At 44.2% G+C, this 142169-nt stretch overlaps 6 protein-coding genes across 11 annotated transcripts; 2 read left to right on the top strand and 4 right to left on the bottom strand.

The window, feature by feature from the left end:
* Positions 1-10576: 10576 nt before the first annotated feature.
* RGR (retinal G protein coupled receptor) lies at positions 10577-21143 on the bottom strand. 2 transcript variants are annotated; one of them, XM_024561052.4, is made up of 7 exons: positions 21020-21143; positions 19100-19256; positions 17917-18038; positions 14853-15006; positions 13490-13607; positions 11626-11739; positions 10577-11195 (listed from the first exon to the last, which is right to left on the bottom strand). In XM_024561052.4, exons 1-7 carry the CDS (start codon positions 21096-21098, stop codon positions 11064-11066), a joined length of 876 nt encoding a protein of 291 aa, XP_024416820.2. In that variant the 5' UTR covers positions 21099-21143; the 3' UTR covers positions 10577-11063. The 2 variants fall into 2 exon arrangements, with proteins under 2 accessions (XP_024416820.2, XP_045052160.2); XM_045196225.3 differs by lacking the exon at positions 11626-11739.
* Positions 21144-25844: 4701 nt separating this feature from the next.
* On the top strand, positions 25845-37374 carry LRIT1 (leucine rich repeat, Ig-like and transmembrane domains 1). Of its 2 annotated transcripts, XM_024561029.4 has the most exons (4): positions 25845-26071; positions 29668-30134; positions 33233-33538; positions 34739-37374. In XM_024561029.4, exons 1-4 carry the CDS (start codon positions 25950-25952, stop codon positions 35713-35715), a joined length of 1872 nt encoding a protein of 623 aa, XP_024416797.2. In that variant the 5' UTR covers positions 25845-25949; the 3' UTR covers positions 35716-37374. The 2 variants fall into 2 exon arrangements, with proteins under 2 accessions (XP_024416797.2, XP_045052161.2); XM_045196226.3 differs by lacking the exon at positions 33233-33538.
* A 3180-nt stretch (positions 37375-40554) lies between these two features.
* On the top strand, positions 40555-46687 carry LRIT2 (leucine rich repeat, Ig-like and transmembrane domains 2). 2 transcript variants are annotated; one of them, XM_024561051.4, is made up of 3 exons: positions 40555-40670; positions 40953-41734; positions 43601-46687. In XM_024561051.4, exons 1-3 carry the CDS (start codon positions 40561-40563, stop codon positions 44344-44346), a joined length of 1638 nt encoding a protein of 545 aa, XP_024416819.2. In that variant the 5' UTR covers positions 40555-40560; the 3' UTR covers positions 44347-46687. The 2 variants fall into 2 exon arrangements, with proteins under 2 accessions (XP_024416819.2, XP_045051857.2); XM_045195922.3 differs by lacking the exon at positions 40555-40670 and adding an exon at positions 40683-40847.
* A 2115-nt stretch (positions 46688-48802) lies between these two features.
* CDHR1 (cadherin related family member 1) lies at positions 48803-68965 on the bottom strand. Its single transcript, XM_024561368.4, has 17 exons — positions 68701-68965; positions 67948-68043; positions 66870-67015; positions 65988-66038; positions 64652-64741; positions 63342-63428; positions 61939-62055; positions 60727-60870; positions 58827-58905; positions 57408-57508; positions 55505-55708; positions 54846-54998; positions 53127-53291; positions 52583-52650; positions 51816-52044; positions 50905-51162; positions 48803-49632 (listed from the first exon to the last, which is right to left on the bottom strand). The coding sequence occupies exons 1-17, from the start codon at positions 68753-68755 to the stop codon at positions 49093-49095; spliced, it is 2583 nt and encodes an 860-aa protein (XP_024417136.2). The 5' UTR covers positions 68756-68965; the 3' UTR covers positions 48803-49092.
* Positions 68966-76071: 7106 nt separating this feature from the next.
* Positions 76072-84541, bottom strand: GPR15LG (G protein-coupled receptor 15 ligand). The gene is made up of 3 exons (XM_024561088.4): positions 83272-84541; positions 81525-81614; positions 76072-76455 (listed from the first exon to the last, which is right to left on the bottom strand). The coding sequence occupies exons 1-3, from the start codon at positions 83339-83341 to the stop codon at positions 76370-76372; spliced, it is 246 nt and encodes an 81-aa protein (XP_024416856.1). The 5' UTR covers positions 83342-84541; the 3' UTR covers positions 76072-76369.
* An 8869-nt stretch (positions 84542-93410) lies between these two features.
* GHITM (growth hormone inducible transmembrane protein) lies at positions 93411-109703 on the bottom strand. Of its 3 annotated transcripts, none has more exons than XM_024561180.3 (9): positions 109635-109703; positions 107828-107993; positions 106518-106617; positions 105159-105270; positions 104003-104144; positions 100878-100986; positions 96049-96237; positions 95423-95594; positions 93411-93698 (listed from the first exon to the last, which is right to left on the bottom strand). In XM_024561180.3, exons 2-9 carry the CDS (start codon positions 107954-107956, stop codon positions 93614-93616), a joined length of 1038 nt encoding a protein of 345 aa, XP_024416948.1. In that variant the 5' UTR covers positions 107957-107993; positions 109635-109703; the 3' UTR covers positions 93411-93613. The 3 variants fall into 3 exon arrangements, with proteins under 3 accessions (XP_024416948.1, XP_024416947.1, XP_045051968.1); XM_024561179.2 differs by having other exon boundaries at positions 109545-109668; XM_045196033.2 differs by lacking the exon at positions 109635-109703 and adding an exon at positions 109356-109510.
* Between the last annotated feature and the right edge of the window lie 32466 nt (positions 109704-142169).

Here is a 142169-nt window from a genome sequence, read left to right as displayed (position 1 = left end):
CCCACAATCAAACTGGGCCACTCTGGTGCTGGTTCCCGAGTAAGTGGGCCTGTGCACACTCTAGGCCCCTGTGGGTCTCTCCAATGACCTCTCCTGTGAGGCTGGGAGTCTCTCCTGCTGCCGCCCCAACCCCCACAGGCGTTTTCAATCAGAGGTTTGAGGCTTTATTTCCCTGAGCTTGAGCCCTGGGTTACGCGGTTTGCTTCGCTCCCTGTCGTTTGTCGGGTTTATCTGTGGGCGAATGTGGTGCTGCGGGGTGCTACCCGCCACTCTGCCTGCCCCGTTCTCCGCCACTCTGAGTCCAGCCCTCTGGGTTTATCTGTGCAAATGTGGGGCCGCAGGGTCCGCTAGTGCTCGGACTGCCTGCGCCATTTGTCCCACACTCCGCCAGTCTCAGTCCCGCCACAGACACGAGAGTCCTCTCCACCCTGGTGCCCGTCTCCGCCCCTCCTACCAGTCTGGATGAATGGTTATTTTCTATTTTCTTGGTGTTGGTCCCCCTTGCTGTTCGATTCTCTGTCAGTTCTGGTTGTGCGAGGAGGCGCAGTGTGTCTACCTACGCCGCCATCTTGGTTCCCCACTGGTTCAGAGGATTACATAAGATGATACATGTAAAGCCCAGAGCCACATCTGGCAATGCTGCTCATAATTATGAGTGTTTACTCTTATTTACTTTTCTAACTCCAGGGAGCCCTTTAATTATTTTCTGTTTAACTTGAGCAAGGGTTTGGCAAATGTACCAGCCAACAGCAACAGATGAACAATGGTGTCTTAGCTCTCTCATGTCTCAACCTCTACAAAGGCCTTCTTTGAAACCCAGGCAGGCTAACAATAAAGGTGCTCCATCCATGGGGCACTTTTGCTGACAGAGTTGTGAACAGAAAACATGTGCTGCCAATTTTGTCCTCTAAGAAGTTCTGAGCTTTCAAAAAAAATTAAAAAAAAAAGAAAGGAAAACACGTGTTGCCTTGTGGTGCTGGACAGGTATGGAGACAAGGACTGTAAGTCAGCTTTCCTGGAGAGCTGGAAGCTTTAACACTGGGGAAAGGCAGGCAACCTCAGGATTTACCCACAGATGCCTAGAGTACAAAGTGGAGGGGGACTCATACCTTCCATGATGATGGACCTAGGGAAGGAGAATGGGCAGCAAGTTATACTGGGATCTCTCTAATTTATTTACACTCCCTGGTATGGTTTTTCTCAAAAAAACAAAACAAAACAAAACAGAAACCCCAATAATGAAAAAAGAAAGAAATCTTTAGTTTTTCTTTTTTCATGTGAGAACAACTGATCCAATTTAAACCCCTTATTCGAAAGATGAAAATGTAGACAAGAAAAAATTCAGTGACTACTCCTGGTCAGACAGGAAAGGAGATGCAAAGCTGGAAATCCAAAGTGGGTGTTGTTCTGACTGAGAGTATAAGGTTTCTTCCATCTTATCTGCTGCCACCCTAAGTCACTTTCCACAGCACCTGGAAACATACCTGAGCCTGTGTTGTCTTCATTCATGTACAAATCTCATCTCTAAGAATAGTTTATCTCATCATAGAAGCTTGGATCTGTGGAGTTTGAAGGCTAGATTTAGAATCAGGAGGATGGGGTTCAAACAGGCTCTGGTCTCATCAAGATTAATTTGTGTCAAACTCAGTTTTTTCATTGAAACAAAAGGGGATCAAAATCACCTTTCTAATTTTCTGCTTTGATTGTTCTAAGGATCGCCAGAATAAGACATTTGAAAAAGATTTTTAACTCCAATTTTCTTTAATTCACATATCCGCTAAGATCCTCCATTTATTCCCTTAGTAGCAAAATACTGATGCTCATGGCTGTATTTGATTTGGGCAATCCTAACCCTGAACCTCCCATCAGAATCCTAGATCACCCCTCTCCTTCTGCTGATTCCTGGACTATCAAGGAGAGACTGTGCTAGTGGATAGGAGATATCACTCTGTCCCACACCTAGAGGATGCCATGTGATGTGAGTGATTCCACCCAGGGTAATTTCCTGCTCTTATTTTCAAATGCTCACTGGACTCAGATACTTGAGTATCTGAGAAGCATCTGTATTTATCCCCCATCTAAGCATATGAGAATTCCAAAAACCTACCTGCCATCCTTTTCCCATGCCTTCAAACCTTATATAGTTCACATGATTTGCTCAACATCCATGCCATTCTTCCCCACTAGGTAGCACTTAGGCCATTTGGTTGGGACTCACTACACCTCTACCCTCACTGGTCCAAGCCATTAAAGTAATCTCATCCTATTACTCAAGGTGGTTGTTTCTAGTAACTCCCCTTTAAGCTAATCAGTTCATTGACAACAGATGTACAGTGGAGGTATTAAGCCAACTATCTGATCCTTCTCCTGGCAGTAGGATTTGTTCATAGATGGCTCAATTAATCCCAAGATCAAGGTGTTTCTTTTATATTGTTAGAAATGATGCTTTTTTCCTCCTCCACATGAATGGAGCTATCTTGCACCATGTATGTATCTTGCTCTTGAAGCCCTCTTACAACCATGTATGAAGTCATTGTAAGGATAAATGGATACAGAGATGGTAGGGAATAAATGGGACAGGACTGAGAATCATAGAAAAATAAAGCTAGAGCCCTAATCAAACCTTGCCTGAGATCTACATATATCACACCATTCATGTGTGTCTATAAGTTGCCCTTATTTTCTGAAGACATTTAACATTGCGTGTAGTATTTTGTTTCCTGAAATCAAAAGCATCCAAACTGAAAAACTTATTGAAACCACTAACAAGTTCTGTCATATCTGCTTCCAGAACCACATACCATATCTGTTAGCTTCTCATAATTACCCCCACCACAGCCGCCACCACCACTGTCTTAGTACAAAGCAGCAGAACTCTAGCCTGGACTCTTGTAACAATCCTATTTCACCTTCCTACCTGCAATGTCTACCTCTCCAGTGTAATCCCCACAAAGCAGCTAAGATGGTCAGTTAAAAATGGATATCAGATCTGGTTATTTTCCTGATTAAAACCTTTCAAATGCTTTTGCTTTCTCTTAAAATAAAATGTAACCCCTTTTCCATATCACCCTGTCTCCTTCTCCCCCACCCCCCACATCCCTGCTGAAAGTGGCCCCTGCATTTCCTATGGCTTTTTCTTGATTCCATCTGCTCTACCCTTATCTTTATGTTTCTTGAACAGCCAAGCCCTCTTCCACTTGCTGTTCCCTCTCCCTGGAATGCTTCAACGCTTGCTCTCCACCTGACTGCCTTATTTTCATCCTTTAAGTCTCAGCTCAAATACCACCTTCTCAGAGATGTCTTTACTGACCACCTCTTCCAGTTACTTCCTATCTTATCTCTTGTTTATCTCCTCCAGAGCATTTAATTACAATTTGTAATGATATATTTTATGTACTTGTTTATTTTCACTAGAATGTAACTTGCTCTTGAGGACCTTTACTAGCTTGTTTAAACTGTGCCCTGACTCAAAATTTAGCTCAATAAATATTTTTTAAACATTTTTTTATGTTGTTCAAGTACAGTTTTCTGCCTTCCCTCCCCACCCCAGCCCTCCCCACCTCCCTCCCCTGTTTCCACCCTCTTATTATTGTCCATGTGTCCTTTATGATTGTTCCTACAAACCTTTCTCCCTATAATCCCCTCCCCTCTCCCCTCTGGTCACTGTCAACCTGTTCTCAATTTCAGTGTCTTTGGTTATATTTTACTTGCTTGTTCGTTTTGTTGATTAGGTTCCCATTAAAGGTGAGATCATATGATATTTGTCTTTCACCACCTGGCTTATTTCACTTAGCATAATAAGTATTTTTGAATGAACACGAAAGAACATCTCAGCAACTTGAAATCTCCTAGGGAGGTGTCCCAGGGTGCCACCCAGTGGTAGGCTGAGGCCCGCCATGGAGGTCGGGGATCTCCGCAGCCTGACAATGCATTCAAACATTGGTCTGAATCACTGGGCAGGTGAAGAGACTGAAAGAACACCCCAGTCAGCTGCTGGGAAGTGAAGGCCAGGCAACTGGGACCATGAGTCACAGTGCACTGCTGTGGCCAAACACGTCACAGCTTCGGCAACCTTAGCTTCACCTGGCAGTTGGTTAGAAATGCAAAATCGGAGCCCCACCCCAGCCAGACTCTGAACTGGACCCTGTACTTAACAAGCGATTTGTGTGCACCTTATGTTTTGATACCTCGGCTGCCTGGGATCACCTGGATATGCACTGCCCACACTGACACCCAAAAATCTCTGGGCCGGAAGTCAGGAGCCAGGCTTCCTCATGTACTGTATGACCTTAAGTGAGTATGTTTGACCTCTTTATGCCTTAGTCTGTCCATGACTTACAAGACCTGACCCTATTATCTTATAAATGGTGTCATGGTGATGAAACAAAAAGCCTTGGTCTGGTGATGTCCTGCTCATCTGTGATCTTTGGGATTTGGGGAATTACTAAGAGAAGATTCAAGCAGACCATATAATGAGATGGGGATGCATTAAAAAGGGAATGGACTTCTAGAGAGAAATGTATATGCATATGTGTATGTGTATATATGTATATGTGTAAAAACAGCAAAGAATGACCTCAGAGATGACTCAGAGTAAATTTTAGCTAAATTGTTCTTCATAAAGTGGAAGTTTTCCTAACACCTCCCTTCCCCCCAAATCAGTGGTTCCTGACCTTGGTCTCACATTAGAGTTACCTGGGAGCTTTTAAAAGTCCCCAGCCCAGCCAGCCTTTCAGATCAATTACACCAGAGTCTTTGTGGGAGGGACCCAGACATCAGTAAAGCTCTGCTGTGCTTCTCGAGCTTTAGGGTGCACAAAAATCCCCTGGGTGGTGGTGGTGGCGGGTAATGGTGGTGGTAGTTAAAAAAAACACATTTGAATTCAAGAGGTCTGGGTGGAGCTGAGAATGCAGTTCTGACCAGCACTCCTGTGAGGCTGGTGCTTCTGGTCCAGGGACCACTCTGAATCACCAGGCCCCAGACAAGTTTGAGAATTATGCCTTTGAGGATGTTATGGAGAATTAAATGAGTTAGTCATTGATGGGGGGAATCTAATATTTTTGAACACCCACTACATGCCATGTGCTTTAAAATGCCATCCCAATGAGTCCATTTTGGTGAGACCGGAACAAATTCGGAAATAAGAAACTTGTTCAAACTTGGCCTCATACTTGATAAAAGGCAGATCCTGGATTCATGCCCAGGTCTTTCCAGTACTCAGTCCTAAGTGCTTTTCCAAGCTGCTATGTTGCCTGTCTTTCACCAACAAGAGCAAAGGATGGATGTGTGTTCCAACAGCTGCAGAGGGAAGGGCAGCTGGGCTGAGGGTGCCCTGCAGGGAGACAATGGAGGCCATTATAAGAGCAGCTGGGTAGATGGAGGGAAGGACAGGTGGGTGATGTCAGGGCCAGGAACAGCTTCAGACAGGAGCAGCAAATTACCTCAACCAGGAAGAGAGGAAAAATTGAGGGATTATAACTTTGGCCTTCACCCAGGGCTTTTTCAGACTCTTAGAATTGTTGCCATCACCAAATGCCATTTATGGCATATCCACTGAGGTTCGGCTGCTTCTTCTGGCATGGTACTTGGAAAGCCCTCCTGTTCTGCACCCCATAGTTCAGTGTGCTCCCACATGTAATACCAGCAAAAGGTGCTACACCCCCACTTACAGAGTAACAATCCAAGTCAGAAAAATTTAGGGACTGCCCCAACTTCTCACAATTAGAGAAGCAAACCCCAGATCCACACCTTCTAAACAAATCCTATGTGTAGGAAGGCTTTAGAAGTTTACATCTAGTCTACAGCCATGCTGCCCTGAATGTGCTAGATCTTGTCTGATCTTGGAAGCTAAGCAGGGTGGGGCCTGGTTAGTACTTGGATGGGAGGAGTTTACATCTACTAGACTTTCCAGTGACCATCCTACAGGCAAAGGAAAGGGGAACTCTATGGGCTATCTGGGAGCCTTCTGGCCAAAGGGCATGCAGTTCTGCTCCCTTCAAGAAGAGGTGTAGAATCACATAATTCATTTGAGGTAGAAAACAGCTAGGCATCAGGCTGCTGCATCAAAAGCAGGAAAGAAAGCTTGTCTGAGATTCTGTCGCCAGGGAACTTCCAGGCTGAAGGACCAGGCAGAATTCATCATTGAGATAGCACTGCCACCTTGTGGTAGAAGCTAAGCCTGTGCCGTCCTTACCTGCCAGGTAGACATTTATGCATAATAGATATTTGCTTCCCCCACCCCCTCCTTTTTTCCTCACTTCCTTTATATGACAGGATACATAGTGATGACATTTACTGATGGAGGAAACAAAAGATGGGAGGCAGTTTGGTAGGAGGTAGTGTGAGCTTGTGCTTGAGCAAATCGAACTAGGAGTGTCTCTGACAGAAAAAACAGTGGAAATGCTATCAATTTTGTGGAAAAGACAAAGAGATGAATAAATTAGTCATTCTATCTTGATGTTGAATTTATTTATCTATGTGGAAAATTTGCAAAATACCCTTACTTTTAAGAGAGAATATAATTTAGGCTATAATTAATTTGTATTTCCTTTTGTGCTAATCAGACAGGCACACAGCCAATCCCCTCCCCCCGGAAAACTGTCTCCATGGGGATCTCGGGGGGTGGGGGGAGGGCAGGGAATTTATATTTATTTGCCTCAGAAACAGCTTGCTACTTTATTTGTGACTTTAATTCAAGTCCATTTGTCAGTAGGCAGAGTCATCTTCCCAGCAAGACGATGGAGTGAGTTGGGAGTATTATTCTATTGTACTTATATTTCTTTGCTAGAGATCTAAATAAACTGTGAAATCAGTGGGTCCAAGAATGGGAGGCAATCTTAGAAAACAAATTTTGTGCCTTTTAAATTGGGTTTCATACAAACTCAGGGTTCTACAGAAATGGCACTTAGTACTCTCAGGTCAGGGGCAGTGGCACCAGCTGGGCTCTCCATCCCCTCCTCTGTCATGTGTTCTAAGCAATGAGTTTTGTTGTAACATTGTGCTAGTCTGCTGGGGCTGTTATAACAACAGCACCATAGGCTGGGTCCATAAACTACAGAAATGGATTGCCTCACTGTTCTGAGGTCAAAGGCCAAGATCAAGGTGCCAGAAGGGTTGGTGTCTTGTGAGAGTTCTCCCCTTGGCTTGCAGATGGCTGCTTTCTCACTGTGTCCTTATATGGCCTTTCCTTAGTGTGTGTGAGTGGAGAGAGAACTCTGTAGTATCTCTTCTCAGACGGACACTAATCCTATCAGATCAGGGTTCCACACTTAGATCTTATCTAATCTTAATCATTTCTGTAAAGGCCCCACCACTAAATGTAGTCACACTAGGATTTAGGGCTTCAACACTTCAACATACAAATTTTGGGAGGACTCAAACATCAAATTCATAATAAACCTCTTGTTTTAAAAAGAGTTAGACTTCTGATGACATTTGAAAACCTTCTGCCCTGTCAGAGCCCACTCAGACTGAGGAGAGGGAAAGGAAGGACCACAGAGAGCTCCTGACTCATTGTGGCTGCCAGGGAGGCATTGGCAGGGCTGGAGCCTGGTCACGACCTACACACAAGTGGGCACTGGGGGCCCACCTGTTACCGTGAAAAATAATGATGGCATTTAAGTTATCAAGTCAAACCACAGAAATTTTTTAAAAAATCCAGAATGGGGCTGAAGGAACTGTGCATTGAAGATCAGTGGGGGACAATTCTGTTGAAACACATGATTAAACCAAATGCACAGTGAAGCTCAGAGGGCATGTTTCATTTGTCTACAAAGAGGGAAAAGAGTTTAGTTTTCAGGTAAAGACTTGTAGAGATTCTGATGGAAACTTTCAAGCAATCTCGATCACCCTTACTATCAGTACTGTGGCTAATGGCACTCACTTGGACATGACTCAACCTTAATTTCTCCTTTTGACTTTGGAGCCATGGTAGCACCAACTTTTACTCACAAATGCCATGAAGAGGTAAAGGGGCCATGAATTCCTCCTGAGGAAACTGGAAAGGGTCTCAGCCCTGCATCATCCCATCAACACAGCAGCTTGACACAGCAGCTGCTCATTAAAGGCACATTGAATGAGTAGATGAGCAAGACCAAAGGACACAGATGGGGTTAGAGGTCAAATGGATGCTCACCTACAAATGAGGAAGTGATTGCTTAATTGTTTCCTGGCACCTGGTTCTGGTTGTTTACCTGCTTTATGGTGGCCTCTTCCAAATCCATTCCGGATTCTTTGGTGGCACAGTGTGGGCTGAGGCCAATGCACCTGGAGTGATGGTGAGGCCTGGAGCAAAGGCAGGGCTGGTTCCCAGGCCCCGGTGAAGATGCTCTGAGCTCTCAGGTCTGTTGACCAGGCTCCGGAGTCTCTGTTGCTGTCACCCTTCTTCCCTGGTTCCTCAGGGTTCTGGTTCCCCCACCCACCATTGGCCTCAGTTCCCCTGACTTTTGGAGAACTTGGGGACAGCATGGTGGCCCCAGTGACTGATGGTGTGGGAAAGAGGACCATGCTGGTGTGTACCCCCCATGCCCATTGTCTGTTGGGGGGCAGGCACTATCCCTACTATGTGGCATTAGGGGCCACAGGAATGAATGGAGGGAAAAGACGTGGGATGCCCAAGAAACAGGAGCCTGAGTGTGGGCAGGAAAGTGAGGGTGATGGTGGGTCACTAAAATCAGACCAACCTCCAGGAAACAAAAGCTTCAAGGAGGCAGAAGTAACCCCTCTCTTCACATATGAGTATGTTTTTCTGGCTGTAGAAGTGATATGTGTTCGCTGTAGACAGTTTGAGGGCTGCGATGTGGCACCAGGGCCACACAGAGCAAAGGGAGCTTCAGGAGGTGCCAGGCTTTGGGGGCTGTGCTCTACCTTATGACAGGGGCTGGCTGAGATCCAGGGGCTGGTGGTTCTGATTCTTCTCCCAGTGCAGTGACTCTGCCAAGGGCTCACAGAAAGGTGGGCCTCCGACGAGACTCAGCCACCTCTCTTGTCCTTGCTGCTGAGCTACTCCATGAAAGGTTGAGGCAGGGGTGCTGGAGGGCTGGTGGGCAGGAAGGCAGAGGAGAGGCCCTGCACACAGTGTCCACAGGCGACTTTAGATCCTGAAAGTACTTTGAAAAATACCCAGTAGCAATGAGGCTCCCTGAACCCACTTTGTAAATGAGAAGCGAGGGTCTGGGTAGACTTAGAACTTCTTAAATAAATGGCTTTGGGCTTTGGGGATCTCCCCCGACCCACAGGGCACCACATCAGCCCTTCTCATCTCCTGCTGACCCAGTCCAGCATGGCGATGCCCTGAGCCCACCACTCCCAGCTCCACACAGACTTGGGCTCGGGCTAAAGGTGTCCTTGACTACACCCAGCCCACCTCCCTCCCTCCCCATCTCTCTTTTGAGCACAGGTTGGGGTGTGATCTGTGTGGGGACATTGGCCATTCTTGCTGGATGTCATCAGCCTCTTTCATCTTCCATCCTTTCTGTGAGTCTGGGTTCATCTCCATTCTCTCCTCACTGTGTTTCCTTGTCCCACCTTAGTGGGTTATGCCAAATGGTGGAGTGGAGGTCAGCTCCCCAGTTAAGACAATTTAAGGATCCATGGGCTGTGGGAGCAGGGTCAGCAACTCTGAATGCCAAAACCCCACCACCTGCCTGGCTACCCAAAGAGTCTGTGTGTGAGCAAGCTCAGGCCGGGGAATTTCCCTGCTGGCCCCACTCCAGGGCCTACGACAAGAACCGCGTGTGAGTGCTGGAGTGAGGCTGAGTGGCATCTTGTCTCCATAGCAACTGGCATAAGGTACGGTCTAGAAAAGACTGCTGTGGGAAGGCTGCCTCCTCTCATCCACCCTGGTTTTTCAAAATGACTGGACTGGCCTCGGCTTTGTGTGGACTCCCCATGAGTTATGTTAATGTGACCTGATTTTCTACATCTGCAAAACCGAATGTCAGGTCCTGGTGCCCAGAGACCCCAGATGCTGTTCTCATGACCATCCCATGCCCCAGCTCTGAGGGATTGTCTCTTCCCTCTTCAGCTCTATCCTTTCTGCCTCCACAGTGCCTGGGGAAGCTGCCCCTCCATCATCAGAACTTCTGTTACAGCCCTTAATCACCCTGCCAACCATCTCCCTCTTCCTCTAGGGCAATGGGTCCTACCCTGGTCTGTGAACTTTGTCCTTGAACTGCTGACTCTGGGAGGTATAGTTGTACATCCAGGGATGGGGATTCCAATGTTAGTGTCACAAACCCAGATGGCCATGGGCTCTGCAGAGAATGCATGAGCTCCAGCTATTGGAGAGGACATGCCCTGGGCAAAAGGCAGAGATGCCCTGACCCCTGCAAACTGTCACTACAGAGGAGACTGCTGGAACCTCCTTTTCAGACATCTGGAGTTTTAAATAAATTGCTTTTTAATGTTGGCAAGTAAGCAACATGCGGCTTAGCTGTCTTTGACTGGTGGGTACTAGTGGACAACTCTCAGTGAGCACTTAACATGCCAGGTGACATTCTGGTCCTTTCTGCATGGTCAAGATGCAATTACTGTCATCACATCTCACAGGCTGGGAAAGACGTACAGGCAGAATAAGTCACTTACACCAGATGACAGTTTAATAAACAGCATAGGAATGCTGGCAGCCTGAGTTGAGCACCCACAAGTAACCTAGGGCTTTTACCCCTTTTGATGTAAAACCCCAAGTCCTAACATTTCTGTTCCAATGAGCAGCTTCTGTGTGCATGGTGCATATACATTCTCTTATTTAAGTCTCGCAATAGCCCTGGGGAATCCATATAAATATCTTTATGTTAGGGTCAAGAACAATGACTTTTCCAATGTCTCTAGCCTCTGTGTGGAGGACTACGACTAACATTCAAGTCTCTCTGGCCCCTAAGCCCAGCTCCTTTCTTGTGTCCAGCCGAGGGCCAGGTTCAACAGGGCCATTAGGGATAGAGGATGTATGTCTGGAGCTTGGCTTCTGTAGCTGCAGGGTAGGACTCCTTGTGCAGCCTCCCAACATGGGCCTCAGTCCAGAGTGGCAGGGGTGGGCCTGCATCTGAGCAGCCCCATGGAGAGGCTCAGTATGCTCGGTCCCGCTCACTTCTCTTTGGCAAGAGGCACTGCCAGATTCCTCTGTGGACCATGTCACTGCCCAGGGCATAGTTCACAGCATTGATTATGGGTACCATTTTGGCGATGAGAGCGGGTACCTGTTGTAAAAACATGCAGAAAACAAGTTTCAAAGTCTCTGCTCTTCTCCCCGGTCCCACCTGGTGACCCCAGCTTCCCTGCATAGCCCCCAAACCACCAACCATCTGTCTTGCTGCCTCTATATCTTCCCTGACAAGCTGTCATATGATATGTGGGAACACATGCCTCCCCAGGTGCAGTCTCAGCCCCTGGTCCCAGAATGCATGTTTACCATCTGGCTGTCTATCCCTGTCATCTCACATGAAGCTGAGGCAATGTCAAGCAGCAGCCCCGTGTGGCCTGGGTGACAAGCAAATTCCCAGTGAATTATGAGTATTCAAAGGAAGAGAGAAAGACAGACTGTCATGGAGGCAGTAAAGCAAGAAAGAGAGATGGGGTGAAACAGAGACACAAACGTGGAGAACTCCACTAGCTCTGGGTTGTCTGTACCATCTGCAGCTTGGGGGAGATGAGGGTCACATCCATGACAGCTGCGTATAGATACAGGAGGGCATAGGGGCCCCAGCCGAGCAGCAGCATCCTGGCTGGCAGGGTGGTGTTCACCTGGGGAGAAATTGTCACAGGAAGGAAGCACTGACCTGCTCCAATGGTTGGCAGCCCACACAACCCAGGAACTGTGTAAGCACTCAGCAGGGCTGGGCAGGGTCACCAGGCTGCAGGAAGGTGCTGAGCCTGAGGAGGAACTTGGGACCAGAGGGACTGCTCTGCTGTTTAAGATGTATGACCCTTAGCCTGTCACTTAAGCTTACTTGACCTCAGTTACCCCATCTGTAAAATGGCCAGATACTACCTGACAGGCCCAGAGGCAGGGTCTGGGCAAAGATAATGACCTTCTGTACTGGGTTCTGTGAGTGTGGCTGTGGGCATGAGGGTCCCCAGGTCGTGCTGCTCTCACACCTCAGTCCCAGAACCAGCTCTCCATCAGCAACTGCAGCCACCTGGCTGGTCAACCTGTCCTGGGTTCAAAGGGGCTGCTTTTCACTGAGTGAGATATAGTCAAGTAGCTGGTGATGTGGTACTACCTGGGACCACAGGGAAGCACTCAACTTGCAATCTGATTTTAGGATGGAGGTTGCCATGTTCTTCTTTTCACATACACTCAGATGATAAACTCTGACGCTAAAAATTTATGTCTATTTTCTCTTGACTATGTCTTCCTTTAACAAAGAAGGTGATTTAAGCTCATAGTCAAGGTCCCTGGGCCAGTGCATGGCAACTTCTGCTGATGCTATCAGAACTGATGGTTTAAAGTCAACCCAGAAAAATGAGAACACTTGTGTGGCAGACTTGTCTCCAATGAATGTGGTGACTTTGAGAACCCAGACAGGACTTGGAGGTGGTGCTGAGGAGGTGAGCATCCAACTGGGAGCCTGGGATGTGATTCAGACCTCATCCTCCTTCGGAGAACCCAGCGAAGCCTGGTCTCCAGGGAAAATAGATTTGGACAGTAATTTTCCAATTCAAGGAAAAAAATAATGTGGCAGATTAAATGTCTCAACGAGAATTATTTCTTTTGTGCACCATGATTGACCACTGGGTGGTATTGTCCCAGACCTAGGTTTGATCCAATACTGCTGTTCCTAATTGTGGCTTTTGATGAATTGCTTAGCTAACCCCTCTCCTCCTCAATTTTCTAGTCTGTGGCATAGGGATAATAAAACCTTCCTTCCTCTGAGAGTGGTTGCAAAAATGAAAGGACATAATTCTCATAAAGTACTATTAGTATGTGGGTTTTAAAAAATCTTTGGTGTTTATATGACTCATCTGCTAGAGATTAACCAGGTAACAAAGTTACAAAAAACTGTGGTAAAGGAATATTAATTTAGAAATTTAGAAATGGCCAGAGGGGCTTACTTTGAAGTATTGCTTTTTTTGGCCAAGTATGCTTGCAGGTGTCATTTTATGTTGTGGGTAACAGCCTGTGCCTGCGATTAAATTAAACATATCAAAGTGATTCAAAACAGAATTTAAAAAGCATGTAATTTTGTGTCAATATTCGTATCCTTGGGGAGAAAGAAATTGCACAGCATGGAGGGTATCTGGTGGGGTCTCTGTTCCTCAGGGTCACAGTATCTGTTCAGTGAGTCTGAGCCTTCCTGACTCTCCCTCTACGTCTTGGCAATTCACAGGGAGGGTGCATTCTTGCCTAACTCCCCATCTCTATGAAAGCTGGATCTACTTCAATTGTTGAAAACACAGAAAACTCCGATTGCTGTCTGTCACATCACTCATGTTCCCTGGTGCCCCTGAGTAGGACAGAGAGATTTCTTCTGCTCTAGGAGTTAGATCTTACCGGGGGATGTCCTGTCTTCCCAAGTTTCTGCTCCATGAGCCGATAGGATATGAGTGTGATGAAGAGGGGCAGGAGGAAGTTGAAAAAGGCCATGGTGAACAGGAAGCTGGTGAAGTTTCTGCAGGTAGAGGGGGTAGGGTAATAAGGGTCATCTCTCCAGGAAGATCACTACCCTGGAAGGCCCCCAGCCACTCCCATCAGACGGGTACTCAGAGTGTGGGCACTCTTCAGTCCCAGCTGAACTGCTCTCAGAGCCAGGGAGCCACTAGGTCCTCCTACAACGTGCCTTAAGGAGTCAGGCAGCTGAGGTGAGGGAGGGTCCTCCTTCAACTTGCTGTTGGCCAGTTCAAATGCTTGGCTCTGTATGTGCCCCAAGCATGGAGAATGGGACACTTTCCTTTGATGTTTATCAGACAGAGATGTCAGTGGACCAAGAGGAAGGAGCATTCAAGGAATGTTCCTGGCACAGAGGTTGAAAGGGGCCTGAAGATGGTGAACAGACTGGGCACTGTGTCAATGAAGAAATGGTTGTAGTTATGGGAGGTGGAATGGCTGACCTTTCATTAAGGGGATATCATGTCACCTTGGTCTGTCCACTAAGGATAGGTGGGAAGAAGGGATGTCAGAAGAACTGGATGCAGGCTGGAAAAATACCTGCAAGGAGTGCCTTGCACCAGACCCAGGGTATGCTTTCATCAGGGGCAGATGCTCCATCAGTAAATGTGAGTAAACATGTAAAGCAGATAAAAGCAGCATGGTTCTAGTAGAAGTAAGAGGGGAGCTGGAGCCCATGTGACCCCTCCCCTAACAGGTCTCCTTCAGTCCTGGTCTCCCCAAAGACCCCTGGGTGGGGCAGTATTAGACATGTGCCCCATGAGGGTGTGGTCATTGTGCATTCACTGCTGTCTCTCCAGAGCTTGGCCTAGGGACTGGCTCACAGCAGATGCCCAGGGAATTCAGAAACCTGAATGCTTTGTCAAGGAGGTCCCTCCTAATGCAATGACCTTAACAATCTTTGAATCTTCCTAATCAAAGGACAGATATGATCCCTCTAGAAATTAATAAAGTCAACTGCTTGGGCGGTTGACTGTGATGAAGATGGCAAAGTGGTCATGGGACCACTTTGATTCCCGTTCTCATGACCAACTCTGTGCCTTAATTTGCATAACAATTCCATCACTTGGCCAGTGTTCATAATGAGCTTTCCACAGTTCCATTGTTAACCTGCAAGTGGGTATCATAACTAAGGAGCTGAAATTGCCTGGCAAAGGTTGACATTCCTCCCTTTGGATCTTCAGCTGTGACATTGTTGTCAGAAGGGCTCAAAGCCAAGATTTCCACGGAAGGGAGCCTTCCACCTCACCTGTCCCCCTTGGAGTAGTCCAGGGTGCAGCATGTCCCCAGAGGCTCATAGTCATAGTGGCCCCAGCCCAGGAGGGGCAGTGCTGCCCAGAAGGCGGAAGATAACCACACGAAGAGCACCAAGGATACGGCCGTGTCCCATGCCAATCGGCTGTCTGCATGGACAGAGGAGGAGGATGATTGAGAAGGGATGACAGCTATTAGGGTGACAAAGAATGAACTTCATGGTCATGTAAAATGGCCCTAAATCCTGGCTCTGATGCTTAATAGCTTAGGTAAGTTAAGAGTTTCTCTGAGCCTCACTTTTCTTCTCCACAAAAGGGAATAATAGTTCTTGCGTTAGAGGATTGTTATGAAGAATAAGATAATAGATGGTAGACACTCTATACCATCTTCTTTAGAGGACAGAGAAAGGAGACAGGTGTGCTTCCCAAGCTAAGTTAGGACAGAAACATGGACAGTGGTTCAGGTGAGGGTCATTGGGAGAGGCAAGTAGAGTCTGGACTTACCACCATCTCAGCTCTTACTCAGAATCAGATCACTGTCTCTGCTTTCAGGATACTCTTTGAGAACTCTTGACTCGGGATTTGGGGCTCCATCTCGGTGATAATGGCAGAGGCTAGGTCCTGACAGCATTTTTTGGTGTGACCAGTCTCACTGACTTGACCTCCTCCACAATCCCTCCACCTATATCCCTTACAGCCTCACCCAGCCCTTCCCATACAGTGATTCCTCCTGGATCTCACTTCAGAATGCCTTTCCCAGATGCCTTCTCTGTCCATGGTTTATGTAGTGTTCCTTTTTAGGCAAGACTCCAGGAGGTTATCAGCTGGGAGAGGGAAGGGGGAGAATGGGGGGGAAAGGTGTGGGGATTAAGAAGCCTAAGTTGGTAGGTACAAAATAGACAGGGGGATGTTAAGAAAAGTATAGGAAATGGAGAAGCCAAAGAACTTATATGCATGACCCATGAACATGAACTAAGGGGGAGATTGCTGGAGGGAATGGGCATACCAGGCAGAGAGAGTAAAGGCGGGGGGGAATTGGTACAACTGTAATAGCATAATCAATAAAATATATTTTTTAAAAAAGCAAGAAATAAAAGGACTCCAGGATAATGGGCAAGACTCCAGGTGGGGTTTGATCAGTAGAGAAGAGGTCCACAAACCCCCTCACCCTGACACTTCGGCTCCACTAACACAGCCCCAGAAGGAGTTTGCCTGGATGTGTCCCTCTTCTGTGGACTGTACGTTTATGTCCTCCCGCCCCAGATTCATATATCAAAGCCCTAATCACCATGAGATGGTATTTGGGGTTGGGGGACTTCGGGAAGTACTTAGGTCATGAGAGTGGAGCCTCCATGATGGGATTAAGTGCCTTTATAAGAAGAGACATGAGAGAGATGATCTCTTTTCCCTTCAAGTGAGGGCACAGCCAGAAGGCAGCTGTCCACAAACCAGGAAGAGAGCTCTCACCAGAACCCAAATGTGCTGGCTCCCTGATCTGGGACTTCCAGCTTCTAGAACTATGAGAGATGAATTTCTGTTGTTTAAGGTACCCAGTCTATGGTTTTTTCCTAGGTGACTAAGCTCCCCCCGCCCCATATTAATTACTGTGGGTGCAATAATTTATATACATCTTGACTCATGTGTTGCATTAGTTTTTTTGGCTTTGGAAACAAAGTGACACACCTAGGGTCATCCAGTAATAGAGCAGATGAACTCAGGTCCCTTCTCCCCCCTTCCCTGTTTTGGTAGCAGCCCATGCCATCCAGAACAGGAAGGGCTTTGGTCTAGGGACCCCTGGAACAGGGATTAACTGTTGTATATTGAGGCAGAGAAGCCTATTACTGTTTGAGAAGGTTGCATGTGTGTGTGCATGTGTGAGAGTCTGTGTGTGTGTGAGATGGTCTGAGGGAGTTTGAGGGGCAGGGCTGGGATAGTGGTAGGAAAGGAGCTCCAAGGTCAGGTGGGACAGGAGGGGCTAACATGCCAGAACAAAGGCAAATTTTTTTGGCCTGGAGAGAGGCACGTAACTTTGTCAAAGGCCAGGGGTTTTGTGTGTGTGTCTGTGGCAAGGACAGACCTGTGATTTCAAAGGAGCTATGCCTAGGGCTTAGGCCATGCTTCCCTTGGACCCCACAGTAGCATCCATGCCAGGCACATCCATGGTTCCACACTTGGAGCCCAGGAGACAAAGGGAGAGACTACCTCTGGAGGCACCCAGGCCATGCCCAAACCCAGCTTTGCCCCTAGCAGCTGTGTGACCCTCCCTAGACAAGCTATTTAACCTGTCTGAGCCTCTGCTTGCCAGTCCATAAGCTGGGGGTTATGCTGTGAATGTTAGCTGAGCCACGGCTCCCCAAAGTATGTTGGCATACCCAGGTGGTGAGTGGGATTCTAGAGAGTCTACTGGTGAACATGTGTTTTATATTAATGTGTATAAATTATAAGAATACTAAAGCTGTGATGTCATAGACATTGTTTAGAACAAGAATGAAGCAGGTGTTAAAATCTTTAAAGTGAGTCACTTCTAAGAAAGAAATATCAAGTAGATAACAGCAGGTGATACTCTGATAGGGCCAATTATGAAGATGATATTTGACAATACAGCTTCGGAAATCCAGAGTTAGACTGGTTTTCATGAAGCTCTGGCATGGCAGAGGTTCCGCAGAAGTGTGAAGTGTGGGGGTACGTGTTAGCCCCTCCATATCACCTCTCTGCCCACTAACAGTGCCTGTCTTCAAGGACATTTTCTGCATCCAAGATCACATTTGATTTTCAGAATAAAACTGTGAGGCCGGTCACAAAAACCTTCTCACAGAGGAAAATACTAAGGTTTGGTGAGGACCTGTGACTTGCCTAAGGCTGCAGCTTTTCCAGCCCATGTCTCAACACTCCTCTTGCACTCTCCCAGCCTTCCTCTTTTCCCGACTGCCCATACCCCACCCTTATGCACACTCACCCCCACCCACACTCCTCTGAACTGGGAGACACTGAGCAGATCTTCATCCCAACCATATTCACTGCATGGTGGATGTCCCTCCACCCTGGGCGCCCCAAACATACGGGTGCAGTAGTGATGATAGCTCCCCCAAGCAATGGCTGCGCTGTTGCAGATGCTGGCCAATGCTGCTGCAAAGCCCTGGAAGCCGTGAGCCTGGCAGCCATCTGAACCATAGGGCCAGCGCCTGTGGGAGATACTGGACACAGTGATCCTGCCCTCTGTCCCTGCCCTCCTCTCAGAGGGCGCCTTCCTGAACATTGGCCCAGCTCCTCAGAAAAGGGCTTTATTATCTGTTTTTTTTTTCTATGAGGAAACTGGGGCAAGAGTTCAAGTCACTGGCCTGAAGGTATGGAGCTGGATGCAAACTCTCCAAGCTCAGCACCAGGGTTGAAACAAAGGTCTCTCTCTGTGGTCAGGTGCCTCTCTTACAGTACATGGAATACCCTTGTTGGAAAGAAAGCTCAAAACTTTATTCAATAGATGAGGAAACTGAGGCTCAGAGAAGACAAGGTACTGAGCCAAGGTCACAGAGCAGATGAAAGCAAAGTCAGAGGGTAGAACTCAGGCTTCCCAAATCTTGGCCTCATAGGCCAAGCAAGGGTAAAAGCTTCAGTTGCCCCTCCCACATCCTGGGCAGAGGTAGGGGATCACAGCAAGGAATCCTCACTGATTTAGACCCACAGATCATTCATGCCCAGGTGGGCCCGAGTCCCATCTGCAGTGCTCAGTGTTCAGTCTGCTTAAGAAAACAGTCTTGTAAACACCTTCTGAGGCCATGTTGGAAGACTCTGATTTGCACATAAGGAAGTCTGAGACTCATGTCAAAATCCTGTTCACTTTCACAAACATTTATTTAGGGCTTCCCAGGTACCAATTATTATTCTAAGTTATTTACAAATAATAAAAAGTCAATACTTTCAACTACCATATTAGTTAGGTGATAATATCCAATTTAGAGAAGATGCCAAGAGGTAGAAATAATGACACCAAGACTCAGATTTAGGCAGCCTGGTTGCAGGGCCCATGTTCTTCATCCCTACAGTCAATCAGCTCTGTTGGTCAGGTTTGAGCAACTTTGGGGAGTCTGGAATTCGGATGTAGCCTAGTTCAGCCTGCCCTCCCTGCTAGGGTCAGTTTTCGGTTGTTAGGAAGAATGCTTCTGGCCTTGCTGCTCAGTGCCCAGAGATCAGGTCCTAGACAGGACCCCAGAGCCCAGGGACTGGTGGGGGGTAGGGGGAATGTTACCGAAGGAGGCTGGATGTGGCTGCAACAAGGGCATTCAGGCTGATTCCACTGTCCGCAAGAGCCAAGCTCAGCACCAGCAGGTGGCTAGGGGTCCGAAGCTCCGGGTTCTTGCAGAAAGAGAGGATGGTCAGGCTATTGAGGCTGAGACCCCCGAGAGCTGAAAAGAAGGTAGAAACTGCCATAGCGGGTTTGTGAGGCCCAACCAGGGTCAGAACCAGGAGACTGGGGTGGACAGAGCCTGAACAATCTCCTATCCCTAATCCTTCACATTTAGCAAGTTTCTGAGTGCAGCTCATCAGACACCTACAAGCAGAGCTGGCCCTCAGAGACTGAAAGCTGTAAGACACACATCCTGCTCTCTACTACGGCAGTCTAGTGAGAAAACAGACAAGGCAGAAAGCCCATAAAGCACAGCACAGTTTATGCTAGAACATTTGTAATCGTGAGTGGCCCCCAAGCACTTACCACATGCAGCATGGTGCTCAGCACTTTACAAAAATCCTGTCATTCAATCTTCAGATGGATGCTGTTCTCCCAATTTACAGTTGGGAGACTAAGGCTCAGAGACACTAGCTAACTTGCCCTAAGTACACAACTCGTAAGTGATGGGGCTGGGAATCGAATTCAAGTCTTTCAAATTCCAGAATGTCTTCTCTGAGTGCTGTGGAGCAACATAAGGGAGACCCTCGAGGAGGAGGCGGTGTTGTAAGAGTGAGGAGATATCCAGGACAACAGGCAGAGAAGTGAGCTTTGAAGGGGGTGGTTTCTGGTGGCAGAAAGATCTGACTTTGAATTTCAGCTTGGTCGCTACTTACACTCTCTGAGCCTTGGCTTCTCCCATCTAAAGTGAGTAATGTGGGGGGGCGGGGAATAGGGACAACTGTAATTAAACAACAATAAAAACCATTAAAAAAATAAAGTGAGGAATGGGGAAGCATCCTGTCTTCAAAATGGTGAGCATTTAGTAGAAAGACAAGATGCAGAAATAGCATTCTAGAAATAGGAACAGCATGTGCAAAGAAATACAGTGGTAAAATTCTATGTTTGAGGACATAGACGGATGCTAGATTGTAGAGAGGAAAAGAGGCCAGGGCCACCAGGACCAGCCTTGTGCTGTTGCTCTCTCTCCAATGTCAGTTCTTATGGGGTGAGAAATTGTGCAGATTATTTCTCTGGATGTGCTCTGAACAAGGGCTGCATCCCCAACAACTTAGTCTTGAGGTGACCCAGCTCCCGGATGTACAGTCCCAGCTCTGGCCTCAGTGAACATCTTAGGGATTTGGGGTTGAGGCTGGCACCTCATGGACCCAGGTCACCCTTAGAATGGAAATGCTTAGGGCTGAGAAAATGGAGATTGTGGCATTAATGGGGGTGCTGGAGAGGCTGGGAGTGAATGAATTTAAAATGAACTTAAATTAACTTAAATCATTGGGTATCTATCTCAGCTGGCACTTTATACCCATGATCCCATCTGACCTTCATCATCACCCACATGGATGTCAGGACACTGAGGGCCAGAAAGCTTGAGTGACTTGGTTATAGTCACACAGGTGGCTGAACTGTCTCTAGAGCCTGTCAGGGACCTGATTTTATACGAAATTCTCAGCTGAATTTCCAGGGAATGGATGAAACTTTCTCCTTGTGGAAAGGACAATGCAAATGCCTGAACCCTGAATTTTGGTAATGCCCTGGGTAGATGTCCCCCTCTCAAAGTCCCTCCCTCCCTTACCCTTGCCTGGCTTCTCTCTCTTGGCTCCCAGCCTGCAGGTTGCATCTTGCAGGTACAGCCATCAAAGCCCCTATAGATCCAGTCACAGAGGAGTTTAGTTTGGAGACCTCTTCTTATCAGTTTCATAGCTGTGGCTCAAGTTCTGAGAGCCCACTGGTTCCCCACTACACCCCAGGTCCTGCCTGGCTCACCTTCCACCAGCAGCACCATCCCCACAGTCAGCACCTCCAGTTCCCCAAACCCTGTGGGCAGGGACCTGGACTCTGCCATCCTTGCCTTCTTTCCAGCTGGCCCAGCTCTTCTCTGGTTCCCCAAAGCCAGGCCCTTCCCTTTTAAAGGGCCATCTCACATGCTGGCACATGCAGGTGATTATACTAGATCTTGGGCTCCTTCTTGCTGCCCCTCCTCCCAAATCACCCTCTTGGCCCAGGCAGAAGGAAACCATTCACCAGCTGGACAGTACAACCTTTGTGAAGCCAGAATGGAACCTTGTCTCATTCATTTCAGCCCCACTAGGCAGGATTAGGGACCCAGAATCCAAATGGTGTGTGGCTGAGAGCTGATTTAGAAGATTTGCATAACTAAGGGAGGGATGGGGAGCAAAATGAGGGATTTGATGTTGCAGCTGTACCTGAGAACTGATTAGGAGCCAGTTCCCAACATGTTTGTAGGTGCTGACAAGCTGAGTGCCTGTGTGCATATGTGTGCACATATATATGTGTCCACATGATTGCATGCATGTCCTTACAAGCAAGGGGCAAAGGATGATGACTGGGAAGTCAGCTGCTGTTGTAGAAAGAACTCCAACTGGAATTAGACACTTGAGTTCCGTTTCTGAATCTGCCATTAACTAGCTATGTGCCCTGGGGTGGGACCACTGGAGTCTCTGCTTCCTCCTTTGCAACGTAAGCATCTTTTTGCATGAGCTGTGTCTGTCTTGGTTAGAAGAATATATTGTGGGTATAGCCTTTTGGGCTGCACTTCCGGACTCCCATAGAGCACTTCAGCTACACAAGCATCAAAGTCTCCCAAGTCACTGGCTTGGAGCAGAGGGTCTGCTGTTCTCTTGTAAGTGGTCTACAACCCACTAAGAGCTTTAGCTTCTACAGATGAGGTCCTGGTACAAGCTACACACTGGCTCATGGTGAAATTTGCATCAGGAAACACTAACTAGAACAACTTAACTCATTTTCAAATAAAGACACCAAAGCCCAGAACACTATCAGCAATATAGCCAATGTTTATTGAGTGCTCACTAAGGGCCATGCACTGCGCTAAATGACCTTATGTGATTCCTGCAACTCCTTTCCATTTCACAAGAGCAAACCGAGGCCACACAGTAATTCACAAAAGCCCTGTCTGCTAATCCCTGGGGGGCTCTTGGTCAAACAGCTAATTTTACTTTGTGAACGTTCATTTCCCATGCCTTTCTTCTTGTGATTACTGCTTATGTCTAAGCCTAAGCACCCCTCAGGGCTGAGCTGACACTCACATATTCCTGGAAGCCTTCCTTGATAACCCAGTCACCACAGGGTCTTTTCTGCCATTTTCCAGTTTCTGTCTTGCATTACAGTTAGTGCATATGTCAGATTTTCTTGCTTTTTTTCTTTGTTTCTTTCTTTGTTCCTTCCTTCCTTCCTTTCCTCCCCCCTTCCTTCCTTCCTTCCTTTCTCTTTCTCTCTTTTTCTCTTTCTTCTTTTTTTTTTTAATCCCTACAAGATTGCAAAAGACTTTAAGGCAGAATTGAAAGCAGGACAGGGCTGGGAATCAACGTGGAGGACAGCTAGGTAAGACAGACAGGATGGCAACCCCAGAATGAGGAGGGAAGGGCAGAGATGTGGGAATGGGCCAGGCTGGCCTTTGTTTAGGGAAGATGAGGTAGAGATGGGAAGCACAGGAACATCATATTGTCTAGAATGGGAGAGAAGACGGGAAGGGAACTAAATTTCCTGGAAGCAAATGTTGTTAAAACAGGCCTGGCACAGAGCCAGACTTTTCATGTGTGCGCTGGGCTCCAGGTACCTGCTCTGGTCACATTTCACTGGTCTAGACCTGCCTAGGCTCATGGGCATGAGGTATAGGGAATTGTTCCATGTGTGGGAAATGTAGCGCAGCTCCCACTTGGAAAAGCCAGTGGGTGTGAGGTTCGGCAGGCAGGACCCACGCCCACAGACAGGTTCTCCTGTGGGGAATCAGGCCTGCATTGTACCTAGGCTGCTATGAGACTTGCTTTTGCTAAAACTCCCTCATCCTGGATTGAGGCAGTAAATGTTTACTGCATATCTTTAACTTCCTAAAGTCTGTGCTAAACCACTCAAGTATGGAGTATAACCAGTTCAACCACTTCCCCCTTGAGCTCTAACATCCTTCTCTTTGAAGTAATTACCAGCATTATGTCCTCTGTTGTAAAAGGTAATCACCTGTAGTGAACCTGTGCATAGTAAATGAGGACCATCCTTGATGTAATGTGCCCAGAAAAACAATAAAAGCTTGTCCAAGGAGGGGTCAGGGTCAGCTCTCTCTTGGGCTCTCTCTAGCCCTCTCGCCCTCTCTCACTTAGAGAGTGGCCGTGCAGTCTCTTTTTCTCCACAGGATTTCTGTAGGCCGTGTATATTTGTCTGTTGCTGCCACAACACAGGATCTTGCTGGCCAGGATCCACATCAATGAGGGAATGAAGAACCTTCTGGAAAAGCCAAAGGAACCTTCTGGAAAAACCTTGGGCTAAAATGTGAGGAATGAATGAGTGAAAGTGAAGCAGGGTGCAGCCAAGAGGAGGGCCCCAAGAAGGGATTTGTAATGGGGTCCAGGACTCGGGGTGTCCAGGAAATATTAGAAAAATGTATGTAGGATGTCCTCACGCCCACAAGCCTGAGCCAGGGGAGATGGGACACAGGGAACAGGGCCATTCAGAGCTGTTTTGAGTAGCAAGAGCTTTGCAGCTAACCCCTGGCACAGTCATTTAACATCTCTATAACCTTTAACTGGCTTCATAGATATGTTAAATAGCTGTGGCCCTGCTTTGAGCCAGGGGAATGGGAGTGACTTCCACCCAAGGTGGGACTGAGAAGCAACTCCCCCTGGTTACAGGGCCTGTGTGAGAGCTTGGAGATGATTGGCTCCATGCCATGGGGCCACACCTGCCCAGACTTACTATGGCAGCTCAGAAAAGCTGGAAGAATACGGGGATGCTGGCAGGTGTAACTGACTGTAGGAGGAGTCGGAAATGGGGCTGCAAAGGAAGATGGGCACTGGGATTTAAACCTAGGTGCGGCAGCCATAGAAGGGGGAGGACCACAAGGTTTTGGGGGAGAAAGGAGTAGACCACGTGACTCTGAAGTAAATGGGAGAACCATGAGGTTCTGAAGCAAGTAGATAGATAGAGGTCCATGTGGTTCTGAAGTAAAAGAGGAGAGTACCACGAGGTTCTGAGGGGAAAGAAAGAGGGCCAGGATCAGGCAGCTTAGGTGAAGTAAAGAGAGGACCATGCGGCTCTGAAGGAGAGTAGAGAGGACCACGAGGTTTTGGGGTGCTTCTTTTTGTCATGCAGCTTAGGCAGCAGGAGAGACTTTGCCAGGAAGAAAGGGAAGAGAGGACTCTTGCTGGTGAGCCATGAGAAGGTGCCTCATGGTTTTGGATTAACTGGAGATCGCAGCAGCCACACAGCTGATGGTGCCGGGAGCCTGAATCACAAACTTCTACTTCTTTTCCTGAGACACGGTACCCTGGACTGGGCACAGGGAGAGGGAAGGATCGTGCATCTGTGGGTATTCTAGAGGACTTTAGTATCTTATTGAAGACATTAAGCCATTACTCCAAGTCTGTGTAACTTTTAAATAAACAATTCCTTTCCTTTTCACCAGTCTCTGGCATTGAGAGACGTCTTTCCTCTGGCGGCGGGCATTTCGAACCTAGCAGGTGGGCGTGGGGGGGGAAGGAACCTCCAGAGACAGAAAGGGGGAATCCTTTCTGTAATAATTTATCGTGAACCCCCCCCCTTGATCTGTAACAAAAGGTGATGTGTATGATAGGATGAGGTTGGGGGTAGGGGACAATCTGTAAAATGGAAAGTACTTTCAAAAACTCTGAGATATCTGCTGTGGGACCCTCCTCAGAGTATCATGACTTGAGGAGAGGGGCACCCTCTGCCTTCACATGGAGACATCTCATGCCTTTGACATTGGTGGCAATGGCCAGAAGGGCTTAGCTCAGACGGCAGTGTGTGGAGACTGGTTGTCCATAGAGTGTTTGGGAAGCAGCCACTCACCCAGCAGCCTGGGAAGGTTCATGAGCCCATGGGAGATACTTCTGAAGTCTATCCAAAATATCTGTATTTTCCCAATTCCTGCATGAGCAGGTACTTATAAGTGCCAACAAAATTGGGTTCTTACTGCTCATGAGAAAACTTCTGTTTCCACAGGCTGTCGAGGTCTGGGAAACTTGGGTTGCTTAATTTTCATAAATACCCTGAGTAAAGTAACATTACTTCCTTTTGACAGATGAGGACACAGAGGCCAAGAGGAATCATGTGACTTATCAAAGGTCACACACTCCATAAATAGAGGAGCTGGAATTTAAACACAGGCAGTGTGGCCCTGGAGTTTGGGCTCTTTCTAGTACCTTCACTGCTTTTCATTGCTTTTTCACTATGAAATAGTATCACAGAAAATAATTTCCAATAACCGTTATCAGAGGTCAGGGTCTGTCTTCATCTTCTTTAAACCCAGGTATCCTGGTGGGTCTCTGCTGCCCACAGCCTGGTTGGCCTGGGATGGCTTTGTAGGTGGGCAGCCCAGACAGCTGGTCCAGCAGCTGCTTGCCCTGGGATGGCCGCCCACCTGCCTGCCCAACCTTGCCAGGCCCTGGCCTCTCGGGGGCCTGTGACTATTTTACAGGAGGGTATCTCCCCACCCCCACTCTTAGGACTAGGTGATTCCAGGGAGCAATAAGCCGCTGAGTGCTCTGGCTGGAGCTTCTTCCCTAATCCCCAGCTTGTCCGTGTTTATCTGAGGCAGGAGTGTGGGGGCTGAGGAGCCAGTGGGCTGTTGCTGGGCTTGCTGGGCAGGAAGAACAGAGCAGTCCAGGGGCAAGCCCCTGCCTGGGCTACAGAGGAGCCAGGAGCCATGAGGGTGGCACTGGGCATGCTGTGGCTCCTGGCCCTTGGGGGAACCCCCCAGGCCTGGAGCTCTTGCCCCTCTCACTGCAGCTGCAGCCTCCACATCCTGGGTGATGGCAACAAGGCCAGGTATGGTACCATGTGTGTGGGATGGGTCGCCCAGCCCCCACAGCTCTACCAGTGTCGCTGGGTTGGGAGGATTGGATGCAGGGCCCTCAGAGTGTGGCCAGGTAAGACCTCCATTTCCCTGGCACTTGAGGCCCAGGGATCCTATGGGGCTGGTCTGCACTGAATTATTGTCTAACCAGCAGGACATAGCTCTGCCTGGGTGGTACGAGATACCTTAACATTTGGGGGTGGCAGTGGGGCACAGGTGTGCCAGCTCCAAGAGATCCTTTCTGAATCTTCCTCCAGGATCCTGGTGGACGGAACCTTCTTAAGAGTGCAGTAAATCTCCCCCTTATCCCTCCCTTCCTTCCTTCCTTCCTTCCTCCCTTCCTTCCTTCCTTCCTTCCTTCCTCCCTTCCATCCATCATCCTCTCTGTATCTACTCAGCCTCTTCTTTCCCAGGCCTCTCCCAGTCTCTTGCCTCACCTCCCAGGGGTACCCACTCACATCCCAGGTATTTTTTACCACACCACCCAGAAAGGACCACCTGCCTCCTCATGCTCTCCCGCTTTGGGTCTCCTCTGGCAAAGCCCTCAGGAGCTTCTGACTTGACCCCTTTCTAGAGGCTCTCTGAAAGGCCAGGACTGCCCATTCCTTTGCAGACAAGTATCCCTCCCTCCTCAGCCTCTCTTTAACTTTCCTTATTCCATCTGAGCTCTGAGAGCACCTCCATCCTCTTCTCTTCCCCCTGCACGGACATTCCCAGCATGCTGGAGTTTGTGGACCCTTGCTCCTCTACCATGGCGGCTCATTCTCTTTCTCTTCAACTGTCTTTAAAACATCTTTCCTCTGATGCATTCAGCTTATCCATTAATGACCACTGCCTCATCCATCTGGCTCAAGAATTTCAGCCCCTTGCTCAGGGCCTTTCCCACCATCTTTCCTAACTTCTGGAATTCCATCCTCCTTTTCTCCCTTGTCTTGGGGAGACACTGATGGTTTCTGATCAGGGCAATAATATCAGTACGACTCTTTCAGTGATCCTGGCAATGGGTGCTGAGTTGACTGGGTATGAGGGCAGACAGAGAAGAGAGAGGAACCCCAAGAAAGGATACCCCATATGGTCTGAAGAACAGAAAGATCTCCATTTTTGGCCCAAATCTCTGATTCTGCAACTCATGTCGATCATCAGAGGTAAGGATCCTCTTCCAAAGGGAAGCCAGCGCTGAGCCCTGAGCAAGCCAGGGAAATGCCCATGGCCAACGACAGTGTGACCAGCGTGATGAAGAGCCTCTCCTGACATCCACAGAGAGCTGAGTCACACAGCATGAGTGGCAGACTTGGTGCTGGAACCCAAGGCTTCAGGTCCATTTCCAGAACTCTTCTCATCAATGACAATGTCAAGGACAGGGACTGGGGGAGGACTGCTGGTAGCAGGTTTAGCTCTAGGATGGAAAATGACATTCCAAAAGCAGTTTTCAGGGCCCCTATGTCAGCCAGTGGCCATCCCTCCTCTGAAGCTGGACCTCTCACCATTAGTCTACCTGCCTGACAGTCCCAAAGCTGATATTCACCAGCACATGAGCATGGAGTGTCCTATGAGGGGAATGAGTCCATGAAAAGCTGTAGGGGGCCTGAGGTCCCTAATGACCACAGGCACAGATTGTGCAGTCAGACTAAGGCTCCTTCTGCCTCAGATGCCTTCCTCAGCCCATCTCTAACTAGGGCCTTTCAGAGGGTCTAGCTCTTGTGACCTGTGCATGCTGTACACTCCTGTAATCATGAACAGAGCTTGCGTTCCTATGGGTAATGGCATCATCTGGTCGGGGGGCAGTCTGGGTACCTGGGCAGATGTGTCACCATGTTCTTTGTGCCCAGTATGCACCACAGTACTGTTGGCCTGTGTTGGGTTCTTTTATTGGTTTCTTTAATCCCTCCCTTGACTGTTTTCTCTCCCTTTCAAGACTTGTTTTCCCATCAAATCCTTTCTTACTATATATATCCAGACCTCCCTCCTTGCAACACCCAAACCTCTACCATCATTGAAAATATCATTGTGTCCAATGCTCCTTCTCCCTTAGGTATATTATCAGCTGTATGGGGACAGGGTCTATGAGGCTGATATTCTTCTGGATCTTCATAGCACCCATCACTCAGTAGGGGTTCCATGTATATTTGAAGAATATGAATGGGTGGAAAGTAACTGTGCCTTTTGTGGGCACTGTTGACAAAAAATAAAAACAAAAAAACAAGTCAATCCCAGCTGACCTGGAGTAGAGTATGTGAGTTAAGCTGATGAATGTGGGTGGAGTATGGGTGTTACCCAGGAAGGCACGAATGAGCAACATGTTATGACTCCATAAGAGAACAACCTCCCTCAACAAAGCAAATCATGACACCTCCTCCTCCATGTGAACAGAGAAACTCTCCACATGAAACTGGCCCTGCACAAAGGCTGGGTCTCTCCTGCCCAGCCTCTCAAGTTTCCTCTTCTTGGTAATCTTTTCCTTTTTACCTTATGTGAGTGTGCTGCTCTCTGTGATAGCATAGAACACAGCCCTGAACTGCAGGCTCCTTGTGGGCAGGATTGTTTCCAGTTATCTCTCTATCCTCTGCTCTGGTGCCAAACTTAATAGAGCAAGAGAGATGTCACTCTTTGGGCGGAAGGTGCATTGGAGGGAGCTGGTGGACTGAGCACAGTGCTGGGATGCGGAAATTTATGACAGTGGTCAATAGCACTGGGCTTCTACGCATGACAGTTATGAAGAGCTGGTGCACACATGACCTCATTTAAACACCCACACCTCCCTGTGATGTGGAGTCTATTATGGGGCAACTGAGGAAAATAAAGGTTATATCATATATGCAAGGGTGTACAGCCAACAAGCAAAGAGCATGGATGTGAATCCAAATGTGGGGGTGCAAAGTCCCAGCTCTTAAAACCCTTAAGCATCTTATGTTCCCTTCAGAGTTGGGAGAGGGTTGAGGCACCCTGTGTATGGTTTCCCTTTCCGATACCCTTGGTATATATATATATATATATATATATATATATATATATATATATATATATATACACACACACAGTTATACATATATATACACACACACACATTTATATACATACATACATATATGTATATATATTTTTTTAATGAAGAAAGCCAAAATGGCTACAAACACTGAGGTATAATTTAATGATCAAAGACTTTTTAATGCATTTGCAATGGACCAATGCACACGATGATCTGAGGATTCATGAATACTAGTTATTCTTAGTGAAGTGCAGGTGGTGTTGGCTGTAATGGGACATAGCAATTTAAGCTTGAGTTCCTTTAGGCCAGTGACAGAGACCATGCGGTCCTCCTGGGGCCTTGTGAAAGGCTCTGGAAGCAAGAACTCCGACCCAGTCCCCCCCACTCTCCCGCCCCCTCCCCCAAAGAAAATGGGACACTGCTTTTTCCTGGCGCATCTCCAGAGCTCAAGGAAGCTTGAACTCCGGAGTTTGTGTCTGTGACCCATGCAGACCAGCAGGTTTCTTGAAAGGAGATAGGAGAAGGTAGGAATCTCTGACCTGACTGGACCGTTGCTCAAATATCCCCCATTTCTGTGACCAGGACGGTGGTGTGCAATGACCCTGACATGACCCTGCCCCCAGCATCTGTCCCACTGGACACCTCCAGACTGCGCCTGGAGCGGACAGCCATCCGCAGGGTGCCTGGGGAGGCCTTCATGCCGCTGGGACGCCTGGAGCAGCTGTGGCTGCCCTACAACGCGCTAAGCGAGCTCAGCGCCCTGATGCTGCGAGGCCTGCGCCGCCTGCGCGAGCTGCGACTGCCGGGGAACCACCTGGCTGCCTTCCCGTGGGGGGCGCTCAGGGACGCCCCCGAGCTGCGGTTGTTGGACCTGCAAGCCAACCGTCTCTCGGCAGTGCCACCAGAGGCTGCGCGGTTTCTGGGCAACCTCACCTTCCTCGACCTCTCCAGCAACCAGCTGATGAGGCTCCCACAGGAGCTGCTGGCCACTTGGTCTCACATGCAGACGAGGTCCTTCCTTCCTGGCCACCGCACCAGTCTGGTCCTAGGTAAGAGATGGCATCCTTCACTCGGAACCACGTTAGGGTTTTGTGCAGAATACCAAATCTCTCTGAGTTTAGATTCTTTACCTAGAAAACAGCAATCACACCTGTTCCCGGTTTGAGTGAACATTGAGTGAAAGGCTCCTATTGGCACAGTTAGGAGCTCAAGCGCCCAGTCAGACTGCTGCAGTTCAAATTCCAGCCCTGCCTCTTGCTAGATGTGTGTCCTCAGCTTGGCTTCTCTGTGCCTTGGTTTCCTTTTGAAAAGAGAATGATAAAACTATCTATCTCAAAAAAGGTTAGCCTTGTGGGCACAAAGACGGTGCTTAATACACAGTAGGTCACGCGGCAGACACAGAGATGTGCCCCCAGATCCTCATCAAGGTTGTGTGGTCAGCAGAAGCATTCAGCTCTTGCCCCCCTCAGGACAACTTCAGTTGCAGAACAGCCTTGCCCAAGGCCACACACCCTTTCTGAGGGCAGTCCCATCCGAATATGTATCAGGTGGGAATCTAAAGGTCCAGCCACTGGGGCAACTCTGATGGGCTATTTCAGCTCCAGACTGCCCCTCCACCCAGTGATTCACCAGGCCTCCTGCATCCCAGCTTCCTGTCTCTCTCCTGTTTTCTTCCTTTCCCCCTGCATGCTAATCATGTGTGTGTGTATATATATATTTATATATATCTATATCTATCTATCTATCTATCTATCTATCTAGTAACTCTGTTCCGACAACCATGTCAGGCAACCACAGCCAGGAGTGTTGGCTCACTGCCAGAAACAAGGAAAAGGAGGGACAAGAGACCTTCTAGGTCATGCAGCGAGGAGACAGAACCCTGAGACTCAGTTTCCCAAAGCAGTGTTGAATGGGTGACACCAGCTGGCGCTCTCTGATTCTGTCCTGTTCCTAATGGCTTACCAGGTGAACCAGATCTTCTTTCCTGTCCAAGGCTCCTGCATGGCCTGGAGGGTGACAGGTGGGGACATAACTCACTCTGGAAAATTAATTTTAATGACACAAGTCATATATGAATATACGTAAACATTTAAAATATTTCAGAAATAGCTAAAAACCCTTTTGTCTCCTCTAACAATTCCAGTTCCTTCTCCCCTCCTAAAAGGTAGCCACTATTATGTTGATTTGCATGTTCCCTATCTTCTACAGTATATCTACTTACACATACATATACATATGTGCATGCAGAAATTTCATCTGTGTGTTTTACATACAGTTTTATCATATTGTATTTATCAACCAGCACTGATTTTCACCCAGTAGTATGTCTTGGAGACTTTTGTTAGTTACTACAAGTGAATCAACTTCATATTTTTCAACTAGTCCATAATATTTCATAGTATAGTTATACTACACTTTATTTAACCATTCCCCCTTTAATGGACCATGAGGTTGTTTTCATTATTTTAACACCTGTGATGCCACAGAGAGCATTCTAGACATTGCAGCCTGGTGCAGGCAGACAAATGCTTCTCTAGGATAGGAACTGAGAGATGGAATGACTAGCTCATGGAGTGTGCACACTGGATATTTTAATATCAATCTGAGAGTCTCTAAAGGGGCTGGGCCAATACTTGTCCCCCACTGTTCGTGTGTGAGACCACCCATGTAAGTTCACTCTGTAAGTTTATTTGGGTGCCTATGAATGTGTGGGCACAATTCTTCATGCTGGGGATGCTGAAGTGAGCAAAATTGATGAAAATCTATTTTCTCATGAAGCTAACAACAGAAATGGCTAAAATTTTTAACTTTTGCCAGTCTGACAGGTGAACATTTCACTGTCCTTTCACTTTGTCTTTCCCATTCATTTATTGGGGACTCTGTTGTAACAGGCAAAAGCCAGATAGCTCACCACCAGAGCCAGGCAGTAATGAATCTTGGGGTTCAGAAGTATTATTACATGCATTTAACCAGTGACACAGAGTAGTAGCCATCAGTGGGATGGGGTGCTGGGGTGGGAGAAGGAACTGACACCTTCTCAGCTAGTGCTCACCTGAGAGTCATGGATATGCAGCAGATCTGAATGCAGGCTTTCCCCCCTTTTCTTTCCTTATTTTTTATTGTATTTTTTCCATTACCATTTAACCCCTTATACCTGCCTCCCCCTTGAAACCACCATGCTGTTGTCCATTTCTATGAGTACTTTTTTCCTTTTGCTACACCCTCTACCTCCTAACCCCACCCCCCACCAAGAAGTCTCGGCCTGCTCTCTATCTATGAGTTTTTCTCTATTTTGCTTGTTAGTTAAGTTTGTTCATTAGATTTGCAACCCTCACATTCCCCCTTCCAAATAAATCAAATATGTAAATGTATAAGAAGCCATTGATTATTAGATACAGTACCAAATTTAATAACAGTCTCTGGGGAATAAAAAGGATATCACATTAAATGCATGTATTTTGCATTTCAGAAATGCAAACACATAAAAAGGGTTTGTGCCTTAGAACTGAGGACACAAAATACCCCTCTATCTGTTGAAGTTTTTTTAATGGGGGGGGGGCATAGTGAGCTACTTTAAGCTCTATAAAGATGTTCAATTTTAAAGTAAAGAGTGCAGGGATATGACATAGGATTTGATTTCTTAGTCTCCTCACTTCTCTCCTTTTGAGCCTGTGTCAAAGGAACCATGGGTCAGAACAACCGCCCTCATTGCTGGGCTGATGCTGAAAGTTCCCCTTATGCTGGGAGGATAGGGATCAAGTGGCAGAGGTCATTAGCATTTCTAGAAATGGGTTTTGGCATGTTGTAATTATTGCAGAAGCACTCACTAGCCAGTAGCTGGAAAGGATGAGTCTAAGAATGGCAGTAGTAATTGCTAATTTTGTTGGTATGCTGTGTGGCCTACCCATTGCTTAATATGAGTTCTCTTTATTAATGCTTATGGCAACCCTGAAAGGGAACTAGTGCAGTCATTCAAGATGAAGAACCAGGCTTAAGGTCATATAGCTAGTGAAGCAAGGAGCTGGGCTTGGAGGCCAGTTCTGAGGACTCTGAGCTCAGGAGCTTTCTTGTCCTCCCTGAGGGGGAATAGAAGTGGGCCTGGGGATCTGAACAGCTAGGGCTCACCTCTTGCCTTTCATTTCTGCAGGGCTGCAGGACAATCCCTGGGTGTGTGACTGCCAACTCTATGACCTGGTCCATTTCCTAGAAGGCTGGGCCCCAAACCTGGCTTTCATAGAAGCCAGGCTGAGGTGTGCCAGTCCACGCAGCCTGGCTGGAGTGGCCTTCAGCCAGTTGGAACTGAGGAGGTGCCAGAGTCCAGAGCTCCGTCCAGGAGTGACCAGCATCAGGTCTCCTTTGGGCAGCACAGTATTGCTACGTTGTGGAGCCTCTGGGGTCCCTGGGCCCAAGATGAGTTGGAGGAGAGCCAATGGGTACCCACTCAATGGCACAGGTGTGTGAGCCACAGGTACCGCTGTGCTAAGATCCCAGACAAGGGCAGGCAGGTCAGTGTCCCAAATGGGCAGAGTCAGGTGTGCCAAGGAGCAGGAGGTAGGCTAAGCAAGGCTGTTCGCTCTCATTCTGTCTGAGTGGATTTGGACATGTTCCACCCAGAGGTAGGTTATGGGGACAATGGCCTGTCCTATCACATTCCATTAGCTACTCTATCAGAGACTCAGGGCCCACCTTGGGAGGAACAAAATGCTGACTTTTGGTAGAAGATACTCTTTTAGTATATTTAATATTTACAGTAAGTTTCCCAGTTATGAATATTAAGCCAATATCACTAGGAGTAACTAACAATATGGTTATCATTTATGGAGCTCTATATTTGTTAAATGTATCAGTGCACAATGTCATTGAACTTTAGAGAACCTGAATATCCTTCTTATTTTGCATGTAAGTAAATTGAGGTTTTGAGAGGTTCAATGCTTGACCTACATCACCCACTTGCTACAAGGAGGAGCAGCTCCACAATGTGTGATTTTGTGCTGTGTAGACTGAGATGGTTCATCTCTGTCACTGGGTGGGGGCTAGGAGTGGGGTTGCAGGAGTCAGAACTCACCTACATGCAGAAAGAGGGTTAAAGGGGAACAATTTCTTAGCATCCTACCAGAACAGCTTATGTTATTTCCAGCTGTTTTCTGTCTCCTTCAACTAGGTTAGAAAGCATTGCTGTAGAACTATGGATTTAAAATCAACTTACAAACAAAGTTGTATAAGGAGCCCCATATCTCAAACAGAAAGTTGAAGATGCTCTGATTGAATTGACAATGGAGCTGGACAGGGGTAGTCAGAGCACTGCCTCATGTCCACCCCGACCTGCCTTACCCCCAAAAAGCACCTGCCTGCCGCCCCTGAGGGGTCAGCTCTGAAGAACTCCAGGGCTCTAAGGAACACAGTGTGAACATCTCATATTTAGAAGGCAGATCATTCTTAGGCTCTGACTCAGCTTGGGTCTCCCCACATTTGAACCTAGGTGATCTCAGTCTCCTCAGTTAGTCTAAGAAAAGTTGAATGAATCCCAGTGTTTTCTTGGGATGACAAGGTCTTTAGTAGAGAGTGCATAGTCCAGGGGCTGTGAACTTGGGCCTGGAGGGAAGGTTGAGGCAGATGGGCCCATTCATTCTCACATATGCCTCTTTTTCCTCAGTGCACCAGGAAGTCTCCAGTGATGGCACAAGCTGGATTCTGCTGGGTCTGCCAACTGTGTCCCACCTTGACTCTGGAGACTACATCTGCCAGGCCAAGAACTTCCTGGGAGCCTCTGAGACTCTTATCTCCCTTATTGTCACTGGGCCCCAGACTTCCACAGAGCACAGTGGAAGCCCAGAGGCACTGTGGGCAAGGACAGGTGAGGGGGCAAAAGCTGCTGCCTACAACAACAAGCTGGTGGCCAGGCATGTCCCTTATATCCCTGAGCCTGCTATCCTGGCCACTGGCCCCTCTGTGCCCACCGTGAAGGAGGAGCTGATGCTCCAGCACTTCCAGATAAGTGCCCCAGCAGAACACTTGAATGAGCAGGCGGGACCCCAGGAGGACCAAATGGTGAGGTCTCTCAAAGTGTTAGGGGACACTTACCAGAGTGTGACCTTGGCATGGAAGGCCCCTCAGGCTGGGAACACAACTGTCTTCAGTGTCCTCTATGCAGTCTTTGGGCAGCATGACATGCGGCAGGTGGTTGTGCAGCCTGGGAAGACCAGGGTCACCATCCATGGGCTGGTGCCCAAGACCAAGTATGTGGCATGTATCTGTGTGCGGGGCCTGGTGCCCCGGAAAGAGCAGTGTGTCATCTTCTCCACCAACGAGGTGGTGGATGCTGAGGCCACTCAGCAGCTCATCAACGTGGTTGTAATCAGTGTGGCCACTGTCATCGCCCTGCCCCTCACACTGCTTGTCTGCTGCGGTGCTCTCCAGAGGCACTGCCACAAGTGCTGCACTGCGGGCTCCTCTGAGTCTATGGGTGCCTATGTCAACCTGGACAGGCTGGGCCACAGTGAGGTTGGCTCAGAGGAGCTGTCCCAGCACAGCCTCAGCGAGGCTGAGAGGCTCCTCTCAGGCCGCTCTAGCCTGGACTCTCAGCTCTTGGGAACCAGGGGGTGCCGACGAATCAATGAGTACTTCTGCTAAGGGGCCTGCTCCTCCCATACACATAGATGCCCACATATTTGCTCTGACAACGTTCTACTCCCACATGCTCACTCTGACTCCTGAGTCGTGCTCACCCACTCTTACCCACTTGGGTGCTTGCTTATTCATCCATATATATACAACAGCTAACAGTTATTAAAGCACTTATTATATGCCAGGAAGTGTTCTAAGTGCTTTATATGCATTAACTAATTTAATTTTTATAACAATCTTTTGCAGTAGGTACCACATTTCTCCTCATTTTCCTGTAGAAGAAATAGGGGAATTAAATATCTTGCCTGTATCAGTCCTTTTTTGCTACAAAACAAAGGAAAGCAAAACCTCAGTGGTATACAGTAATGAGTACTTATTCTCACACAATCCACAGGTTGGTGAGTTGACTGAGGTGGCTTTGTTCCATGTGTCTTATTTGGGGCCCAGGATGGAGAGTCAGTGGCTACTTGGGAAGGTTCCTTCCATGGAGAGGTCAGATGATATCAGGGGAATGAGCAAAAATATATGATGCCTCTCAAAGTCTTGGCTTAGAACTGGCACACTGACATTTCTGTCTCCATTCTATCTGCCAAAGCCAGAACCATGGCCAAACCCAACTCTAAAAGGGCAGAGAAGGACAGTTCTCTGCTGGAGGTCATGTTGGGGCAAGAAGTATTTTGCTGTGTCTCAAAGTCTTCCCACTCAGTGAGCCACTTAAAAGGAGGATTCTGCTTCTGTTTGCTTAAAGATGGGAAACACCTGAGATGTCTTTGAGTGCAGGAGCAGGCAAACATTCCTGCACAAGGGCAGATGTTGTGTGTCGTCTGCAGGACTGAGCATCCAGGGTAGTTGGTGCCAAAACCTTTGGGTAATAACAACTGAGAAGATTTTGGACAACCAGTGATCCAAGGGAACTATTTGGCTGGTATAATGATTTCCAAAGTTACTATATTTCCTCTCACATTTACGAAAGACCTTATAACATATGACCTTACAGTATATTTTTCTGTTTTCTCTCATTTGACCCTCAAAGAATCCATTATAAAGACTGGGCTACTTGGTTTTACAGACTAGAAAACCGAAGTCCAGAGAGCAGAATAATTTATAGAGGGTTGTGATGGATTTTCATGGAGGATCCAAGTGTTTAATAACTTTCTGGGTAGGCTGAGGGTTATGTTCACCTGATCTCTGCAATACAATTCTCAGCAGGGTCACTACAGAAATGGATTTTTTGTGTGTGTGCCACCTGAAACATGGGATCAGAACCATTGGAGCACTGATGCACACGAGTGCAGAATTTCCATACATGGATGTTTTTTGCCCATCACCTGCAATCTGAAAGCAAGAACATATTTGTATGTTAGTATTTACCCAATATTTGTGTGTGTATGTGTGTATGTGTGTGAGAGAGAGAGAAAGAGAGAGAGAGAATTCAAACTTTCCCATGATTCCTTAAGATCTACTCTGGTGATCTGTATAAAATACCCCCAAGACAGTCAGCCTCCTAACACCCATCTGTCACCATTCTTCCTTTGTGTGTTCTGTCTTTTTTTAGATTGCTGTTATGGAGAATAGTCAGACTGGATTGTGCTCGTGAATATTAAATTACTGAAAAAAACCAAATTCCTGTTGTAAAAAATAAAATGATGCCTTGTTTGTGTATTAGTCTTTTGGTATATGAGTCAGTCCTTGAAAATCTAATGTCTTCTTAGAATCCTGGGAAAAACATTTCTGGTTGCCCAGTGCTGAAGACATGCCTGCTCTATGGTGATCCCATAACATTCCACCTTTGGAAGTTGTATTTGGAGGGCGGTTGGAACTGCAGCATCTCCATTTTCTGACTGCTACATGATTATACTTCTCTTTACCTAGGCAGAAGCTATTTCTGATGTTATTCACCTGTAATTGCAGATCTAAGTTGCAGAGTACCAAAAGACAAATAATAGAAATTATATCCCAGCAAGTAGATGTGGGCTATTCAAATTAGACTATCGATCAAAGTACTTAATGATCAGTATTTAGAGAATTAGAGCTGGAAATTTTTGCCAGAAGAGGCAAAAGTCAACTTACAAGTACTTGAGCATATTCTATTTGATTGCAAGGGCATTTCTATCTAGTCAGAACAGGTTATGCTTATGCTGTGCTAACAATTCCCAAATTTCAGTGGCTTGACATAGAAAAATTTATCTTTGCTCTCACAGAGTCTACTTGAGTCAGTGAGCAATGTGGATGAAGGAAAGGTTCTGGTCCTCTTATTCACTCAGGGTCACAGGCTGTTGAAAACACCGCCATCCAGAATGTCACCAATTGCTGCAACAAGTGAAAAGAGAAACTGGAGAGTCATGTAGGGGCTTTTAAAACATAATTTCTGCTAACATTTTATTAGCTAGAATATTAGTCACATAGCCCACCTATTTCAAGGGAGTTGGGAATATAGTCTTCTGTGTGTCCACCACAGGCATGCCACAGAACACAGATAACCAAGGGGACATCTCAGACATGACTGGTGGAGAAGTGAGGGAAGAGCAGCAGCTTGAGGAAGAGGAAGGGCAGTTCATCTTACTTTCTGATGAGTCTCCTAAGTCTCTGTCTGAGTTGTACCAAAGTTCCACCAAATGAATAGATAAGAAACTCTCTGATTAATATTCTGTTAAGAAAAGCCATAGAGCTGCAGCCTAAAAGCCATTTATATATAATTATTTCATAAACACCGAGTAAGTTCTCTCCTGTGACTCTGTGTCTTCCACTCTAAAGCCAATTCCTAAAAGCATCCTGCAGGAAGGGACATAGGGGTGTAATATACTGAGACTCCTTCCCTTTGGGTGTTAAATCTCTTGAGTTTAGGGACATCACTTAACTACAGTTATGTAAGAAAAATAATATAAACCAAGTAACTTTAATTGTACCAGTCTCCAGCCTTAACTGACACCATACCTACTCCCTATGTCCATATGCCTCATTATGAAACCAGGGATGAAGGGTTGGGAGAGGAGGTGGAGCAGTGCTGATGTGGCCTGAGGGATTCCAGAGGTGACAAGCTTTCAGCAAACCGCTAGAAGGTTGGATTGAACTGGACTCATTTGAAGAGGTTAATACAGAATGAACAGAGAAGAAATTGTGTGTGTGGAGGTGGGGTGAGAATTCTTTACGCGTTTATAATTTGGAGTGAGAACATATCACTAGCGGTTTGTGATACCCGTAGATTAAAACAGTTTTATCCAATGAAGCAAATTTAACAAAATCTTGGCCAACCTGGTAGGGGTCTCTGTCGTGAGAATCACCCATCAGTGCTATTCCCATCAGGCCAAACTGGCCAAGCCCTTGTGCCCTCACCACCCTTAGTCACTGCATGTGGGCTGCATGAGGAAGGGAATGGCCCCATGCAAAGACTCCTTGCAGGTGAACATCAACTCCTCCCTTGAAGGGGGTCTAGGCAGCATATCTCCATGTACACCACAAGCTGTGTGCCCATAGAACTCTCCTTGTTTTGATTTTTTCTGTTAGGGGAACTCTAGAGATCTAGCCAGATTGTGAATGTCTGAAATCTCCAGCAAGTATATCTGGGTTGAATGGGAAGCCTGAAATGTAATCAGCTTAGTTGTGACCCATTTCTCCCCTCACTGGTTAGCTACTAAGAGGATTTTCTTCTCTGAGGCCTTTTGTAGGGAATAATGTGTATTATGAGTCTTAGGGAACCCATGGAATTTCAGTATTCACCAGGTAGTACCCCAAGTAATAGGGAAGTAGACTTTGCTGTTCTTCAAGAGTATGTTGACATGGGAGATGAATGAAAATTCACTGGACACCTACTGTATGTTAGGTACTTTATTTTACATAATCTCAAAATTACCTAGAAGCACTATTAAGTGTTTGTTAATTTCCTCACTTCGCAGAGGAGAGATTAATGTCAGAGAGGTTAAATGACTTTCCAAAGTTGTCAAGACTAGGGAGCATAGGCTAGAGAGAAGACCTCACCACTGCAGAAGACCTCACCATAAGAGTTTTCCTCACCACTGCATTTCTTGCACCTAGTGTGTGGCTTAGAGCAGAGGACCAATAGATATTTTTTGATTGAATAATGGGTGGCAGAACAAGTATCCAAAAATCACATAAATGTAACTTTAAAATATAGGTCTTTTTTTTTTTTTTTAAATCATGAAAGAGGTGCAGCATTCAGGAAAAGTCGTGAGATCCAAGATAAAATAAAAAACACGTTTTAGTTTAATCAGAAAACACAGTCTTGTGGTTTACCTTTTGCACCATAATGCTTCTCTGACTCTGGTCATCTCAGTGGCAGATGCACCTGCCTCAAAGCAATAGAGATATGATTCCACCATACAAACTCCACCACACAAGATTTTGAGAAGAGAACCATACAGAGCTGTGGTCACAGAATTACTTGTCACCCATCATCTGCATTCACTTTTAGAGTATGGTTGGAAATTCTAGGTTTCAGGATCCAATTGTGATGAAATATTAAATGAATTTTGCCAAATTACCTGAACCATGGTGCGCAGAATAGCACCACCTGCTGGTGTCTCAGATCTTTTAGTGAGAAACTGAGGGAAAGCAGTATCAGGACAGAATTTGACATCTGCCTTAGAGTTTGCTTTCTGAACTCAAGAACCACACAAAGGGTGAATTTCCTGACCTTAGTCAAGAGACATAGCTCCTTCACTATGGGTTCTCACTAAGCTTGTGATCTGGGTCACAACAGACCTCAGAGTGTCCAGGGACTTTTCCACTGCTGTGCTGACCTACATCACCATGGATTACCAATAATGGGATTTGCCACTTAGAAGCCAAGGCTATCTTATTCAAAATTCTCAAGTTATTTTCATACAGAGGGACATGGCTTCAGTTTCCCACTATTTCCTGCTAGTTCTGGCCTTTCTGGATTTACATGCAACTCAACCACCCTGTCTGCCAGGATGTACCTGTTCAGAGGAGATTTTTGGCAGGTGTGCTGTGCTAGCAGAGCTGTAGGGGATGGGCTTTCTTCGGGGAGTTTTTAGAGTGGGAGTATGCCTAGAATTTGCAGGAAATTAGAAAAAACTCTATGAGGCTCATTTTAGTTGGTACTGAACTTTGGTGAACTGTGAACTTTTACCAAGATAAGTTTAACTCTTTCATTTCAAGTGAGTGATTTTTTTTTTCTAATTCATAGTCTAATGCCAGGATAAGCTCGTACCACCTACAAGTTTCCTGATGTTCATCTTAAAGCTTTTCTGTTTCTTGTACAGGACTCTGCAGTGCATGTCCATCTCTTTGAGAAAGATCCCAGGGAAACTTCCTGAAGAGTTCAAGCAAGTGAGAATTGAACGTTCATCCTTATTTGAACTGCCCCGAGGGTCTTTTGTCAACATGAGCACAGTGGAATACCTTTGGCTCAATTTTAACGATGTCACTGTGATCCACCTAGGAGCCCTGGAGCACTTGTCAGAACTGAAAGAGCTGAGACTGGAAGGAAACAAACTTCATTTAGTACCATGGACAGTGTTCTGTGCCACCCCTCTCCTGAGAGTCTTGGATCTCAAACACAACAGGATTGATGTACTCCCTGAGCTGGCTCTTCAGTTCTTGGTCAATCTGACCTACCTTGATCTATCTTTCAATAGGCTTACAGTTGTATCCAAGAGTGTCTTCTTGAACTGGCTGGCCTACCAGAAACACCAGCAGCCTGACTGTGGGGCCAAGATTCTCTCTAGTATGGTGCTGGCGTTGCACAACAACCCTTGGCTATGTGACTGTCGCCTAAGGGGACTCTTCCAGTTTGTAAAATCCATCAGCCTCCCAGTCATCCTGGTGAATCCCCATCTGATGTGCCAAGGCCCTCTTTCCAAGGCAGGGCAGTTTTTTCATGAAACTGAGCTCAGTGCTTGCGTGAAGCCCCAGATCTCAACCCCCAGTGCCAATGTCACCATCCAGGTGGGACAGAATGTAACCCTGAAATGCTTGGCACAGGCCAGCCCTTCACCAACCATTATATGGATGTATCCCCTGAGCATGTGGAGGGAATTTGATGGTAAGCCACATGCACCCTCTTAATGTATCTGGGATAATGGGGAGGTCTATAGCAACCTTATCCTCAATAGAGAGGTACTAAAATGGGCCTAAGTAAGATTGGGACAGGCCTGAATTATCCACACCACAACAAGGTCGTATTACACTATTGGCATTCTTTTAAATGATTGCATACAGATCTATATAAGATATATATATGATATATAATATATATATTCATAAACACATATAAATGTGTGTGTATATATATATATATACTTTATATATAAGTATATATGTATATTTATGGATTTCATGCAACTCAGCCTTTCTGGATTTACAAGCAACTCAGCCATCCTGTCTGCCAGGATGTACCAGTATATATATTTATATATAAAGCATATATATCTTATATAGACATATGTAAATATATATCTTGGAGTTGACTTAACATTATATAAATATTAGAGAATTCTTTGAACAAATATAATTTTGAGGACTTTTTAGGTGCAAAACACTATCCCGTGTATTTTTAAATCATAGTAATTTCTGAGTAGGATCAATTATCTATTACATATTTCCTAAACTTGTCTGAACAGACTCACCTGGGGTGTTTGTTTGAAATAATATTTCCAAATTTCCCCTGCCCTGGAAATCTGGATTAAATGATTCCAGGGGAGGACCTGAGAATATATATTTTAACAAGTCTTTTCTCCTCCCCCACCCTTCACCCCCATACCCTAGCTGATTCTTAACATCAGGTGGGAAGTCCTAGATATTGACTGAATTTTACACTTTTCACCACTTTGTTGACCAGACCTTATTGATTTGAAGTTGTAATACTAGGTTTCAGGGAGAGGTGGGCCTGTGGACCCCACAACTGGGATTCAAACCTGCCTCTCATTTCCTGAAACTCTGTGCTTGCTCTGTTTTTATGCCTCAGCTGGAATCACCTTTAATGATACCCTGAGGGTTGGGGCACATCACAAAGCCAAGATGGCCTCCCAAGTGGTATCTAAAAGTTGTCTAGAAGACAACTAGAAATATCTGAGTAAAACTTGAGAAATACAGTCAGTCATCCAGACATTTGTATATGTGGTAACAAACCTCTGAATGATTAAGAATACTGAATTAACTGAAATTTTGACTTTTTCCTATCATTTTGATCACATTTTATAGGCTTGAAGTTAAACACCAATGAAAGTAATATAAGATTTATTATTGTAGCTTCTTTGAGAACAGCGAAATGTATCCAGATATTATCTTTTGTGATGCTCTGTAATTAGTCTCCTTGTACCATTTATTCTGTGAGTAATAATAACAGCTAACACAGAACACTTACTATCAATCTTATTGAGTAAGTACTATTATCATCCCATTTTACTGATGAGGAAATTTAGGCCAAGAGAATCCAAAGAACTTATCAAAAACCATATACCTAGTAAGGGATAGAACCCAGGCATTTGGCTCCAGGTTCTAAGTCACTCCACATCCTGGGGGTGAGAGGGCACTTCTTGAAGGTCACAATATGCACAGCCACACAGTTGTGAGAGATATCCTGGGAACCATGGTGTTAGCTCAGCAAAGCTAAGGTAGTTTGGTGGAAGCAGCTAATGTGGTTGAAGAACTTCATAGACAGAAACAAGTTTTCAGATCAGTTGCTGCCTCTGAACAACACTCATTATGGGAAAGTCACTTAATCACGCCAACCCTCAACTTCCTATGTGTAAAAATTGGGTACTTATCTTAAAGGGTTGTTGAGAGGCAACACCTGACACCAAGTACATGCTTAATAAATGGTAACCACCACCTTTAAAAAATGGCACTGCTGGATACTTCAGTTGTCTATCAGGGAAATGCACAGCTGTTTTGCTCTCTCTCCACCCAGTGTTGACTTCATCCATCGCAGAAGATGCTGTTCTGTCAGAGCTGGTCATACCTGCGGCCCACCTAGTAGACAGGGGCAATTACACCTGTGTGGCTTCCAATTCCATCGGCAGGAGCACCGTTGTCATCTCCCTCCATGTCCAGCCTCTCCTAGTTCTGCCTGCATCCCATTCTCTTTCCATCCCCTCACAGGGTAATGTCTACATCAACCTCCGGGTCATCAAGCAGACCATGCACGGGGTCCTGCTGGAGTGGTTTACAGTGGGCAATACCTCTGAAGAGGAGTGGGTCACCCTCTATGTTGTCTCAGATGTATCCCTCAGGAAGGAGATGGTTTACATTGGGCCTGGAATCAACACATACATTATGGATGACCTCCTCCCGGGCACAAAATACAAGGCATGTGTCAGCTTGGGGGACCAGCCACTGCACCAGGGCCAGTGTGTGGTCTTTTTGACAGGTCGGGACAGCAGTGGGTTGGACGAACGGGAGCGCCTCCTGCACATCACTGTGGTCCTGTGTGCTGTACTGCTGGCTGTGCCTGTGGGCGCCTATGTCTGGGCAGCCCAGGCCCCCTGCAGCTGCAGGAAGTGGGGCTTGCTCTGTTGTCCTCATCATAGGAAAGCCCCCAGGCTCCCACTGGCAACCCCACAGCACAGAGATCATACAGTGGTGTGTGAGGACGGCCTGGGACACAGGGACACTGAGGAGAGTGAGGGAAAAGGAGGAGAAGGAGATAGTGGGTGAAAACCCTGGGCTAGGTCTAGAGAAGTGTGGGCCTCCAGACACTAAACTGACCTTCTGTGGCCGCTCAGCTGGGTTTGATCTATTTATTCAACAAGTATTTATTGAGCACCTACTGTGTTCTTGGCACTGAACTTGACACAATGAGCAGTTCTTATTTTCATGGAGCTGATGCCAGTGGAACTTTATCCTGTCCATTAATCATTTTTATTATTCACGATGTCTAAAAATTAATAAGTATTTCTATTTCCACATTTATAGCCCTATAACACTTACATGTTTACATGTAACATTCACATATAATATTTCACATGTGTTATCCTATTAAAGAAAAGTAGAATTTGACCCCTTTTTACAAGTGAAGAAATGAGGCCCAGAGAATTACATTACCCATCTAGCAGGTGCTAGAGGCAGTGCTCCAAAAAGGTTCTAATTCTATTGTTTCCTCTAAATGTCTGCTTTGCAGTATTCTTGTTCTACTGTTGTTCAGAAAGTGTTATTCTCCCTCTTAATGGCAACTCCCAATGACATCGTGTAAGTTTGATGTTCCAAAAAGCTGTCCTTTGAGTGGTAAGAGCCTGGTGGGTGATGCACATCTGATTGTCTGTGTCCCCAAGGGCAATCTTTTGTGCTCCAGAGAGCCTGGTGCCATTAGCACTGAGCAACAGAGTACTGGCTGCAGCCCAGGGCTCAGGCTCCAGAAAATATTGGAATGGAGGCTCATGAGGAATGGAGGGGTCTCCATGAACCCCAGAGACAGCTCACCATCCCTTTGGGAAACCAAGCTGTTGAAAACCTGAATTTAAACCCACATCTCTCTCCCCACAGCTTCTTCCATTGGTCACAAAAATATTCCCTGACGGCTGTAAGCATAAGCTGGCCTCTTTGTAACATCCCCACAAATGTTTCTCCCTCCTTCCCACCGTTCTTACCAATTCCTTCTCATCTTTCTAGGCCTATCTCAAGGATCATGTCCCCATTAGCTTTCCGTGATTCACATCTCCAGTAAAAGTAAATAGAATCGAGCAGGATATGCAATGGTTTCATTGGTTGCAAGCCCTTGGGGGCACAGACCCAACTTCTTGCTGAGGCTACGGGGCTCATCCAAAACCTGGACTGTGTTGAAAAATCAATGTTGGTTGAAACTAATTTTTAAAAATTAAAGACTGCTCTCATATTCAGGCCAATTGTTCCCTCATTTCTTCAAGTTCTTATTTATTTTCTTCTGAGCATTAGAAGAAGAAAACCCTTGTAATGAAAATTTTGAGTCATATCAAAATTGGAAGAATCCCATTCCTTTCCCTCAGTCAGCTGTAGTAATTTTTTTTAACATTTTTTAATCTTGTTTCATCTAGTCCTTGCCCTCAAGGACTGTTTTTTTTTGTTGTTTTTTTTTTTTTAACTGAAGTATTTAAAGGCAAATACAAAGCCCCACAGTTAACTTGTGAATATTTTAGTTTTATCTGTAACAAATTTAAAAGTTTTTTTAATTAATTAATTTCTTTTTAGAGATTAGGGAAAGGAGGGCAAAGGAGAGGAAGAGAAACAGCAATGTGTGGTTGCCTCTTACACGCTCCTCCACCAGGGACCTGGTCTGCAACCCAGTCATGTGCCCTGACTGGAAATCGAACCAGCAACTCTTTGGTTCACAGACTGGAACTCAATACACCAAGCTATAATAGCCAGGGCCCAAATTAAAAGGTAAAAAAAAAATGCTATTATCACACCTAAGAACTTGTATTTTAAAATTATATGTATATACACAGTTATATATGTAGAAACAACACATTCTAACATTTATATATATAGCAGAATTTGTTCCTGTGAAAATTCCCATGATAAATTTTGTAGAAAAAGGTCAGAGTAAGGCATGAACTTGTACTTCTATTGGCTCCTGAGAGTCAGGAGCACTTGGTAAACTGGGACAGTGTTCAGCTGCTTCAGTGAACATGAAAATTTAGGGAGAGGAAATAGGTCTACAGAGGATTTCCGGGAATCTGTCTCTTTAAGACCCTAGACTTCCCTTTAACAAATCCTAGAGCTAAGATGTACATTACTCAGATTCATTAGGCAATATGACAGTAGGTATAAAAGCATAGACACTGGAATCCAGTTTCTTGGGCTTAAATGTTGGCTTTGCTTCTTGCTTTGGAATATCAAGCAAGTTACTCCATTGTTCTGTGTCTTAATTTCCTCATCTATGAAATGGGGATAATAATAGTACCAACCTCATAGGGTTGTCTGGATGATTATATGAGCTTTTACATGTAAAGCTCTTAGAACAATGTATGTCACATAATAAGCTCTCAGTAAACATCATCACAATAAATGTTATCACCATTTATGCTATGTGTGTGAGTTTATGTGTGTTTTTTTAAATGTGACTCAGCATACAGACTCGGCCATTTGGAACATCAGATCTTATTAGGATTACATATGTGTGTAGATGTATAAATATATATGTAGTGACATAATATCTATGCTAATATCCTTCACATGTTCTGTTTAATTACTGTTTAAAGGTGCTATAATTTTAGATTCAGTTGTGCAATTTTGAGGCAGTGCTTTTGATTCAGGAGATATTTGTCAGTAGGGCTACTCACTTTCAGGATAAAACCACTGTTAGTCTCAGGCCTCTGCTATTGGCAACCTGAGGAAGGAATTTTGTCCTTTTTCTCTTTTCTTTTTCTGGTTCGTTACAGTCTGTATCCCTAACACCTAGCAGAGGGCCTGGCACATGGGATATACCTCAGAAACTGTACTATTAAAGGAATGATTGAGTAAATTATATTGGAAGTGGACCTTAGCCAAGGAGATACATTTGCAGAAGTTCATGTCATGCAAATACCCTCAGCATCACCAGCCTGTTGCTTCAAAATAAGATCACTTACTTTATTGATCACAAATGAAGTCATCATTACCTCATTCTGCAAACTAGTCCCTTCAAAACACTGCCTCCCTAAAAGTTATTTCTGTTAATCTCCTAAGGGGTCTTTCATGTATCCTCTCCACATGCCAGTCTGGTAGCTTTAGTCCTCATGTGGCATCGTCACTCCTCTTCTTCTCCATCCTTCCATGGCCAGGACCCTGAAGACTACCAAAGAAACCTCACTACCTGCCAACAGATGCCAACATCCATGTTAGGTGGACTGACCCTCCTAAATCTCCCTCCTTGTTCCTGCAGGTACAGAGGAAAGGTTCCAAGGCCCAGCAGTGGATGAAAACATCCTGGAGAGAAGGATGTGTGGAGGGGGTCCTCTCCTCCAGGATGTGGTACTCTAGCACATGGACTGTCAGCCACCCTCTAATGCCCTCTCATACAGCTAAGCATAGCAATTGTCTCCCGATCTTGTATCAGCACATGCAAAGCTGGTGCCAGGTGCTTTACATAGATTAGCTCTTGTCATGTCATCCTCTTCACAATGATTCTTTGTACCATTTATTGCTGAGAAAACTGAGGCCCCAAGTCACACTCAAGTGGCAGAACCAGGATTCAGACCCAGGGCTGTTAGACTGTAAAGCACTATATTATTTCATATAATTAGAAAGTCTGAGCTCAGCTACAGGGAGAAATACACACTATTTTGCAGATTTCTTTTAGTCATATCTGTTGATTGTTCGTGGGTCTAAAGCTGCATTCTTACAGCCCAGGATAAATGGGCCTGCCCAGTCTATCACCCCTGCCTCCCAGCTCCTTACCTTGAGGCCTAACATTGTCCCAGCTTGTAGTCTAGGACCTTCCCAGTGTAACTGAGCAAGCAGCTCCTTGGACCCCACCATTCCTTATGGCAGTGAAACCAGCCCAGCTTCACTCACACAGACTGGGGGTCTCCTCCAATGCCAAACAGGTGTGTTGGTGCCTCATGTTTAGTGGTATTGTCCTCCTCTCTCTCAATGTGGCTCGTGCTGGCAACTAGGCACTTTCCTATACTTTTCAGTGTAAGAGTTGCCCACGTGCCCAGTTTCCAAGATTGGTTCTGCCTTGGCTCCAGTCCCTGGGCTTGTCCCCTCCCAGGGCCTTGATGCTGGCTTGAGCTGCCGGCCTAGAGGCCTTCAAGACCATTGTCACAGAGCCAACACTGCTTCTCAAGTTTTCATGCCTACGTCAGGTCTCCCAATTCCTGCCTTTGCTGGGCTGTGTTGGGATTGCTTAGTTCTAGCTCCAGATTCCATTCCTCCTGAAGCAGCCCTGCCAAGAAGAAAACCCAGTCCAGGCCCGCAACATGCCATGCGTAGGTAGACAAGCCCTGCAAATGTGCTGCTGTCAGAGAGTCTGAATGGCAATTTGGACAAAATTTTGCAGCCATGCACAGAATCAGATCTGGGGGTCAAAGGATGGATCTACCCACCAAAGGAACCAGGAGGTCTGATGAGCTTGGATATGTGTCAGGAATACTAGTCTCTAGGAGTCAACTAACACAAATGGCAGCAGAAATCAAGAGGTCAGCTTGGTTGTTGGTTAACAGATTTTATCATTTTAAAGAGAGGTTAATTGCATGCAAATTGGAAGGATACTGTATTTCCTGGGGGAGGGGGCCAGGGGAGGGACAAACCTGATCCAGCACAGCCCTCTCCTGAATCATGGACTGCAAAGGACCTGTTTGTTCAGTCTGGGCTCCTGACTTCTTACAGCCCACCTCTTAATACTGTCTGGGTCAGGCCTGGGTTATATTGTACAAAACAAGAGTGACCCTAAGGAGCAGAAAGGGGGAAAATGGGGTGGGGAAGAGAGAGGTCAGGGTCTATGCTCTAGAAGTAAGCCTTATTAGCCACACTCTTCTTCTCAAACTTTTGCCTGAGTTCAGAAACCAGAGCTGACTGGATAGGGCTTTCCAAGGCTATGGGTTTGGGTGACTGTTGAGGTTGTAGAGGGGTGAGTGAGCCAGAGACTGTAGGCACAGTCCAGGGGGCTGCACCCATGCTGGGCACCATTGTAGGTGGAGGAGGGGGAGCTGGGGCTCTGGGGACTGGGGGACTTCCTAGGCTGTTGTTGTTGCAGTTCTCATTTGGAGGATCCTCTCTGAGCACAAACTTAGCAGCAGCCTTGGTCCTGTTGAACTTGAGCCACTCGATACGGACAGCGTGGGGTGCAGGGCTGGGCCGCTTGCGGAGCACGCGCCTTACTGGCAGGACCTTGTTGGACTTCTTGTTGCGCCAGAAGGTGGCAGTGGATATGAGGACGGTTGTAGCCACTATAATGGCCATGATGCCAGCCAGCACACCCACAGCCTTCATGGGATTGTCTTTTGTCTGCATCAGGAAGGTGTCCATGGGGTTTCGGGACAGCATCTGGAAGAGAGAACCACCCCTGCATTTAGCTGCCCTGCCTGGTTCCTGGAGGACAGAGCAGGGGTCATGAGCTCCCTTAAGCCTGATGGTTTTTAAACTTTCTGGCACCAGGTATTCCTCGAAAATCTGATGAGCACTATGGGCTTCACCCCAGAAAAATGCACAAAGAGAAAAAAACACAATGCATGCAACCTGCCAGAAAAAATGCATACAGAGAAAACATGATGCGAACACTGTCTTTTGGATTTAGACCTCCTCATTAGCTGGACTCTGGTCTCCAGAGAGTAGATATCATTTACCTTTGATTATGGGGTGCACATATCCTCAAATCTAACAGGAATCCCTAAAATAATGACTTTCTTCTTGACTGGGCTGAGAACTATGTACAAGGGGGGACTCAAAAAACAGAATTTATTTATTAAAAACTGTATATTTATTCTTACATGTTTAAACTTCAGTCACTGTCAGAGTACTCTCCATTTGATGCAATACACCTATCAAGACATTGTTTGCCCTGCTCAAAACAGTGTTTGACCTCATCCATTTTGATGTCTTTTAGTGCTTCTGCCGTTTATTGTTTCACCTCTTCCACATCAGCAAAACATTTCTCTTTGGGGACTTTCTTCATCCAGAGAAACAACAAAAAATAGTCACTCAGGGTGAGATTGGGTGAATGGGGAGGGTGGGGCATGGGGTCATGCCATTGTTGGTCAAGAACTTCTGAACACTCAGTTCAGTGTGGGCAGGTGTGCTTGTATGTCACCCATCATGAAATGGTCAAAGACGTTGAAAGAGTCTCCAAAAAAAATTCGCTGAAGCTGAACAAGCCTCTCACAACAACACCACCAGTTGGTGTACTGATGCAGATGGGTTCCTAGAATACTCACCTAGCAGGGGAAGCCTGTACTACAAGGGGCCCACCTTATAAAATATTATTCTGTTTTGAGGGGTGTCTCCCCTCACATAATGATTTCACTTCTGCCTTTCAATACCATGAAAAGGAGGTATCGTTATTCTCACTTTACAGAAAAGGAAGAACAGCTTGGCAAAGTCCAAAGTCACACCATTAATAAGTATTGAAACTAGGATTTCAACCTGATTCCAAAGCCTGTGCGTTGCATAGGAGCCTTTGCTACCATGTGCGTGTGATGGCACAGGAGCCTGTGTTAGCATCCAGTATACTTTGGAGGAAGGCTGGAGGTGGTCTCTCTCTCCAGTCATGTTGGAGTGAGGCTTGAGATGACCCTCTTCCCACCCAGGCTTTATACCCACCTCAGTGTCTATAATGTCAATCTTGAGTAATGCAGTGGTGCTGAAGGATGGGGAGCCACGGTCTTTGGCCTGCACCTCCAGGGACCACGTATAGTCCCTGTTGCACGTGACATTATTCAGGGCATCCAGGGAGCGGACGGAGTTCTTGAGCCAGATCTCCCCTGTGTGTGCATCGATGTCGAACACATTGGCTGGCTCTGCATGGGTGATGGAATAGTCCACCAGGTTATTGGGCTCCTCTGCATCCTGGTCCGTGGCCTGTGCACAGGGAGGGACAGACATGGCTGGGTTCCTAGGACAGTACTTGTGTATCCTGGCTAAATCAACATATCATATGGGACTTGCTGGGTTGATGGGGAAGGGTCCTGATCCTACTGAGTAGACAGACAGGAGCTGGGAGAGAAATTGAATGTGTGTGCTACTATGAGCCAGTGTCCGTGCCACGCCCTCCGTGTGTGTAATGCTGTTCCATTCTCAGAACAATCCAGGCAGTAGGCATTGTTGAAAAACAAAAGCTTGGATACTAAGTAACTTGTCTAAGGATAGACAGGTAGAGGGAGGGGAGCTGAAAGGCAAGTCTGCTGGGTTTCAGAGTCCCTGCTCTTCCACATTGGGAAGACAGTGTAGAACAGTGGTAAAGGCATTGCTCAGAAAGTGGGCAGACCAGCTATGTGATAGAACACTTAACTTATCTAAGACTCAATCTTGTTTCATTAAGTGGCAATGATACTTTCTTTTAGAGGTTATTTCTGGGTTGAGGTGAGGATGCGGACACATTAAGTATCTTAAAAACCCTTGCCCAGAGTGAGAATCCAATATGTTTTATTTTAAAATAAGTTCTTATGCCACAATGTCTCTTGCAGCTGCTAGAACAAGGCTTTTAGGGGAGCTTAGCTGCTTTTGAAGCACACCTCAATTTTCACTGGGGTTCCCAGCACCATCGTCTTCTCCTGCATGTTCTTTCCAAACTGGGGATAGTGGTCATTGACATCCAGCAGAGTGACGAACACCTCAGCCAGGCTATATCTGCCCTCCATGTCTTCCGCCTTCACATAGAAGTTGTACCTGGCAGTGGCCTCAGCATCCAGGCTGGCCCAGGGCTGGGTGCAGATGATCCCAGTGGATGGGTGGACCAGGAAGCTGCCAGTCACAGAGAGCGCAGGCAGGGGTGTGCACAAGCACGTGCACATGCACATGGGTGCACACACAGAGACACATGCCTATAGTAATGAGCTGCCTCCAGGAAGTGGCAACAATGCATTATGCAGCTTCTCTCAGGTATCCCACATGGCCCTCTCCCATCATTGCAGTCTGACTAAGGGAAGCAGGTCCACCCAACTACCCACCCTTCCATTAACATTGAACTTACTGACCTGAGTCACAGACCTTCCCTCCCCTCCTGTGGTCTGCGCCTCCCTAGCCCAGCACTGCTTGCCTGGCTCCTAAGGTCATGAGCCATAGCTCCAGGCCATCATGATGACCCCTTTTCTCTCAGATCCAAGCACCTTACTGAGTGTGTCCCCAGTACCTCTGCCTCAGGCTCTCCACTGCTTCTCCTGTCACAGGTTAACATTCATGACCCAGGTCTTGTCCTTTCCAGGTTCCTCCCGACTCTGGCACAGACCCCATGTACCCGCAGCCTCCTTGCCCAAGGCCCTGTTGGGTTGGATCTACTTACAAGTCTGCGCCGGACCCATAGATGGAGTATCTAACTTCACCCCAGGGGCCTGTGTCTGGATCCACAGCCTGGAAGAGAGAAAGGTCCCGGTGCCACCTGCCCCTTTGTTTGGGCACATTGGCAGCTCATGTGTCAGGGGGTTATTTTCAATGGCAGAACAAGGGATTTGGGGGTTTGTCCAACTGTGGTAGAAACTGATCTGGAGGCCTACCTCAGAGCCCTAGTTTTCTGCCCAGGAGGTCTCAAGTAATAGAAGTACAAAAAGATATAAATCTGTATCCTTTGTAAATGAGAAAGGAAAAGGAGGCGAGTCCTATGCCTTGAGCTTGAAGTTAACACTTATGTTTCCCTTATAGTCCTTTGAGGTGTTTTTGTCCCCATTATAAAGGAAAAATGGAGGCTCCTTAAGGGCAGGTAGCATGTCCAAACACAAGCTAATGACTATGGGCAATTCGAACTGGAACCCAGCTTTGTCTGACTTTGTAAGTTCCCTTTTAGCGGTTTCCAAGCCAACCCTCAGTCCCTGGGCCAGTCCCCAACCCACTGTGACAGCCACCACGTTGGAGCCCCCTGGGGCATTCTCAGGGATCCTGGCAATATAGTAGTGAGAGGTGAACTTGGGGACATTGTCATTGGTGTCCAGGAGCTGGATCACTACATCCGCAGTGGAGCTGAACTTCTCTGGGGTGTTCACTTCAATAGCCAGGAGCTGAGGAAGGAAGGAAGGAAAACAAGGACTTGTCTGGGTGGCAATCACTTCCTCTCTCAGGCCTGGCCCAAGACCCACCTCAGTTCCCTGGACTCTGGCTCACTTCTTACTCTCAGCTTCTATTCCTACCACCACTCGCAGGGGCCACCTGTAAAGCACTCCATCATTTCCCCCACCAACTGGCAATGCTAGCTTTCTCATAGTGTCCACCTGTATTTAGGCCAATTTCTTTTGTTCCACTGATTTGTTTATTTCTTTTTAGTTCCAGTTTTAAAATTTATTGTGCTTTATGATGTAATTTAGTATATTTAGAGCAAGTTCCTGCCTCGTTCCTTTTTTCTGAATTTTCACAATTGTTATAGGTTTATTTCTCCAGATAAAAACCAGTGTAATTGTGTCAAGTCCCCTCACCACCTCTCTGAAGGAAACTTTAGGTAAGACTTAACTGAGGTGGCATTGGATTCTTTATAATGAGAATTTGCATTTTCAACAGGTTTTCCTTCTTTATATCTCTTTGTTAAATTTTTACAATTTTTTTTTTGTCATTTAGGTCTTATCTATTTCTTGATATAGTTATTCCTAGGAATTTTTTCTGAGTTGTTATTGTAAAAAATATTTATTCTATTATTCCCATTGTTATTTTTTGTATGTAGGAAAACATAAAATTTTGTGTATTAACTTTGCAATCAATCATGTTAAGAACTTTGCCATGTTTCTAACAGTTTTTCAATTTCTCTTAGGTTTTTCTAAGCAAACAATCACTTCACCTAAAAATAATGATAAATTTGTCTTTTCATCTCTAATGTTTATACCTCTTATGTCCTTCCTTTATCCAGGGATAATGTTATCCCAGGAAGAGTGTTAAATAGTACTGGTCACAGCAGACATCCAAATTTTGTTTCTGACTTCACAGAATGCTTTTAGAATTTCACTTTTAAGAATGATGCTGGCTATGTGTGCATGATGTATAATTATAACAATTTAGAAGAAGGGGGTGTAAGAGCACTAAATGGTAATAGAAAAAATATAATACAGATTAAATAAAAATTTAAATAATAACAGTATTTTTATCTTTTATTTATATATTATTTATGTTTATGTATAAAGGCATTGTTTATGTTTATAATTTTAAATAATTACAAAGGAGTGCTTTTTTATGTTCTACTAAAGTTTTTATCAGCATAGATGACAGATGTCAAATGTATATGAGAAAAATATTTATCTTGACAAGTAGTTTTTCTTTCATCACCTATTAACATTGCCCATTATATTGGTAGTTTCCCTTCGAGCCCTCCTGGAAGTCCTAGGGATAGCTGTAGTTTAGAAGCCAGAGCTCACTGAGGCCATGGGGGCAGCAGGAGAGGGCTGTTGTATCACTCTTCTTCCTCCCCTCTCTCTCCCCAAATCAGCAGCAGGGGCAGAGGGACTGAGAGAAAGAGAGAAGGACTAGGAGGGACAAGGGTTAAAAGGGACCCCCTCAGGACTAAATCCAGGAGCTGGTGTGAGCTCCTGGGACCCCCTCCCCCATTCAGGCCAGTGCAAAGCATCACATACCTTGAAAGTTAACACTTTGAATTTTTCAAAGTCAATGGCAGCTGAATTCTCCACAATGATTGTGACTTGGGCCTCATTCAGGACTGTCTGTGGGACCACTCGGAAGATGCCCCCGGGTCCCACTAGGCGCAGGTTGAATTTGGCATTGGCTCCCTGTGCAACAGTTTGGAGAGGAAACAAGGAAGATGAATGAGAATACAAACTCATATATAGCAGTGTTGAGCAAGGAGCCTTCCTTCGTAGGCCCTTAATCTTGGAAGGTGAGTATTCAGTTCTTTTTGTAGGTGATGCAGTCAGCAATCAGAAAGACTTAATAGACTATGAGGACTGTTGAAGAGAATGAACAAAGAGGCCTAGCCCTGTGCAGGTATAGGAGGCAAGAGGACACACACAGAAATGCCTGTCTGGTGGCTCAAATGCAGAGGTGGTTATGTTTGACTGGCTTTTACTTTTCAATTAATTGTGAATGTCTTTAAGCCACACAGTCTTTGATTAGCTACTCTCCCACCTCTCTCTCTTGGTTATACCCTCTTGTTTCATTCACTCTGTGACCTGCCAGGTCCCTATGATGTAAGCAGTGAAGCCTGATGCAGCCTCAGCTGTGGGACCTTGTCCCCATATGATTTTCAGGAAGATGTGTGGAGAGCAGAGCCACATACCTGGTCTGAGTCATTGACAGTGATCTTGAGGCCCCGCAGGATCTCCCCCTGGGGTGGGTGCTCATACATGGACAGCTCAAATCTGTTCTGGGGTCCACTCTCTCCATAGAATGTAGGTGGGTGGTTGTTGAGGTCCACAATCCTGACGGTGACAGGGACCATGGCTTGGGCAGCTGGGCTCCCTGAAGAACTGACCTCAGTCACCTAGGATGGGGATAGGTGACTATGGCTGTGTGACAGGGTGACTCCAAGATGGCCCCAACGATCCCCACCTCCTGGTATTCATTTTTGAGTCATCTCCTCTCTTTGAGTGTGGCCTGGCCTAGCAACTTGCTTATAACAGATAGAATATGGCAAAGGGAGATGCCACTTAGTGATTAGATTACAAGAGATTATCACTACTGTCTTTTAGAAGACTCTCTTGCTGGCTTTGATGAAGCAAACAGCTATGTTTCAAGGAACTTATGGTGACATCTAGTCAGCAGCCAGCAAGGAACTGACCGAGTCAATGAGCCCTCAAGGAACAAAGTCCTGCAGATGACCATGTGAGCTCAGAAGGTGATCCTTCCTCAGTGGATCCCTCAGTGAGAATGCAGTGCGGGCTGACAGTTGGATGGCAGCCCCATGAGAGACTTTGAAATTGAGGACTCAGCTACACTGAGCCTGGACTCCTGACCCACAGAGACTGCAAGATACAAATGTGTGCTTTTAAAAGCCATGAAGTTTGGGATAATATACTACAACATCTCTAGGAAACTAATACAGTGCTATTACTAACACCATTTACTAGATGAGGCATGGAGGGGTGAGGCAATCACCCAGAGTCACAGCTAGTGAATAGCAGATGTGTCTTATTCCTTAGATAGTGTTCTCTCTACCTCACTGCACTATTCCCTCTTTGCTGCCAGACATGGGTTCAAATCTTAGCTCTGTCATGCTCTATCCTTGTGTCTTTTGACCAGGGGAAGGTGGCAGGGGAAGAAGGTGTGGAGACACACAATGGATAAATAATACAGGCTGCAAAGCCAGGGTCAAGAGTCCTAGGCACCTCATGAACCATGTGGCAAGCATCATATGAGCCCCTTAAAGATCTCCTTCCCCTTGTTCTATAAGCACACTCTGGTCTTATGGATATTAAAATTTCCCTCCCTGGTCCCTGCTCTGTCACACGCTACATTCATCCTAATTCTCCTTTCTCAGAAGCCTGCACCTCTCCATTTCCTACTTTCCACTCTTTTAGTGCCCATGCTGCATGTGGCACTGCCATTCTTTCACTCAGCTGATGGGACTGCTCTTTGCAGGTTCCCTTCAACCTCTCTGTGTCTCCTGTGCTGGATCCTCCCCAGTCCCCCCTCTAAGCCTCAGATGTTCCTCCAGCTGTGATCTTGGCCCATGGTCCCTCTCTCCTCACAGCCACCCTCTGGCTGACCTCATTCCCACCTAACCTTTTACAGCTGCCTGTACATTTGTACTCTCTCCCCTAAATTCTAAACCTGCCTTCCCAGGGTGGAACGTTTCAACTTCACTGTCCCTGAAGCAACAAAATTCATCATGCCCATCCTAGTCCATTTGCCTCCTCTCTGTTCCTGATGGCATGGTACCACCATGCTTGTTCATTCCTTTCTTCTCCCCCACCCCTCCTCACAGCCAGTCAATTGTCATTTTCTGTGTAGTCTCCCTCCTCCATATTTTGCAATTTGTCCATTTCTGCCATTTCACCTCCTTCATCCCCCTGGGCCCTCTTCATCTATCACCTTGGCTGATGGCTCTGCTTCTCTATTTTTCATCCATTTCTCTCCAAACTCAAGTCAGGACCAGTGTACTCAAATGCCAGGCTGGTCTCACTGACTTTGGTATCTCCCAGGGCCAGAGGGCAGGGAAGACCAAGCTAGAGGGAAGTTACCTGTACATGTAGCTCATACACCTCTCTTCGGAGCTGGGCAGGGCTGTGTGTGACCAAGATGACTCCAGAAGTCTCATTAATTTCAAAGGCACCATCACTTCCTGTCAGAGGAGAGGTGTACCCTTTAGTTCTGACTGGTAGCACAGGGGGTCATAGGGAAGTCATGCCAGGTACAGTAACCATACATCGTCCTCATGCATTGCCTCATTGAAGCCTCCTCTGTAGAATGTCATTCTATCATCTGTGTCTTGCCAGTGAGGAAACTGGGTCTCAGAAGGGCTAAGTAACTCTGTCCAAGGTTACATAGTAAGTGCAGAGCTGGGACTTGAACTCACTTCTGTCTGATTCCCAGGTTCCACAGTACTTTGCTTCTCTTATGTGTAGTGTGTGTGTGATGGGAAGAGAAATGGAGAAAGGAAGAGAAACAGAGGGAGGGATATTAAAAAAGGGGAGAGAGAGAAGGAGAGAAGAGAAGGGAGGAGGGCGAAAAAAGAAGAGAGAGTTAAAAAAAAAGAGAGACCGGAGAAGAGAGAGACAAATAATCAACAAGAGAGGAGAAAAAAGGGGGTCATGGGTACTTGGTAATTTGTAAAGGTTTAAGTGGTGGTGGGGAGGGAAAGCAGTCAAGGGTCCGTGTACCTGGGAAAAGGAGCCTGTGTGTAGTGGTTGTCGTGTTTGTCCATGCATGAGCCCCTAGATCCTAGGGACAGGATTGAAGGAGGGAATAGTGCCTGGGTGAGAGCATGTAGATGTACAGATGATGGGAACAGGCATTAGGTGTTAGGGCCCTACTGAGGGGCCTAGCCCTGTAGGGACCAGCTACTGAGGGCTGCAGAGCCTATCCCAGGGCTGGCTTCGCCTGTTCAGTTGCTGCCCAGTTGTGTAAAAAGCATAAACTTGGATCCAGCAGACTTAGGTTCAAACCCAGTGGGAACTTGGGATGCCTTCTTATCTTCTCTGTGTCTCAGTTTTCTCATCCATATATATGGCTAGTACTAGGGAAATGCTGTATCATCATTGCATTTAATTAACTAATTTAAGTATATATGTTCTAGGCCAAAAATTTTAAAAGAATTAGAAAAAAAAACATAGTCATTTAAAGAGTATAAGAAATGTTGCCATTCCTGTCAATGAGCATGTGCCCAGAGCAAAGGAAACATAAATCTGCACACCCAGTGCATCTCTCCTTGTGATTGGACCTAATGACAAGTGGGTAACAGAGGACACATCCATGGAGACTTGCTGCTTATTGGAGGGACCCAGACTCTCCTCTCTATACATTCTGTGTTTCTGGCCTGATAGACAATGGACTGGGACTCAAGGTTCCCCAGAAGAGGCTGGGGAACCTTGCTCTGGTTGCCCAGGGAGTCAGAGCTGCTGCCCAGTGACGGCTTGTCCCCAAAGCTGACCCAGACTCACCGTTCAGGAGACTATAGAGAATGCGGTTGGGTTTGCCCCGATCTCCATCCATGGCGACCACTGTCAGTACCTCCGAACCCTTGGAAGAACAGGAGCAGCTTCTTGAGGCTCATGTGTGATGCTAGGGTTCTTCCCTCCCCAGACACTGCCATATCACAAAGGGGAGGTATTGCTCCCACCCAAGAGAAGTGGCAGGGCTTTTGTGGCCCTACCCCTTCTCTTCAGGAACTTGCAGAACCCACTGGCCTTCCAGGGCTCAGGGTCAGCCTGAGCTCCACTGCTTCCTCATGCATATTTGTAGGTATGTGGATTGCCCGGGGACTCTCAGGCCACACACCTCTAACTTTGCCTCCTTCCCCACACACTATGCTCAGCCCTCAGCTCTACTGTCCCTGCCTCTAGCTTCATCTACTCTGCCTCATCCTTTTTTTTTGCCTTCAGAGGTATGTAGAGGGAGAGGTGAGAGACTGGTAGGAAAGGCACCAGCACAGGGGGATCCAATGCAAAATACAGGAATTGGGATTTTACCCTGTGGCTCTGGAGTGCTGTTTGAAGGGTTTAGATAGAGGTGCCACAACGAGATCTTGCTTGACTTTGGCCTGCCACCTCCTTCTAAGCTCCCTCCTCAGGTCCTTCTCCCTGGCCTGTTCATACTCTTGGGTCTTCTGGGCTGACTGAGCACTGCCTCCTCTCCCCTCAGCAACTCTCTCCAGCCTTAGCTCCTCAGCAGGACAGTGGGCTCCCCTGCCCAGTCCCATAGGCCTCCCAGGGAAGCCGGCATTTCTCTCTCTCTCTCTCTCTCTCTGCTATCTATACCACTTGGCTGCCAGCTTCTGGAAAGGTGGTATTTAGTTTGGACCCTTGGCATGTGAATGGTCCTCAGTAAATGAATTTCATGGTTTTACAGAGTCAAGAATAATCAGAAACTGGGGAAGTGAAAATTGAGAATGCAATTCAATTCCACAGAGAGTTCTTGAGCCCTGTGAAGTCTGGCTCCAACCATGGCTTTCCCCACAGAGAGTTCATGGTCTGGCTGGGGGATCCTATGAGTGCATACCAAGGAGGGGCAGAGGGGCATGTTCATGGAGGGGTGTACATAGCATGGGAGCAGAGAGGGGGAAGCTCCCATCTCAAAAAAGATATTGGGAAAAGTGGTGCCAGAGCTGAACTGAGAAGGGCAAGGGGCATCAGGACCATGGGCACATTTCAGGCAGAGGGATGAGGGCAGAGTGGTGAAATGGGCTGGGGTGGATAGAAGATGGTGAGAGCTCATGGGTGGAGGGGCAGCTGACCCTTGGGTGCCAGGCTGAAAAGTGGGTCCTTACTGGAGAGGCCAAAAGACAAGTGCAGTGGCCCAAACACTAGGGGCAGAGAGTGTGCACTGAAGGGAGACTGCTGAGGTTGACCTTTGAGCTGGGTCTGTGTGTGATATCCAGCGAGGATCATGGTAGTTCAGTGGCAAATTGTAGATCTGAGAGGCTCCAGGCCACAGGCTTGGGGCTGGGGAGGCACAGAGGCACCTCATCTCCTATACAGGTATAGAAAAGGCCCCACCCAAATCAAGGCTCTCAACTACTTTCCAGCCTCTCTTCTCAACCTTTCTTAAGGGGCCACCTTTGCAGTTGGTCTGGGATGAGGGGAGAAATGGTTGGCACAGTCTTGGCACTCAGAATGTACTCTGTACATGAGCATGTACTTCCTCCCCCTTATGCTTCCAGAGGGGGAAAAAGAAAACCTGTTGACCCGAGCCTGAGTGAGTCATGAGCCAGCCTCCAAGTGTGAGGAGGGTGACCCAGGGCTGAGCTCAGCCATGTCCAGCAGGGGGTCCTGAGGCAGCTTGCAGGACAGGACAGGAAGCATCAGGAGGGAACACTGTGGGACTGGGGGGCAAGTCACCCACCGGAATGGTGTCCTCGTACACATAGCCATAGTAGGGCGTGCCCACAAAGACAGGGCCCATGTCCTGCATGTCTTCCACGTTGACCGTGACTGTGGTGGTGGCCGAGAACACCACATCAGCCCCTCGCAGCCTTCCTCCGCCATCCTGGGAAGAATCAAGGAATAAAGAGAGGTTGGGTTCTGGGGTTGCACAGACTTCGGTGGAATCTGGCTCCTGCCACTTACATGAAGCAGCTTCCCTCTCTGAGTTCTGTTTGCTCCTCTGTCACTTGAGATCATTCTCTCCTTGTAGGAATGTTGGGAACATGAAATGCAATGGTGCGTGAAGGTCTTCAGTCAGTGTCTTGTAAGTACTAGATACTCAGAAATGTTCTTTTGGAAACAGGGTTAGTTCATTGTCCAGGGAAATCATGTTGGACAAGTGACAGAAGACGGAATCCAACCCAATTCTCTTTCCAGCCAGGAACCAAACCTCAACACTTGCTGAGGAGCCACCAGAGTATGACTCCACTGTGTTCAGCATGTAGAATGGAGCAGTCACCGAGCCCAGCCCTCTTGGAGTAACCAAGGGTGGGGCCCGCTCAAGTCTCCTGGCACGGGCTGGACCGAATGACCTGTAGCCAGCATGTGACCAGCAAGGGCATTCCTGGAAAATTATACACTGGGCCTAACGACTGGGATTTTTTTTCCCTCAAGGGGAGGAGCAGCCACTTTGGCTTAGCACTTGTGGAGTTGCAGGTCCCATACCACACACTTTAGAAACATGAGGAACTTAGTTAAGACTCGGGGGAGGGCTGATGAGGAAACTGAGGCTCAGAGAGGGTAACTGCTCACACAAAGAGAAAGAGGTGGGTGAACAAGCTTGGGAGGTGTGCAGAGGCTATGTTGTGGGGCACATGATGGGGCATGAGTCTCCAGGCCATGGCCACCTGGTCCTATAGAGGGGACCTGGCCTGTCAGTCCCCAGGAGAGAATGTGACTTTAGGAGCCCACAGTCACCAGTTACCCTGGAAAATATGTTCATGTCTGGGCAAGGGTTCACTCAACAGAGATTACAGCTGCACCCTTCACCCTCCTCCCCACCCCATCCCAATCATCTGCTATCCAAACTGCCCTCACTCCATTGTAGAACCTAATTCTGTTCCCATCTCAGGGCAGCTTCCTCTGATTAAGGCTGAGGAAAGACTGGATGCTCCCTATTCCTCCCTATTACCTTGGCAACCACAATGATGAAATGGGCCCGGGCCTTCTCATAGTCCAAGGTGGTCCCAGCCCGGAGGCGCAGCACACCACTGTGATGGTCCATGGCAAATTTGGAGGACTGCATATTCTGTAAGAGTGAGGGGAAAGCTTGGCCTTGGAGAGGGACCCCGGTGGGCCCCCGAATGCCTGTTCTACTTACTGAAAGGGGATCTTCACTGTCCTTGGTCTGGCTTTGGCACTAAAGTTCAAATTTCAGGGCACTCAGCCTTTCTGTCCTCCAAGGTCCCCCTTGTTAGGTCTCTGGGTTTTCCGTCCCACTCCCTCAGTCAAAACTAAGAAAGTCCTTTCCACAGGGCCCTAGCTCTCCTCTCTGCTTATCTAGAAACAGTTGGGTCTGGCTTTGGGCTAAACTCTAGCCGAAAGGTTCCAGCAGGTAGAGATGTCAGCATAATGATTTAATCTAGAGGGGATGGGATCTTCATCTGCCCTCTCCCCCAAGAAGTGACTGTGGGCCAGTCTGAGGCAGCATCTGAGGTGGGGGTGGGGGTGGGGAGGGAATAGGAGATGATCCACAATCCACAAAAGGGTCACTGTGTGTCAGAAGCTGTTATTGGAGCTTTATATGGGTTTAACCCTCACAGCAATCCAGTGTGGATGTGCTTTCTATTTTTCCTATTTTACACTAGAGGGAACTGAGCTGGGAGAGTTAGATAATGTTTGAAGGCCCCATGCGTGGGAGGTGGTTAGATTTCTCTAGTACCTGTGGAGCACAGGAGATTTCTCTACAAGCTGTGTTTTTAACCACCAAGCTGTACTGCCTTGAAAATTGTGAGAGCAAGTAAGTAAATGTGGAGAGAAGAGAAAATGCTCTAGAAACAGCACTATGTGAAGGAGGGCAGCTGGTTCCTGGGGAACCCAGGGAGAGGCAGGAGGTGCAAGGAAGGGTCTTGCCTTTGACAGGGTGGATGTATGGACATGGATGGGGTGAGGGAGTCACAGCTCTGCTCCCAAGAGCTGCCCCTTCTGCCATTTTGCCTATAGACAATTCTTGGCACAACAGCTTTAATCCACTCTGTGTGGGTGCAAAGTGCCCGGGCCTTCTCATGGAGAAGGGTTTGGGGGTAGAGAGCTTAGGGTCCTGGAGATCTGGGGAAATAGATGCAGACTAACCCAGAGGGAGGCAGGGTGGGCCAGTCAGGAGAAGACAGCTTCCGCCCAGGCCTGTCTCATGTCCTCACCTGTCTGTCCTACCCCTGCATTTACTAAGAGCTCCTTGGGATCTGATGTGGCATCTCTGACAATCTCTGGGAACAGCAGAGGCACTCACCTAGGGGCCTTGGTGATGGAGGTGGGGTCTGCTAGGTGTCCCTTCTAGCCCATGCCTCTGGTTTCATCTTGTGTGTACTGCCTTACCTGTAGGAAGTAGGTGACACTCCCTCCAGACCCTGTGTCCTTGTCCATGGCATGAACCTTAAAGATACTGCTCCCAGCAGGTGTATCCTGAGGGGTCATAGCCACAGGGGTCAGTCCTGTGGCACTGACAGAATGCTCAGGGAACTGGGGTTATGGAGGGTCATGGAAAAGTGGGGTCTGGGGAGTGAAGGGCTAAGGAAAGGTGAAAAGGTGGTGATTAGCCCAGAGAGCCCCCAACAGGAGGAGGGGCAGTGACAGAGGAGACACATCAGAGTGGGTGCAGGGCAGAAGGAAGAGAAAGGGAGGAACAAACAGACATCCTCCCCTGAGTGAGAAACTAAGACTAAGAGTAGATAAACTATTTAAATATGAGCTGAGAAAAACATGAACATGTTCAGCATCACCAGGAATCAAATACATACAGTTCTGAACCAGAATGAAATATCTTTCTCTTACAGAATTAACAAACATTTAAATCTTTAAAAAATCCCCAGTGTTGGCAGAGGTGGTTGGGGAGAGGGAGCAGGGCAGGAGACAGGGTGACCAACCCTCCCCCACATCCTGGAGGAAAGAACACATCGGTGTTCTTCTGGAGAAGCAATAACACCTCACAGCCATTCATGCTTTCGACCTAGTTAGTGATTTCAAATCTTGGATTGTATCTTAAGGAAATAATTCTAATTAGAAAAAAGGAACTTATATGTTTGGAATTTAATGTCTCTTATGACAGCAACAATTTAAACCGTCTAAAATATCCAAATATAAGAGAAGAGTTTCATAAATGATGCAATGTTCACTTAACAAAAGCTATTAAAATAATTATGCAAACTTTAAAGTTAATTGAGGAAATGCTTATAAACTAAATGAAAAATGTATACAAACAGTATATTTAGTGTAGTCCCAACTATGTAAGACAAACAGAAAATAACTCCAACCATCACAAAAATGACTAGAAAGAAATACATCAAAATTTAACAGTGCTTTTTCAACCTGGAGGGATGTGGGGTGATCTTGAAACTCTTTTTTTTTTCTACTTTTCCATATATTTCACATTTCCATGATAAATGTATATTATGATTTGGAGGAATGGTAAATGAGCATTCCTTTGGAAGAAAAAGAAACATGTGAGGAGATAGCAATGGAGGTAGGGAGGACACGAGAGAGAATTTCCCGGAAGGCAGTGAGCAATGGAGAGGGGCGCTGCACCTCGATGCCTGGTCCCCTTGGCTAGGTCACAGGGCAGCCCCAGAAGGCAGGCCATAGGTCTAGTGTGGGAATGCTTGGACCCTATCTAGTGGCCTCTCACTTACCTCAGGAACCTGGACAATGTAAGGCTCCTGGATAAACCTTGGCACCTCGTCATTGGCATCAGTCACCAGAATCGTGACTTTTTCTGCTACCTGAGAAGAGGCAAAGGGGACAGGATTTGGGGCCATGAGACCTGGATGATAGAGGGACAGCGGCCCCTAATGCTCAAGGTATATGATTCTACTCATCCTCCTTCTCCTCCCTCCTTCCTTCCTTCCTTCCTTCCTTCTTTTATGTACTTATACAACAAATATTTTTAAGCAACTACTTGGTGCCAAGCACTGTTTTCCATCCCAGAGATAGAAGACACAGTCTGATGGTGTGTAATTTATAGGATGAGATAGGAGGGCAAAGATCAGCATATAAAAGAAGGGTAGTGATTATCATTCAGGGTGATAACAGTGGCATGCCAAGCACTGCAGGCAAGGCCCCAGCACCGCATGACTCTGGGAGCAGCTCACCATGCTCACCATGGCCTGCATTCCCTGGGGCTGTGGGTGCATGGTGCAGGAGGCTGCGTCCCCAGGCCCCAGAAGAGGCACCAAACTAGCCTGTGGTGGTGGACAGCAGGGAGGCTTCACAGAGGAGTGAGAACTAAGCTCTGCAGCAGTTTGTCAGGTAGGAGGGAAAGAGGTGAAGGAGCAACATGTGCAAAGGAAAAGAGGAGTGAAACACAGTGAGTTCTGAGAACAGATGTGGCTCAAACAGAAGTAGATTTATGGCTAGGTGGTTGGTGAGGTCATTGTGGGAGAAAAGGTGGGGGAGGCCAAAGGTGCCCAACGGGGAGACCCTGAATGCTGACTGAAGCTTGGGTTCCACCCTGAGGGTAGTGGGGGCCAGCTGTTCGTGCTTTCTGAGCTGGGTTGTAGCCAGGCCCGTGTTCCACAAGAATGGCTCTTAGACAGTTCAGAGGTAGATTGGGGTTGGGGCCTCAAGCATAGAGCCCCTGCAATGATCAGGGAAGCCCTAATGAGTGCTGGGGGGAGGTGGTGTCTGTGGGGAAGGAGGTAAGGAAGAAGCTGGGGTCTGGGTGACTGAGAGGGAGGATCCAAGAACCAAGTGGGAGAAGGCAGATAGGAAAGCAGATCTAAGGAGATGCTATGGAGCATGGATATGCTCCATCTGAAATGCAGCTGATGAGTCTTGCTCTCTCCATTCTTATTCTCTCCCTCCTCCACTGACCTCACTTGCTATAGCCCTTGCCTGTGGGCACATTGGGGCAGGCCTTAGCTAGAGTTTGCCAGTGAGTGAGTCCCCACCTTCCCCTGCACCCTCTATCCCAGGTGGGAGGAGGGAACTGTGCTCAGGCCCAGGGAGCTGGCTCAGGTGTGCACTCACCAGATTCAGGCCATCAGAAATGCTGATGATAGCTTCAATCTCGTCCTCCCTCTGTGAAGAACAAGGACTGAGTGTCCAGGAGTGACATACCCAAGAGAACTCCCCTCCCACCAAAGCTGGGAGGAGCTCCTCCCACACCTCCCTTAAGCCCTGAGAGGAGGCCTGGAGTAGGGTGGTGGCCCAAAACTGCCTTTATCCATGTTTTCTTTCAGGGCTCTGCATATCAGGGATTCTCATGAACCCAGAGGGATTGTAGAGGGGCCAACAGAAATGCTTCCTGGCTAGAATGAAGAGGGATATATTGTGCTGGAGGTCCCAGGAAGAAGGTTTTATTCATTTTTGTCCTCCTTTTCCTTTTTCTCCTTTATCTCTCCTATGCCTCTCCATATTACACAGTTTTGAAAATGTCCAGGTCTGTGGGGTCTAAATTACTCCCCATAACACAGTGAGGAAGAGTGTTGAGGTCCCCAGGTCCCCAGGAAGGAACCACACAGTCACACTTTCACTTCAGCCTCTGAGACCCACCCTTTCCTTTCTCTACCCTGGCCTATGCCTGGTGGAGTCCACCATCAGACCAGAGCTGTCAGTAGCCCCATAGCTGTGGTCCAGTTATGTGGAAAACTAGGCCCACCAGGCTGGTGTGGGAGCTCAAAGGGACAGAAATGTAGCCTGTGCCCTGGAACCTGCAGGTTGAAGGGTGCAAAAGGGTAGAGTTTTATCAAGCTCAGACCCACTATCTAAAGCATACTTTCCACCCCTGCTCTGCTCTCTGAGTTTTCTGTGGCTTACAGGACCTCTCCAAAGACGATATTCAAGGGACCTTCCCGCCCAGAGATGTTTGTCTACGTGCCAGCAGGCCGCACTCCTCACACCTCCCCATACCTCTCTGTCCAGCTCTTCAACCAGGGTGATGTTTCCAAAATTGGGGTCAATGGAAAAGACACTTCTAGCACCGGGGTCAAAGCTGATATGGTAGGAGACAGGGTCTCCCTCTGGGTCTGTCCCATTCAGAGTGTACACATGAGAGCCTGGAAGGAAACACAGATGGGGGACCTAGAATCGGGGACCCAACTTTTCCTAAAAGGAGCAGTTGCTCTGAACCAAGGGTTCAACTGTTCATACAGTGACTGCAATTCAGTGCCGCAGGTACAGCCCCGAACTGAGCACTTGCTGCTGTCCTCACCCTTGCTGGCTGCCTCCCACTCTTTGTCTTTATTCCTCACAGCTGTTAGTGAGATGTTTGTCTGGGCCACTTTACAGCTAGTCACCTATGATACAGATTGCAGAGGAGCTTCTGTTCTGCTGCGCCTAACTCTAGGCCTTAGTCTGATAATGACTCCTGTCCCAGGAGCCAGGAGTAGGGGCTTCCTGGGGAGAGGAGCGGGAGAAAGGGATGCACCATTAAGGCCAGAGGAGTGTCCCTCTGGGCAGTACTGTCCCTCGTGCACAGTACTTCCAGTAGTTCCTAATGGATTTCTGAGCAGGTGGCCTCTTTTACACCACTTTGCTCAGGCTTTCCAACCCAGACAGGGTGAGGGAGAAGTGCAAATCTCTATCTTCTTTCACCTTCTTCCTGTCTCTCTGTGTATCATCGAGAACTGGGTGTTCTTGGGCGATTTTAAAGCCTAAAGACCTGAGATTCTAGGAGTCAGTGCATTTGCTCAAGGTTACAACAGTGTGTACTAGGCAGGTATGCCCCACAGTAACCATCATGCTGCAGAGTTCTGCCTGCCACCTAGAGCCCCCAGCCCAGCTTATGTCTCCCTGCAACAGCTCTACCCAGCAACACTCCTACCCAGCAACGGCCCTAGGGATTTCAGAGCACAGTCAGGAACACAGACATCTGGTGCTCCCTGTTTCCATAGGCTCGGAGGACTGACTCATGGTTGGGTGCCATGTCCAAGGGAAGGAGGGCTGTCCCTCCGGGAGACCTATGGGGACGGGTCCCAGGGCTCCTCACCAACAGGGGTGTCCTCCGAGAGGCTGAATAGGGCCATATTTCCATTAGTGCTGCCGACCCCGTTGTCGAAGAAGTGGGGGGCGAAGTTGGCTTGGGCTAGGAAGAAAATAGAACACATGGGACACCCAGAAACGAGAAGGGACAACTTCGCACCAGCGTGGTCCTGAGTTTGGCTCCAGTCCAGGGCAGGCTAACACTCCTCTCTCCAGCCCTAGCACACCCACAGACTCTGCTGGGTTGCCTCGGTGAGGGTCCTTTCGCCACCATCTCCTGTGGGACCAAGCTTGTCAGGGACACGGACGATCTGGGGCGCTTAGAATCCAGGCAGCGGTCAAACGAAACCCATCAAGAGGCAAATGGGAATGCAAATGGGGATTCCGAAACAGCGAGGGACAATGCCCTGGCCTAGGTCACATCAGGCGCGGGTGCTCCCTAGCCTGCCCCATGCAGCCAGCAGAGCAGCCGCCTAACCACCACCCCTGCTTTTGAAGAAGAGGAGGGTAGCGGGGGTCCTGTCCCCAAATTCCGGGTCTCCAGCATGCTGGCCTCCGGGGAAGTGCCCCGCGAGTTCTTTACAAGCAGAGCCTGGCAGCGGGAAGAATCGCCCTCCTTCCCGCCCGCCGTCCCAGTCTCTCAAACCAAGTACCTCTCTAGAAGTGAACGGGTCCAGCACTATGCCTCTACGTCCTCCAGGGTAACTCAGGCGCCTATCCCTCGCCCCACCAAGGCCCGCGAGGCCCAGCGGTCACTCACCCAGGCAGAGGCGCAGCAGCCCCAGGGCCAGGGCAGCCCGCGGGCCGAGCCTCATGTCTCCGCTGGCGGATAGTGTAGCTCGCAGCAGACAAGGATAGTGTAGCTCGAAGCAGCGAGCATGCCCTGGGCCCCCGAGGATCACAGAGGTGATAATGGGGGTGGCAGCAGAAGTGGCAGCTGAGGGAGTGGGCGCGGGGCGGGACCGCCGGGTGGTGCGAGGGCGCTAAGCGGATGACACGGCTTGGGTCTGCGCCACTGGAGCGCTCCCGCTGCCTCCTTAAGAGACCAATTAGTGCGCGGAGATCCGAGGGGACCTGCTTCAGCCGCGGGCGGGGTTGGGGGAAGAGGGCACTCCTCTCTCCTGCCACTCCCCCTTTGCTCAGTGTGGATCAGGAGTCAAGGGGCTCCCGGGTACCAGACAGAAGCAATGTGGAGGGGGCCAAGTGTCTTCCCCAAGGGTCCTTTGAGCAGGGTACTCTGAACTTGGATCTTCTCAGAGTCCCCAAATCCCTGTGGGGCTGGGCCCCGCTGGAATTTTCTCTTTTAGGAACTTCCTCTGTGAATTTCGGGGAGTTCGCGCCCTCTCAGAGCCTGAGCATTCCAGACTGTAACCCAGCCTCAAGATAAAGGGATCCCTCGCTAGAGGAAAAATGAGAACAGAGGAGAAAAGGGAGTGGATGGGCCTGGGGGAAAGCATTGCACTCTGGGACAAATATGTTCCAGGGATAGTGTCCCTGAAGGCTGTAGGGTGAGATCAAGAGATAAAAAGGAGAGCTGTGGTTTGGAGAACAGCACATGGAGGAGGGTTATCAGGGTTGCCTCTGTAGCATCTCAACCCATGCCTGCCCTGCCTCCCAGGCCAGGCCAGTCCGGCCCTCCTAGGGGGCCCCATCACTAATCCTATCACTAGTGGGGTCCACATGTGTGATGGGCAGCAGGGAGGGCCTTCAGGTCTCCACAAAGGTGGGAGGCAGAAGTTTCCAAGTGGCAGGCTGGCCTCCCTCCCCACCCCCTTACCCAGGCAAGTCTTATATTAGCAAGAATTACGGATTCAGGACAAGGAAAAATGTCAGTACTCCCACAGTGTCTGGCAATTTTCATACTCAATTAAACAAAATTAATCTTGTTGAACCCCCCAGGCTTGGCCCTTTGGCTGGAAAGGTGCACTTTATTTATTTTTATTTTTTAAATTTAATCTTTACTGTATTTTTTCCAAAAAATACACTTTAAATTACACAGACATTTACATTTTTGCATCTTTGTGTCACAAAATGCTGAGACAAATCCAAGGTAAGTGTTCCGCAAGTCCTACATAGAGATGAGGATTCTAAAGCCTTATGCTGGTCTCCCAGTGACTGGAAGCAGAGCCAGAGTTTCCCGGGGCAAACGTTTTGTCAGTGTGCTGAGAGGAGCCAGCACTCCCTTTGTCCTGCCTGCCCATCTCCTCATCAAGTGGTTCTGGGGCCTCTGACTTCTCTCTCGGTTCACTCAGCCAACAGACTGGCACCAGGGATGGATAGAGAAGGAGTGCCCACACAGCGCACGCGCGTGTGTGTGCATGCGTGCGTGCGCTGTTACTCATATTATCTCATGTAACCAGCACAGCCTCTTCTGGTATGATGTCTGCTTTAGAAAGGAAGAAGTTAAAGTACAGAGAGGGTAAGTCACTTGCCTAGGCTCACATAGCCAGTGAGGGACAGACTCTGGATTCACATCCAGTTTGGGTTGGTTCCAAAAAAAATTGAAACTCTTCCCATGGCATTAGAAGATGACTGTGAGGCTGCTGAATTTTCAGCTCTGAGCCCCTTGCTCACACTTCCCTTTCTTAGCACTAATTTTGTATTTGTAGTTCATATTATTATTATTTTTTTAAAGAGATCGCTCTCCTTCAATTGTGTAGGTTGACATCTGCTAGAGTGGCCAGCCATCCTAGTTTGCCTGTGACTGAGGGGGTTTTCAGGGATGTGAAACTTTCAATGCACCAGGAAGGTCTGGGATAAACTGGGAGGAGCTGGTCATTTTAGGCCAGCATCTGTCCTCAAGGCACCTGAGAACCTGGGAAAACAGCAGCTCCACATGATAGTCTCTTTATGGACCCTGGTCTTGAACTTGCAGTACGGAGGGCCTGGATGGCTTAGTTTGTCATAGCCAGAAAGGAGGGACTCACCTGCCATGGGATATGGGGCTTGGCCCTCCCCCAATGACTCTGGGCAGCCTCAGGCACACCAGTCACCTTGTCTCCCACGTGCCCATTACCCCTGCAGAGTGACAGAAAGACTCCATCTTTCCTAGGGTCTCCTTACCATGGCACCTGTGGTGAAATACCAAATCAAGTCCTCTCTAGGTCAGGTCTGACAGCTCTTCCCCAGCTACATTTCGAACAGCTGGTTCAGCTGCCAGGCTGGGCATATGTGTGTTCCAGCTCCATCTACCAACATGGCAGCCCAGGCTCTTGTGACACCTTTGCTCATATTTGATCCACCTGACTGTGCTAACCCACAGTGCCTTGCTTGTGGGTTACACAGATTTACTCACATTTACACAGATGCCTGCACACATACATAAGCTCTAGTCTTATTTGCAGACTCATCTGTACACACACATGCACACACCTACATATGAATCTGCTCACATCTCATGTAAACACACATGCCCAACACATGCACGCACACCCGCACCAGGAGAGTTTGGGCAAGGAGCTCTCCAGGCTCCTTCTGGTGCTGAGGATGTGATGAGTAGCAGGTGCCTACTATTCAGGCTCATCTTCCTAATGATCCTGACTTGGGGTGGGTGGGGGTACGAGCAGGTTACTAGCACCCTGCTCTGTTCCAGCTATAAAGTGGGACCATCTGGCAGGCTGACCTTTGCTCTAGTACCTGGCATCCTGAGCTGTTTTGTCCATTTGCTGAGTTCCAACAAAATGACTGCTTATGATAGGGAAGTCCTTTCCAGAGAGGGATGTGGTACTGAGTGTGAAGGTATAGGGAAAGGGGATCCCAGTGGGCCTGGATGAACCCTCTCTGGACATGACTGTGAGACCACACCTATCCCAGCCCAGGTGAGGTCCTGAAGACTGTCCTCTGCAGGTCTGGGCCAGGGTGTATCACCTGGCTGTAGGTTGGAAGTCCTTTCCCACAGCAGTGGGCTGAGACCAGAAAGCCCTGGACACCATCTACTCCATAATGTGGCCTCCCCTTGCCTTTGCTGCATCCAGGACAGGTACAGGGTGGCTGCCTCAGTTTCTTCTGACTTGGGGATGGGATCCCTCCTCTATCTTCCTAAGGCCCTGCCTGTCCCCCTCTGAAGGAGCCTAGGGCTGACTCCTGTTCCCTAATCCCCATCCAGCTGGCTCAGATGCCTGGCTGTAATGCTGTCTCTTGGTCATTTTGGTATTTTCAAGTGTGGACAGAAGTTTCAGCCTTGACATTGCCAGTGTTTATCCTACAATAGTTTCCTTTGCTATCTCAGTCTGCAATGTGGCTGGGCCTGGGTAAGGAATACACCAAAAAATGTGTTTTCCTCCAGAAGCCTGTTGTTGTTGTTGTTGTTGTTGCTGTTGTTGTTGTTCTGGAATGCTCTGCCCCCAAGCAGAACTGGTTCCTACTTGGGACTTTGACAGGGCCCTTGAAAGATGTTAGTGCTCTGCTTTGCTTGTTTTGGCATCTCCCCAGAGTTCTGTGAACCATTTAGTTTGTTTCAGTATCAGCACAGGACCTGTCACAGTAGGTCCTTAATGGGTAGTTGTTGACTGACTGACAGAATGATTTAAATGAATGAATGAATGAATGAATGAATGAAATTAATGAATGAATGAAAAGGCACCTGATAGTCAGTCTTGGTACCTGGTCCTAGTCCACAGCTGACTTTCTGAAGTCTTTGACATGTTCCTTCTCCAACCATTCATAAACTGACAGACTGGAGTAGCCAAGCCAATTTCATGAACTGAAATGCCAGGAGATAGAAATGGCTGAGTGAAAGTCAATAGCTAGTGGTGGACACTACTGCACGTGGGTAAGTGTTCAGAGCCACAGCATATTTAAATGTTGAATTGAACAAACAGAATGGTTTCCAGTCTGACATCTTACAATTTGATATCTCCCACCCTCTGGTTCACACTTAGAAAGTCCAAAGAGGAGTTTGAAAGATTGCTTTTTTTTTAATATGTTTATTGATTTTAGAGAGAAAGTAGAAGGAAGAAAGAGAAACATTGATATGAAAGAGAAACATCAAGTGAAACATCAATTGGCTGACTCCCATATGTATCCCGACCAGGGATTGAACCCACAACCCAGGTATGTGCCCTGATTGGGAATCAAACCCCCAACCTTCTGGTGCATGGGATGATGCTCCAACCAACCGAGCCACAATGACCAGGGCAAATTTGACAGATTAAACATTAAATGAGCCAAAGACCTTTTCTAGGGAGCTGTTGATAGCAAGTCTGCCAGTTGCCTCTAAAGCTGTCCACATGTTACTGGGCTGCTAGTAAATGAGCAAGGACCAGCCACTGTCTAGGAGACCAGACTAAAGCCCTGGACACACTCAGATCCTAGAAATTTTATGATGTTTTCAAGGCAGGGAGAAATGGCTGCAGAGCGAATCAGGGGAGTCATGTGTAGGGTACTGCATGAACATTAACCAGCCAGGACATAGCCTCTGCAGGGCTCCAAGAAGTGTTAACCCTAAACAGTTTGCCCAGAGATAAGCTCAGAGATGATCAGCAGAGTGAGTGGGTAAAGGACTGTAAAGTGCACGTGGTGCCCAACAGGATGCTTTAAAATAGCTAGGGATGAAACTGGTCCAGGAGGACCCCACCTTGAATGGGGGTGGGGAGGGGGTGAGGTCTGGATATTTTTAGTTTGGTGGAAGAAGATCGGTAATTTCAGAGTCAGGCATTTCTCATTTTCTCATTTACTCTCCCTAACAGCCCTCTGGGAAAGGTGGTCTCAGTCTCATTTACAAATGGGGAACCTGAGGTTCTGAGAGGTCATCTGACCTCCCGGAAGTCACGCAGTGGGCACATGATAGAGCCATCATTTGAAGCCAACTCAGTCTATGAAGTTTGCAGCTGTCAACATACAGGTGTCCCATACAGGGAGTGTGTGTCCCCTTTAGTTGCCATGGAGACTGCGTATTTCTCTAATGACACTACTGCAACCTGCAAACATGTCTAGATTCTTCATGGAATCAATTAGGGCAACAGAAGAATTCCAGTTTTCTAACTAAAAGTCACTTTCAGATGTTTGGGATTTCCTTGTAAGCTCATAGGGTGCCCAATAGCCTTGACTAGCCTTATGCACAAGACTGCCACGGTAGACTCAATCTACCCTTTGAGGGCAAAGTTCTTCCACCAAGATTAAAAACTCACATGGCAAGTTCTGGCAGTGGCATCTCACAGGTGACAGACGGAAAGAATGTTCCTGGCATTTGGCCTCTAGCTCTGCACAGGCACCTCTGTTTGCTTGGGAATCAGTCTCAGGCTGTCCACCACTCCTCAGAGGAAGGACAGATGGGGCAGGCCAGGCAGGCAGGGGCTGGGTCCTCAGCTCCCTTTCATGCCTCCCACATTTGGCCTGGGCTGCTCTGAGGGACTCGTGTCCCTGGAAGGCCCTCTGATTCACTGCCCATTTCATCTGGGGCTCGTCTTTTTAGGGCGCCTATCCTAAAGGACCGTGGTTCAGAGCTGTGAACACTGCATTCCTGCCCCTCCTCCTTTTCCCACAGGCCAGGCTGTCTTCCCTTTATTTGTGTACATTAAATGTCTGACCTTCCCTACTGCACCCCTCAAAGAAGCTGAGGCTTCTGGGGCTTGTGTTTCCTGAGCATAAAGAGGGACTTCGTTCAGTGGCTGGGCACAGGGCCTTTGAATTTTTCCTCCTGGTTGACTCTTGAGTACAAGTGCTTAATTTTGTGTGAGGTTTTTTTCTTTACCTCTTTTTTGGGGGGTAGGGGGTAGGTAGCAGGTGAAAAGTAGAGGAAAAGGGTGAGGGACAAGGGTCTGGAAGGGTCAGCCCTCTTGCATTGCTGGAAGGTGAGGGGTTCACCTTGGCAAGGGAATTCTAGGTGGGAGTCCCACACAGCATAGGAATGGTCACTGTGGACTTTTCCACTCAGCCCACATAGCTGCCAAGTCTGCAAGGCTATTCAGAAACCCCTCTATTCCTCCCCTCTCTACCTCGCCCACTGCCCTGCCTTAGTTCTAGCACATTCTATTTCCTTCTAATAGCTCTCCCTACCTATATTCTCTCCTGCTTACAAACATCCCTGGCTCATCATCACTCAGGATAAACTTTAAATATCTGATGGCATTCTCAGTTCTCCCATGGCCCCAGACTGAATCTCCCACTTCCCCTTTGTCCCTCAATCTTGCTGTCCAGTTGCTGAATTTTCCTCAAATACTCAAGTTTTCCTGCCTGACCCTTGCTGCACCTCTACTTCAATACACCCCACCTCACACACCCCTTCTCCAGCTGAAAGTCTTCCATAACTCAGGTCAAGCACCAGCTCCTCATCTTCCCCTCCCTCTCTCATGCCCAGCCCTCTTACCTCAGGGCTCACCACTTCGTGGAACCATGATTGCTTCTCAGCCCTCAAAAACATATTTGTTCATCCCTGAGCCTCAGAACCTCCCACAGTCTGACCATTACCTACCCCAGGAAGGAATGAGTAAGAGAATGAGTGAGCGAGCGAGCCCATGAATGATGCTTCTGAAAGGAAGTGAAAGGTCTGGCCTATCTACGACAAGGAAGGACTTCGGGTACCCTGGGACCATGTCCCCACAGTCCTGTATCAGAGAACCTCTGTCCGTCAGCCTTGTGCTTGCTAGACCTGTCAGTATCAGACCTGGCTGTGGGGATCGTGCATGGAGGAGCTTCTCACCTTGCTGGGAGAATCAGATTAGAAGGGAGCTTTATTGAGAGATAAGCCTCTTAGACCTGGGCCATCTGTCCCCTTTGACCTGCAGCTCTGAAACTCTGCATTCACTGTGGGCATAAACACTCCCCACAGGGTGGGGGCAGGGAGGTAGGAACTTCCCTGAACCAAGCCCTCTATGATCCAGCCCTTTGCTTGTGGGCACTGCACATTCATCTATGAGCTGGAGCCTTCTGTCAACCCTCTGAAGAGGCCCTGTGCTCTTTATTGCCCAGAAAAGGGAAATCCTGGTCAGGACTGGGATTTGAATACTGGGGTATCGGACGAAGACCCTTGCTATTGTTACTATTTCTCATTTTCCCTTCTCATAGTTAGATGTGCTGCAATGAAGGGGTAGCCTGCTGGAGAAGCTTGGGGACATGGGTTTCCTTCAGCAGGAAGCTGTAGCTCAGGTTCTAGCACAGACTTTCTCAAACAAGAATGTTCCATGCATTTTGGTTACTTATTTACTTAACATTTATTTATATGTCCTTTCCAGCAGATTCTCATAAGGAAGATAGAAAGGGATTCCTTCAGGGGCCATGGGATACAAATGGTTGGAGGCTAGATGTATCTAGAACAACTGGGCTTCTGCAGTGCTGGTCAGCTGCTCTGGGTTGCCTGTTACCCTGTACCCCAGCAGGTTCAGAGTCTCTGAATTTATAGCTGCCATGTGCCAATGGCAGAATCTTGACTACCAGCGCTGGACGGACCAGGTGGGGACAGAGGCCAGAAACTAAGCCTTGTTTTGGAAACACTACACCTGTGGGAGTGCCCCAGGTACGACCCAAGTGTGGGACTTGGGCTTGAACTTGCATGGCTTGCAGATCCTCACACGGTGTCCTGGGAAGGAGCAACAAGCAGGCAGAGAGGCAGGCAGAGTCAGTGATGGAGAGAAGAGAAAACACAATTAAGATTCATTTCTGGACACAAAGATTTAAAAAAAAAAATCAAAGCACAAATCAGATTCTATCCCCCTTTCTAGAAGATCAAAATGGGACTTTCATGACATATATAACCAGCCCAAGCTGTTTGAGTTCCATCTGGGAGAAATCTGATTAACTATCAGAAGACTGAGAGGGTGATTTATCTGTTCAGTTGGCTGTGTCAAAAGCAGAGTCCATTGATGCTGAGGGTCTGGGGGGCCTGTTTCTGATGGGCTGGGTAGAAGGGTCTGACCATGTGTATTTGCAAACCCTTGGACCGGTCTAGCTATCTCTTTCCACACAGCACTCTCAAGCAATGTGTGTGGCAAAGTTACATTTGCACGTCTTGACAAACCGATCCCATTTATGGGACGAATAATCTACAAAAAAGAAAAAATGCATAGACTGAGCTTTTCTTCATAGGTTTGTTTTCAAACTGGAAAAAATTTCTGGAAACAATCTGAATATCCTACAGTTAAAAAAATGGTTAATTAATACAGGTATTCCATGATGATGAAAATATTTAATAGTGATAAAATACTGTATAAAGACTGTTGCAGCATAAAGAAAAATAATTATGATGTAATGTTAATTTAAAAAATTTAAAAATGATGTACAATAAACATAAAACCAGGCAAATGTTTTGCATGAAAAACAAAGGAAATATGAATGAGAAGGTTATTAAATTATGGTAATGAGTTTATTCTTTTTTTTCTCCTTCTGTTTCCAAATTAGTACTGTATGCAAGGCAGTGTGACAGGTAAGAACATGGACAAATACCACATGATTTCACTCATATGTGGAATCTAATGAACAAACTGAACTAACAAGCAAAATAGAGATGGGCTCAGAGATAGAAGGATGACAGCTACGGGAAGTGACGAGTTTAGGGGGCAGAGAGATCAAGCAAAAAGGTTAAAAGGCCTAATGGACATGCACAGCAGTGTGGTGGTAGCAAGAGGGTGAAGGGGGCATAAGGAGGCTAAATGGCAATGAAAAATGCAATAAAAAATGCAAAAATAAATAAATAAATAATTCATGGTAAAAGAGAAAAAAATTATATGAATGAATTAAAAAATAAAAGTACATATAGCCTGGAGCCAGATCATTTCGTAGAGCCAGCTTTACCACTTACTAGCTGTGTGACCTTCAACAAGTTACTTAACCTCTCTGTGCTTTGGCTCCTCATCTGTAAAAATGGGCATAGTAATAGTATCCAACTCTTATGATTATTATGAGAACTAAATGATTTAGCAGAAGTGTTACAAAGTAACTGCTATATAACCACTAACTATATAAAAATACATTTCAATATGATAATTCATCCATAGCTTCATATCTTAATTATAAATAAGTACTAATATTGCTATAGTTTTTCTTCTATATTTTTAAAAATATATTTTATTGATTATACTATTATAGTTGTCCCATTTTTCTCTCCCCTTTATTGCCTTTCACCCTGCACCCTCCCTCCCACCAGCATTCCCTTCCACCTTAGTTCATGTCCATGGGTTGTACATATAAATTCTTTGGCTTCTCCATGTCCTATACAATTCTTAACCTCCCCCTGTCTATTTTGTACCTACCATTTATGCTTCTTATTCCCTGTACCTTTTTCCCTATTCTTCCCTCTCCCCCTCCCTACTGATAACCCTCCATGTGATCTCCATTTCTGTGATTCTGTTCCTGTTCTAGTTGTTTGTTTAGTTTGTTTTGGTTTTTAGGTTCAGTTGTTGATAGTTGTGAGTTTGTTGTCATTTTACTGTTCATATTTTTGATCTTTTTTCTTAGATAAGTCCCTTTAACATTTCATATAATAAGGGCTGGGTGATGATGAACTTTAACGTGACCTTATCTGGGAAGCACTTTATCTGCCCTTCCATTCTAAATGAAAGCTTTGCTGGATAGAGTAATCTTGGATGTAGGTCCTTGCCTTTCATGACTTTGAATACTTCTTGCCAGCCCCTTCTTGCCTGTATGGTCTCTTTTGACAAGTCAGCTGACAGTCTTATGGGAACTCCTTTGTAGGTAACTGTGTCCTTTTCTCCTGCTGCTTCTAAGATTCTCTCCTTCTCTTTAATCTTGGCTAATGTAATTATGATGTGCCTTGGTGTGTTCCTCCTTGGGTCCAGCTTCTTTGGGACTCTCTGAGCTTCCTGGACTTCCCTGGGTTGCGTGGTCTTTCTTGCTCCCTAGTTGTTCCTCCCAGTTTATCTGCACGCAAATGTGGGACAATCCAGTCCACCAGCTGCCGCCTAACCCACCCTGGTCCTCCAGCTGCCACATTACTGTGAGTTCTCTCTGCTCTGGCTGCCCATCTCCACCCCTCCTACCAGTCTAGATGAATGTTTCTTGTTTAGCTCCTTGGTTGTCAGACTTCCATACAGTTCAATTTTCTGGCAGTTCTGGTTATTTTTTGTTTTTAAATTTGTTGTTGTCCTTCTTTTGGTTGTGAGGAAGCCAAGTGTATCTTCCTAGGTCTCCATCTTGGCCGGCAGGAAAGATACTTTAGATTGAGTGGTTGATGTCCAGCATGTGTGTCACAGCTGCTGTTGTCAGCTCAGGGACATCCTCCAGGCAACCTTAGGTTATTTTCTCTTTCCAAAGACAGGGTACACTTATGTGGGTGAACTGAGGTACAGAGGCTAAATTCCCAGAGCCTGGCACCCCAGCACCCTGGTTGATTACACATCATTAAGGGAACCCCAGTATTGGCCCTGGATGATGGCCGGTGGAGCTGCCTAACCTGGGCAAGAACACTCCGGCTTTGGTCTCCAGTGTGGAAGTTGCTGGCCTCCTGACTGAGCTGTTATAGCCTGGCTCAGATTTCCTCCCAAGAAACAGCTGGGAATGTTCTGGGGCACTCGGGGCCAGGCTGACTCCTCACCATAGCCCAGAGAGGTAGAGTCTATTATTAGCCCTTTTCCCAGATGGGGAGACTGAGGGTCAGCAAAGCTAGGTGACCAGCACATGGTGGAGCAGATATTCCAACCAAGATGGTGCTTTCTTTCCTGGAAGTCTGTGGGGCATGCACATGTCCTGAGTTGATAGCACCATCTGTGACACACACATGCTGGCTATCAATTACTCCTCAATCTAAAGTGTCTTTCCTGAGCATTGTTTTATATGTAAATGCTGTGCTGGGTCTATGCGGGCAGCAGGGAGTGGCAGGCACAGGACTCTGGGTCAATTCAATGAAGCCATCTTCAAAAATCAATGTGTTGAGTAGCCAATTGCTGAATTTACATGTTCTCTATTGAGGAGGCAGTTTGTTGTAGTGGAAGAGGTGGATACACCTGGTTTCTGGCTCTGCCTATCTTTTTGAGCTTCAGTTTCCCAGTGTGTGAAATGGTGGCAATGCTTCCCCAGGGTGGTTCCAAGGATTTAAATGAGGTTGTATGATAAGGACCTAATAAAAATGTTTGTTTTTGCTCTTTTTGTTCTAAGTTGTTTGCAAATTTCTGCAATAGAATTTAAAAAATATCTACCCTAAAAGAACTCCAAATCCAACATTAGAGCTATGAATCTAGATCAAGGGTGTCAAACTCATTTTTACTGGGGGCCACATCAGCCTTGCGGTTGCCTTCAAAGGGCCAAATGTAATTTTAGGACTGTATAAATGTAATTACTCCTTAACTGTTAAGGAGTTGAAATTACATTTGGGTAGTGGTTGGGGACAGGGGAGAGTTGGGTAGTAGCTGGGGAATGGGAGAGTTTGAGCATGCCCTGATGCCCACATAGGGATGGACTCCTCTCTTCCCTAGACTTTTATCTTATTTATTTCATGAAAACATTCCTCCTCTGCTAGGCCAGGGCCTCTGGCGGGAGCAGAGTTGCAGGCAGCCAGTCAGTGTGTACACCCTCCACCTTGCCTGGGCGAGTACCTCACACTTGAGTTCAGAGTGTGAGATCTTTTTATTTTTACCCCGCTCCAGCTGCATGTGATGCTGGTTTGGAAGAAGGGGCTGTCACCTTCTCCAGAGAAGGGGCCTATGGCTGAGGCAAGCAGTATCCCTCTAGTTTTCTCCTTCACACCCACTCCCCCATGTTACACAGGTTTCTTGGTAGCTGGGAGGGGTGTGGGAGCTCCAGTTCTGGTCAGATGCCATGGCCCCAGAGGAGGCATCAGGGCTGGGGCCTTCTCAGATCCTTGAGAGGGGGCCTTAGGCTGCAAAGAATGGGGGCAGGAGCACTGGGTTTGTGTTGGGCCTGGCTAGCTCTCATTTCTGCAGCTTTCCCTTGAGGAATATGCTTGTCCCAGGCTCTAGGACCCTCCTATCAAAGGCCAACAAAGGTCCAGCACTCCTACCCCCACACTCTGGGCAGCTGTCGAGTGTTAGTCTACCCCTGGTCTGGAGCCCCAGTGCTGGGAGCTGGGTGCCTGCAGCCCCTCCCTGGGTCCTGCCTCCCTTACTACCCAGCACTGGTAGTACTCCCTTACTCCCCCCGCCCCCCCAGGCCTTGTGAGAGAGGGTGGCGCTGCTCTGCCAAACCCTACTCTGGCATGGAGCTCAGCTCTGATGCCTGCCTGTACCTATGGGACTCTTTGGCCCTGTGTGCCTCATCTCCCCTATGTGCCAGCTCCCTCATGTACCCACTCATAAGACTAGCTGTGCCTTAGTTCGTAGCTGCCATGAGCACTTCTGGACCCCCATCCCTCTGTCTTCCATTCCTCCCTCTTGCTGATCTCAGGCCCCTATGCCTATTGCTTATTGGCTTGTGTCCTAACCCTCCACCCTCTTTGTTCCCCGTCTCCTAATTGCATCCTGTTCTTTCTTTTGACAGAACATATTCAGCTCAAAATGATTAATTTGTTGACCTTGGTGGGGGTGGGGGTGATCAGTTTTCCCCACTAGACTAGAAGTTCCATGAGGCTGAGATCTTATCTTATGGCCCCTCCATGCCAGCGTCTGGTGCCAGAGATGGGCAGGTTTGACCATGGCCTCCTCAGAACCCCTCCTCCACGTGCAGAGGTGTAGTGCTTACCTTTCTGGGTCCTTAGAACAGGATTAGAAACTGGGGAGCAGCAGAGCTTGCCTTTCCAGGGCTTGGCAGGATGCCTAGGATGCCTCTTTCCTGAGGGTGAACACAGAGGGGGCAGAGACCCTTTCTTAGCATATGTGGGGACACCATGGGGTTGGTCTGTGTAGGAATGACTGGTGTGAGCTTTAGCTCTCAAGACTTAGGGTTCAGAAATATTTATTCATGAAAACTCAGGATGGGCTAGGCTATGGGAGGGCCCAGGTAAAGGAAGAACCTTGAGGTGATTTATTTTTCAGAAATAACAAAGTCATTGTGGAGAGATATTCTGCCCCCAAAACATGTCTTCCTCGTGCTCTTGTCTGAGAAACAGTTCACTCAAGTGTCTCTGCCTTTTGATGCAGTGATTCTTCCCTTGGCAATCTAGCTTAAAAAATTGTCCTAAATACAGAAAACATCTTATGTACACATATGCCTTTGCCGCATAGTGCAAAGTTATGAACCATCTAAATGTCTAAGCATGTAATTTTATCATAGGACATTCACTTGATGGCAAGTTATACCTAAAAAGTATTAGTTAAATAGTGCCACTTTGGAGAATCTGCCAGAGATACTCCTAAATGGATGGGAACCTTTATGGGTAAAGATATTCATTTTTGTTGAAACGTCATTAAGGTAACATCGGCAACTTCTAATATGTCTGAAATGCAGGTCTGAGATGCATTGCTATGGACTGTGTTTATGAGGAATTCTAATCACTGTTTTCCATGTTATATATGCAGCAATGTTCTTTGTGGAAACTTTAGAAAACAAATACTTCCTATAATCTTATTGTTCAGAGATAATTGCTATTGAAATTTTGTTGTAAATGTTTCCAGAAGAATTCTAATCATTAAGTATTTTTGGTCATTATAATAATACAGTGATAAATAAAAAAGATACAACATAGAACATACAGATATTTATCAATTACAAAAATGTTTGCATGCAATACTGAAAGGAAATTAAAAAAATGCTGAACATGGCTATTCTTGTGTCGTGAAATGACCAATGTTTTCACCCCTATACATATTTCTTTATCCCCAACTCCAATAAATGTTAAAATAACCATAATTGCTAAAAGAGGAATAAAAGTAGGCAGTTTCTAGAGGGTTGACAAGAGAAAAAGATCAAAATAGCCATCTGATCATAAAAGGCAGGAGAGATAAATATTCATATCCACAGTACAAGGCCTATCTCCCCAACTCCTAAATGCACACAAACATGCCCCCACAACATGGACTTTCATCCCTTCTGCCACAGGTGTCTATTGTGTATGAGTTTTGGGGATGTTCAGGCTCAGATAGTCTACTCATTAATTTATTCATTCACTCAACATGAATTTACTGTGCTCCAAGCATGATACAAGACAACAAAGTGGCTCTGGAATTTCTAGCTAGGTAGGACTTAGGTGCACAAAGCAATCTAGCTGGGAGGTTGTGTGTTTGCATGGTAAGCACACTGCTCCTACTTAGCTTGTATGTGCGTTTGGGAGAGTTGGGGCTGTGGATGGAAACTGTGGGGCTGAAAGCTCCCAAGCCACCTTTGCTGCTCCCACTGTGGGTGAGGTGTTACATAGATTCAGGAGGAAGAGCCCGTCTTTCAGGGCCAGGACTGCCTGCCAGGGGCTTGCCCTCCAACATTTCCTGATTCCAATTTTCCCAGACACTGGAAGCCACACTCAGGGCCCAGTACATCCCAGGGACAGACCTACCTTCTGCAGAGAAGATGGAGAAGCAGAGAAGCAAGATGCAGAGCAGGCTGGAGAGGACTAGAAACCTCATGGTGGGCGGCTGGATGTCACGTCCTGGGGAAGCAGCTGTGCCACAGAAGTCGTCCCTTGAGGACACCCAGACCTTTACAGAGTGACTGGGAGAAGTGTTTCCAGATGGGCAGGGCAGTAACAACCTTGGAATTCTCACATAGGGTAGAGTTAGCCCCTCCCAGGAGGAAAAAACCAGCTTTTCGAGAAGTTGAGAGCATTTAGTGAACTGTAAACAGAGTTGTAAAGGCCCCAGCCTTGGGAGCTTCCAGTGCTCGCCTCAGTGGCTAGAGCAGGAAACTCTTGCCAGGGAAGAGCCACTTTCCAGGGTTGAATGTTAACTTTTAGTGTCAGTAATAATTCCATCATCTACTGATCTTCCTGTTCATTCCTTAGATGGGGCAGGAGGAGGGCCATAAAACCCTTTACAAAGCCTCTGGGAAGTCTTGAGCAATGAGTGAAATGCAGAGAGCAGAAGGCTGGGAATCAGACACCCTGGGTTTGTGTCTGTGCTGTGCTACAAGCACTATGAACTTGAACTTGCCATCGAATGTCTGTGAATCTATCTGTGAACTGGGCACAGTGCTGCCTCTCTCACAAGTTTCAGTGAGAAGCCAAGAAGCTACCTGCAACAAGCCAACAGCTCCTATGGCCGTTAAGGGAGGTGGGGCTGCAGCTGGACCTTGATGTGTATTTAAGACGGAATCAAAGGGACTTCAGGTACAGAATCAGCCTGAGCAAAGATATGGAGAAAAAGAACATCCTACAAGGACAAGCATGGGGAAGAGTCTGCTGATGGGTACAGGAGGCTCAGCTGTCACCTACTCACCAGACGCATACCATGGGCTAGGCTGTGTGCTTAGGCCCCAGGGATATGAAAGACACTGTCTGGCCTTGGGCCTTTTGTTAGTGGAGGCAGCCATGCAGATACACAGAATTTGTGATTTTCTTGTAATATCATGTCCTTCTGTTCTTTGCCTTAATGTGTGCCCTTCTAACTAAAGAACAGGCTCTGTTCCAAGCCTCAAAGGGCATGTGGGGAGACAGTGGGGTATCTGGTTCATCTTTTCAGGATCTCCCTGGTTCTCTGCAGCTCATCAGACACTCCTTTCTGCCCAAGACTGGCCAATGGTACCCTTCACTGGCCCTCCTCTGTTGCTGGAGATTAGAGAAACAATTCAGACAACGTTCCCAGCTTGGTGTGCAAACCAGGGACGGGGGATATCTGACAGAGAGCCTGTATGCTTTTGTGTGTTTATAAAAACTTTAAAACCAATCCAAAGAAACTTGTTGGAGCTGCTGGGCTTAATGACTGACTATCACGCTATGTTAGTCACCTACCCAGCCCCATTCCCTTTCCAAGCTGCGTTCTAAATCTTGATAGCTGTGCTGAGTGGGTGTGGCCACAGTAGAGGGTGTGGTGAAGACCACCAGTGGAGCCAGAGGAGTGGGGGCAGTGAGGGGGAGCAGGTTCTCCCAGAAACGACTCCAGAGTTGATGCCCAGGAGAGACTGATGGAGAGTGGGGTGCCATTGTTGAAAGAAGGGTCAGGAAGAGGGTGTGACATGTCTTGAGGATGCATCTGCCAGCCAGCGGGCTGTTTTTGCTGAGTGTATGGACCTATAAAACCAAGTTTCCTAAGGGGGCTTCCTGAGGTTATATCCATGGTTTATATCAAGGACTATTACCACTATGTTATTTTTTTTAATCTGGGTAGTTTGGGGTGCCACCCTCAAGTTCTCTGGGCGATAGCATACTTCTGGCTGCTACTCACCCATTACCTGTTGTAACAGGTACTCTTCGCATTGGCATGGTTCTTTCTGCTTTTGGAAAACCATCATCAGAGGAGAAAAAACCACCTACCTGGCAGAGGGGGCAGGAATTGGGTCAAATCTTAAAAGTTGAACTCTGCTTTTGCACTGGTATAGACATCAGGAGACTCTTGGCTAGTGGAGGGATATTGGTCTGTACCCACTAAGCCAGGACTTACATAATTTTGCAGGGCCACTCAGCCATGGAGTCCAAAATAGCCGTCAGATTTTCAACACAGCTTTTTGTCTCCACAAAACACAGCCATAAAAGCACTGAACAGCTCAGAGCAGGAAGAACTGGCTATCTCGGGGTCTCTGTTCCTTACACAATCGTAGACCATTCTCAGATAAACAAATGTTCCTGGGACTGTATGTTTGACGGGAAGGATAGATTCAGATGTCAGAATTCCACCTGCTTTTTGTGCTAAGTGTAATAAACCAGGCGGTGAAAGACAAATACCATATGATCTCACCTATCAGTGGAACCTAATCAACAGAACAAGCAAACAAAATATAACCAGACAGTGAAATAAGCTGACAGTAACCAGAGGGGTGGGGGGAGGGCAATAACAGGGCAAAGAAGGAAAAGGGTCAAGGAACGTGTATAAGACTCATGGACAAAGTCATGGGGAGTAGGATTGAGGGTGAGAGATGGGGGTGGGTGGAACAGGGGAGAGTGGTGGCGGAAAAATGGAGACAACTGTGCTTGAACAATAAAAGAAACAAACAAAAAAGAATTCTACCTGCTTTTAAATGTTTACAAAAAAATTACTGAAGCAATCTCTGTCTGCACTGATTTAATAACAGAGTATAGAGTGCAAGTTCTACCCAAAACCTCACTCCCCAACCCCTGTTCACAGATTTTCACCTGCTTTTTTTAACACTTCAAAGATAGCTGTTAACACCTTATTTTTAAAAAGGAAGAAACACCCCTGGCTGTTTAGAATATTTGGAATCTCATGTTGAGCTGAGAGAGGTGAAAATGAGAAGCATTTTTAACAGGAACACCTGTTAGTTTTAAGCATATGCAGTTTGGGTACCAAAATAATCAAGTTTGAGGCTTTGAATAATTTCCAGATTATTTGGACACGTGGCATCCTTCCTGAGAAAAAGTCTCCAGAGGCACGCCTAATACACAGGGGAATTTACAGGAAGAAAACATTTTCAAGTCATATTTGTGATTTCTAAGGTCAATTAGGAAAATGCCTGAAGCATCCCCACCCTTTATGGTTAGAGCATTTTAGGCCCATGTCCCTCCCTTCACTCTGGGCCACCACACTTTTCTTCTAAGGGAATTTTATGGACCCTGTGATTGTTCAGAAATGACTCTCCCTCCTTTATTTGTTTAGCATTTGCAGATCAATTTATAATAGAAAGAAGGGCCGGACTCCAATAATTACTACAGTGATCCTTCAATTCTTTTCTCATTGAATTCTTCCCCAACCTCAGAGACACAGGCATTTAATTTTCATCTTGTAGTAAGGGAAAGTGAACTGTCCTTCACCTCATGAAAAACACGGCCAATTCTCACTTCGAACCAGGTCTGTCCGGCTTCAAAGCCAAGGTTCTTTCCTGATGTTGGTTCCATGAGATCTCAAGAGATTGAAAATAACCTACATTAATGTTTAGTTTACGTGCCATCCCCAAATTGTACAAAAACCTAATAGCTTCCTCTATTTTTTAGTTAATTTGAACTTCCTCCTAAGTCTCCAACCCACCTCTGGTTGTCCTGCTGCTGGGGTCAAGGCTGGTAAATACCACGTCTGTCCCTCCCACCCCCACCATTGCTGGCCCCCTTGGATCTTACTGATGCTATATACCCCCACCCCTGCCACTGTTACTCATGTCTCTGTGCCCCCTTGTGGGGGTTGTCTACCCACAGCCATGACTGTGGGCTACCCGCCTCATCATGGTGGCTGCCAGCAGGACTGTGGACTCCTCCAAGGGTTATGCTAGGATGTCATCTTCTCTTCCATGACACAAAGGCAACCTGAAGAAACTACAAGGTACTGTCTTTTCTAGCCTATGGCTATTCCATGTCGGTGCTGGAGCATCTGAGAAGCCACCACCTCTGACTCCCTTGGCTTTTGGCTCTCTCTGGAGTTTCTGGCCTTTCGCTCCCATACCACAGCTACCCCATGGTTTTAGCCTGGAGTCCAGGAGTCAGGATCCTATTCTTTGATTTGTCTCCCTACCTCCCCACACTTGTTGAAAGCACAGGCTCTAGAGTCACATGATCTAGCTTCTAACCAGGGCTCTCCCACATTTTAACTGTGTGGCCCTGGAGAAGCTGCTCAACTTCCCTGTTTCTTAGTTTCTCTGTTCCTCATTAAACAGGAGCTGAAGCTGGAGAGGGACAGATCCTTTTGATCAGTGTAATGCTAAAGTGTCCTGCAATCTGAAGATAACTTTCTATTATATTAAGTGGCCAATTCCTGGAAGTGGGGTGCATAGTTTTCCATCTTTTCAACAGCAACCTGTCTCCAAAAAATAGCAATCTCCCGCTTGCGTTCAAGAATATATGGTATATCTATAATGTGGAACAATGACTCTGTTTTCTTGCCACAATTCAGAGCAAGAAACCTCCCCCCCCCCCCACTAAAACTCAGGTCTGAATAACACCAGATCCATTCACAAATGTGCAATTTGACGAAAGGTGGGAGGACCAGTAGAGCAAGTACGAGAGACCTAGGCAGTAAGAAGGGGAATGCCAAAGTTTGCTGCTTTTGCCCACCCTCAGAGCTGGAGTTTGTCAGCATCCGCCCTGCAACTTGAATGTCTGACAGCAGGCTTCCCAGAAAAGAGGTGTCACCTTTCTTATCATCACCCTCACACCAAGCACCACCAGGATAGGGTGGATGTGTGAGATGCAGTCAGAGCTCTGCAGTCTGGGAGGAAATGTCAACCCGGGTGGCAATGCAGACACAGCATGTCAAGGCTACTAGGACCTTGAAGGCTTTGGGTCCAGCTCCACTCAAAAGATAAGATGTGCCAAAGGCCACACAGGGTGGAAAGAAGTTCTGCTTTCCTGGGTCTTTCAATAAGTTCCCCAAATCTGAAAAGTGTGTTTCAATGTTCTTTCTCTCTGTATGTATTTTCCTTTGTAAAAAGTTACTTAGGGGAAGCTATAATATACTGAAAAAGATACCAAACACCTCAATTTTCCTACCAACGCCCATTTTTTCTGCCACTCAGAATTAACAGTGAAGGATCATGTCATTAATTTCTCCAACTTCTTTTTAAATGACTCTTTTACTTACAGTCAGATCACACCAAACCACTCATGCTCTCAGCTTCCACTGGTCTTCCTGTCTGACCACTCCTCATGAAGTACGTGACTGAGCGGGGCTAGATTTGTACTTTCTTCTTAAGATTCCCTCTGAATCATCAGTAAAAACTGCTACTGGCAATTACCAAAAGATTATACTTCAGATACCTGTTTTTACAGGACAATGAACTATTGGGAAATTATGGAAACAAATTCCTGGAAAGCACCGTAGTTTTTCAATTCTAAAATGTCACTGATGTTAAGATATGCTATTTAGTTTTTTAAAAAAATCATGAAATTGAACAAACATTTCAAAAATAAAGTCTGATGGAGGATCTTGGCATTGAGGCAAGGTGACTAATGAGTAAATGAAACTAAGACACATAACACCCTTGTAATGAGATCTCCATATGAACCTAATTTCACCAAGCTGAGCTGCTGTGTAAAACCACACTGAGGCACATAGGTGAGCAGTACACACGTGCCAGGCACATGAAAGGCTAGTCTGAGGGAATGCTGGCCAGCTGACACAATACTTACAAGGGCTCAGGTAGCTTTTACAAAGTGCTCAGTGGGCTGTTTTAAATGTTTGTTTCTAGACTTATGTGCCAAGTTGTGAGAATGTTAATTTGATCCTGCCAGAAAATATCAATTCTGGGTGTAGCCACAGGGACTCCTGAAGGTGGAGAGGCCCCTAAGGACGACTGATATCCCACTAGGTAAAGAACCAATACAAATGAGCCAGGCAGAATGGAATGCCGAGGCTGGGAAGAGATTGTACTGGATTTGCCCTCATGCTAACTGTCCAGCAGCCCTGATATATTGGCCATAATGGTCCACATTATCCCTTCTCAGACTTCAGATTTCACCTTTGCTTCTGGCACAAAATGTTCCTTTTGCTGTTTTCAAGTGTTAATACTGGGGGAATGTCCTCCATCTTCCTGAACTGCTACAAAAAAGACAAAGTCCTCAAGGTCATAGCTTTCAAATCTCTGACTTGAAAAAATGGCTTCCATTTTGAGTGCTACCTATATAAACTGAGCACATTTATAGAGTCCATCTTACTAATTACATTGACCTTTAAACAATGGCTTGATTTGTAGCTCCAAGTAGGAGTTTCTGGTACTCTATACAAACAATAGGATCTGGGGAAGTAAAACATGATTATCATTTATTTGAGGTCAATTACTTTGGATAAACACTAAAATTCTAATGTTGTAGGTATGTTCATCACAATCTCAACCTGCCTATTTAATTTGTACAGTGCTTTTGATTCTCAGATAGAATTTCAGCCCTATGGGATTTAACATGAACCTCCCAGTATGATGAGTTAGGAGGATCCCTCAACTCTACCACTTTATCCTTCCTAGCCACAAGACTCAGTCTTGTGCAGGTTGAATTTGTGGGCTTTAGTTTACTCATCTGCAAAATGGGGATAGCAGTACCTAGCTCAGAGGAATGTTATCATTTGTGCAAAGGAATTAGCACACAACATAAAAAAATCAATCATTAGCTACTAACCAGCCTGTCTGGATACTTATCCCACCCTAATGAAATGATATAAATCTTGGGTGTCATTTAGTTTCAGAAACTTTTAATGTGGACACATTTTATCCAGATGAACAATTTTAAGGGAAACATGTCTCTAACATTTTAAAGAGCACAGAAGATAGCCAACTTCTTTAAGTGCTTTAACCACAGAACACAAACCTGCTGGCTTCAAGGGAACTTCTCACTTCTTGCCATTTTCTCCATATATCCCTACTCTCCCTCTGTGTGGAATGTCTTTTTTTTTTTTTTTAACATGCTATAACTAATATATTTACTTGAACAATTCCTCCTGGGACATTTTGGAGACGTTACTTTGTTTACTTCTCTTATGGAACTCAACACAATGAACTGCGGCTGTGTTTACACAGGGATGCTATTCTTTAGAAGGCAATTTTTATTTATCGTCTCCCCTGGGTCCAGCTAGCATGGTACCTACCTGATATATTCAATATTTTCTGATTGAATGTTCATTAGATAATACTGTAAACAAACCAAAAAGGCCTTTATTTTTGCATGTTATTTTAAAATACATCTTAGTTATCCTCTAAACACTTCAGATGAAGTGTAAAAAAATGAGAAATAGGTTTTTTGGGGAATAAAAACTATCAATTTGCCAGTATTCACTCTTCCCTGTGAGTGATGGGGGAAAATAAATCCCAATGGGATGTCAAAGGAGCCAAGGACCTAATGATTACTTTAGACCTAGTATAAGTACTCACATTTTATATGAGGGGGACACCCCAAAAAACCAGACTTATAAAAAACTGTACTTATGCTTACATGTTTAAATTTCAGTCACTTTCAAAGTACTCTCCATTTGATGCAATACGCCTATCCAGGCATTTTTTCCCCCACTGCTCAAAAGTTTTTGAACTTGTCAATTTTGATGCCTTTTAGTGCTTCCATTGTTTTTTGTTTCACCTCTTCCACACTGGCAAAACACTTCCCTTGAGGACTTTTTTCATCCAGGGAAACAACAAAAAGTAGTCACTCAGGGTGACATTGGGTAAATAGTGAGGGTGGGGCATGGGTGCTTGCACATCATCATGAAATGGGCAAACATGTTGAAAGAGTCTCCAAAAAAAATTCGCTGAAGCTGAACACAGCCTCTCACTACAATGCCAGCTGGTGCACTAATACAGGTGAGCTCCTAGAATACTCACTCAGCAGGGGAAGCCTGTAATACAAGGGCCCCACCCCTCATATACCTAACTTTTTATACTTAAAAGTCTTCCTTGTCTTAGAAAAATCAGAAGTTAAAATACTAAGTCATTAAATTAAAAAAAAATTCTTGATCTTCTAGATAAGTTTCTGCTGATACCCATTGTTGAAATCATACCATTTTGTTTTGTGTGCGTGATACAATCCAAACATAAAGATATAAACTTTGGAATCTAGAATGTGACTGAAGATAAAAGGATCTTTAAGATTTCACTTTAAGCCCTGGCTGGTATGGCTCAGTGGACTGAATGCTGGCCTGTGAACCAAGAGGTCACTGGTTCGATTTCAGGTTAGGGCACATGCCCCGGGTTGTGGGTCAGGTCCCCAGCTGGGAGTGTGTGAGAGGCAACTGATTTATATATCTCTTGCACACAGATATTTCTCTCCCTCTCTTTCTCCCTTCCTTCATTTCTCTCTAAAATGAATAAATAAATACATATGTACATACATTAAAAAATCTTTTTAAACACATAAAAAAAGATTTAAGATCACACTGACACTTTATAGGAACTAAAGCAGGGAAAAAATAGAAGCACTTATATTTTTCTTATGGGGGAAAAAATCCCCCAAAACAAACCAGCAACAGCAGCTAAACTTACAAGTGCCATCATATTTCACCTTCACATAGATTCTGCTATCATCTTCATTTTATAGATGAGGAAATAGGCACAGAGAAGATAAGTAATGTCTAGGTCACATAAGAAATTAAGTAGAAGAGCTGGGATTCAAATAAAGGCAGTATGGCTCTAAGTACCATGATGATAATCACACTGTACTATGTACACTATATTGGTTTAAGACAGTAGGTTGCTTTCTTGAACAAATCCACTATTTAAATAGTATGTATATGGTTCAGCTGGAAAAATTACAGACCAATCACCATCTGGCTGGAATCTTTATTATTTCAAAAATAAGCATCCTATGTAACTTGTGGTGGTTAGGGTAGTTATTTCTGTATTACTGTAATAAATGCTTGTCAAAAACACCAATCATCTCAATAATCATATATACTTCATTCATTAAGAACTTTCAAAATAACTCTTAAAGCAGCTGACCTACCCAGCTAGGGCCTATATCAATGTTGTTTCAATGCACTAATCTGAATACTGTAAAGAGGTTTATCTTAGTTTATAGTTTGTATTTTGTAACATTCTTATATAGCAGTTCGATAGTAAAAAGGCAATGTTTTATATGGCAAGCTATGAGACTTGAAATGGGAAGAAATAAAGTACTAAGCAACTAATCAAACTGTATATATGCAAACAAAATAAAGATGATTCTTCCAAAAACAAACAAACGAACAAAAAACAACTTACAAACATCACAAGGGAGTTAAGTAACAGTCTATGTAGGAGAGAAGGCAAATTCTGCCAGGGGACACGCTAATGAAGTATTCTGCCCATTACATTTTTTACTAATATAGTCCATAAAGAAAGAGTTCTGTGCTTTCCTTTTTTTTAGTGCTTGGTCAAAGAGGGAATGCAAGAAACCAAGTCTTAGGAGAAAAACTGCCTTCATATCTCAAGTGTAAGCCACAAATAGGCCTTCCTAATCCAAGCTTCAAAGCCTGAAGAGATGAAAAAAGCAAGCATGTATTCTATTAAACACTTCAATAAATAGGCAAAAATTTCTGCAACTATGAACATATTATTTACTGTACACTTTGAATATTTTATCCTGAGGTATTCTAAGGATATTTTGTTCTAGAATACACAAAAGTAAAACTTACACACACACACACACACACATGCATTATATATCAGGAATTCTTCATATTAAAATTCTTAAGTGTCCTAACAATGTCAAACAATGGGGAGCCAAACGTGATCATATATCTACACTTTAAAAAGAGAACTAAAAAGGAACACCAGGAAAATGCATCACTCATGTCTTTCTTTTATGCTCAATGCTTCTGATTAAGTTCAGCAGACAAATGTAAAAAGTGATTGCCTCTCACTGGACACCACCAATTACACAAGTCCTAAAGTCTAAGTATTCAAAGAAAGATTGCTGGTGACCCTTTACTTCTCTCTGGTCCTTTTACCAAACCTCTATACCATTCATGACATTACTTGTTAATATTTTGCATTCCAAAATTTACGCAGGTAAACACAAGTTTGCTAATTTTCACTTAAAAAAATTAAAAGATAAAACAAATTCTCACAACACAAGCCTCAGTTTTTACTCATTAAAGCATTTTAGAATTACTCAAACATAAGAACTGACTGCGTGTGCGCTCATTTGGCAGACAACTACTGAATTTATTATCCAGAAGAAAAAGCAGACCTGAAGCATCACATTACTAGGACAATTCAAACATGATGACAAGTTCTTATCTTCAAAACTTCAACGAAAGCTGCTTGAACAAACTATTAATGAATACCTGCCCCTATTAAACAAGCAAGGTGTCTGACACACTAAAGAAGTCAGGAGCTGAGTCACTTCACTTCTTTCTGTTGCTTCCAGTTGCTAGAATAGTGGCAACTCGCATAAATATATTTAATGTGTCCATGTAGATTCTCAGCATCCTAGGGGAAAAAAAATGCCTGTTTAAATATGATACAATTCTAGTAACAATGATAAAAACTATTTCTTAATCTAGAAAAGAAGGAAAAGCAATACTGATTATTTGTCCAGGTATATAAGATGGAAATTTTAAACTAAGATGCCAACTAAGGAAGTTCTAGATAAGAAAATAGTCAAGATTTTCTTCTGGAAGTTTAAATGGTAAAGGACAGTTTAAAAATCATTATTCTATTCTCTAAAACTCTACTTTTAGTATAGCACCCTGTGGGAAAAAAGTGGGTGCTAGACAATAAAGAATCAAAACAAAACCAAAGAAACACCTTTACAAAAACATGTCAGACACACATCTGACGTTTTAAAATATAATACAACCCCTTAATGCCCCACCCTCACTTCACCCAAACAGTTACAAATCTGTACGCATTAGAGCAGCATTTTAAAAACCATTACATTTTTAATTAAAAAAAATTATTTTAAAAAATGTGGTAACACCATAAAGCTCAAGGAAATTGTTTAAATAAAGTAAACTACTTTGGTGGGGAGGCAAAGAAAAGAAAAAAGCATTATAACATTTAATGTAAGTTAAATTTGAGTATCTCCAAAATAAAATTTTCATACTAAGGTGTTTCCAATTTTTAACGAAACAGGCTTTTCTATTAAACATTTCAAGTCACTTATGTACACTTTCCAATGAATACCTGACTAAGAAATCTTTTCTTCAGTGCTAAAGTCTATTAAATATAAAAATTAATTGACCTATAAGCACCATAAGGCTAACTGAAAATACTCTAAATTAGCCCTGGCTGGTATGGCTTAGTGGACTGAGTGCTGACCTATAAACCAAAGGGTCACGAGTTCGATTCCCCATTAAGGCACATGCCTGCATTGTGGGCCAGGTCCCCAATAGGTGGTATGTGAGAGGCAACCACACACTGATCTTTCCCTCTCTTTCTCCCTATCCCCTACCTCACCCCTGTCTAAAAATAAATAAATAAATTTCTTTAAAAAATACTCTGAATTAACTAATTAATTATTACACTTAGTTACAATACAATCTAATTTCTGTGGATACACAGCTTTACCAGAGAGGGAAAATAGACCAAAGAGCAAAAGAAATAAAATAGTGATTGTTGAATTCAAAGATAATTTTAAGTCCTAATCCTTGGTCACCTGTAAATGTGACCTTATTTGGGAATAGGAACTTTGTGGATGTAATTAAGATGTGAGTTAAGATGAACACTGGAGTGGCCTTTTAGTCTAATATGACCCCTCATAAGAAGAGACAGAGACAGGCACAGGGAGAACGCCATGTGAAGACTGAGGTAGATGGGAGGAGGGGGGCAAAGGGAAAAAAATTGGGACAACTGTAATAGCATAAACAATTAAAAAGTTTAAAAATAAAAAAGAATTAAAAAATAAATTAATTTAAAAAAAAGGGGTAGAGATTGAACTGCTGCATCTACAAGTCGAGGAACGCTGGCTATAACAAGATGAGGAGGCACGGGAGTGATTCGCCCTTAAGAGTCCTTTGAAGGTACCAACCCTGATGACACCTGGATTTTAGATTCTGGCTTTGAAATTGTGAGGGAATTATTTTCTGTTGTTTTAAACCACCCAATTTGTATAATTGATAACAGCAGCCCTAAGAAATAAATACAGTCACAAAACAAAATAGGACAAATGACACAAATGTCTTTACGTAACAAAGACATTAAAGACTACTTACGAATTGATGGGATCATATTTTTGAACTCCATAGACTGGTACTATTTCTGCACGCTTGATTACTTTCTGTGTATCATACAGAAGGAACATGCTGAAAAGAGCTAACCCACCATAAATTGCCACTGAGTACAGAGTGGCACCAGCCACAGTGGTAGGTGGAAGAAACATAGATCCTGAAATCAAAGTAGGAAAAAAAAGTTCTGATTTAAAAAAGGACTTTTCTATAACTGGGTTTATAATTAACCTTACCTAAAAATACTTATTTGGTATACTGCCAGACAACAACACATCTGGGTATAAGCACAGTCTAATTTTGTGTACATTCAGTTCAAAACCCATGACACTCATTCCTGCAAGGAGTCAGTTCCCACATCACAGGAATGCTCTTGCATCAGGGCAATCCTCATGTTGTCCAGGCCACCTTTGCCATTTTAGATGTACTTGGTAAAAACAATAGTAATGGTCTGTCATGATGCCAAATAAGAAAATCCAGTCTAATAAGCATTTATCTTTTAAACGACTTTTAAAAATGACTAAATATATCCCCTCCAGTAAGATATTTGAGTACATAAGATGATTTTGGGGCATCATGAACAAAGAACCAGGTGTCAAAGCACAGTGGCTTACCCAGAGAAGACACAAAGACAAGGCCCAGGCCCACTCCCAGGGGTGCGCCCATGTTCAGAAACTTCTCACTTGGTGCACACATCGCCACAGTGGAGAGGCCGCCTACGATGCCTGCTGTGTACCACGCAGCTCTGATGAGAAGAGGCCCCCCTAATATCGTCAGAGGAGCTACCACGGCACCCATCACACCTGAAGAAAGAACAAGTGGTCACTTTTTACTAAACAATGACCTAAGGGAAAACTAGTACTTCTAACTAACACCCCATTTGAACATATTATATCTTATCGGTAAACAGCACAATCACAAAAAGCCTCCCCTTATTTAGGTAATACTACCCCCAAAATTCTACAACTAAAACTTGGGCTATCCAGACTCTAAAATCACAACACAATCAAACACTGTTCCAATCAGTCACAATTGTAAGTACAAACACTAGTCTAAATTTTTAGTAACTCTGTCAAATTCTGTGTAGTTCATTACTTATTTGGATCTGAACCTAACATTAGTCTTTATAACAATATTCATACATATAAGAACTGAGATTAAAATAGCTTAAAATGCACAGCTCAAGGTCAAATCTCCTGCTGCAAAAAGGAAAGTAAAACGAGAAAATGAGAGCATATTATGATAATATTAAAATGGAGAAACTTCAAGGACAGGCACTACTGTTACCTCGCATTAATAGGGAATGTGATCACAACTTGGAAAATATAATTTAAGTTGTCAAGATATTTATAAACATCCTATAAAAATTATAGTTTTCCATAATATAATTAACAAAGATAAATAGAACTCAACTAAAAAATAAATCTTAGGTAAGGCATTATTTCAGTGGTGAGTACAAGAAGTTAGGCTTTTCTTAAACATTAAATGTGTATAGTTTAACTCAAGGGACAGGCAAAGGGCTATTTTCACATTGGAATTTCAGTACTAGTGTGTTTCTTTTGCAAGAGTAATGTTTCTAGATCAAGTGGTAAGATGAATTAAAAAATATTTTTTGATCTAGGAAAGATACTGGATAAAAATTTCTCTGTATGACATTTCTGTTAGGATTTCCATTAGTTTTGCATTTGGCAGCAACATTTTTATCAAAATATTTAAAGAGACTATTCAGAGAGTTTTAAGTGATACTTTTTTTTAATTTAATGTTTTTTATTGTTATTCAAGTACAGTTGTCTCCATTTTCCCCCTACCAATTCCCCCACCCCAGCAATCCCCACCTCCCACCCTCATCAATTCCACCCCGCCTTGTCAGTTATACTTTCTGATAAAAACCTTAAGTGGAAATATATGTTTTCTGTTTAAGGACAAATGAATTATAAAACTAACAAGGACAGCTCGCTATTATTGTGAACGAAAACTGGCATTTAGTTCTTTGAAAAATTATAGCTAGCAATCCCGCAGCTGAGTTTTATAATAATTCAGCCACAAAAATGAAATCTTGCCATTTTTGACAACATAGATGGACCTTGAAGGCATTATGCTAAGTGAAACGAGTCAGACAAAGACAAATATATGATCTCACTTATAGGTAGAATATAAAAAGTCAAACTCAGAGGAAGAGAGAGTACAGTGGTAGTTACCAGGAGCTGGGGAAAATGGGGAGATAATGGTCAGAGAATATAAAGATCAACAAGTTTGAGGATCTAATGTACAGCACAATGACATTAAAATAAAAAACCAACAGAGACCAGCCTTGAACTTTCCCTGGCAGACAAAACCAGTTTAGTCATACAAATAATGCTCAGTTTAGCTTATTTTGCAAGACTAACTTGACCTGGGTCATTTCTTGCTTAAGCCTCTGGAAACTGTAAATAGTATTTGAATTATTTACCAAGAATGACATGAGGTAACCACAGAAAATTCTATCATAACCAATCACTGTGTAGAGAACAAACAGCCACTGCTTTCTTATTATGTAAGTTGCTTTATAATAATATATCCGAGCCTCATTCCACATTTTTGGTTAAGTGTTCCTGGTTTTCAGACTATCATTTGGGTGTGTGTACAATAAAACTTTTAATCATTACTACTTCAGTAATTCATTGGTTTTACTTACGTTATTTCTGAATTTTTGACAGTGATTTTAGTTAATGATAGTGTCATACATTTGAATATTGTTATGAAAGTAGATCTTAAATATTCTCACCATAAAAAAAAGAAACGGTAAGTATGAAATGGAAGTGCTACAGTGGTAATGATTTTGCAATATATAAATGTATGAACTCAACATGCTGTATACCTTAAACTTACTTATACAGTATTATGTGTCAATTATATCTCAATAAAGCTGGGGGTATAACACAATTAGAACAGTTTTTCAAGAGCATTTCAGTAATTCCTGCAAAGTATCCCTTGGTTCTGATTGTGACCACAGCCATGCTAGACATCTGGATAAAAAATGAAAATGGAATATATTTGGGTGTTAATATTGGGTCAAAAGCCAGCTTTGATATCCCTTTGATGCTGTGAGTAGTTGTCCTTAAATTACCTAAAACCATTTTGGGTCCCATCTCAATCATGCCAGTAAATAAAATAGAGTGCAGGACTTGAAGAAATAAGGTTGGGGTGTCAGTCTTGACTTTGGTGCTCCCTGGGTGACCTCACCCAGCGTCAGTTTCCTCAGGAAATATGAACATGCTAATGTCTGAACAGCTTTCTAAGATGTTTATGAAGAATAAAGCAAATTTTGAACAATTGAAAAAGAAAAAAACTGGCCTTCATATTGTGCAGGAATGGTTAATAAAGCAGGCCTAAGGCTATCTTTACAAAGGCCTGACTGCCAGATTAGTCCTTGACTCTTCTGAGAAATTGGCACTTAAACCATTACCTAACTGATAGGGTTAGACTATTTGTGCAAAGACTGTGAGCTATTCTGAAGACCTGCCTTTCTTCTGGGAGTCTGGTTTTTGAGAGCTGCTAGAACAGTGCCTACATAATCAGCTTTCAATAAAAACTGGACACTGAGGTTCCACTGGGCTCCCTGGGCCGAGAAATCACACGTACTGCACTTTTTGCATTCTCAGTGTCCCCTGAGGAATGAGAGCACTGAATACTGTATATTTCTCCACACTCCAGAATCTGCCTGTACTTCCTCACCTGAGGACACTTTTTCACTGCTTTTAGAGAGAGAGAGAGAAAGAACAGGAGGGGAGGAAAGGGAGGGGAAGAGAGAGAGAAATCAGTTGGTTACCTTCTGTATGCGCCCCAACCAGGGACTGAACCCACAACCCCGGTATGTGCCCTGACTGGGAACTGAACTCATAAGCTTTTGGTGTATGGGACAAAAGCTCCAACCAGCTGAGCCATGCTGGCCATGGCTCTGCCTCTTATTTTTTCCTCTTGCTGATCCAGTTGTGCATCCTTTTGTTGTAATAAACCCTAGCTCTGAATACAAATCAATCACTAAATAAATTGGTGGTCTTGGGGACCCCACCCCTGCAACACACATAATACCCTGACTCAAGTAATTTATGTGCTACAATGATATTAAAAGGGGTTTTCTAAGCAAACCAGGTAAAAATGCTTCTCTAAGGTAGAATTAAAACTACAAAGGTATTTTAACTCAATTCAACAAGTAACTATCTACTATTAATCAGAGATAAAAAGACACGGAACCTGTTTTCTCAAGGAACTTAAGTGTCTAAAACGGGAAACAGGTGCAGAACTCAGCTCATGGGCCAAGACACCATAATCCAGAGATTTAGAAACATAAATGTAAATGTTAAAACTCAGATGGTGAGGATGTTGGTGTTTCAATGAAAGGATATATTCTTAGCAAATGCATATGCTGTATTTATTTTGAATACTTTTTTTTCTTAAAAGCAGTTTTGGTACTAGATAAGGGACCATCTCCCTCCAAACCAGAAGTGTTTTGTCCTGTAAAGTTTCAGGGAGAGTATCTGTGGTTGAATAACCTCATACCAAATGAAAAAGACTTGAAAATCTAAGTTGGGGAGCTGTCTCCTACTTACCAAAATAAGGATACCACATGAGTAATATAAATGATACATTTCACACCAGAAACTTGTTATTGACTGCCAAAAACCTAATTGCCATTTACTAACATGTTAAAACATTTCAGAGTCTGTCTCCCTGAAAGTTTAAAGGAAATGCTTATGATATGTCTTGTTTTGTGGTAAAGAACATGCATCTGTAAGAAGCATTTTTCTTTCTGGGTCTGGCTGGTTCTTTATTCAACCCAGAGACAGAATATCACGGGATATTTGAGGTGGAAAACTTATCTAAACTTTCAGATAATGTCTTATAACACTTAAGGGAAAATTCACAACATATACCTAAAAGGATATTAGAACCGTTCTGTAATAGTAGGGTTGAACGGACACTGCCCTGCCCAATGTAACCTTATACCAAGAATTATCTTAATACTGACTCAGCTAAATGCATCAGACAAAAATGTGCATGTCCAAAAATCTTTTGGGACTGCTTTCTTTCTCCAAATGCTCCACTGCAAAAACCTCCTCTCCTATTCTTTCACATGTCTTACCTCCTTCTTTTCACCATTTATGTTTCTAAACATAAACAAAAACAATTCTCAAGTGACGTGTATCAGATCTGAAATCCTCTTGGTATTAGACAAAATATATAAAAGAAATCGTTGCATATACTAGACTGTCAAAGGAGGCAAGTGTAATACTTGGGATGCCCATGGTCTCAGTATGTAACCAGTAGTAAGTGCAAAAAATTATAAGCATTTTCTAAACATGGGGGTTAATTAAATTATGTACAAAGCATTTATAGCTGTGAAGAGCAACCAAAAAGGTAGTAGTCAAGATTTACTTAGTAACAGTTGAAAATTAGAACATACCAGAATGTAGTAACCATGCAAGATGCTTTGGGCCTGGGCTCTGGTCATACGGTATTGATTGTACCAGCATTCCAGCTCCAATCATGGCTGCAAAGGTCGCACCAATTGTCTGAAAGACACATACTACTAAGGAAAATTGGTCCGTATACAACAACAAAGTAGAAACCCTCACATTCTAATTTAAGTTAGTCCCTCAAATGAACCATGTTTACAAAGATGAAGGCTATTAAATGGAATCCTATGTTTTTCTAGCACATTAAAGGTCTTTACTTCAGTTTGGCCAAGTTAGCAAGTGCCCCTACTGCCATACATGAAGTTTTGCAGACAGCTTCAAGTGAATGAGTTAAGCTTTGACTAATAACACTATCTTTTAAAAACTTTATTCTTTTTAGAGAAAAGTTTAACAAAATCCCTTTAAGAATGCTAGAATAATTATTTTTAATGATATTTATTTTAGTATAGCACAGACAGCATTTAAAGTATTAGTCATGATATACCAATCAGAATATGTAGAGCACATTGCCTTGAACTCTGTATTTCCTAAAAGAAAACCTGAAAAATAGAAGCAGCACATGGAAAAGATGAGAAATAAGACTATGTTTCTAACCTCCCAGTTTTCTGGCTGAGTTGGTCCTCTCCCCTTTTCTTTTCCTAGACTTCCAGTGTTATGATATTTAAAGATTCCTTGTGTATATAACAAGGAAGAAATGTAAGTAATGGAAGAAAGATGATAATAAATCTTCAGGAAATTTAAAAGAGAAACTGCATACTCATTACCTTTGGACAGAATCAGGTAGCAGGTATTTTGTTTGGCCAAATACTCAAACAAACAATTCAGTGTAAATGCTCTTAGCTGAGAGGGCTTTTTCTCTAGATGCCACTAATCCCCTGTGTGACCAGGCCTGCCTCACTCATCTGCATTATCTGTCTGACATGCAGGCATCTGCCCGTGTAACCTCTGATGTAATACAGCTGAACAGAACAGCTGTTTTCTCTCATATTAATACAGGAAAGCACACTGGGTTCTACCCTATCACTTTCCAGTGGAGAACAGTTAATAAAAACCACTTCATACATTTCTGTGCAAAGCATTTTCAGGACATTTATTACAATTACATTTTTTCTTTTAAGGTCCTCCATAATCCACTTCCATTTTTGCCTTTTAGCTTCCCTTACTCTACATATTATAGCTGCACTGAACTAGTATGGCTGCAAATATGCCCCAGGTTCATCATGCCTGAGAGTAAGTCCTTCCTTCCTATTTGTTTGACTTATTCAAGGGGTACCACCTTGCCCTGGTTGGTGTGGCTCAGTGAATTGAGTGATGGACTACAAAACCAGAGGGTTGCTAGTTTGAGTCCCAGTCAGGGCACATGCCTGGGTTGTGGGCCAGGTCCCCAGTAGGGGGCATGCAAAAGGCAACCACACATTGATGTTTTCCTCTCTTTCTCCCTCCTTTCCCCTCTGTCTAAAAAAAATAATAAACATTAAATAATTTATATAAAGGGTTACCTCCTTGTCTGGGAAGTTTCTATGGTTGGTCTCCTGACTGCCATGATATGTCAGATGCCTCTCCTCCAAAAACACTTACTACAAACTAGACATTATCTGTGTGTATGCCTGCCACGATCCTCCCCAAAGCTACATCTTCATCTCTGTAGAATCTGTCTGGCTTTCCAAACTATTTTATTTAATTAGTGAATAAACAGCATATGAGAGTGATCTTATGCCCACATAGAGCTGACAATTTGGCCCATGCACAAAACTTCTTTGGAGTCCTATTTTGTGGGCTAATCTCTTTTGCATATTTTTATATAGCCATGTCTATTACAAAAAGCACTATTTTAAAATTATTTACTACTGATTAAATCTGACATTCCTGTTAAGAATGCACCAAGCTTATTCTGCATCTTCATGAACCTCTAAGCTAGACAATTCAGGAGAGCTATCTGAGAAGCAATATCCTAAGAATAGCGTACTGTCCAAATGGCTACTATAAATGGTTCTCCTTTCAGAATGTAAAATATAGTGGGAATGTACAAATTTGGAAGTTTGATGGATTTGGGTTACCTGAGGGGAGAACTGGTTTCCCATGGGAAATCTCTAAGTAGTACATAAACTCTCCCACCTTCCCTTCCACTCGAGTCTCACACTCATTGCTCTAGTTCACATTACCATCCTTCGTCTTGTATCTTGCAAAGGCTCAGCTAGCACACCTGCTTGTCTCTTCCACATTAGTTCTAAATACTCAAATTACCCATCAGACTTTTGCTGTGCCAATGGCTGCAAAGGCCCCTCACAGCGTAGGCACTCTCCTCAGCTTGGCAATCATACATCCCCTTTCTAATTGCTTCTTCATACTCTAGCCCTCAAATACTCGAATGGAGTTGTAAAGTCACTTTTCATGACTACCTCCTCTGCTCAAGCTGTTTTGCAAATCTGGACTATCCCTGTTCTCTCCTAAAATAAAAAATGCTAGGCCTCAATGGCCCTGATGAGATAAAATTGTCCTTCAAGGAACCCCCCTATAGTTCAAGACAAAAACAGTCTTTCGACTGATTTTAAACTTTCTACTTCTTATTGTATATCCTTTACCACCTACTCTAGTTCATCTCTTCAACCAGAAAGTAGAGAAATAGGCACCACATTTGTAATCAGTTCTGAAATTTAGTAAAATGACAAACGCACAAGAAACACTCATTCAATACACCTCACGTAGGGTCAAGAGAATTCAGAACAGTTGCAGCACCGCACTATTCTACTCTTAACACTACAGAATGCTTCGGTTTGGGGTCCGCCTTATTTTTAGTAAATAGCTGTAAAATATACAACATAGAGGCTGTCTGACATCTGCTGCTAGATAAATAGTACATTCCTGTATAAGTTTGGTCTCCAACCCCTTGGTCACTATAAAATACACATTTAACAAAGAATAATAGCTGATGTAACTCACAATGTACTTCCTACTTTGTCTCAGCTACACTAATAATTCATTTATTATTTGAACAAAAAAACTGTTCAATTTAGTAAGATATTCTTTCCATTTAACACCCGGCCCCCAATATTTATTTTGTCTGATCTTTTGCTATGCAGTGGAAAAAGTAAACAAAAACAAGATGACTTACCACCCAAGAGCCTCTCATCATGAAGTTCATGAGAACAGGAGTTCTGCTCACTGCCAGGGCAGACAAAGCTGTTAAACCAATACTTCCTGCTAAGTACATATAGGTAGAATGAATTCTATCCTTCACATACTGGGGCCAAATTCTGTAAAGAAAACACCATGTGGTTAATTTATAAGATTCTGGATGTAAACTTTTGTTGACTCAGATTAGCTGGGAGGCTCTTAGTGCTCTAAATATTACTCACTTCACTTATCACGGAAATGACGCATACATTGAAGTTACCGTAAAAAGTAAAAGAAGACATATAAACACTTGGCTCATGTACAAATCAACATATTTTCTCCCTACTTAAATACATATAAACTTAAAAGGAATATTTAAGTTTGATTAACTGTAAGTCAAAACAAAAGATTCTATCTTTATTCATGTATATTCTACACAGTTGGAAGACTAGACATTCAACATTCCAAAAGTGGCAAAAGATAAGGATGAAAAGAAAATTGGAGCCTTTAATGTTGGGGATTACCACCTCTGGTTCTTGCAGCCGTGACCCTCAGGCAGCATGGCCAGAGGCACAATGCCAGAAGCCAAATGTGGCTGGAAGGAAGTGGCAGTAGGTTCCCAGGGAAAGGCGTCCCAAAACATGAACCCTTGTATGAGGTAAACAAACCTATTAATCAACTTAGGCAATTGTATTCTGCTTATTGAAGCATTTAGCTTTGGAGCCAGGCTGACCTTTACATATATAGTTTATGTCTAACTCACATCCTGCTTAGTAGTTATACATTAGTTCATTAGCTCTAAAGGACAGTCTTTTACTATAAGAAAGTTGTGCACATTTGTGTGTCAACTGACCCTTATTGTTCTCTGTTTTCACAAGTTGTATGCTTTTGTACTGAAAACAGCTTTCCCAAGCTTAGGGGATGATTTATGATGCATAAAAATCACAAGGTGCATAGGGAATACGCAAATAAAAACCCTATGGGAAGATCAGTCAGGAGCATTTTCTCTTTACAGAGAGCTACTCCCCCTTTCTCTCTCCAGGTAAAAACAGTTCTCGTTGTGCCTGGATAGTCTTTCATCTGCACTGCGGGAGACTGGCTGGACCAGAATCCCAACATTTAAGGCTACAACTGTTAGGGAACCATTTACTTACACAGCCTTTTCAATTGCTCCAATCTCATTTGACATTCCCAAGCCATAGTAGCACAATGCTCCAAGACCAACAGCAGCCCCTCCAGCAATAAACCATCTTCCCATCTGATCAACTGTAGAACACAGGAAGAATGCAGGTTCACATTGTCATGTTTTGACTAAATTAAAATGCTTGTAGTAAGCCCTTCCCAATATTTAAGTGAGGGAAATCAAACTATATACCATACTTCTTTGTAATAGCCATAATTAGTATGTATGGGCATATAGAAATGGCCTGAAAATTTGGGGACCGGTAAAAAAAGGAACACTGCTGAAACATAGGTATAATAATCAGTACAAAAATAATCACCCTTGATTAACCTTTAATCTCACTCCAACAAAACTGAGGGTGGTGTATCTGCTGATGTGGGGAGACTTCTGTGATGTATGTTGTTTTACCGGTAAGAGTCTGGGATGTATTCTCATGACACTCAGAAAGTAAAGATGAGAAAGAAATGTTAAATGTTGTATCACATTTGTCTGAAGTGCAGTTAGCAAAGATGGTGTTTTATATGGAAACAAAAAATAAATAAATAAAAAAGGAACCAAAGAAAAATGGAATCAGTGTTTAAGCAGCTCAATTAAGGGAGAGGGTGCTCTTATTTTAGTATTGAGAAAGAAACAATTAACTTATCAAGTCTAATTGGATGAAGGTATTCATAAAGATCATCTTACTCACTTTAGACTAAATGAGTTCACTAGGAATGTTACTATTCTGTGGCTATAGGATTCATATAACTTGGTTTCTAGAGCCAACTTAGTGATCATATATACCTTGAGGGATACTAATTAGGGATCTCTCCCAATATAATATATTAACATTTTGCAAGATGAAGGAGCAGTAGCGTTCTTTACTGGCTTTGGGTAGATTAACAATCTAGCTTCTGAACTTGCAAGGCTGAGATCCAAACTGTGAAAGGAATGGGTCTGCTTCCTGAGAGGACTTATAGGAACAGCTAGTTAAGAGGACCCTTCCTGAACAGCTAGGCTTTGATTAACATAGGTGTTTTGACAATTTATTCTTGACCTGAAATATATACAAATACATGCTTGAATAACAAGTCTATGCAACTTCAAATTAACTTCCTTAACAGCTATACATATATAAATAATGGTGAAAGTAACATTTTTCACTGGAACAATTGTGACTGGGAACCACTAAATCTAGTGTTAAGTATCATTTTTTTCTGGGTCATTAGATCCCTGAGAATGATGAAAATAATTGGCTTTCTTCCCAGAAAATGCACATACACATAAATTTGCACATATTTTTAGGAAGCTGTTTATGGACTTCACTTAATAACTAAAAACTGACACTGACTTTTAAATATTTTTTCCATTGATGGTTCCATTGCTGCTTCCTTGAGTTCTTGGCCAGTTCTGCCACGTCGGATCCCAATTCTTGTCTTGGTGGCATATTCCTGATACACATGAAAACAAAGACATACACCATCCACGACAAAACAGAATGTTAACGACAAAATGAAAACAGGCTTTCATTATACTAGAAAACTATATAAAGTAATATGATACTTTATACACATGTAATTCTACAATGAAAGTATGTTAGCCAATCTAAAACACTATGTGGAGCCCTGGCTGGTGTGGCTCAGTGAACTGAGTGCAAACTGTGAACCAAAGGGTCACCGGTTTGATTCCCAGTTCAGGCACATGCCTGGGTTGTGGGGCCAGATCCCCAGTAGGGGGCACATGGCAAACAAACACACATTGATGTTTTTCTCCCTCTCTCCCTTCTCCTCTTTAAAAATAAATAAATAAAATCTTTTAAAAAATTTTAAAAAACCCACAACTGTATGTAGACCCCATTCGTGCTCTATTTTCAAAGTGACTAATTCATTACAACTTATCTTCTTAGTTTAAGTTTCGGAATTGTTTCCTCCCCAAACTACAAATTTTATTTGTATCTATTATATTTAAACACTAACTTTTTAAAAATATGTGTTCAATATTAGCTATATTGTTTTTCATCTGGAAAATGGTCTCAGGAAAGGTTCTTTCTTTAACACAGACCCAAAGGAAGGAATGTCTACTACCTATATTTTAACTCCTTTTCAACAGTGAAACAGTTAAGAGGAAAAACCCTGTCCCTCCTATATTATATATTTCCTTATCCACCTCACATTTCAAAATTCATATTTCTGCTTTGAATGTTAGGAGAGGTATCTATTATCAAAGGAAATGGATTTCTCTCTAACCTGATTTCACTATCTTCTAAACAAGAGGTGAAATGACATTTAGCAATGTCTATTGGCCAGCTGGTAACAATCCTAGGTTCTTAAACTTTTGATTATAGGCTCCATGAATCAATCTATACCATCGCTCTCAATCCCTCAATCTCACAAACTACTCTGAGAAACTGTAATTGCTGTAAGACAGGAAAAATTTTGGTTCCTTTTATCTTTCACATGAGATAAAGATGAAACAGAAAGATACCAAACTGGTGGGGAGAAAGCTATTTTGGGTCATTATCAGGGCTAATTGTTCCAGTAAATGACTAATGGTAGAGGAGGGAACTTCATAGTATCCCCATCTGCGCCAGGTCGCCCCCCCGCAATGGTCCTAGGGGCACAAAGAGAGACAATAATAGAAAAACGTTCAGATTATTTTTACCCTGCTGGGTGTTAAGAGCCATTGATTCTTCCTGATGGAATTTCTCACAATGGGGGAGGCCTTGGTGAAAGCTGGGTGGAAAATCCGGGAAGGTAGTGTCCGGAGACACACAAGTCTTGCGGCCAGCATGGTGGTGAACCAGGTTTACCAAAGCCGATCTAAAATGCTAGTTAGACACAAAGACAAAAAAATAACCCATGAACCAACTGAGGAAATGACATGAGAGGTCCAGAGGTAAGAAGGAGCCAACCATCCCTCAGCAGAAAAGATGGAATAAAGTGACCTTTTAAAACGTTAATGATAAACCTTCTGCTTGTCTCTTGTTAAATTCACCCCACAAAACCCAGTTGGAGATGAATCACCAAATTAGCTTTGAACCCCAGTTTACGCAGTAACAAAACATACCACTATGAGGTTATGTGGCTAATACAGAGTGGATGTCTTAACAGAATTTACATGGTGTGTAACTGCTTTTATAAATGTGATTTTGACTTAAGAATTATACCAACATTCAATGGGAAAATTTAAAAGGAGGCTCTATGGAGCCTTGACTTGGGATGATGAACACACAATACCACATACAGGTGATGTATTATAGAACTGTACACCTGAAACCTATGTAATTTTACTAATCAATGACACCTCAATAAAATCAATTTAAAAAAACACCCCTGTAGTGTAACTTTTGAGCTGAGGAAAAATGTTGTCCAAGGAAGAGATGATTAACTCTTCAAGGTCATACAGCATTGCAAGGTTAAAAGACATCAGTGAAAACCAAACAAATTTCTGGCAAACATGCCAAATTACTTCCCTTCAAAATTTGATATACAATATAACAAGCTACTGAAACCACTTGGGATGCATTTTAAAACTTAGATTCCGGAGTATTACTCTGGTCCTAATGACTCAATCTCTAGGAAGGGGACGAAGGAATATGTATTTTAGCTAACACCCAAAGCTAAGAGTCCTTGCTTAAAAACACCCATCTCAATGCACTTCCAGCTCTGCCCCCGGATCTATGTACACCACATACAACACTGGGCATCTGTCCTTCGGGAAAATACCAAGTTCTTCTACGACTTTCATGCTATTGCATCATCTCAGCCAACAACTGCGGTGTATCTCCCTCAGTCCTCAATACACCTACTGGGAACCGCCCCAGCTCAGAGTGGCTCCCGTGACGCTTAACAGAACAGGGTGGGAATCTTGCTTCTGCTGCCAAGTGTGTTTGGCCTCTGAGACTGAGGTTTCCCAGGTATAAAATAGATAAATACTCTCTACGCTTCTGTGAGCATTAACAAGCTCAGGAGCCTGGTCCTCGAGGAAGTTCGCCCAGCTCACTAGACTCTCAAGAGAAGCTTGGGACAAGCCTCCGGCCTCCCAAAGTCAACTCACACCCTACACCACCCCCGCCTCAGGCACCCCCTTATCTCCTGGGCGGCTGTTGCACGGCCCAGCGGCGGGGATGATTCAGCACCTCCCTGTCCAGGGAGAAAACGGCAGCGAGGGCTAGCGCCTGCTTGCCTACCCCTGGGCCCCGCAGCCTCCGCCCGCATTCACAGGGTCACCCTCAATACGATCTTAACGCGGCACCAGGCTGTGACGCAGCCAGCAGCGCCGCCGTGTCCAGCCCTCCCCAGGCACACCCAGCGGGCCCCCGAGGGCCGGACTGAGAACACGGCGATCTCCAGTGCCTGCCGGGTCTGAAGAGCGGTACCTCGGCCTCCGGTCACCTCAACCGCGTAGTCCCCCTTCCGGGACAGCAAAACGCAGAGGCGCACGCCTAGGCCGTCCTCCCGCCTCTTACCGTCTGCGTGCGCACAGTTCACCGGTTCGCTGCGTGACGCAATATCCGGAGAAGCGGCCAACATTACGCACATCCAATCAGGAGCAGATCTCTGACAGACAGGGGGCACAGTAGGAAGGAGGGGTTCCGGGCTGGAGGCGCGTGATGCGCGAAGATTAATGGGAGCTATATCGTCCATATCCACTTTGGGTGCGGGCAGGGGCGGTGTTTCGGCTATCTTCGCTATTGGTAGTAGAGCTCTTTGTTTTTTTTTTTTTTTTGTCTGAACAGTTTCACTTGTAACTTACAAAAATTACTCAAAAGTTGAAAGTGGTGTGAGAATTAAAAATTATTCTACCATCTTGATCTGTAAAATGAGAAGTCATTTCTCTGCTCTTCGATGAGGTTATTTTTGTTTTCTTTCACTCTTAACTCATTAAATATTTACTGAGGCTGTAAGAGAGTGAAATGCTTACTTTCTCTGATGGCCTTCAGGCTAATAGCTGCTACAGTGATTCTAATATAACTAGAGGAATTCTGCTTGAGCAGCCCCTTGTCAATTTAGAGGTACTGGGCTGGCCAGTAGCGTGTGAGTCCTTGATTTCGTGCAGGAAAGACTTTACAACATGAGTCCAGGTGATTTGGACATTTATTAAAGGGGGGGGGGGGGCGGGGGCGGGGGCGGGCAGAGAAACGAAGAAGGGCCTAGGCTGCTAGGTGAGAAAATGAGTTTAGGCCCTGGCTGGTGTGGCTCAGTGGATTGAGCACTGGCTTGCGAATCAGAACCAAAGAGTCACTGGTTCGATTCCCAGTCAGGGCAAATGCCCGGGTTGCGAACCAGGTTCCCCAGTGCAGGCCACCGGGACACACAAGAGGCAACCACACATTGATGTTTATTTCCCTCTTCCTCCCTTCCTCTCTCTCTAAAAATATCCCCTTCCTCTCTCTCTAAAAATCTCTCTCTAAAAATATCTTAAAAAAAAAAAAAAGGCTGGGTTGGATCTCAGTCAGAGAAAAGGGGAGTTTGGGGGCAGATTTAGGGGGTTAGCCTGGGACCAGCTGCTGTCACCCATTGCTCCCTGGTTGCAAGCCTTGTGGGATCCCTTAAAAGGAGATTCATGTCTGTGGGGAAAGAAGGGAAAGAGGAGGCAAGGGAGAGTCATGGGAATGCTACTGGAAGGAGGGCACATGCTGCGGGGACCTTCATTTTGAGAGAGGTTTTTAAAGACTGGGAGTTTTTCTAGGGGAAGTTTTAAGAGAGGATCTCAGTAGATGTGCCAAAATGAGATTTATTCCCTTAATTTGTCCTTGGGTATAGTTGGCAAATGGCACTAAGTGGATTTCTGCTATCTATCTCCCCCGAGTAAGGTGATTTAACCTATTTACCCTCTGGTTGGGGAGAAGTACAAATTATTTACTCTTAAGTGTTCTTGGGGTATGAAAGATAGGATTTACTAGATAGCTGCAAGTTGCTTGGCATCTAGATTTACTATATGGCTGCACACTGGTTATTTAAGTGTCTGTCTCAATTTCCCTATTCTGCTTGTCCTGGCTTACTAGCCTGTCTCACAAACTCCGATGTATTGAATATTGGCCTTTTTTTCTTTTTGGAAGTATCAGGCACATGAACCTTGCACCTGTAACAAGTCTCACTTTATACCAAGCACTACCCTAGGAGTATAGAGTAGTCCCCCACTTATCCACAGTTTCATTTTCCACAGTTTCATTTACTTGCGGTCAACCTTGAGTCTGAAAATATTAAATTCCAGAAATAGTAGGTTTCAAATCCCACATCATTCTGAGTAGTGTGAAGAAATCTTGCATAGTCCTGCTCTATCCTGTCCAAGACATGAATAATCCCTTTAATCCAGCGTATCTGTTGTATCTTGTTACCAACCCATCCTACTCAAGGATTCAAACCAAGGCCCTTCTGCCCGGTGCTACTTGTGCGAATAGAACAAGACAGTTCAGTAACGCAGAGCAGAAACTCTGTTCTTTGATCAAGGAATGAACTCATTTTCTAACAGCACCTTCTCCCTGACTGGGAAAGAGGACTCTATCTACATTTATAGGCTGTGGTGTGGACTGATTAAATTATTTTAGGCATGCATATTCTGTTGCACTCAACCTTTTTGCACGTGGTCTTTTTTGCACTCAATGTTTCATTGCCATCTTGGTTTCTGCATTTGGCACTTTGATCATTGTTCTTGGGAATTCTTTCCAGTTTCTGTAAGCAAGCCCAGTTCATGGCAGTTTAGGTTTTGAGAAACATTAGAGTCTTTTAGGTGATAAATCCAGTGATATCCATGCTGTGTTGGTTTTCAGATTGCTCATCAGATATTTTGAGAGAAATAGGGAGACCATATTCACATAACTTTTACTACACTATATTGTTATAATTGTTCTATTTTACTAATTATTGTTAATCTCTTGCCTAACTTATAAATAAAACTTTATGGTTTCTATGTATGTATAGGAAAAAGTCATTGTATATTATAAGGTTCACTATTATCAGGCATACACGGGGGGGGGCTTGCAACATATTTTCAGAGGATAAAGGGGGACTACTGTAAAGGAATGACTACAACACGTGTAATACCATTGTCTTGACAAAACAAGGTCCTTGCCCTTAGGTGCTTACTTTTTGTTGGAGACAAAGTAGTTGGCAGTGATAGGTGCTATAAAGAAAAACAAAGCTGTGTAAACCCTAGAGGTTTCTATTTCAGATAAGGTGATTAACAACATGTAAACTTTATAAATTTTGTGTCATAAGGTATTAATTATGATTTACGATAATCCTCTAAACATGTAAATCTTGACAAACAAAGGTTTGCATTTTATGTGGGTAGTAAAACAGTTTGGCAGCATACAGTTATTTCTTTACTCTGAAAATGGCAGGAAAACACTGTAGAAACATTTGTCCGTTAAGAGAGTGAACAGATCCAGCACAATCAATTTATCTTACTTAAGATCTTCACTCAGTTTGGTTAGCTAGCAAATAGGTGTGAGACAGGATAGTAAGGAGCTAGGGAAATTCCTGGGCAAGTAGAATGAGGAAACTTAGACAAGAAAATGAAACAAAGCCAAACAGTTTGAGCAAGTTACAGCCAGCTGGTGAATCACAGGACTTTATCTCCCCTAACCAAGGGCACTTGAGAGCAAATGGCTTATACCTCTCCTCCTTAACCAGAGAATACATAGCCTCCCTGGCCATAAACCACAGGTGTCCAGGGAAGAGAGGAATGCTAAAGCAAATGGGGGGATAGCACCAGAACAAAGGGAGTGCACTTGGGAAGAGGCTGCACAACTCACCTTTCAGCTCCCTTTCCCCTTACTCCCAAGAGAAACAGCACATCCGCACTTCCCCTAAAATTTCCCCCTTCCAAATTCCCATCTTTCCCATGTATAAACTTCTTTATTTTCTTAAAAGCGATTTCATTTATTTATTTTTAGAGATAGGGGAAGGGAGGGAGAAAGGGAGAGAAACACTAATGTGCAAGAGATACATCAGTCGGTTGCCTCTCACATGCCCCAAACTGAGGACCTGGCAAGCAACCCAGGCGTGTGCCCTGACTGGGAATCAACTGGCAACCTTTTGGTTTGCAGGCTGGCACTCAATCCACTGAGCCTCACTAGCCAGGGCATAAACTTGTTTCTTAAAGCTCAAGGGAAGGTGATTGTGAGAGTTTGTACCTGACACTTTCTCAGATGGCTGGCCTCTGATATTAATAAAAGTACAATTACAATCCAATCTCTAGCTCTGCTTTTTGGGTAAGCAGTGTGACAGGCAGCATGAGCCCCTGACGTGGCTCCCCTCCAGTTTTAATTTCTGGTGACTCCACTGGGATGGCTTTTGGACTCTGGTCAGGGGGAGTCCCAGAGGCTGTCTGAACACGGAAGCCCTGACCCTGAGCTAAGATCTTTAGCAGCTGCCCGGGAATTATGCCAAGGAAGATCTTTGATCCTAGGAACCCTGGCACTTCCTGTCACCTTGATAGGGGGACTCAAGAGTTGGAAAATTTTAGTTTAAAGTAAATAGTTATAAGCCTAGTACTTAAAGCATATGTTAAAGCTATTGTTTTAGGGACTGCAGATAAGGCCTATCCTGACTCCTTGGAGAGACAGCTCAACCTCCTGGGGCATCGCTAAAGACAACTGCCTGGGGAATAAGTGGAGACATCCAGGCCATTAGGTTCCAGGGAGAGACAGACAACTGCCTGCCCTGAACGGCTAACCACCCAGGACGAGAATGCTGCAGTTTTTTAATCTAATTTTCCCTGAATTTCAAAGCCCCTCACCGCACTGTTTATATTCACTGTTATAAAAAGGCTGGCTTGGAAGAAAATGTGAGACAGTTCATGAGGCTGTGAACCTGCCATCTTCTCAGATCGCCAGCCATCTGAAGAAAGCGCCCATAAAGATTCAATCCCTGTCTCTGCTTATTGGGCTTGGTAGGTGACAGGCAACATGAATGCCAGCTTTTCTGGTTTCAACCTCACCTTTCAGTAAGAGATTGGATTTATCCTCAGAAAGCCATCTGGTTTCTGGCCTTTAGCCATCTATCTGGTGGTCTGCAGACTAAATCTGGAATGAATCGCTGTTGCTTTGGGCTTTCTCTAACAAATATCTGGTAACCAGTTTCTCTGGGGAGTCAATGGACTCCAAATGGGGTAAGTCCCTGGTGTGCATGACCAGGGACTCCTGCGTCACCACTTGGATTCTTTGAACCACCTGGGATTTTGTAAGAATAAATAGGTGCCACTCGGTGGTAGGCATGGCTCAGTGAGAAGAAAAATCCCAGTTCCTCAGTGTGGGACTTGGTTGGAATCTTCTTCTGGTTTGGGAATATGGATTTTTGGGTATTGCTTGCTTTTCTTGTGCGTATTGCTTTTAATTGTCTGTTAGTTTTGTTTCTCTGTTCTTCCATGGGCGTAAGTCAGTTTCTGTTTGATAGCTCTCCTGTTTCTCTCATCTGTCTAGAATGAAAGGGAGTGTAAGATAAGATTCTAAGGCTAGTCCCAGTCCCTCCTTTTCGAGGAATAGTTGTTTATTGGAACTTTATCTTTTGTTTAAATTTTTTGTTGTTGTTTCTGTTTTGTAAAGGAGCAGCTTGGTCTCTGTCCCATCAGAGTCCATTAGGTTGCATTTTAGCTGACTGGTCATCTTAGAACTCTAAGTCAATGACTAATGACAATTGTTTTGCCAAAGATCTGGTAAATAGAATAAGATTCTCTCTCTCTCTCTCTCTCTCTCTCTCTCTTTCTCTCTCTTTATTGTTGTTCTATTACTGTTGTCCCAATTTTCCCCCATTGCACTCCCCTGCCTGACACATTGTTCCCCCTCTCACAGTCGATCTCCACCCTGTTGTCTGTGCCCATGGGTCATTTATACCTGTTAGTTGATTACACCTTCCCCTCCCCCCTTCCCTCTGGTCAATGTCAGCCTTTCCCTGGTTTCCATGCTTCTAGGAAGGAGAAAGAAAGGGGGAGAAACATCAGTGTGTAGTTGTCACTCGCTTGCCCCCTTCAGGGGACCTGGCCTACAACCCAGGCATGTGCCTTGACTAGGATTCAAACCAACTCTGTTCCGCAGGCCAGCACTCAATCCACTGCACCACACCAGCCAGGGCTATGTTCCTCTTATAGGTGAGATCATATGACATTTGTCTTTCACCACCCACCTGGCATATTTCACTTAGCATAATACTCTCCAATATCATCCATACTGTTGTGAAATGTAGGAGTTCTTTCTTTCTGCTGCGTAGTATTCCATTGTATAAATGTACCATGCTTTTTTGATCCACCCATTTACTGATGGGCACTCAGGCTTTTTCTACCACTTGGCTATTGTAAATAATGCTCCTATGAACATTGGGGTGCATAGATTCCTTTGAATTGCTGTTTCACGATTCTCAGGGTATTATCCCAGCAGTGGGATATTTTTTATTTCTATTTTTAGCTTCTTGAGGAAATCCCATACTGTTTTCCACAGTGGCTGCACCAGTCTGCATGCCTACCAACAATGCACTAGGGTCCCCCTTTTTCTGCATCCTTTCCAGCACTTGTTGTTTGTTGCTTTGTTAATGATGGCCATTCTGACTGGTGTGAAGTGGTATCTCATTGTGGTTTTAATTTGCATCTCTCTGCTGGCTAGTGATGTTGAGCATCCTTTCATATGCCAATGGACCCTCTGTATGACCTCCTTGGAGAAGTGACTGTTCAGGTCCTTTACCCAATTCTTAATTAGATTGTTTGTCTTCCTAGCATTGAGTCGTATGAGTTCTTTGTATGTTTTGGAGATCAAACCCTTATCATTTGCAAATATGTTTTCCCATATGGTTCGTTCTGTTTTGATGATGTTTCCTTTAGCCTTGCAGAAGCATTTTAATTTGAGGTAGTCCCGTTTGTTTATTCTTTCCTTTATTTCCCTTGCCCTAGAGGACATATCAGCAAAGTATTGGTACGTGGGATATCTGAAATTTTACTATGTTCTCCTGAAGGACTTTTATGGTGTCATGACTTATATTTAAGTCTTTTATCCATCTTGAATTTACTTTTGTGTGTGGTGTAAGTTGGTGATCAAGTTTCACTTTCTTTGCATGTATCATTCCAGTTCTCCCAACACATTTGTTGAAGAGGCTATTTTAATTCCATTTTATGCTTCTGTCCCCTTTATCAAATATTAATTGACCACAGAGACATGGGTTTATTTCTGGGCTCTGTATTCTGTTCCATTGAACTATGTGTCTGTTACTATGCCACTACCAGACTGTTTTGATTATGGTGGCTTTGTAACGTGTTTTGATATAGGGTATTATGATCCCTTCTACTTTGTTCTTTTTTTTCAAGATTGCTGAAGCTCTTTATGGTTGTTTTTGGTTCCATATAAATTTTTGAAATATTTGTTCTAAATCTGTGAAGTATGTCACTAGTATTTTGATAGGGATTGAATTGAATCTATAGATTGCTTTTGCTAGTATAGACATTTTAATAATGTTACTTCTTCCAATCCATGAACACAGTATATGCTTCCATTTATTTGTATCTTCCTTAGTTTCTTTCTTCAGTGTTGTATAGTTTTCTGAGTCTTTTACCTCCTTGGTTAAGTTTATTCCTCAGTACTTTATTTTTCTCATTGCTATATTAAATGATATTTTTTTCCTAATTTCTGTTTCTGATAATTCATTGTTGGTGTACAAAAATGCATTCAAGTTCTGAATATTGACTGTATCCTGCTATTTTGCCAAATTCACTTTATAGTTCAAGTAGCTTTTTGGTGGGGCCTATTGGGTTTTCTTGTCATGTTGTCTGTAAATAATGACAGTGTTACAATTTGGATGCCTTTTATTTCTTTTTCTTGTCTGATCACTGTAGCTAGAATTTCTTTTTGTTGTCTGATCACTGTAGCTAGAACTTCCAACATTATGTTGAATAAGAGTGGTGAAAATGGGATCCTTGTCTTGTTCCTGACCATAGGGGAAAAGCTTTCTGATTTGCCCATTGGGTGTGATTTTGACTGTAGGTTTCTCATATATGGCCTTTATTATGTTGAGGAATACTCCCTATATTCCCACTTTGATGAGGGTTTGTATCATAAATGGGTGCTGTACCTCATCAAATCCTTTTTCAGCATCTATTGATGTGATCATGTGGTTTTTGCCTTTCATTTTGTTTATGTAGTGTATTACATTTATTGATTTGCAAATATTATACCATTCTTGCATCCCTGGGATGAATCCCACTTGTCATGGTGTATGATCTTTTCAATATATTGCTAGATCTAGTTTGCCAATATTTTGTTGAGGATTTTAACATCTATGTTTGTTAGTGATACTGTCCTGTAGTTTTCTTTCATTGTTATGTCTTTACCTGGTTTTGGAATTAGGGTAATACTGGCATCATAAAATGAGTTTGGGAGTCTTCCCTGTTCTTGAATTTTTTGTAATAGTTTGAGAAGGATAGGAGTTAGCCCTTCCCTAAATGTTTGGTAAAATTCACCTGTGAAACTGTCTGGTCCAGGGCTTTTGTGTGTCAGAAGTTTTTTAATTACTGCTTCAATTTCACTAGTTGTTATTGTCTGTTCAGGCTTTCTGCTTCATCTTGATTTCTTTTTGGAAGATTATATGTTTCTAGAAATTTGTTCATTTCACCCAGGCCGTCAAATTTCTTGGCATATAGCTGTTCATAGTAATTTCTTACAATCCTTAGTATTTCTGTGGTATCAGTTATAATTTTTACTCTTTCATTTCTGATTTTATTTATTTGTGTCCTCTCTTTTTCTTGATGAGTCTGGGTAAAAGCTTGTCAATTTTGTTTATCTTGGGGGAGGGAGGTGGGTTCAGCTGGGGTGGGGTGGAGGGATGGGGAGAAAAGGCATACAACTGTAACTGAATAACAATAAAAATTTTTAAAAATTTTGTTTATCTTTTTCAGAGAACTAGCTTTTGGATTTATTGATCCTTTGAATTGTTCTTTTTATCCTTATATCATTTAATTCTGCTCTGATCTTGATTATTTCCTTCCTTTTACTCACACTGGGCTTTGTTTTGTTCTAGTTATGTAGGTGTTTGATTAGGTTGTAAATTGAAATTTTTCTATCTTTTCTAGGTAGGCCTATATTGCTATGAACTTCCCTCTCAGGACTGCCTTCACTGTGTCCTATAGGTTATGGGATATTGTTTGTTTATTTTCATTTGTTTCTAGAAACTTTTTGATATCTTCTTTGATCTCATTGTTAACCTATTTATTATTTGATAGCATGTTGTTCAGTCTCTATGAATTTGAATGTTTTTGAGCTTTTTCCTTGAGGTTGGTTTCTAGTTTCAAGTCATTAGTGTCCAAAAGGATGCTTGATATGATTTCAATTTTCTTGAATTTGTTGAGGCTTGCTTTGTGTCCTAACTGTGCCCTATCTTTGAAAATGTTTCATGTGCATTGGAAAGGAATGTATATTTTTGTCCTTTGTGGTGAAAGGTTATATATATATATATATATATATATATATATATATATATATATATATTAATTAAGTCCATTTGATTGCAGGGTTGTCCACCCTTTTGGCATATCTGCGCCACACCGGAAGAAGAAGAGCCACACATTAAATACATTGAGACACGTAATCACAAAAATATCTCATAATGTTTTAAGTAAATTTACGATTTTGTGTTGTCCACATTCAAAGTCATCCTGGGCTGTGTGTGGTCTATAGGCCACAAGGTGAACACCCCTGAAGAGTGTTGTTCAAGTCACAATATCTTGATTCTTTGTTTGGAAGGTCTATGCATTGTTGACAGTGGGGGCTTAAAATCCCTTACTATGAGTGTGCTGCTATCAATATCTTTCTTGAAGTCCTCCAAGATTTTCCTTATGTACTTGGGTGCTCCTATGTTGGATGCATACATGTTTACAAGGGTTATATCTTCTTGATGGATTATTCTCTTAAGTAATATGAAATGTCCCTCATTGTCTCTTTTCATGACCTTGACTTTGAAATCTATTTTGTCTGATATAAATATTGCTACCCCAGCTTTTTATTCATGTTTGTTTTTTTGGATTTTTTTTCCATCCCTTCACTTTCTACCTTTGTAGATCTTTTTTTCTGAGGTGGGTCTCTTGTAGACCACATATATTTAGGTCATGTTTTCTTATCCATTCAGCTACCCTATGTGTTTTGATTGGAGCATTTAATCCATTTACATTTAAGGTTATTATTGATAAGTTCTTATTCATTGCCATTTTCCCCCTTTGTACCTGTGTCCCCCCACCTTCTTCATCTCTTTTTATTCATCTTCTTAAAGCAGTCCCTTTAGCATGTCTTGCAATGCTGGTTTGGTGGAGGTGTATTCTTTTAGCCTTCTTTTGTCTGGGAAACTCCTTATTTCACCTACCATTTTAATTGAGAGCCTTGCTTGGTAGAGTAATCTTGGTTGCAGGCCTTTTCTTTTCATTACTTGGAATATTTCTTTCTATTCCCTTCTGGCTTGTAGTGTTTCTGTTATTAATCAGCTGATAGCCTTATTGGAGCTCCCTTGCATATTACTAGCTGTTTCTCTCTTGCTGCCTTTAAGATTCTCTGTTTGTCTTTAAATTTAGCCATTTTAATTATGATGTGTTTTGGAGTAGGGCTCTTTGGATTCATTTTGATTGGGTCCCACTGTTTTTCCTGGACTTGTATGGCTTTTTCTTTCAACAAGTTTAGGAATTTATCTGTCATATCCTTTTCAAACAGGTTTTCTATCCCTTGCTCCTCTTCTCCTTCCGGTATCCCTGTGACATGGATATTATTATGTTTCATGTTGTCCCGCAGCTCCCTTAAACCATGTTCATTCTTTTTGAGTCATTTTAGTTTTTGTCTGGGAATTTTTTTCTACCTTGTCCTCCACCTCACTAATTTTATCCTCTCCCTCATCTAGCCTGCTTTTGATTCCTTCTACTGTGTTCTTCAGTTCAGATATTGTATTCTTCATTTCCCCTGGCTCTTATTGGTAGTTTCTATGTCATTTTTCATGCTAGTGTAGTTTGCAGTAAGTTCCTTGTAGCTATCCTGGAGTTCTCTATAGTTCACTGAGCTCATTGAGCATCCTTATAATGATTATTTTGAACCCAGTGTCTGATAGTTTGCTTGTGTCAATTTCATTTAACACTTTTTTGGGGGATTCCTCCTTTCTTTTTGATTGCGGTTGTTTCTTTGTCTTCTTATTTTAGGTGAGTCTACTTGTTTGTTTCTGCTTCTTATATTGATCAGCTTTGACTCCCTGTCTTCATGTTGTGAACTTCTGTGGTAGGAAACCTGTTGGAAACAGTGGTGCAGTATCCTTGATCTTAAATTGATGCTTTTGGAATGCCCTTTAAGCCATTTTTTTAAGCTCTTTTGTTGTAATTGGGTTTTGACTGTTGTTGGGTCGTTCATTGGTGGGTTGTCCCTCTGGCTGGCTGACTGTCATTCTGCTCACCACATCTTGTATGATTTTTTACAGGTGCTGCCAAACAGTCCAGGAAGCAAACTCACACCTGAAAAATTAACTCCCACCCACAATCACACTATCAACAGAAAATTAACCAGTATGAATAAAGGTGTAAAGAAATTGAGACTATTATAAGAAAGGAAAAACAAATATGAGATGACTAACTGAAAGAAAAGTTATTTTGAGAGAGTAGAGACAGGAGCAATAATAAAAGTAGAGAATAGGGAGAGGGCAAAGAGAGGAGGAAAGAAAAATTTACACAGTAAATAAAAAATGGAGGGAAGAAGGTGGAATGGAGTAAAAGAAGGGAAGTGTATAGTATTTGGTTTGAACAGAAATTTAAAAATAAAAAAAGAAAAGTACTGAGTGAGAAAAGAAAAAAAATAGGAATCAAATTGGAGAAAAAGATCCATCACAGCACTATCAACAGCAGTGAGCAAAGATATTAATATAAGTGGGAGGGGAATAAGAGGTAAAAGTGAAAGAAAAGCTTAAGAGATGTCTAGAGGAAACACTGATTTTGAGATGATGGAGAGAGAAGGAATACTAAGATTGAGTAAGGAAAAGCAGGCTAAGACAGGATAAAATTGAAATTTAAAACAAACAGAAAGGACAGGAAGAAGGTGAAATGGAGTGGGAATGGTACAATTTGAGTTTTGAAATACAAAAATAGTGAAGATCTAGAAATAAAATTGGAGAAATGCAACCACCACCACCATATCCACAATCAATGAGCAAAGACTGATTAAGGTGGAGAGAGAATAAGGGTATTTTAAGAATGGGAAAAATAATGTGAAGAAAAAGAATGGCAAGAAAAGTGGTTTTTAGAGGCTGGAATGGGTAGAAATAGTAAGATTGTGGAATGGAAGTAAGTCATAGCAAGAGCAAAAATAAAATTTAAAATAAGAGGAAAGAAGGTAAAATGGAGTAAGAGAAGGGAGGATCAAAATATGAGCATTTAAATAAGTTATTATATAAAAACTAGTGACTTAATATGCACAAACTTGAAGAACAAGAAGTGAATGTAAAAAGCTATGCAGGAGAGAAAATACCACAAATTATGAAGAAGACCATGGTGGAATTTGTCTCACTCTTTTCTCTCTTTAGATCTGACCCTAGCGATGTCAAATGGTGTCCCAGTGTAGCCCTAGGCAGCCTGTTCCAGGCTACCAACAATCCAGTCTGTGGCTGTCTCTTTCCATTGTTAATCTAGTCAGTCTGTAATCAGCAGTTAGGCTTAAGCACCACATGGTGGGCAGAGTAATTCCGTGGGTGGGGCTGTTGCTTCCCTTCAGGGTGATGCCACTTGGAGGGTATTGCTCTACCTGAGCAATGTGGTATGGGGGATGACTCAGCACAGGGATCCTGGTGGCTGCTCCCTCAATTCTCTCTCCAAAGCCTCTGTCCCCAGACTCTCCATCATCTCTTGTCCATTCTGGTCCCCTTTGCTGGAGCCTAGGGTAAGTGGCTGCAATAAAATTATGTGTGTTTGTCTTTTAAGAGGCTCTCTGTGACTCTAGGTGTCTCTCTCTGGCCAACAGTAACCCTGCAGGTTTTCACAGCTGGATATTATCTGGGTTTCTTTCCTGGCTCTGGTGCTGTAGGTGGGGGAGCCCAGGTGGGGTTCAGACCCCACACTTCTCAGGGGGAACCCCTCTAACACTTCACCTGCTGCCCATGGGAACCCAGCCAGCCCACTTCCATCTCTTCTGCACTCTGTTCAGGTTACATTGTGTGGTGAAGTGGTTTCTTCCATCTGTCTGTAGTTATAAGGCTTCTCTCAATCTATTGTTCCAATGGTTATTCTGGAAGATTTCTCTGCATTTTAGTTGTAATTCCAGATTGTTCCTGGGAGGAGGTTAGTATAGCTTCTACTTACTCCTCCACCATCTTGGATCTCTCCTAGAATAAGATCTCTTATGTGCAAGATTTCATGTTGTTACGTCATAAGGATTGTATTCAGAAAGGGTTAAAACTGATGGTTTAAAGAGAGGGAGAAGATCTCACTCCCCTTCCAGGCTGTAAAACTCAGAAAGAAGAAAAATGAGAACATAAGCCTTTTTAACACTCTAAATCCTCCTCCTGGAGGCCTGGTGGCTACTGAAGTCCTGAGAACAATAGGGCAATTAATGCCACTCCCCAAAATCTAAGCAGCAGGGACCAACAGACTCTCCTCAATGTTGAGAGAATAAAAATGACACTTCGGTAAATAAATAATTTAACATTGTCTTATAATGGTATATAATCTTTTAGTTGAGTATATTTGACAAACACCCCAGTGTTTAAATTTAGAGAGAATTTTTCCTGGTGTAAAATTGGCTTTGTGTTATTCCAGTGGGTCCCTAGAATGCCTTGGGGATTTATTGTTTCTTCTTGTTACAAAGAAATTTGAACTAATTAAGCCTATGTTTTATGCTTAAAGTACATGGATAGATTTGTAAAATAAAGAAATGATAAATATGTTCTATTTGTATATACACATTATTATTAAAGTATATGTTCTAGAGATTATATTAAAATCTCCCAGATCCTACAAAATTCTGATATACTTTCATCTGTAATTTTAGTTGTTATCTTAAATGTTGTTGCAGGAAAGCAAATTCCCTTGTCAAATACATTATGATAAAATCTGTAACCATGTCATTTTAAGGGGTTTTTTTTTGGATCAGCTGGGAACAGCCATTGTTTTTATCCAATGCATTTGCACAAATATATTATATCTTTGGTAAGACTCATAGAAAGCACTCTTATTTTAAATTACATATTTTTGAGAATAAACTTTCTGATCATACCTTTAAACTGAATGAAGATTATGAGAGCTCTATGAAATAACTGGATTTATAGAAACACTTGCAAATAATCAGGATAAACAAAAGTTATTGGACATAATAACCTGAAAGTAATTGTGAATTATAAACTTTTTGTTGAAAATATTGCTAATTTTTAATCTTTTGTTTTTCAGACATAAAACATTTTTTTTCTTAAAGCAACTTGGTAAATTATACTTTCCTAAGCAATATTGAGACATTTATATATTTTAAATTATATTTTATTGATTATGTTCTTACAGTTGTCCCAAGTTTACCCCTTTGCTCCTCTCCACTCAGCACCCCCAGTCTCTCAGGCAAGCCCCACACCCTTGTTCATGTCTGTGGGTAATGCATAGGTTCTTTGGCTACTCCATTTCCTATACTGTACTTTACCTCCCCATGGCTATTCTGTAACTACCTATTTGTTTGGTTTTTTTAAAAGATTTTATGTATTTATTTTTAGAGTAAGGGAGGAAGAAAAGAGGGAGAGACACATCAATGTCTGGTTGCCTCTTGTGTGCCCCCAACTGGGGACCTGGCCCCCAACCCAGGCATGTGCCCTGACTGGGAATTGAACTGGAGACCCTTTGGTTTGCAGGCCAGTGTTGAATCCACTGAGCCACACCAGCCAGGGCTATAACTACCTATTTGTACTTCTTAATACCCTCATCTCTTCACCCATTTTCCCATATGCCCCCTCCCATCTGACAATCATGAAAATGCTCTCCATATCCACAATTATATTTCTGTTCTTCTTTTTGCTTAGTTTGTATTTTAGTATCAATTATTGATAGATCTGAATTTATTACCATTGTATTGTTCATAGTTTTGATCTTCTTTTTCTTAAGTCCCTTTAACATTTCATATAATAATTGTTGGTGATGATGACTACATAGTTTTTCCCTATCTGGGGAGCTCTTTATCTGACCTTCAATTCTAAATGACAGCTTTGCTGGGTGGAGCAATCTTGGCTGAAGATCACTGCGTTTCATGACTTTGAATATTTCTTGCCAGTCCCATCTATCCTGCAAAGATTCTTTTGAGAAATCAGCTGACAGTTTTACGGGAATTCCCCTGTAGGTAACTAATTGCTTTTCTCTTGCTGCTTTTAAAATTCTCTATCTTTAACCTTTAGCATTTTAATTGTGATGTGTCTTGTAGTGGCATCTTTGCATCCATCTTGTTTGGGACTCTGTGCTTCATGGACTTGCATGTCTATTTCCTTCACCAAATTAGGAAAATTTTACTTCATTATTTTTTCAAATAGATTTCCAATTTCTCACTCTTTGTCTTCCCCTCGTGCCACCCTATGATGCAAATGTTGGAATACTTTAAGTTGCTCCAGAGGTTCCTTACACTATCCTCATTTTTTTTTTTTTTTTGTATATTCTTTTTGTTGTTGTGATTGGTTGTTTTTTGCTTCCTTATCTTCCAAATCATTGATCTGATTCTTGGCTTCATCCACTCTACTGTTGTTTCCCTGTAAATTGTTCTTATTTTAATTAGTGTACCTTATTTTCTGAATGGATCTTTTTATGCTGTTGAGATCCTTACTAAGGCCTTTGAGCATCCTAATAACCAGTGTTTTGAACTCTGCTTCTGATAGATTGCTTATCTACATTTTGTTTAGTTCTTTTTCTGTAGTTTTGATCTGGTCTTTCATTTGGGCCATGTTTCTTTTCTCCTCTTTTTGGCAGGTCCCCTGTGTTTGTTTCTATGTATTAGGAAGAGCTGCTCTGACTCTCTATCTTTGTAGTGTGGCCTAATGCAGTAGGTGTCCTATGAGGTCCAGTGTCATAGCCTCCCCTATTACCCAAATTTGGTACTTCTTGTATGCTATTAATGTGGGCTGAATACTCCCTCTTCTTGGAGTTGAGCATTGGTTGTTGGTGGCAGGTCAATGGGAGGGGTTTACGTAGGCCAGTCAGATACAAGGATAGCTGCCGTGACCGCTGACCACCAACATCTACCATCCATGAAGGATCAGCTGTGGAGGGGCAGGGTGGTGGTGCTCAAATGTGGTCTGTAGCTACCCACTGGGTGTACAGGCTCTGGGTTTCCCAGGTTGTGGGAACCAAGGTCAGGCCACACCTGTGTTCTCTCTGGGGCTGCCCTGCATGAGGTATAAAGCAATCTGAGATGGCTTTTACTTGTGCCGGGCTTGTAGTTTTCCAGGTGAAGCCAAGCTGTGAATCTAGGCTATTTGCTGCTGGAGATGGGCCTGGGGCCACTTAGCAAGAGGTGGGGGGCTGAGGGCTCACTGAGGCTGGGGGTTGCTGGTTTTGAGAGGATTTAGGAAGTTGTGAAGTGTGAGCCAAGACAAGCCATTCATATGGAAAAGCTGCTTGGTTGGGCCCATAAGTTGGGTGGGATGGAGTCTCAGGGCATCTCCAGGTTGGGTATTACTGTTAGCCATGTTGATGGAGTCTAAGATATGGTCCCAGCCTGCTGGCTCCATGGCTCTGTGGTGGAGGGTTCAGAAAAGGCACCATAGACTCTGCTGCCTTTTTGTCCTCCATTTCTCACCTTGATGCAAACACTTCAGATTCTCCCTGTATGCTACTGGTACCTTTTAAACTGCTATCCTGGGGGATCGGAGGAAGATGGCGACAACATAGGTGGGAGCGGAATCCACTTCCCCTCAGCGCCAGGGAAATACCTAGCTGATCTGAGGAGCAGAGCGAACAGCCAAGAGTATTCCAGCATATATGAAGACCAGAGACCAAAGATAGAGGACATTGAAAGATCTGACGGTAAGAAGAGTGCTCAAGGACAATAAGGTCCCCGGGACCCGGAACGCGTGGTACAAGGGCGGCAGAAGCGCCACCCCTGCCGCAGGGGCTGCTGCAGGAGTCTTGGGAGAGGGCCAGGCTGCGCTGTGAGTAGCCAGGTGCTTGATTGGACGAGGGGAGCTCGAAAAGGAGGAATTTCTCAAAAAGAAAAAGAAAATAGAGACACTCAGGGGCTAGTTAGAGAACTCTCGGTAGTAACCGAGGCCCCTGGCGCCCCTCCCCCCTCCGCCCCTGGACTGCGAGCGGGGGGGATAAACAGCACCGGAGTGACGGCGCTGACGGCGCTCACCTGAGGTCCGGTCGCGCGCGCAGATTAGCGAACGGGGCCCATACATGAAACCCCGGAGGGGCGCCCACACCTGAAACCTCCGAGATCATTTGGAGCTGAGGATAGCTGCTCCACCCACAGGCCAAAAACCTCGGAACCGAGTGCCGCGTGATTCAGTCCCAGGGCGGCCCCGCCCGCCCGAGAGACTCAAGCCCGGGGTGGCTGGATCGGGCCCCCAAGCAAAGAGCCTCAGGCTCGGCAGGTTGCGCGCTCACCAAGCGCAGGGCCGGCTGGGTGCGCGTTTTCCAAACAGAAAGCCAGGGCAGCTTGATTGGTCGGCCGGCTGCGCGCTCAGGGCACAAAATACCCTCACAAACCCAAAGTGGCTGGATTCCCCTGCTGCGCGCACACGCGTCACAAGACGAAGCGGCTAGAGCAGCCGCTTCCATGTCCCAAGAACAAAGCTGCTGGATTGGCTGATCAACAGCCTGATTGACTGCCAGGGACCACACCTACCAAACAGCTAAGAGTGTGACCCAGGAAGGGAGAAAAGTGAAACCAATCCTTCCAACCACCCCCTCCGGTTGCACAGACAGGACACCAGCAGATATAACCTGACCGGTTTAAAGCCAACAGAAGATTTTTTTTTTTTTATCCTTTTTCTTTTTTTTCCTTTCCCCCTGAATTCCTTCTTCCTCTCTCCTTTTTTTCTTTTTTTTCATTCCTTCTTCCTCCCATCCTTTACCATTTGTATGTCTTCTTCCTGCCTTCTTTTATCTATTTCTATGTTTTAATTTTTGTTAAAATTCCTTCTTATCTTGCCTCCGATCTTTCTTTATTCCTTCTTCCCTCCTTCCTTCCTTCCCTCCTTTCCTATTTCCTTGTTCCCTCCTTCCCATCTTTGTTTTGGTTTTTTTTTGTGTGTGTGTGTGGTTTTTTTTTTTTTTTTTTTTTTTCCTTTTCTTTCTCCCCCCCTTTCTCTTTTTCCCACAGGTGAGACAACAAAACCTGGAGTGCTGAAAAGACTAGAGTTAGACCGTGTTAAACACATAAACGTCAGCTCAAGACCAGTGAGCACAGGAGAGTAAGGAGACAGCACCACCGAATCCCATTGGCATTCTACCATAGAAGTTCATATCATAAATCCAGGGAGTCAGAACAAAGCAATTTATGAAGCAGAGGCCAACAAAAAGAGCCTCACAAACAATGGGAAGACAAAGAAACAATTCCCAAATGAAAGGAAAGGAGGAAGTCTCAGAAAGAATACTAACCGAAAAAGAGGCAAGTCAACTATCAGATACTGAGTTCAAAGCAATGGTCATCAGGAAGCTCACTGAGCTCTCTGAGCTCAAAGAGAACTACCAGAAACTACAAGGAAACTACAATGAACTTACTGCAAACTATATAAATATGAAAAAGGAAATAGAAAATATCAACAAGAGCCAAGGGGAAATGAAGAATACAATTTCTGAATTGAAGAACACAGTAGAAGGAATTAAAAGCAGACTTGATGAAGCAGAGGATCGGATCAGCGAGCTGGAGGATAAAGTAGAAAAAAACACCCAGAAGGAGCAAGAAAAGGAAAAGAGGCTCAGAAAGAATGAAGAGGCAATAAGGGAAATGCAGGGCAACAGGAAACGTAACAATATCCGTATAATAGGAATACCAGAAGGAGAAGAAGAAGAGCAAGGGATAGAAAACCTGTTTGAAAAACTACTGATGGAAAATTTCCCTAATCTGAGGAGAGAAAAAGTCACCCAAATCCAGGAATCACAGAGAGTCCCAAGCAACAGGAACCCAAAGAGACCCACTGCAAGACACATCATAATTAAAGTGGCAAAATTACAAGACAAAGACAGGATCTTAAAGGCAACAAGGGAGAAAAAGGAAGTAACATACAAGGGACACCCAACAAGGTTAGCAACTGACTTCTCAATGGAAACGCTCCAAGCCAGAAGAGAATGGCAAAAAATATTCCAAGTAATGAGAACCAGAGGCCTGCAACCAAGACTACTTCATCCATCAAGGCTCTCAATCAAGATAGAAGGCCAAATAAAGAGTTTCCCAGACAAAAGAAGTCTAAAAGAATACAGCTCCACCAAACCAGCTCTGCAAGAGATGCTAAAGGGACTGCTTTAAGGAAAGGAAGGAAAAGAGAAAGACAGAGGAACACAGGTAGGAAAAAATGGCAATGAATAACTACCTATCGATAATAACCTTAAAAGTAAATGGATTAAATGCTCCAATCAAAAGACAGAATAGCTGAGTGGATAAGAAAACATGACCCACACATATGCTGCCTACAAGAGACCCATCTCAGGACAAAAGACTTACACAGACTGAAAGTGAAGGGCTAGAAACAAATTTTCCAAGCAAACAGACAGGAAAAAAAAGCAGGGGTAGCAATACTCATATCACACAAGATAGACTTCCAAAGAAGGGCCATAAAGAGAGACCAAGAAGGTCACTTCATAATACTGAAAGGAAGAATCCACCAAGAAGACATAAACATTATAAATATATATGCACCCAACATAGGAGCACCCAAATACATAAAGAAAATCTTGGAGGATTTCAAGAAAGATATTGACAGCAACACAATTATGGTAGGGGATTTTAACACCCCACTATCAAAAATGGACAGGTCTTCCAAACAAAAGATCAACAAAGATATTGTGTCACTTAACAATACCCTAGAGGAAATGGACTTAACTGATATATACAGAGCTTTTCATCCCAAAGAAGCAAAATACACATTCTTTTCAAGTGTCCATGGAACTTTTTCAAAGATAGACCACATGATAGGACACAAAGCAAGCCTCAACAAATTCAAGAAAATTGAAATCATATCAAGCATCTTCTCTGACCACAAGGGTCTAAAACTAGAAACCAACCCCAAGGGTAAAAACCCAAAACACTCAAAAACATGGAGACTGAATAGCATGCTATTAAACAATGAATGGGTCAAGAACGAGATTAGGGAAGAAATCAAAAACTTCCTGGAAACAAATGAAAATGAACTCACAACAACCCAAAACCTATGGGACACAGCAAAGGCAGTCCTGAGAGGGAAGTTCATAGCAATACAGGCCTACCTTAAGAAGTTAGAAACATTTCAAACAAACAACCTAACCCTATGCCTACAAGAACTGGAGGAACAACAACAAAGACAGCCCAGAGCAAGCAGAAGGAAGGAAATAACCAAGATCAGAGCAGAACTAAATGACATAGAGACTAAAAGCACAATTGTAAGGATCAATGAATCCAGGAGCTGGTTCTTTGAAAAGATAAACAAAATCGACAAGCCTTTAAGTAGGCTTATCAAGAAGAAAAGAGAGAGGATCCAAATAAACGGAATTAGAAATGAAAGTGGAGAGATTACATCTGATACCACAGAAATACAAAGGATCGTAAGAAATTACTATGAAGACCTGTATGCTAAGAAATTTGAAAACCTAGATGAAATGGACACATTTCTAGAAAAATATAATCTTCCAAAACTGACTGAAGAAGAAGCAGAAAACCTGAACAGACCAATATCAGCAAAGGAAATTGAAGCAGTCATCAAGAAACTCCCATCACACAAAAGCCCTGGACCAGATGGTTTCACAGGAGATTTCTACAAAGCATTTAAGGAAGAACTAACCCCTATCCTTCACAGACTATTCGAAAAAATCCAAACTGATGGAAGACTCCCAAACTCTTTTTATGAAGCCAACATCATCCTAATCCCAAAACCAGATAAAGACACAACGAAGAAAGAAAACTTCAGGCCAATATCGCTGATGAATCCACAATAGACGCTAAAATTCTCAACAAAATATTGGCAAACCGCATCCAGCAATATATTAAAAAGATCATCCACCATGACCAAGTGGGATTCATCCCAGGGATGCAAGGATGGTACAATATTCGCAAATCAATAAACATAATACATCACATCAACAACAGCAAAGACAAAAATCACATGATCATATCAATAGATGCGGAAAAAGCGTTAGATAAGATACAGCATCCATTTCTGATAAAAACACTCAGCAAAGTGGGAATAAAGGCAGCAGTCCTCAACATAATTAAGGCCATATATGAGAGACCTACAGCCAACATCACACTCAATGGACAAAAACTTAGAGCTTTCCCACTAAGATCAGGAACTAGACAAGGATGCCCTCTCTCACCACTCCTATTCAACATAGTATTGGAAGTCCTAGTCACAGCAATCAGACAAGAAAAATCAATAAAATGCATCCAAATTGGAAAGGAGGAAATGAAACTGTCACTGTTTGCAGACGACATGATAGTGTACATGGAAAACCCTATAGATTCCACTCAAAAACTACTCGACCTAATAAATGAATTTGGCAAAATAGCTGGATACAGAGTCAATACCCAGAAATCAAAGGCATTCCTGTACACTAACAACGAAACTGTAGAAACAGAAATCAGGAAAAAAATCCCATTCGATATAGCAACAAGAAAAATAAAGTACCTAGGAATAAACCTAACCAAGGAGGTAAAAGACCTGTACTCAGAAAACTACACAACACTGAAGAAAGAAATTAAGGAAGATACAAACAAATGGAAGCATGTACCATGTTCATGGATTGGAAGAATTAACATCATCAAAATGGCCATACTACCCAAAGCAATTTATAGATTCAATGCAATCCCTATTAGAGTACCCATGACATATTTCACAGATATAGAACAAACATTGCAGAAATTCATATGGAACCATAAACGACCTCGAATAGCAGCAGCAATTTTGAGAAAGAAGAACAAAGCAGGAGGGATCACAATAACTGATATCAAACTGTATTACAAGGCCACTGTAATCAAAACAGCCTGGTACTGGCATAAAAACAGGCACATAGACCAATGGAACAGAATAGAGAGCCCAGAAATAAACTCAAACCTATACGATCAATTAATATTTGACAAAGGAGGCAGGAGCATAAAATGGAGCAAAAACAGTCTCTTCAACAGATGGTGTTGGGAGATCTGGACAGCTACGTGCAAAAAAATGAAACTCGATCACCAACTTACGCCATACACGAAAATAAACTCAAGATGGATAAAAGACTTAAATATAAGTCGTAACACAATAAAAGTCATTGAGGAAAACATTGGCAGGAAAATCTCAGACATTCCATGCAGCAACATCCTCACAGACACATCCCCTAAAGCAAGGATCATAAGGGAAAGAATAAACAAATGGGACCTCATCAAAATAAAAAGCTTCTGCAGGGCTAAAGAAAATAGCACCAAATTACAAAGAGAACCAACAATATGGGAAAACATATTTGCCAGTGATACCTCAGACAAGGGCCTGATCTCCAAAATATATAAAGAACTCACACGACTCCACTCCAGGAAGACAAACAACCCAATTAAAAAATGGGCAAAGGACTTGAACAGACACTTCTCCAAGGAAGACATACAGAGGGCCCAGAGACATATGAAAAGATGCTCAGCATCACTAGCCATCAGAGAGATGCAAATTAAAACCACAATGAGGTATCATCTCACACCAGTCAGAATGGCCAACATAAACAAATCCACAAACAAATGTTGGAGAGGATGTGGAGAAAAGGGAACCCTCGTGCACTGTTGGTGGGAATGCAGACTGGTGAGGCCACTGTGGAAAACAGTATGGAATTTCCTCAGAAAACTAAAAATGGAACTGCCCTTTGACCCAGTAATTCCGCTGCTGGGATTATACCCTAAGAACACTGAAACACCAATCCAAAAGAATCTGTGCACCCCAATGTTCATAGCAGCACAATTTACAATAGCCAAGTACTGGAAGCAACCGAAGTGCCCATCAGCAAATGAGTGGATCCAAAAACTATGGTATATTTACACAATGGAATTCTATGCAGCAGACAGAAAGAAGGAGCTTATACCCTTTGCAACAGCATGGATGAAATTGGAGAGCATTATGCTAAGTGAAATAAGCCAGGAAGTGAGGGACAAATACCATATGATCTCACCTTTAACTGGAACATAAGCAATAGAAGGAAAAAGCAAACAAAATATAACCAGAGTCATTGAAGTTAAGAACAATCTAACAATAGCCGGGGCGGGGGTGGGGGGTGGGGGCAGGGACAGTGGGTAGAGGGGATTACAGGAACTACTATAAAGGACACATGGACAAAACCAAGGGGGAGGGTGGAGAGGGGGGAGGGAGGTGGGTTCAGCTGGGGTGGGGTGGAGGGATGGGGAGAAAAGGCATACAACTGTAATTGAATAACAATAAAAAAAAATAAAAATAAAAAAAAAATAAACTGCTATCCTGGTGCTGGACCTCAGAGGGAGTGGTTCTGAGTAAATCCATGTGTGGGTTATTTAAGAGGAACTGCTTTGGACTTCATCAGTTTCTTCTACTGATCAATCCTCAGTGGTTTCTGTAGCAAGAAATTATGGGGACTTATCTTCCTGGCACTGAAACTCTGTGTGTGGGGGCAAGCATGAGACTAGGACTCCTCCTTCTGAGATATCCCTCCTGAATTTTTATCCACTGCACGTGGGTAAGGGAGCCAAGGGCACATCCCATTCCATGTCTCCACTTCTCCTATAGTCTGGATGGTTGTGGTTTCTTTAGTTCCATAGTTGTTAGACTTTCATTCAATTTGATTTTTGAAAGCTCTGAGTGATGGTTGTTCTATATTTTAGTTGTAATTTTGATGTGGTTTTGCGAGGAGATGAGCTGTATATACCTATGTAGCCATCTTGACCAGAAGTCTCTGAGGCATTTATATTCTTCTCTCTATGTGACCCTTCTGGAATTTGGAAACTCTTAATTAGTGAGTTTTATTATTTGCATTGCAATATTTTTGTTTGCATAAATCCAATTGGAATTTGATTTCTTTATAATAGGACACATAAAACCAGTTTCCAATTGTGATTTTATTATCTAAGTCTTTGACTGGAATGTTACAATCAGAAGAGACATGCTTGGTCTCTGGATGTGAGCAAAAAGCTTTTAGGAATGAAGATTGACCTTGAAATCAAAAAGTCCCTTGGAGAAATGGCCTGGTACGTTGCTTATTCAGAAGGTTCATGGCATTCTTTCCAGATAAGGAACAAAGGTCACTTTCCTGAAAGATGTCAAGGAAAGAACCTCAAGACATTTTGGGGACCTTGAGAACTTGAGGAACCCCTCAAATTGGCAGGTATTGCAGGCAAAGCCTAATGGCAACTGTGTAGTTTGGCTTCTTTGCCCTAAGGGGGCAAAATTCAGTCTGAAAATTTCTTACAACATTCCAGCAAAGTAAATTTAAGAAAGCCTATATGAGCAATTGCTATTCTTAAGCTTATGCAAATAATCAGGCCAAACTGAAATTAGACTTAATGCAGTCTCTTTAATAAAAAGTAAGGATAATTTAGCAGGATAATTATTTTCAATAAAATCTATTACAAACAGTTATAAATATTAGATTCTAGTTAAAATTTCATTTTTTACCTACAAACTGAATTGGATCCTAAATTTTCTAGTTTTCTTTCAAACTGATGTTTCATTCTTTTTTATTTTCATTTTTTTTTTCCTGGACAGCAATTGTGGCCCTACTGTCTGCCACCCTCCCCCCCCCAACTCCCAGCAAAGTTCTGTAAGCAAAGGTTTTGTGATAAAGGAAAAGAGTCTTTATTCAAAAGCTTCACATTTTTTGAATAACCTCTTTCCATGTGCATTAGTCACTTAAGCCTATCAATTAAGGCTGAGCTGTTTAACACCTGAGTTCTTCTATCTCTTTCCCAGTTAGTTTTAATTATCTTATTTCTATACGGTTAGTTTAAAACTAAAAAAAAATAAGATACAAAAGCTACACAATTTTGGAAGAATGGGCAGCCTCTGCCTCAGAGCTCATCACCCCTGGAACACCCAAAGAAAAATAACCCTGCCACCCTCTGCCAGGCCAGCCTGATCCTAGACTGTGCCAGGAGTTCCTTCCTAACCAAAATATCATCCATTGGGAAACATGGGCAGCTGCACCATAAGCATTCAGGCATTCTTGAGCAAGAAAGAGCCTGAGAGACTCCAAGAGCCCACCAATCCAAGAACCCTCCTTTTATTTCAAATCTTCTCGCCCATAATTCCATATGCTCTGGAGGCATTCTGCTTCTCAGCCTATCCTGTCCTAGGCTGTTTACCATTTCCTTGGGCAACCTCCACCTACAGCCCCTCCCTACTCCTTCCCAATGATCTGATCAGATCTCTCTGTATGACTTTGATTTGGAATTCATGAGAACTGCTGATGCAGTTTGGACCATATAGAATTTACCCGAGCACCTGATGATATTACCAGAGACATTTAAACTACAGATAAAAAAGATCTATCAGGTTGCCTGGTCTTAATTTCAATCCAGCAAAAGTCTTGCATTTGGAAGTCTTCTCATCTGACACTCTTGCAGACTCAGAAACTGTTTTATGATTTGCTGTGCTTATTAATTTTTGTGTTTTTTCTTATTTCACAGAGTGTATACTATGACCTTATTTACCTGGTTGCTTGTTTACAAAGTATAGGCCTCACTTTAGAAGCCCATCTGCATTACCACCTCCTGAGATGACACTCAGTGGTTTGGTTGCATGGACTTTTTTAGTCTGGAATAAATTATTGAATTGGATACAATAATTCCATATCAAGATGATGATGCTTTGTGGATCACAGCCTATTCCTACTTTGGAGGAATCTGGTAACAACCTCTCTGTTCTGGTTTCAGATCCCATTCCCACATCTCCCTTGTCTTAAGTGGGAAGAGACTTCCATACCCTACACAGAGACCACTAACCTTGTCAGCAGAAAGTAGTTACTGATAAGAGGATCTCCTCCCTCATCACCACTAGAAGATTTTAGGGTTGGAAGTTGTCGGGGGGCTTTAACGCAGCCCCCCGGTCCGCCATGGATGAAGAATAAGTCTACCAAGACATGATCTGCTTGGGGAGGAGAGGTGGCCAATCTCTCAAAGGAGAAGGGCCCAGAGCCTTTCTCTCCAGGGGCTTTTATTAGGTTCATTCGCACAGGAATACAGATAAAGCTCATCAATCATTGTCAGCCAGTAAGGGTTAAACAATACATGATTTACAGAGAACTTTGAGGGCTTATTCTGAGTTACAGCCAATTAGTTAGAGGGCCATAAAACTTTAGGCACCAGACTCATCTCAGGTCTGGACCCTTATCTTTTAAACTGAGGGTACAAATTAAGTAGGTTTTACAGGAATGTATGTATTTTTCTTAGACCTGATTCCCCAGGGAATCCGCCCCTCCCAGCACAGGACTGCCGTGCCTTCTGTTATTGCTTCAGGCTTAAGTCAGGCAAGGGAAGTCAGGCAGCCAAGAGATTAGGAGACTTCTTGCAGACAGAATGAGGACTCAGGCTATTTCAAAGCCGAGGGGCGAGGGTCCATCACCCCCTTTTCCCACAGTCCCCCAAGTCCTTCCCTGCAAGCTTAGTCTTGGTGACCAGAGCCTGTCTTAGGTTGATCCTCCCTTGAGGATTCTTACCTGTCATTGGCTAACTGTCCAAGCTCAGGGCCAAGCAGGGTGAAGTGGGCAGAGGTGGCACCCCTGCCAGTGAGATAAGCTTTGTCTCCTTAGTGGCTTATGGTCCCAACTCTGACTCAGACTTAACGATGGGGGGTTACAGCCTCTGAAACCAGGCAGGGCGGTTCCCAACAGGAAGTCTGTGAGGAGAGAATGAAATAGGAGAGTTAAGAAGCTAGGAAAATTCTTGGGCAAGTGGGATGAGGAAACTTAGACAAGAAAATGAAACAAGGCCAAACAGTTCGAGCAACTTACAGCCATCTGGTGAATCACAAGTCCTTATCTCCCCTAACCAAGGGCACTTGAGAGAAAATGGCTTATACCTCTCCTCCTTAACCAGAGAATACATAGCCTCCCTGGCCATAAACCACAGGTGTCCAGGGAAGAGAGGAATGCTAAAGCAAATGGAGGGAGAGCCCAGAACAAAGGGAGTGCACTTGGGAAGAGGCTGCACAACTCACCTTTCAGCTACCCTTCCACTTACTCCCAGGAGAAACAGCACATCTACACTTCCCTTAGAAATTTCCCCCTTCCAAATTCCCATCTTTTCCCTGTATAAACTTGCTTCTTAAAGCTCAAGGGAAGGTGGTTGTTAGGGTTTGTACCTGACACCTTCTCTGATTGCTGGCCTAGGATATTACTAAAAGTACAATTATAATCCAATGCCTGTCTCTGCTTTTTGGCTGAATGGTGACAGGCAGCATGAGCCCCAGACTTGATTACACTCTGGTGACAAGTTCTCTGTTTTGCTTTGTCAGTGATATATATATATTTTCCCCTAGAGATTTCATAATTTTAGCTAAGATAAGGGACTCACAACACAGTACCAGATTAAACAAAATACCTTTTAAAATCCAACTGATTTGGTTAAAAATTCTTATTAATTAAAGCTTATTTTTCTTATAAAGGTAGAGAAATTTCTGATTTTATATATTTTTCCTCAGGTATAGGACTTATATTGTTGCTTCCTCAGATGTTAAAAGTCTTGAGGCAGGAAAGTTACATCATTGGGAAGATACCCTCAGTGTGAGGAGAGGAGAGGTTTCATTCAGTAGGAAGCCAATTAGGAATTTATTGCAATTGTTCAAGCAAAAGGTGAAGGAAGCTGGAATTCAGATAGTAGAGAGATAGAAGGGGGGATTATGACAAAGATATATGACTGAGGAGTCATGTATAGGATTTAATGACTGACTGAATAGAGATGATAAGGATGAGGGAAACACCCAGGATAAACTCTCTGTTTTTAGTTGAGTAAAATTGGGTTGATAATTATACCATTAATTTAGAGATAGAATACAAGAAGAAAAATAGATGAAGGGGGAATGGATAAACAAAACTCAGTATGTTGTGTTATTATTAATTTTCAGCTTCTGTTACCAGTTAGGGGATCTGGCCCTCAGTGGGTCTGGGTCTGCCTAGGACTGGTCAGTAGCATGTGGGTTCTTGACTTCATACAGGACAAATTTCACTACACAAGTTCAAGTGATTGACAGTATGTTTATTAAAGATGGGGACAGTGAAACAAGGAAGGGCTTAGCATAGAAGAAGCAATAGGAGAGAGCCTTGGCTGGAGTACTGTTGCTCTCTAGAAATGTTATAGGAAACCAATGACCTTAGGTGGGGCTTGTTTGGCTCTGTTGTAATGTTATTGGAAAGAAGTGAGCCTAGGCAGGGCTGCCATCATCTTGTAACAGAGTGCAGCCAGGGGGACCCCAAACAGGGATTTGTAATGGGGTCCAGAACTCAGGGTGTCCAGGAAATATTAAAAAAATATGGGATGTCCTCACTCCCGCAGGTCTGAAGTGGGGTATGGGACACATGGAGCAGATCCATTGAGAGTTGTTTTGCATAGCAACAGTTTTGAAAATAACTTTAGGCATGGTCATTTAACATATCTAAGTTTTAACTTGTTTCATGGATATGTTAAATAGCTGTGGCCATGCTTTGAGCTATGGGGTTGGGAGTGACTTCAACCCATGATGTAACTGGAAGGCAACTCCCCCTGGTTACAGCGCCTGTGGAAGAGCTTGGAGATGATTGGCTCCACACCTGCCTGGACTTACTATGGCAGCCAAGAAAGGCTGGAAAAAATATGGGAATGCTGAAAGTGTGGCCAATTGTGGGAGGAGTTGGAAATGGGGCTGCAGAGGAAGATTGGTGCTGGGATTGAAACCCAGGCATGGCAGCCATGCTGGATGGTTGGGACCATGTGACTTTGGGTTGCTTCCTTTTGCCATGTGGCTTAGGAAGCAGGAGAGACCTTGCTGGGAAGGAAAGGGGTGAAAGTACTCTTGCTGATGGGCCATGAGACAGTGCTACATGGTTTTGGATTAACTGGAGATCATGGCGGCAACACAGCTGATGGTGCCAGGAACCGAGGGATTACCTGAGCCACGAACTTCTACTTCTTTTCCTGAGATATGGTGCCCTGGACTGGGCAGAGGGAGAAGGAAGGACTGTGTGAATTTGTGGGTATTCTAAAGGACTTTAGTATTTTAATGAAGACATTAAGTCATTACTCTAAGTCTGTATAGCTTTTAAATAAATTCCTTTCCTTTTCACCAATCTGGCATTGAGAGATGTCTTTCCCTGGTGGTGGGCAAGACAAACCTAGTATAGGGTGGGGACCCCCGGAGCACAAGGGGGTGTCCATTCGGTAATAGTATATCATTTGCAACCACTCCCCCGCTGTTCTGTAACAATCTCACTGGAGAGTCAGAAAAAAGGGGCCTTGGAGACAGGTTCAGGGGTTTATCTTTAGATGAGCTGCCATTGCCCATTGCTCCTGTGATTACAAATCTCCTGGGGACTCTTACTATTTAGGAGATGCATACCTCTGGGGGAAGAGAGGGAAGTAAATGGTGCAGGTGTGCTCCCTATAGGGAAAGCATGCACTGGGTCCTTTGTCTTGAGGGTTTTCTGTTTCTTTTAGGTGGAAATTTTAGGGGAGGCCTCAGGGGAGGGTTCAGCAGAATATTCATCAATTTTCCAGGTGTGTCTTTTCAGGGTTGATATCTCCACTAGTTACTTGGTTGGGACCAGGGCAGGGGACCATTAGTTATTGCAGCTGGTCTTAGTGCTGCACACCTGGTTTTATTGCTTTTATGGGCCTGGAGCTGAAATACAACTGAGGCCTAGATGTTACCTCTAGGGAAGTGACATTCTATATCTGGCTGTAAGTTGCTGGGCCAGTTTGTTCAACTATCTGTCTCAGTTTCCCCATTTCACTTGCCAAAGAACTTTCCTCGCTTCTTAATATCCTGCCTCATTAGGACAGATAACAGAAAAAGATATGAATCATCCCTGGCCAGGTAGCTAAGTTTGTTGGAGCATGTCCTGGTATGCCAAGATTGAGGGTTCAATTTTTGGTCAGGGCATATGCAAGAGTCAAGCAATGAATGCATCAATGAGTGGAACAACAAATCTCTCTCTCTCCTCAAAATTAAAACAAAAAGAAAAAGATGTAATTCAGGAATCCTAATAAAAGAGGAAAAGTTGGCATTCATGCTGCCTGTCACTACCAGAACCAATAAGTTGAGACAAGGATTGAATATTTACTGGCACTTTATTCAGATGCTGGTGATCTGAGAAGATGGTGGGTATGTATCCTCAAAAACCATCATCACATATCATTTCAAGCCAACTTTTTTATAAGAAGTAGAAAAGGGTAGATAGACAAGAGGTTTGGAAAAAGGTTAGATATGAGCTGCAATATAGCAATTTCCCTAGTACTTTGTTATCTGCTGATCAGCAATTCTTTTCTTTTTAAGATTTATTTATTTATGCTTTTAGATGGTGGGGGGAGGGAAAAAGAGTGGAGAGAAACATCAATGTGTGGTTGCCTCTTGTGCACCCCCTACCGGGGACCTGCCCCACAACCCAGGCATGTGCCCTGACTGGGAATCAAACCAGTGAACATTTGGATCTCAACCTGCGATCAATCCACTGAGCTACACCAGTCAGGGCTAGAATATGCATTCTTTAAAAAAAAAAATTATTTTATTGTTCAATTACAGTTGTCTGCATTTCCCCGCCTCTGCTCCCCAGCCAAACCCCCTCCCTCAATTGCTTCCACCCTCCCCCTTGGTTTTGTCCCTGTGTTCTTTACAGTAGTTCCTGAAAACCCTTTCCCCCATTATCCCTTACCACCTCCCTTCTGGTTACTGTCAGATTGTTCTTACTTTCAGTGTCTCTGCTTATATTTTGCTTGCTTTTTTCTTTTGTTGATTATGTTCCAGTTAAAGGTGAGATCATATGGAGTTGTCCCTCACCTCCTGGCTTATTTCACTTAGCATAATGCTCTCCAGTTCCATCCATGCTGTTGCAAAGGGTAGGAGCTCCTTCCTTCTCTCTGCTGAGTAGAATTCCATTGTGTAAATATACCATAGTTTTTTGATCCACTCATTTACTGATGGGCACTTATATTGCTTCCAGCACTTGGCTATTGTAAATTGTGCTGCTATGAACATTGGGGTGCATAGATTCTTTTAGATTGGTGTTTGAGAGTCCTTAGGATATAATTCCAGCACTGTAATTGCTGGGTCAAAAGGCAGTTCCATTTTTAGTTTTCTGAGGAAATTCCATACTGTTTTCCACAGTGGCCTCACCAGTCTGCATTCCCACCAACAGTGCACGAGGGTTCCCTTTTCTCCACATCCTCTCCAACATTTGTTTGTTGATTTGTTTATGATGGCCATTCTAATTGGTGTGAAGTGGTATCCCATTGTGGTTTTAATTTGCATCTCTCTGATGGCTAGTGATGCTGAACATCTTTTCATAACTCTCTGGGACCTCTGTATGTCCTTCTTGGAGAATTGTCTGTTCAAGTCTTTTGCCCATTTTTTAACTGGGTTGTTTGTTTCCTGGAGTGGAGTCATGTGAGTTCTTTATATATTTAGGGGATCAAACCCTTGTCCAAGGTATCATTGGCAAATAGGTTTTCCCATATAATTGGTTCTCCTTACATTTTATGTTGTTTTCTTTAGCCAGCTTTTTAATTTAATGAGGTCCCATTTGTTTATTCTTTCCTTTATGTCCCTTGCTTTAGGGGACATATCAGTGAAGATGTTGCTGCATGGAATTTCTGAGATTTTCCTGCTGATGTTTTCCCTAGGACTTTTATGGTGTTACAACTGTTACAACTTATATTTAAGTCTTTTATCCACCTTGAATTTATTTTTGTGTTTGGTGTAAGTTGGTGATCAAGTTTCATTTTTTTGCATGTGCTGTCCAGATATCCCAACACCATTTATTGAAGAGGCTATTTTTACTCCATTTTGTGCTTCTTTCCCACTTTGTGAAAAATGAATTGACCATAGAGACTTGGGTTTATTTCTGGGCTCTCTGTTCTGTTCCATTGGTCTATGTACCTGTTTTTATGCCAGTACCAGGTTGTTTTGATTAAAGTGGCCTTGTAATACAGTTCGATGTCAGTTATTGTGATCCCTTCTACTTTGCTCTTCTTTCTCAAAACTGGTGCAGCTATTTGGGGTCATTTATGGTTCCATAGAAATTTCTGAAATGTTTGTTCTACATCTGTGAAATATGTCATTGGTACTTTAATAGGGACTGTATTGAATACATAAATTGCTTTGGGTACTATGGACATTTTGCTTTTGTTAATTCTTCCAATCCATGAGCATAGTATATGCTTCCATTTGTTTGTGTCTTCCTTGATTTCTTTCTTCAGTGTTGTGTAGTTTTCTGAGTACAGGACTTTTACCTCCTTGGTTAGGTTTATTCCTAGGTACTTAATTTTTTTCCTTGCTATTCAAATGGGATTTTTGTCCTGATTCCTGTTTCTGATATTTTATTGCTCGTGTACAAAAAGGCCTTTGATATCTGAGTATTGACTTTGTATCCAGCTGTTTTGCCAAATTCATTTATTACATCAAGTCATTTTTTGGTGGAGTCTATAGGATTTTCCATGTACACTATCATGTCATCTGCAAACAGTGACAGTTTTGCTTCCTCCTTTGCAACTTGGATGCCTTTTATTTCTTTTTCTTGTCTGATTGCTGTGACTAGGACTTCCAAAACTATGTTGAGTAGGAGTGGTGAGAGTGGGCATCCTTGTCTTGTTCCTGATCTTAGTGGGAAAGCTCTAAGTTTTTGTCCATTGAGTATGATGTTGGCTGTAGGTCTCTCATATATGGCCTTTATTTCGTTGAGGAATGCT

Source organism: Desmodus rotundus, chromosome 4, assembly GCF_022682495.2.
Source record: "Desmodus rotundus isolate HL8 chromosome 4, HLdesRot8A.1, whole genome shotgun sequence".
Taxonomy (NCBI): Eukaryota; Metazoa; Chordata; class Mammalia; order Chiroptera; family Phyllostomidae; genus Desmodus; species Desmodus rotundus.
This window is presented reverse-complemented; position numbering and strand designations above follow the sequence as displayed.

Bases quoted from the DNA above. Each gene is read 5' to 3' on its own strand.
- RGR (XM_024561052.4), bottom strand. From the start codon at position 21,098: ATGGCAGAGTCCAGGTCCCTGCCCACAGGGTTTGGGGAACTGGAGGTG. The intron at 13,608-14,852 runs GTGAGGTGGAAG...CTCTACCTGCAG, and splicing joins GACTACTCCAAGGGGGACAG to AAACTTCACCAGCTTCCTGT. The intron at 11,740-13,489 runs GTAAGATCTAAC...ATTTCTCCCCAG, and splicing joins GGAAGACAGGACATCCCCCG to GTGAACACCACCCTGCCAGC.
- GHITM (XM_024561180.3), bottom strand. From the start codon at position 107,956: ATGCTGGCCGCAAGACTTGTGTGTCTCCGGACACTACCTTCCCGGATT. The intron at 100,987-104,002 runs GTAAGTCATCTT...TGTGTCTTTCAG, and splicing joins TGATGAGAGGCTCTTGGGTG to ACAATTGGTGCGACCTTTGC. The intron at 96,238-100,877 runs GTATGTTCTAAT...TTCTTTCTTCAG, and splicing joins TGCATGGTTACTACATTCTG to GTGTGATGGGTGCCGTGGTA.
- CDHR1 (XM_024561368.4), bottom strand. From the start codon at position 68,755: ATGAGGCTCGGCCCGCGGGCTGCCCTGGCCCTGGGGCTGCTGCGCCTC. The intron at 68,044-68,700 runs GTGAGTGACCGC...TTTTCTTCCTAG, and splicing joins GCTGCTGCGCCTCTGCCTGG to CCCAAGCCAACTTCGCCCCC. The intron at 51,163-51,815 runs GTGTGCTTCAAA...CCCTGTGCACAG, and splicing joins GAACCCCAGTGAAAATTGAG to GCCACGGACCAGGATGCAGA.
- LRIT2 (XM_024561051.4), top strand. From the start codon at position 40,561: ATGGCTTCAGTTTCCCACTATTTCCTGCTAGTTCTGGCCTTTCTGGAT. The intron at 40,671-40,952 runs GTGTGCTGTGCT...TTTCTTGTACAG, and splicing joins TCAGAGGAGATTTTTGGCAG to GACTCTGCAGTGCATGTCCA. The intron at 41,735-43,600 runs GTAAGCCACATG...CTCTCCACCCAG, and splicing joins CATGTGGAGGGAATTTGATG to TGTTGACTTCATCCATCGCA.
- LRIT1 (XM_024561029.4), top strand. From the start codon at position 25,950: ATGAGGGTGGCACTGGGCATGCTGTGGCTCCTGGCCCTTGGGGGAACC. The intron at 30,135-33,232 runs GTAAGAGATGGC...TCATTTCTGCAG, and splicing joins CCGCACCAGTCTGGTCCTAG to GGCTGCAGGACAATCCCTGG. The intron at 33,539-34,738 runs GTGTGTGAGCCA...CTTTTTCCTCAG, and splicing joins GTACCCACTCAATGGCACAG to TGCACCAGGAAGTCTCCAGT.
- GPR15LG (XM_024561088.4), bottom strand. From the start codon at position 83,341: ATGAGGTTTCTAGTCCTCTCCAGCCTGCTCTGCATCTTGCTTCTCTGC. The intron at 81,615-83,271 runs GTAGGTCTGTCC...GTTCACCCTCAG, and splicing joins CTCCATCTTCTCTGCAGAAG to GAAAGAGGCATCCTAGGCAT. The intron at 76,456-81,524 runs GTAAGCACTACA...GCTCCTTCCCAG, and splicing joins TGTTCTAAGGACCCAGAAAG to GACACCGTGTGAGGATCTGC.